We start from the raw sequence: 144,179 nt of genomic DNA, 5'->3' as shown, positions 1-144,179 counted from the left end.
TAGAGAGCACAGAGCTATTAATGTATAACTCCATTGTAAAGACACATCATACATGCTTTATGCTGCTTATCTTGGGGGGGTGGGGACAAGTGACTTTTTTTTTGCTGACTTTTCTTGTTAGATATTGGAGCTGGAAGTAAACATAATGCCCCATCTACAACTACATCACTCTCCTCTGATGCCTTTTAGAGAACATGCATTCAGCTTAATTTGTGTTCTGGGATCAGTGGCGGCTCCTGAAAAAATTCTCAGGGGGGGCAATTTTTCTGATGATTTAGGTGACCTACACACATTTTAAAAAAGATATGTCCAGCAACAACATGAAGACAGGGGCAGCATATAAGTCAATGCCAGAAGCATTTATTGACTGATCTCAAAAGTGTTGGCTTACAAAAGCAAAATAAGTTATCACAGTAAAAATAATCAAGTGTGTTCTTTCACATTCCTCAACACTGCATAAACAATATGCATTTCCATAAACAAATGAAATATCAGCTGAAAATACAGCATCTTGGTATTTGTTCAGATTGCAGGATCAACAAGAGCTTTTACCACATTTTTTGCCTCATGGTTGAATTGGAAATATGTGCACCTGAGCATATTTCACAACAAGCAAGCAGGAGCTTTTGATAGAGGCTACTGAAAACATTGATGCAAGTTATTGTTAATAAGATTTTTTTATAGACTTCCATATTCTGCCCTCTTGTATAGATTTGTGAAAATGAACAGTGATAGACATTTTGCCTGAAAACAGAATTTGAAAATAATTTCTAGAAAAGGTAAACACAGCTATCTGTATGGCTTTGTAAAAATGAACAACCATATTCTGGCCAATTGTATAGATTTGTAAATATGAACAACCATATTCTGGCCAATTGTATAGATTTGTAAAAATGAACATGAACAGATTATTATTTATTTTTTACTTTTTTTTAAATGAAAAATAACTATTTTAAACAACATCAACTGTGAACTGATTTGTGTGTGTGTGTGTTAAAGAGACAGACAGGGAGGGACAAAGAGAGAGAGGCTACATTACTTGTACTGAAACTGTTCTCTTCTCTCTTTCGATGCAGCAAAGCGGTCAATGACTTTCTCATTGAAACCAGGCATGCTGAGGACTAGTTCACTCTCCATGGAAAGCATGGCCAGTGCATTCAGACGTTCCTGGCCCATTGAATTTCGCAGGAATGTCTTAACTCGTGTCAAAGTTGAGAAACATCTCTCAGCTTCAGCTGTTGTCATGGGAGTAGTTATGAGGATGTTCAACAGAGTCACAGTCTCAGAGAACGTCTCCTGGAGGTTGTAGCTCATGAGAACCTGGTACAGTGCCAGTGCACTACAGTTTGACTTTCACGTCATCTGCAAAAAGACAGTTCAGTCTCTCCAAAAGCACACTGGCGATTGAGACTGAGGTTGATTCCGAGATGGGAAGGAACTCAAAAAAGCGCTCCTGCACTTTGTGGTTGCTATCTATGTACCTCAGCACAAGCACCAGCTGTGTCTGTGTAGAAACGTCCGTGGTCTCGTCAGCTTGGATAGCTACGAAGTTCGCCGACTTCACCTCCTCCACAATATGTTCCCTCATGACCGCTAGCATACACTCCAGTAGCTCGTTTTGAATGGTCTTTGATGTGAACTTCTTTCAAAGAGACAATCGAGTTGCACTGAACGCTAGCCATGTTGATAGTAGTACGTGAATTGATTGACGCTGCTACCCGCTCTTTTCTTAGTTACGTTCATGGTTATGTTACGTATGACGAAAGCGCGTAAGTGCAAGCCCTCAGAAACCCATAGAGATTGTATTGAAAGCTCTGATATTTGAAAAAAATAGATTTTACATGATAGTCTATGAGAGACCCCTGGGCGATTTTCAACCTGACTGAAATCGCCCCAAAAGGGGCGGGGCCATTTGAAGCACGACTTTAGCCTGATTGGACATTTAGTGGCAGATCAGACGTCTAGATTAGAACACTGATAACTACTGTTGCCGTGATATAATTGATTAGGAAAAAAATCCCTTCCTTTTCCCGTTTGGCAGTGCGTCGCCCATATCGCCCTAATGAACACACCGCCCCTTTCTGGGATACTAGGCCTGCAATATTGTTTTATTTGGCCATCTATCATGGACTGGTGCTTTTTCAGTTGATGTGTATTGCTGCTCTTTTCCTCTGCTCAGTGAGATGTGCAGTGTGGCCTAATCACAGATCAGAGTATTAATTTCTAGGCACACAGAAAAGGGCTGTTGCTTGCCATGCAATACAAAGGTACCGAGTAGGCCTAATCAACACCTATTGATTATTTTATGTTGACCTCTTCCTTCTGGTGTGCAGTTTTCTGTTCAGCATACCTGGTATGAAATGTTTGTGTTTCCTTCTGTTGTTCTGTCACTGTGGAGACACACACATACACAGTTTATGAGAGTTTATGGGCTGCCTCATTCTAGTTCTGCCTGGTAAAAAATAGTATAAAGGTTTTGAAATGTGTGTTACTTGTGCTTATTTTTTTATTATTATTATTTTATTTGATAAGTACTTGAATTTACCGGAATTATTTTAATTTAAGCTATTTTGTAATTCATTTTAATTTATTTTATTGTTGGATGAACTATAATTTGCCTAAAGATGATTATTTTGTATTTTTGTCTGTCTGATTGTTGCCTTGTGTTAAAAAATAAACTCAAGTAACTCAACAGTTACTCAGTACTTGAGTAGTTTTTTCACCAAGTACTTTTTTACTCTTACTCAAGTAATTATTTGGATGACTACTTTTTACTTTTACTTGAGTCATATTTGTTATATCTAGCCTAGCTGTAGAAGAACGGACATCTGCACAATTTCACATTGTACATCACTCTGTCGTTTAATGACATGTGCCACACATTCTGACAACCCATTCATCCGTAAAGCAGCACACTGTCGTAAACCATAACAACGTACAGTATGACGTACAGTACGTCGTACCATACATAACATTTCCCCCCTTTTCCAAAACCAGGGACTGGTACCATATATAAAATGTCCATAGGGCAAGAACCTAGAGTGATACCTGTAAGAAATAAACATTAACCTTAAACGGATGGACTCTCCAAACTAGCCAGTTCAGTCCATTAACCTGGAGGTTGACTAAGACACCTAACGGAGCCTAAGAATGAAAAGAGGTTAAGTAGTCCCCCAGATAAGCAGGGCGAGTTCGTGCCCGCATAGGTCTTTCTTCATCCGCCACCGCTTGTGGATCTGGCCCTTGGGGAGCCCACAGAGGCTGGGGCTCGGGTGGTAGTGGTGGAGGAGGTCCATCCGGTGGCGTCTCTGGCCTGCATGTCTGTTTTGTGTGCCTTTGTGTTCCTCGAGGGGCAGGGACTTTTCTGAGGCGGCTGGCGTGCCAGCGTGATCCATTGCTCATCATGAAATATGGCGGGCCCCAGTTGTCGACTGACCTGCAAGGGGTCCGACCTGAATGAGGGCATTTTGTTGCACTGCTGAGGCCGTCGGGCTCGGACCCAGTTTGACACTTGGATGATCGACAACTTCGAGCTAGTAGCAGGGGCCGAACGACACACTCACTTTCGCAAAGTGATTGTATTTTGAACAGTTCTTGCATATTTTCCCACGGGCTGGGCAGTTTGAAGCCCTTGAATTGTGAGAGCTAGCCCCACAGTTGCCACAGCTACTTCTGTTGGTTTGTCTGTGTGCCTGCTGCACGGGCATGCCGGTGTCTGTGTCCATGCAGCTATCGACGTGGGAGGGCGTGCGCAGCGCGTGATCGTTGTAGTGCGCCTGCTCGGGCTGAAGCTGCTGTGTGAGAATAGCTGGGGGCCGAGTGTATGCTGCAGAGCTGTCTGTTAGCATTGAAGAGCATTCCAACGCCGCTTCAACCTGGAGTGCTATTTTAATAGCTCCATCTAGTTGTAAATTATCCGATTCCAAAAGCAGTTTCTCCCATGTCTTTTCACATAACGTCCCCTCTATCAACTGATCCCTGATGATCTCGTCCTGAAGTGTCCCGTAGTTACAAGAGCTAGCCAAATCCCTCAGATTATCCACGTAGCTTTGAATGGACTCACCCGGCCGTTGGTGTCTCTTCCGTAGCCGGTAGCGTCGCTCTTTCCCGGCGAAGTGGTTGGAAATGTAGACGTGCGCGTATATAATAATAATATGCCATTTATCAGACGCTTTTATCCAAAGCGATTTACAGTCATGTGCGCATACATGTTTACGTATGGGTGGTCCCAGGGATGGAACACACTACCCTGGCGTTACAAGCGCCATGCTCTACCAATTGAGCTACAGATGACCACGTATAAATAGATCAATTATGCCTTTTTGATGGAAATATTGAGGTGGGATTTTGGAGATCAGTTCATAATTTACGCGCGCTCTCTGCAAATAAGGCGGGCCAGCTCGATGTCCTAGGGCACGATATGCACCCTCTTTGCGTGGATGGCACACAGTTTGATGTCCTCAAACAGACCGACCAGGTAAGCCTCGCTGGCCTCCTGCAGGGCCATCACGGCGGAGCTCTGGAAGCGCAGGTCGGTCTTGAAGAATAGGGCGATGTTTCTCCCCAGGCGCTGGAAGGGCACATTGCGGATGAGCAGCTCAGTGGAGCTTTGGTAACGACGGATCTCTCTGAGACACGGTGCCGGGCCTGTAACGGGGAGGCTCTCCTGCGCGCAGCCATGGCGGCGAGCTGCATCCTGTAGGCTTTGCCACGGGTGGATTTGCGAGCGGTTTGCTTGGTTCTGGCCATGGCGCTAGCTTCCTTCTTAGACAGTCGGAGTTTAGCCTCGAAATGCCCATGTGAAATGTATAAAGCCGGCAGTGGCATCTGCTGATTGGACACCATCTCCCCACCACCCCGATTGGCCCGTTACGGAGGCCTCCTCTGTCGGCTATCGGAAGGGATGCTTTGCTTCTCTTTTTTTTTGACCGCGCACCCAAAACAGTACACTGCGCACCCAAAACAATACACTGCGCGCCCATAAAACACACTGTACGCCAAAAAACAATACACTTTGCGTGCGCCCGCAATAATACACTGCGCGCCCAAAACAATAGATCACTGCTGGCCTTTACAGGCAATAATAGTCGCCATAGTCAAGAGTGAAATCTTGTGTTATAATTTAATGCTAGCCTGCTATGGCAAACGAGGCCAATAGTACACTGCGCGGATGCAACTGCACAATGCGCGCAGGCAAAAGCACAATGTGCGCGCAAAAGTACACTGCCGGCCCTTTATGCGCAATAATAGTCGCTGAAGTCAAGAGTGAAATCTTGTGTTATAATTTAATGCTAGCCTGCTATGGCAAACGAGGCCAATAGTACACTGCGCGGATGCAACTGCACACTGCGCGCAGGCAAAAGCACAATGTGCGCGCAAAAGTGCGCGCGCAGTAATAGTCGCTGAAGTCAAGAGTGAAATCTTATGTTCTAATCTAATGTCAGCCTGCTATGGCGAACGATGCCAATAGTCCACTGCGCGCAGGCATTAGGACACTGCCGCGCGATAATATTCATCAAAGTCAAGAGTAAAATCTTTTGTTCTAATCACCACATGTTCAGTAATGGCATTTCCCCCCTTTATTCAAATTACAACCTCTCACTTTCAGTTATTTGAAATGAAATAATCTCTCAAATATCACTATATCTAAAACAAGCCATAGAAAGTTGGTTGCAATTTCAATTAAATCATCCAGAAACGACAGAACAAACTCAAATACACTAATAGGAGAAAATATATATTTATTGATATTGTATGTTGTATATTCTTACTTGTTGGTATCTCAGACGATCAGAACCTTAATAATAATCACCATACTTACTTCACATAGCACGGACATATAGTAGACTACTGACACTCACTCTTATGGAATGGGTATGGGGACTGGACACGCCGGGACCCAGACCCTACTGTTGTCGATCACACATATTAATGTCGTGTTCAGGGTGCTATCAGAGTTATCGGAAATACCTAGTTCCGACTGGGAAGTTTCACTTGAATGACCCTCCAAGTAGGAATTACAAGTGAGAAATAGTGAAAATGTTGTTGCCAATCTTATTGGTTTAAGAATTGTTCCGACTTCAAAACCACTTGAACACAATCATGTGGGAGTTACAACTTCCCATTTTCCACGAGAATGTGAAGTTGGCATAATACAGCATTCAAGTGCTAGTCGGTATATAATATGATTGACATAACCACAATAGAAAGGCCTTGGAAGTGCCATAAGTGAAAGCCGACATATTTCATTATTTTTACATTAACCTCTTTAACATGTATTAAATGAATAATGAAGAAAATTGTGTAATTTAGACTCTACGAAATATGAAATGCATTATGAAGAAAATCGTGTACTGTTGCCTACACGGAAAAGGGGCCTTTCTGACCAAAAGTGCACCAGTATCCCAAAGTATTAATCGAAATCAAGCATAGAAAACAGAGTTAGCATTAATAAAACAATTTTTCCCACGAATTAAGTTGCACGTAAATGTGTGTATTTTCTCACAAATGATGTTCAGAAAATCTCAAACAGTACATAGGCATACAACTACAATGTTTGAAACATTATTAAATAAAGACAACATTTCTGTATATTCATAACGTTTAATTAGCCATAATAAAGAAAATAAAGAAAAATAGGCTATCCGTTTATGGTTGTTGTGTGTAAAATTGCTGTCTTTTCGCACGAATTAAGTAGCACATAAATTCGTGTCTTTTCACACAGAAACGCATGAAATCTGCTGAAATACATTATGCTACCTGTGGTTTTCTCGAGCACGGTTATATGTCAGACATTTAAACGGCGACGGATAGGGGAAAACAAACCCTGTATTGAGTCAATACTGTCATCGATTGGTAAACATAATCCTTAACGTAAATATCCCAGGTTAGTACACAACGATTTTCCTTACATGTTGTGCTAGGTCCTGCAGGACATCACCCCCTTCATCTTGCTGGGGAAAAAAATAACACACAAACACAGAAATTTTTCAATGTTGGGAACAAATTTTACATGAACATTTAAATCAAGATGGATTAAGAGATGCCCAGGCTGATGCGCAAAGGCAACTACGCCGAGCGTGTGGGTGCTGTCGCACCAGTCTACCTGGCTGCCGTGCTCGAGTGCCTGACTGCTGAGATCCTGGAGTTTGCCGGAGACATTGCCCGTGCAAACAAGAAGCCCTCATTACCTTCTCCCCAAGAAGACCGTCAAAGCCAAGTAAATTCGCTACTGCGGCTTCAACTTGACAACTCAACCTCCAAAGGCTATTTTAAGAGCCAACCAATTGAGTGGGTGTATACACAATTATGTCGACTATTTCTTACATTACATGGCACTATATCATGTTCCCACATGAGGCCATGAATGAACAATAACACCTACTAGGCCTCGTTTGCCATAGCAGGCAAGCATTAGATTAGAACACAAGATTTCACTCTGGACTTTGGAGACTAATATTCCGCATAAAGGGCCGTCAGTGTGCTGTTGCGCGCGCACAGTGTGCTTTTGCCGGTGCGCAGTGTGTAGTTGTGTGCAGGCAGTGTACCATTGGCCTCGTTTGCCATAACAGGCTAGCATTAAAATATAACACAAGATTTCACTCTTGACTTTGACGACTATTATTGCGCGCAAAGGGCCAGCAGTGTGCTATTGTACGCACGCGCTTAGTGGACTATTGTTTTGGGCGCCCAGTGTATTGTGTTGGGCGCGCGGTCCTAAAAAAAAGAAGCAAAGCATCCCTTCCAGTAACCGACAGAGGACTCCTCCGCAATGGGCCAATCGGGGTGGTGGGGAGATGGTGTCCAATCAGCAGATGCCACTGCCGTCTTTATACATTTCACATGGGCATTTCGAGGCTATACTCCGACTGCAAATCCACCCTTGACAAAGCCTACAGGAAGCAGCTCAACGCCAAGTCTGCGCGCAGGAGCGCCTCCCAGTTATAGGCCCGGCACCGTGTCTCAGAGAGATCCGTCAGCCACTGAGCTGCTCATCCGCATTGTGCCCTTCCAGCGCCTGTGGAGAAAAATCGCCGACCTGCGCTTCCAGAGCTCCGCCGTGATGGCCCTGCAGGAAGCTAGCGCGACTTACCTGGTCGGTCTGTTCGAGGACCCCAAACTGTGTGCCATCCACGCAAAGAGGGTGACCATCGTGTCCTAGGACATCCAGCTGGCTCGCCTTATTGGCAGAGAGCGCGCGTAAATTAAAATGGCCTTAAAATCATTAGGAGCTATAAGGAATAAGTCAACTCATCATTCAAGTAATATAGGGAGGGATCTTAGCACCACCTGCTGGATCAGAAGTACTCTTCACCGTAGGCTTAGAGAGCCATCATCTCTCAACCGGTGCAATTTTCATAAGTATGTGGTAAAAAAAAAAATACAACAGCTCATCATATAGGCAGTGGTTTCAAAACTCTAAGCACATGTTCAAGTAGAGCACACCAAATCATACAGGTACTTGTTCACCACACTGAATCAGTGTTTAATCTAGAAATACATGCTTCGCATTGCAATACATGTTCTTGTAAAGTCATTGCTTTCCACAATGCAATGCTCACATCACTTTCCGTGTGATATTGTTGTTCATTTGTTCAAATGTATTTGACTATGACCTAATCCGACTGCTCTGAATTCATAATCACTTCACGGTTTGGTGTTAACCTACCGATTTTCAACTGCTTTGCCTACTGCAGATTAGGAACACTGTCATGAAAATGTATGGTTGGGAAGTCTAAAATGAGGGTAACTCCCCTTAAGGTAAATGTCTGTGTTCTGAGTGGCAAAAAAACAACAATGTTTTATAACATTTAGATATGTGCATACTGGCTTTCCTTAGGCAAACGCATTTAGAAGGGAAAGAAGTGGAACCAATTAATACTTTTCTTGCTCTTCAATCAAAACAAAACCTTCACAAAATGGTGCGTTTTGCCCCAAAATGACCCCTGAGGATTAGTGTGTTCTCATTTGTCAGTAATTGACCCTGACATACTCCCTTTAAATTGTACTATTTTACTCAAATATATACTGTAATGTACTACTATTATGATGATGACTATTATTATTTTACTTCACGGTAAGTAGAGCAAAATGCTGATAATGACAAGATCAGAGACTCGTTCGTTCCTTTTTCAAACTCCCCGACGGTAGATGGCGCTGATGAGCGCCACTGAACCATATGCGCTGCACCCCGAAGTTAGTGACAGAAGAAGAGATACTATTGCTGCGAAATACAAAAACGGTCACTACCTCAAGTCTGATAATAAATTGAGCTGAGACGAGACTAGGTATGTAACAATGAAATGTCGTCCAATTGAGTACTCACTCTCTTAAACTTTAAATCTTGAAGTAAATTATTTGTTTGTGCGTGCGTGTGAACATGATTTAGTGTGGTGAATGTATTCCAAATAATTTAACATAAATACAGGAAATGATGCGCAAAAATCAGCCGCTTTTGCAAGTCAAATCTATGCTGGACAAATGCACATTATTTTAATGACAGTTTTTTGATTACATGTTTTGTCTGCGCATTTGTTGGGTCGTATGTGACCGATGGTTAGCGAGCTCTCGTTTGGCCATGTGTTACTAGCTAACGTAGCCTAGACTAGCTAGCTAGCTAGACATTTGCACGCCAAAAGACAGGAAGTGATCAACCAGTGTCCCAGTGTTGAAGACATGAAAGACAGATAGCCTGCTCTGTTTAGAAGCCTCTCAGGTGAGTCGGCAGGCAAAAAAAGGAAATGCCAAATGATGTCTTCACTATGACAAACCTCTTTGTTATGAGCCTTGCTTGATGATATTTCAGTATTTGTCTTTCAGATCAATGAACAATTCCACAGGCTCACCGCAAAGCATCTTGAGGCAAGGTTTATGCAGGACACCCCTAAGCTGCTGTCCTTATTCCATTCCAAGGGAGGAGTACTTTCAGACAGATTGCGGGTCATGCTGGATGGTAAAGTATCCTCAGGAAAAATGCACTGTTTTGTATTTAGCTGGCTGATGTTCGGTGCTGCAATTTAAGCCACGGGCCCCACTGTGCTATTGTACACCTTTTGCTAAAATAGGATACTTGGGTCGGTGATTTCATATATTTCACATGCACAGATTGAATCCAATGAGATCAGTGATTTTATTCTATATCAGGGTCATGATGTGAGTTCAGTGAGGAATTATTTTTCAGCTTTACTGGAGGTGGCCTCATTAAAGACTACCGTGTGGGGGCAATAAAGCATTTTCATCCATGAATATTCGATCACGTGTGTGTGTGTGTGTGTGTGTGTGTGTGTGTGTGTGTGAGAGAGAGGGAGAGAATGTTCACTGCAATCTGATAACAAATAAGGGCATGTCGTAATCCAGGTGGAATAAAATGTGTTCCCCACATTGACAGAATGTCTGTATTTGTGTGTTATTTATTTTACAGGAAGCTGAGGGGGGTCATTTCCTGCAAGACCTTGCGAAACATGTAAAGCAAATCTATGCGATCAACAAGGAGGGTGCCGTGGCGAGTGATGGTCCAGAGGAGGTAGGCGTCATCCTTAAGTGATCACCGGTCTGAGTTTTGCAAAGGCTTCTGCCATTCTTCTTGGCATGACATACAGTGAGGGTAAAACAGTATTTGATCCCCTGCTGATTCTGTACGTTTGCCCACTGACAAAGAAATGATCAGTCTATAATTTGAATGGTAGGTTTATTTGAACAGTGAAAGACAGAATAACAGCAAAAACTTCCAGAAAAAAACGCATGTCCAAAATGTTATTTTACATTTACATTTTAGTCATTTAGCAGACGCTCTTATCCAGAGCGACTTACAGGAGCAATTAGGGTTAAGTGCCTTGCTCAAGGGCACATTAACGTCATTTAGCAGACGCTCTTAGCCAGAGCGACTCACAAATTGGTGCGTTCACCCTATAGCCAGTGGGATAACCACTTTACAATTTGGGGGGGGGGGGGGGGGGGGGGGGGGGGTTAGAAGGAACACTTTATCCTATCCCAGGTATTCCTTAAAGAGGTGGGGTTTCAAATGTCTCCGGAAGGTGGTGAGTGACTCCGCTGTCCTGGCGTCGTGAGGGAGCTTGTTCCACCATTGGGGTGCCAGAGCAGCGAACAGTTTTGACTGGGCTGAGCGGGAGCTATGCTTCCGCAGAGGAAGGGGAGCCAGCAGGCCAGAGGTGGATGAACGCAATGCCCTTGTTTGGGTGTAGGGACTGATCAGAGCCTGAAGGTACAGAGGTGCCGTTCCCCTCACTGCTCCATAGGCAAGCACCATGGTCTTGTAGCGGATGCGAGCTTCAACTGGAAGCCAGTGGAGTGTGCGGAGGAGGGGGGTGACGTGAGAGAACTTGGGAAGGTTGAACACCAGACGGGCTGCGGCATTCTGGATGAGTTGTAGGGGTTTAATGGCACAGGCAGGGAGGCCAGCCAACAGCGAGTTGCAGTAGTCCAGACGGGAGATGACAAGTGCCTGGATTAGGACCTGTGCCGCTTCCTGTGTAAGGCAGGGTCGTACTCTCCGAATGTTGTAGAGCATGAACCTGCAGGAGCGGGTCACCGCCTTGATGTTGGCGGAGAACGACAGGGTGTTGTCCAGGGTCACGCCTAGGCTCTTCGCACTCTGGGAGGAGGACACAGCGGAGTTGTCAACCGTGATGGCGAGATCATGGAACGGGCAGTCCTTCCCCGGGAGGAAGAGCAGCTCCGTCTTGCCAGGGTTCAGCTTGAGGTGGTGATCCGTCATCCATACTGATATGTCTGCCAGACATGCAGAGATGCGATTCGCCACCTGGTTATCAGAAGGGGGAAAGGAGAAGATTAGTTGTGTATCGTCAGCGTAGCAATGATAGGAAAGGCCATGTGAGGATATGACAGAGCCAAGTGACTTGGTGTATAGGGAGAAAAGGAGAGGGCCTAGAACTGAGCCCTGGGGGACACCAGTGGTGAGAGCACGTGGTGCGGAGACAGCTTCTCGCCACGCCACTTGGTAGGAGCGACCGGTCAGGTAGGACGCAATCCAGGAGTGAGCCGCGCCGGAGATGCCCAGCTCGGAGAGGGTGGAGAGGAGGATCTGATGGTTCACAGTATCAAAGGCAGCAGACAGGTCTAGAAGGACAAGAGCAGAGGAGAGAGAGTTAGCTTTAGCAGTGCGGAGAGTCTCCGTGACACAGAGAAGAGCAGTCTCAGTTGAATGACCAGTCCTGAAACCTGATTGGTTTGGATCAAGAAGGTCATTCTGAGAGAGATAGCAAGAGAGTTGGCTAAAGACGGCACGCTCAATAGTTTTGGAAAGAAAAGAAAGAAGGGATACTGGTCTGTAGTTGTTGACATCAGTGGGGTCGAGTGTTGGTTTTTTGAGAAGGGGAGCAACTCTCGCTCTCTTGAAGACGGAAGGGACATGGCCAGCGGTCAAGGATGAGTTGATCAGCGAGGTGAGGTAGGGGAGAAGGTCACCGGAGATGGTCTGGAGAAGGGAGGAGGGGATGGGGTCAAGCGGGCAGGTTGTTGGGCGGCCTGCAGTCACAAGTCGCAGGATTTTATCTGGAGAGAGAGGGGAGAAAGAAGTCAAAGCATAGGGTAGGGCAGTGTGAGCAGGACCAGCAGTGTCATTAGACTTAACAAACGAGGATCGGATGTCGTCAACCTTCTTTTCAAAGTGGTTGACGAAGTCATCCACAGAGAGAGAGGAGGGGGGGGGGGGGAGGATTCAGGAGGGAGGAAAATGTGGCAAAGAGCTTCCTAGGGTTAGAGGCAGATGCTTGGAATTTAGAGTGGTAGAAGGTGGCCTTAGCAGCAGAAACAGATGAAGAAAATGTAGAGAGGAGGGAGTGAAAAGATGCCAGGTCGGCAGGGAGTTTAGTTTTCTTCCATTTCCGCTCCGCTGCCCGGAGCTCTGTTCTGTGAGCTCGCAATGAGTCATCAAGCCACGGAGCTGGAGGGGAGGACCGAGCCGGCCGGGAGGATAGGGGACACAGAGAGTCAAAGGATGCAGAAAGGGAGGAGAGGAGGGTTGAGGAGGCAGAATCAGGAGATTGGAGGGAGAAGGATTGAGCAGAGGGAAGAGATGATAGGATGGAAGAGGAGAGAGTAGTGGGAGAGAGAGAGCGAAGGTGTGGCGGCGCATTACCATCTGTGTAGGGGCAGAGTGAGTAGTGTGGGAGGAGAGCGAGAGAGAAAAGGAAACAAAGTAGTGGTCGGAGACATGGAGGGGAGTTGCAGTGAGATTAGTAGAGGAGCAGCATCTAGTGAAGATGAGGTCAAGCGTATTGCCTGCCTTGTGAGTAGGGGGGGACGGTGAGAGGGTGAGGTCAAAAGAGGAGAGGAGTGGAAAGAAGGAGGCAGAGAGAAATGAGTCAAATGTGGACATAGGGAGGTTGAAATCCCCCAAAACTGTGAGGGGTGAGCCATCCTCAGGGAAGGAACTTATCAAGGCGTCAAGCTCATTGATGAACTCTCCAAGGGAACCTGGAGGGCGATAGATGACAAGGATATTAAGCTTAAATGGGCTAGTGACTGTGACAGCATGGAATTCAAATGAGGAGATAGACAGATGGGTTAGGGCAAAAATTGAGAATGTCCACTTGGGAGAGATGAGGATTCCTGTACCACCACCCCTCTGACCAGATGCTCTCGGGGTATGCGAGAACACATGGTCAGACGAGGAGAGAGCAGTAGGAGTAGCAGTGTTTTCAGTGGTGATCCATGTTTCCGTCAGCGCCAGGAAGTCGAGGGACTGGAGGTTGGCATAGGCTGGGATGAAGTCAGCTTTGTTGGCAGCAGAACGGCAGTTCCAGAGGCTGCCTGCGACCTGGAACTCCACGTGGGTGGTGCGTGCAGGGACCACCAGGTTAGAGAGGCAGCAGCCACGCGGTGTGGTGCGTTTGTGTAGCCTGTGCAGAGAGGAGAGAACAGGGATAGGCAGAGGCATAGTTGACAGGCTGTAGCAAATGGCTACAAAAATGCAGAGGAGATCGGAATGAAATGAGCTAAGCATCTGGGAGCGGAGAGAGCAGGGCCTCCCTCACCAAAAACGTCTACCTCAGAAACTAAAATTGTTTCACTGAACCACCCGAACAAAAACTCTCCCAACTTCCGCCTTTAGAAATCAGAATTGTTGTGAACCACAGCGGTTCAATGTTTAAAGGAATAGACTCAACCCACTTTATTCAGCTAGCCAACTATGACACCATAGCTAACTAGCAAGCTAGCATCCAATAACAATAACACACCGTTTAGCACCAACACTTGGTCACAACAAACCACCAATAGTGTGATAACACACTAAACAGATCATTCGTGTCTGTGTCAAGTTCCTTTCATGACGCAGTTATGAATTGATTAGCATTTTAATGAGGGAAATAAGTATTTGACCCCCTCTCAATCAGAAAGATGTCTGGCTCCCAGGTGTCTTTTATACAGGTAACGAGCTGAGATTAGGAGCACACTCATAAAGGGAATTCTCCTAATCTCAGCGTGTTACCTGTGTAAAAAAAATAATGAATAAAAGACACCGGTCCACAGAAGCAATCAATCAATCAGATTCCATACTCTCCACCGTGGCCAAGACCAAAGACCTCTCAAGGATGTCAGGGACAAGATACTTATTTCCCTCATTAAAATGCAAATGAATTTATAACATTTTTGACATGCGTTTTTCTGGATTGTTTTGTTGTTATTCTGTCTCTCACTGTTCAAATAAACCTACAATTATAGACTGATCATGTCTTTGTCAGTGGGCAAACGTACAAAATCAGCAGGGGATCAAATACTTTTTCCCCTCACTGTATGCTCTGAATCTCAGCCACCCCTAAAAGCCGGAGTACACGTTCAAGGCATTCCAGAAAGTGTTTGTGGAGCTGGACTGCTCAAAGCTCACAGTCAAGATGACAGGCCTCAAGAACAAATGACTGTCTTAAGCAGAATGCCAGGCCAGAGGACAATTGTCATAGACTGAATGTCAGGGTTACTTTGTAACACCTTCGTAGTTAAACGCTGAGGTGCCTTTTGGAACTCTTCTCTCCCTTCATTTTTTCTGGTAGCAGGTCAGGAACGGTGTCCTCTACCACAGGCCCGCTTGTTGTTGGTGAAGCCGCCTGGGGCACAGAATCTGTGCTGGGACCAACCTCTGCCTACCGGGGGATGGTCACCGAGAGGCGGGGCTTGAGCACATTGCAGTCTGGGACCCCGTCCCCGATGGGCCCGTGGCGGTCATCTAGGCTAAAGAGGTTAGAGGGTAAGGAAGACACGTTTATTCTGCAAGGTGTGTTTTAAAGGGTCACTGCCACAGTATTTTCCATTGTGTTTTTGTATACAAGAGATACCAAATACAGTGGGGGAAAAAAGTATTTAGTCAGTCACCAATTGTGCAAGTTCTCCCACTTAAAAAGATGAGAGAGGCCTGTAATTTTCACCATAGGCACACGTGAACTATGACAGACAAATTGAGGAAAAAAAATCCAGAAAATCACATTGTAGGATTTTTTATGAATTTATTTGCAAATTATGGTGGAAAATAAGTATTTGGTCAATAACAAAAATTTCTCAATACTTTGTTATATACCCTTTGTTGGCAATGACACAGCTCAAACGTTTTCTGTAAGTCTTCACTAGGTTTTCACACACTGTTGCTGGTATTTTGGCCCATTCCTCCATGCAGATCTCCTCTAGAGCTGTGATGTTTTGGGGCTGTCGCTGGGCAACACGGACTTTCAACTCCCTCCAAAGATTTTCTATGGGGTTGAGATCTGGAGACTGGCTAGGCCACTCCAGGACCTTGAAATGCTTCTTACGAAGCCACTCCTTCGTTTCCCGGGCGGTGTGTTTGGGATCATTGTCATGCTGAAAGACCCAGCCACGTTTCATCTTCAATGCCCTTGCTGATGTTAGGAGGTTTTCACTCAAAATCTCACGATACATGGCCCCATTCATTCTTTCCTTTACACGGATCAGTCGTCTTGGTCCCTTTGCGGAAAAACAGCCCCAAAGCATAATGTTTCCACCCCCATGCTTCACAGTAGGTATGGTGTTCTTTGGATGCAACTCAGCATTCTTTGTCCTCCAAACACGTTGAGTTTTTACCAAAAAGTTATATTTTGGTTTCATCTGACCATATGACATTCTCCCAATCCTCTTCTGGATCATCCAAATGCACTCTAGCAAACTTCAGATGGGCCTGGACATGTACTGGCTTAAGCAGGGGGACACGTCTTGCACTGCAGGATTTGAGTCCCTGGCGGCGTAGTGTGTTACTGATGGTAGGCTTTGTTACTTTGGTCCCAGCTCTCTGCAGGTCATTCACTAGGTCCCCCCGTGTGGTTCTGGGATTTTTGCTCACCGTTCTTGTGATCATTTTGACCCCATGGGTTGAGATCACAAGATCGAGGGAGATTATCAGTGGTCTTGTATGTCTTCCATTTCCTAATAATTGCTCCCACAGTTGATTTCTTCAAACCAAGCTGCTTACCTATTGCAGATTCAGTATTCCCAGCCTGGTGCAGGTCTACAATTTTGTTTCTGGTGTCCTTTGACAGCTCTTTGGTCTTGGCCATAGTGGAGTTTGGTGTGTGACTGTTTGAGGTTGTGGACAGGTGTCTTTTATACTGATAACAAGTTCAAACAGGTGCCATTAATACAGGTAACAAGTGGAGGACAGAGGAGCCTCTTAAAGAAGAAGTTACAGGTCTGTGAGAGCCAGAAACCTTGCTTGTTTGTAGGTGACCAAATACTTATTTTCCACCATAATTTGCAAATAAATTCATAAAAAATCCTACCATGTGATTTTCTGGATTTTTTTTCCTCAATTTGTCTGTCATAGGTGACGTGTACCTATGATGAAAATTACAGGCCTCTTTCATCTTTTTAAGTGGGAGAACTTGCACAATTGGTGGCTGACTAAATACTTTTTTTCCCCACTGTAGGTGTTTTTAATGAAGGATGTCATTGTAAAATGTAATGTCCATTTTGTTCCCATACAGTTGCGGTTTGAAATGTCCATTTTTGAATCCGTTGTACGTACCATTTTGAGGTTTCATCAAGGTACACACCTTTTACCACTGGTATTTTGACAATTCTACCATCAATCAATCAATCAATGAAGTGGATCTATAAAGCCCTTTTTACATCAACAGATGTCACAAAGTGCTATGCAGAAACCCAGCCTAAAACCCCAAACGGCAAGCGATGCAGATGTAGAAACGCGGTGGCTAGGAAAAACTCCCTAGAAAGGCACAAACCTAGAGAACAACCAGGCTCTGAGGGGTGCCCAGTGCCCTTCTGCCTGTGCCGGGTGGAGATTACAACAGTACGTGGCCATTAAGGGCACATTTCTCTCCAAGATGTTCCAACGTTCATAGAAGACCAGCAGGGTCAAATAATAAGCACAGTGGTTGTAGAGGTTGCAACAGGTCAGTCAGTACAGTCGGTACATCAGGAGTAAATGTCACTTGGCTTTTCATAGGCGGCCATTTAGAGGTTGAAATAGCAGCAGGTGCGGTACAGATTTCTATTGGGAACTGTTGAAAAAAGGCGCACCTACAACATTAATGGGTTAAAGGAAAAATGACCAAAGTAATATACAGTGGGGAAAAAAAGTATTTAGTCAGCCACCAATTGTGCAAGTTCTCCCACTTAAAAAGATGAGAGAGGCCTGTAATTTTCATCATAGGTACACGTCAACTATGACAGACAAAATGAGATTTTTTTCTCCAGAAAATCACATTGTAGGATTTTTAATACATTTATTTGCAAATTATGGTGGAAAATAAGTATTTGGTCAATAACAAAAGTTTCTCAATACTTTGTTATATACCCTTTGTTGGCAATGACACAGGTCAAACATTTTCTGTAAGTCTTCACAAGGTTTTCACACACTGTTGCTGGTATTTTGGCCCATTCCTCCATGCAGATCTCCTCCAGAGCAGTGATGTTTTGGGGCTGTCGCTGGGCAACACGGACTTTCAACTCCCTCCAAAGATTTTCTATGGGGTTGAGATCTGGAGACTGGCTAGGCCACTCCAGGACCTTGAAATGCTTCTTACGAAGCCACTCCTTTGTTGCCCGGGCGGTGTGTTTGGGATCATTGTCATTGTCAAGACCCAGCCATGTTTCATCTTCAATGCCCTTGCTGATGGAAGGAGGTTTTCACTCAAAGTCTCACGATACATGGCCCCATTCATTCTTTCCTTTACACGGATCAGTCGTCCTGGTCCCTTTGCAGAAAAACAGCCCCAAAGCATGATGTTTCCACCCCCATGCTTCACAGTAGGTATGGTGTTCTTTGGATGCAACTCAGCATTCTTTGTCCTACAAACACGACGAGTTGAGTTTTTACCAAAAACTTCTATATTGGTTTCATCTGACAATATGACATTCTCCCAATCCTCTTCTGGATCATCCAAATGCACTCTAGCAAACTTCAGACGGGTCTGGACATGTACTGGCTTAAGCAGGGGGACACGTCTGGCACTGCAGGATTTGAGTCCCTGGCGGCGTAGTGTGTTACTGATGGTAGGCTTTGTTACTTTGGTCCCAGCTCTCTGCAGGTCATTCACTAAGTCCCCCGTGTGGTTCTGGGATTTTTGCTCACCGTTCTTGTGATCATTTTGACCCCACGGGGTGAGATCTTGCGTGGAGCCCCAGATCGAGGGAGATTATCAGTGGTCTTGTATGTCTTCCATTTCCTAATAATTTCTCCCACCGTTGATTTCTTCAAACCAAGCTGCTTACCTATTGCAGATTCAGTCTTCCCAGCCTGGTGCAGGTCTACAATTTTGTTTCTGGTGTCCTTTGACAGCTCTTTGGTCTTGGCCATAGTGGAGTTTGGAGTGTGACTGTTTGAGGTTGTGGACAGGTGTCTTTTATACTGATAACAAGTTCAAACAGGTGCCATTAATACAGGTAACGAGTGGAGGACAGAGGAGCCTCTTAAAGAAGAAGTTACAGGTCTGTGAGAGCCAGAAATCTTGCTTGTTCGTAGGTGACCAAATACTTATTTTCCACCATAATTTGCAAATAAATTCATTAAAAATCCTACAATGTGATTGTCTGGATATTTTTTTCTCAATTTGTCTGTCATAGTTGACATGTACCTATAATGAAAATTACAGGCCTCTCTCATCTTTTTAAGTGGGAGAACTTGCACAATTGGTGGCTGACTAAATACTTTTTTTCCCCACTGTAGGTGGCATCCATCAGCAGTGCTCGTGAACAGAGAAATGTTATAGGAACAAACGAGTAAAAGTGTTTAGATTATTGGGGTTGTTCAATGTTTTGGCATTGTAGTTTGAAAAATATCCCACAGTGCAAACACAAGCTATTTGAGCCTCCATTTCCGTAGGTATCCATGGTTACTATGAGAATATTTTGTTCCCCGTGACGTCTATGGGGTTGAAGCTCCATTGTATCTCTCGTAAGTAGTGGTTCTGCCCACAGAGATCCTATACTAGTTAGTGTTGTAGTTCCTATTTCTACGGTTTTGCCTACCTGCAGCAATCAGGATTTACCTGCAGTGTTGATTGCAAATCCGTAATTTCTCATCTCATAATAACAGATGTTTTGCAAACCGTTGATGTTTAAATAAATGGATTCCCGGTGTCCGGATACCTTTTCTCTTAAGGGATCTGATTGAGTGAATCCAAAGTAAAAATGTGAAAATTTTTCTGACTTGGTCTAAATACATAATAGGATGAATCATTCAGGTAAAATAACACAATGTCTATTTGAGTTGAATCAACGTAATATAATCATTTTTTACCTCTCATCTTTACTCTATGTATTGGACCACATCTAAACAACTTACTCAAGCTTATCTACTCATAAAAACAAGCAAAAAGATCTACTCAATAATACGACGTGTGCTTTTGTTGACTGTAATATCTTGAGTACATTCCACAAAGTCATTTTTTACAGTATATCTAAAGACACGTTTGTTGTGGTGATGCACTCTTTCTTTGACGTTGAACTTGCATTGAACAGACAAATCCATTTCGTTACAACCCTTTTGTAGTATGACTTAGGAATATTTGTTGATGATCCTAATGTCTATGCTTGAATAGTGATTGGTTGTTGGTGAAATATTGCTGAGAACCCATCGTTTCCTGGCCTTTTTTCACTATTGAGCAATTTTGAAACATTTGTTTTGCTATTGGATTCATAATGGTGACCTGGGACACGTAATTAGTGAAAACCAGAGTTCTGCAGTTGCCATTAAAGCGATCGAACCAAGTCATCCTAATAGGCTAGTATTAGCCTAAAGCAGGGTTTCCCAAACTCGGGGCACGTTTTGGGAATTTTTGCCCTAGCACTACACAGCTGCTTCAAATAATAAACTCATCATCATCAAGCTGGAGTATTAGAATCAGCTGTGGAGTGCTAGGGCAAAACGCAAAACGCGCACCCCTTGGGGACCCCAGGACCGCGTTTGGGAAACGCTGGCCTAAAGAGAAAATACTGAAAGGGAATCACCATGATGTGCAGTACCCACATTTAACCACAAGATGGCCTCCGTGCTCCACTGTAAAGTGTTGGCCTCTGCATGAGTCTCTCAGCAGCACTGCAACATGGGACTTTCAAAGTAAGTTGGCATGCAATGTTTTTTCTGGACTGCATGCAAGGCTATTATTACACACAACTAATAGTGTCAATTATTCATCTGAACACAAATGTTGTTACTATTCGGCCTATATTATCACTCGTTTCTTTTCCCCCTCCTTTGTAAAGCATTTTACTGTGCTACTATAGTTCAAAGGAAGTGGATGATAACAGATGGTTGTGTATATACACACACACACACACACACACACACAAACATTGAAGCTAGACTTCAGGCAACTAAAAGGTGCAATACGTAGCTTTTAGACGTGTTAGTGAACAACATACATGGTGGCTAATGTAGAGGTGCGTGTATACATGGAACAATTGTGCCTTTTTGATGGAAATATGGAGGGGGCTCTTAAAAGAGCCTTTGGGGGATTTTCGAGTTAAGGTCATCCTCATTTATGCGCGCTCTCCGCGAATACGGCGGGCCAGCTGAATGTCCTTGGGCATGATGGTCACCCGCTTGGCGTGGATGGCGCACAGGTTGGTGTCCTCGAACAGGCCGACCAGGTAAGCCTCGCTAGCCTCCTGCAGGGCCATCACGGCGGAGCTCTGGAAGCGCAGGTCGGTCTTGAAATCCTGGGCGATTTCTCTAACCAGGTGCTGGAAGGGCAGCTTGCGGATGAGTAGCTCAGTGGACTTCTGGTAACGACGGATCTCTCTCAGAGCCACGGTGCCGGGCCTGTAACGGGGAGGCTCTCCTGCGCGCAGCCTTGGCGGCGAGCTGCATCATGTATGCTTTGCCACGGGTGGATTTGCGAGCGGTTTGCTTGGTTCTGGCCATGGCGCTAGCTTCCTTCTTAGACAGTCGGAGTATAGCCTCGAAATGCCCATGTGAAATGTATAAAGCCGGCAGTGGCATCTGCTGATTGGACACCATCTCCCCACCACCCCGATTGGCCCGTTACGGAGGCCTCCTCTGTCGGCTATCGGAAGGGATGCTTTGCTTCTCTTTTTTTTTTGACCGTGCACCCAAAACAGTACACTGCGCGCCCAAAACAATACACTGCGCGCCCATAAAACACACTGTACGCCAAAAAACAATACACTTTGCGTGCGCCCGCAATAATACACTGCGCGCCCAAAACAATAGATCACTGCCGGCCTTTACACGCAATAATAGTCGCCAAAGTCAAGAGTGAAATCTTGTGTTATAATTTAATGCTAGCCTGCTATGGCAAACGAGGCCAATAGTAAACTGCGCGGATGCAACTGCACACTGCGCGCAGGCAAAAGCACAATGTGCGCGCAAAAGTACACTGCCGGCCCTTTATGCGCAATAATAGTCGCTGAAGTCAAGAGTGAAATCTTGTGTTATAATTTAATGCTAGCCTGCTATGGCAAACGAGGCCAATAGTACACTGCGCGGATGCAACTGCACACTGCGCGAAGGCAAAAGCACATTGTGCGCGCAAAAGTACACTGCCGGCCCTTTATGCGCAATAATAGTCGCTGAAGTCAAGAGTGAAATCTTATGTTCTAATCTAATGCCAGCCTGCTATGGCAAACGATGCCAATAGTCCACTGCGCGCAGGCATTAGGACACTGCCGCGCGATAATATTCGCCAAAGTCAAGAGTAAAATATTTTGTTCTAATCACCACATGTTCAGTAATGGCATTTCCCCCCTTTATTCAAATTACAACCTCTCACTTTCAGTTATTTGAAATGAAATAATCTCTCAAATATCACTATATCTAAAACAAGCCATAGAAAGTTGGTTGCAATTTCAATTAAATCATCCAGAAACGACAGAACAAACTCAAATACACTAATAGGAGAAAATATATATTTATTGATATTGTATGTTGTATAGCCTTACTTGTTGGTATCTCAGACGATCAGAACCTTAATAATAATCACCATACTTACTTCACATAGCACGGACATATAGTAGACTACTGACACTCACTCCTATGGAATGGGTATGGGGACTGGACACGCCGGGACCCAGACCCTACTGTTGTCGATCGCACATATTAATGTCGTGTTCAGGGTGCTATCAGAGTTATCGGAAATACCTAGTTCCGACTGGGAAGTTTCACTTGAATGACCCTCCAAGTAGGAATTACAAGTGAGAAATAGTGAAAATGTTGTTGCCAATCTTATTGGTTTAAGAATTGTTCCGACTTCAAAACCACTTGAACACAATCATGTGGGAGTTACAACTTCCCATTTTCCACGAGAATGTGAAGTTGGCATAATACAGCATTCAAGTGCTAGTCGGTACTAGGAAACGGACATTTCTGACTTGCTAACTGGTTGAACGCGTTACAATAGCCTAAGTATATAATATGATTGACATAACCACAATAGAAAGGCCTTGGAAGTGCCATAAGTGAAAGCCGACATATTTCATTATTTTTACATTAACCTCTTTAACATGTATTAAATGAATAATGAAGAAAATTGTGTAATTTAGACTCTACGAAATATGAAATGCATTATGAAGAAAATCGTGTACTGTTGCCTACACGGAAAAGGGGCCTTTCTGACCAAAAGTGCACCAGTATCCCAAAGTATTAATCGAAATCAAGCATAGAAAACAGCGTTAGCATTAATAAAACAATATTTCCCACAAATTAAGTTGCACGTAAATGTGTGTATTTTCTCACAAATGATGTTCAGAAAATCTCAAACAGTACATAGGCATACAACTACAATGTTTGAAACATTATTAAATAAAGACAACATTTCTGTATATTCATAACGTTTAATTAGCCATAATAAAGAAAATAAAGAAAAATAGGCTATCCGTTTATGGTTGTTGTGTGTTAAATTGCTGTCTTTTCGCACGAATTAAGTAGCACATAAATTTGTGTCTTTTCACACAGAAACGCACGAAATCTGCTGAAATACATTATGCTACCTGTGGTTTTCTCGAGCACGGTTATATGTCAGACATTTAAACGGCGACGGATAGGGGAAAGCAAACCCCGTATTGAGTCAATACTGTCATCGATTGGTAAACATAATCCTTAACGTAAATATCCCAGGTTAGTACACAACGATTTTCCTTACAGTTAGTGAATAGATATATATATATATATATTTTTTATACTGGCCCCCCGTGGGAATCAAACCCACAACCCTGGCATTGCAAACGCCATGCTCTATCAACTGAGCTACATCCCTGCCGGCCATTCCCTTCCCTACCCTGGACGACGCTGGGCCAATTGTGCGCCGCTCATGAGTCTCCAGGTCGCGGCTGGCTGCAACAGAGCCTGGATTCAAACCAGGATCTCTAGTGGCACAGTTAGCACTGCAAAGCAGTGCCTTAGACCACTGCGCCACTCAGGAGCTACAGCGGTAGGGGAGGGAATGGCCGGCAGGGAGGTAGCTCAGTTGGTAGAGAATGGCGTTTGCAACGCCAGGGTTGTGGGTTCGATTCCCACGGGGGTCAGTATGAAAAAAAAAAGAATAATGTATGCACTAACTGTAAGTCGCTCTGGATAAGAGCGTCTGCTAAATAATGTAAAATGTAAATGTTGTTCTGTCACCGTGGAGTTACACACATACACAGTTTATCGGCTGCCTCATTCTAGTTCTGCCTGGTAAAAAAAAGTATAAACGTTTGGAAATGTGTGTTACTTGTGCTTAGTTATTTATTATTATTATTTTATTTGATAAGTACTTGAATTTACCTGAATTATTTTAATTTCAGCTATTTTGTAATTCATTTTCATTTATTTTTATTAAAATGGATGAACTATAATTTGCCTAAAGATGATTATTTTGTATTTTTGTCTGTCTGATTGTTGTCTTGTGTTAAAAAATAAACTCAAGTATCTCAACAGTTACTCAGTACTTGAGTAGTTTTTTCACCAAGTACTTTTTTACTCTTACTCAAGTAATTATTTGGATGACTACTTTTTACTTTTACTTGAGTCATATTATTCTGAAGTAACAGTATTTTTACTTGAGTACAATTTTTGGCTACTCTACCCACATAAGCCAAGCTTACCTCCCGCCAGAGAGACACATCCTCAACCTCTGACTCTGAATGAATTCAACCGTGCTGAATACAGCAACGCATGCGCGGAGCCTTCCTGATTTGGCCATGCGACTTTGACTATTGTAGATAATCCATTTGGATTGATGCCTTTTATTTCAACGCCTCAGGCAAGTAAAACGTGCAATACGTAGCTTTTAGACAGGTTAGTTAACAACATACATGGTGAGAAATGTAGACGTGCGCGTATATAATAATAATATGCCATTTAGCAGACGCTTTTATCCAAAGCGATTTACAGTCATGTGCGCATACATGTTTACGTATGGGTGGTCCCAGGGATGGAACCCACTACCCTGGCGTTACAAGCGCCATGCTCTACCAATTGAGCTACAGAGGACCACGTATAAATAGATCAATTATGCCTTTTTGATGGAAATATTGAGGTGGGATTTTGGAGATCAGTTCATATTTTACGCGCGCTCTCTGCAAATAAGGCGGGCCAGCTCGATGTCCTAGGGCACGATATGCACCCTCTTTGCGTGGATGGCACACAGTTTGGTGTCCTCAAACAGACCGACCAGGTAAGCCTCGCTGGCCTCCTGCAGGGCCATCCTGGCGGAGCTCTGGAAGCGCAGGTCGGTCTTGAAGAACAGGGCGATTTTTCTCCCCAGGTGCTGGAAGGGCACATTGCGGATGAGCAGCTCAGTGGAGCTTTGGTAATGACGGATCTCTCTGAGACACGGTGCCGGGCCTGTAACGGGGAGGCTCTCCTGCGCGCAGCCTTGGCGGCGAGCTGCATCCTGTAGGCTTTGCCACGGGTGGATTTGCGAGCGGTTTGCTTGGTTCTGGCCATGGCGCTAGCTTCCTTCTTAGACAGTCGGAGTATAGCCTCGAAATGCCCATGTGAAATGTATAAAGCCGGCAGTGGCATCTGCTGATTGGACACCATCTCCCCACCACCCCGATTGGCCCGTTACGGAGGCCGCCTCTGTCGGCTATCAAAAGGGATGCTTTGCTTCTCTTTTTTTTTGACCGCGCACCCAAAACAGTACACTGCGCGCCCAAAACAATACACTGCGCGCCCATAAAACACACTGTACGGCAAAAAACAATACACTTTGCGTGCGCCCGCAATAATACAATTCGCGCCCAAAACAATAGTTCACTGCCGGCCTTTACACGCAATAATAGTCGCCAAAGTCAAGAGTGAAATCTTGTGTTATAATTTAATGCTAGCCTGCTATGGCAAACGAGGCCAATAGTACACTGCGCTGATGCAACTGCACACTGCGCGCAGGCAAAAGCACAATGTGCGCGCAAAAGTACACTGCCGGCCCTTTATGCGCAATAATAGTCGCTGAAGTCAAGAGTGAAATCTTGTGTTATAATTTAATGCTAGCCTGCTATGGCAAACGAGGCCAATAGTACACTGCGCGGATGCAACTGCACACTGCGCGCAGGCAAAAGCACATTGTGCGCGCAAAAGTACACTGCCGGCCCTTTATGCGCAATAATAGTCGCTGAAGTCAAGAGTGAAATCTTATGTTCTAATCTAATGCCAGCCTGCTATGGCAAACGATGCCAATAGTCCACTGCGCGCAGGCATTAGGACACTGCCGCAGGATAATATTCGCCAAAGTCAAGAGTAAAATATTTTGTTCTAATCACCACATGTTCAGTAATGGCATTTCCCCCCTTTATTCAAATTACAACCTCTCACTTTCAGTTATTCGAAATGAAATAATCTCTCAAATATCACTATATCTAAAACAAGCCATAGAAAGTTGGTTGCAATTTCAATTAAATCATCCAGAAACGACAGAACAAACTCAAATACACTAATAGGAGAAAATATATATTTATTGATATTGTATGTTGTATAGCCTTACTTGTTGGTATCTCAGACGATCAGAACCTTAATAATAATCACCATACTTACTTCACATAGCACGGACATATAGTAGACTACTGACACTCACTCCTATGGAATGGGTATGGGGACTGGACACGCCGGGACCCAGACCCTACTGTTGTCGATCACACATATTAATGTCGTGTTCAGGGTGCTATCAGAGTTATCGGAAATACCTAGTTCCGACTGGGAAGTTTCACTTGAATGACCCTCCAAGTAGGAATTACAAGTGAGAAATAGTGAAAATGTTGTTGCCAATCTTATTGGTTTAAGAATTGTTCCGACTTCAAAACCACTTGAACACAATCATGTGGGAGTTACAACTTCCCATTTTCCACGAGAATGTGAAGTTGGCATAATACAGCATTCAAGTGCTAGTCGGTACTAGGAAACGGACATTTCTGACTTGCTAACTGGTTGAACGCGTTACAATAGCCTAAGTATATAATATGATTGACATAACCACAATAGAAAGGCCTTGGAAGTGCCATAAGTGAAAGCCGACACATTTCATTATTTTTACATTAACCTCTTTAACATGTATTAAATGAATAATGAAGAAAATTGTGTAATTTAGACTCTACGAAATATGAAATGCATTATGAAGAAAATCGTGTACTGTTGTCTACACGGAAAAGGGGCCTTTCTGACCAAAAGTGCACCAGTATCCCAAAGTATTAATCGAAATCAAGCATAGAAAACAGCTTTAGCATTAATAAAACAATTTTTCCCACGAATTAAGTTGCACGTAAATGTGTGTATTTTCTCACAAATGATGTTCAGAAAATCTCAAACAGTACATAGGCATACAACTACAATGTTTGAAACATTATTAAATAAAGACAACATTTCTGTAAATTCATAACGTTTAATTAGCCATAATAAAGAAAATAAAGAAAAATAGGCTATCCGTTTATGGTTGTTGTGTGTTAAATTGCTGTCTTTTCGCACGAATTAAGTAGCACATAAATTAGTGTCTTTTCACACAGAAACGCACGAAATCTGCTGAAATACATTATGCTACCTGTGGTTTTCTCGAGCATGGTTATATGTCAGACATTTAAACGGCGACGGATAGGGGAAACTAAACCCCGTATTGAGTCAATACTGTCATCGATTGGTAAACATAATCCTTAACGTAAATATCCCAGGTTAGTACACAACGATTTTCCTTACAGTTAGTGAATAGATATATATATATATATTTTTTTTTATACTGGTCCCCCGTGGGAATCAAACCCACAACCCTGGCATTGCAAACGCCATGCTCTATCAACTGAGCTACATCCCTGCCGGCCATTCCCTTCCCTACCCTGGACGACGCTGGGCCAATTATGCACCGCTCATGAGTCTTCAGGTCGCGGCTGGCTGCAACAGAGCCTGGATTCAAACCAGGATCTCTAGTGGCACAGTTAGCACTGCAAAGCAGTGCCTTAGACCACTGCGCCACTCAGGAGCTACAGCGGTAAGGGAGGGAATGGCCGGCAGGGAGGTAGCTCAGTTGGTAGAGCATGGCGTTTGCAACGCCAGGGTTGTGGGTTCGATTCCCACGGGGGGCCAGTATGAAAAAAAAAAAGAATAATGTATGCACTAACTGTAAGTCGCTCTGGATAAGAGCGTCTGCTAAATAATGTAAAATGTAAATGTTGTTCTGTCACCGTGGAGTTACACACATACACAGGTTATGGGCTGCCTCATTCTAGTTCTGCCTGGTAAAAAAAAGTATAAACGTTTGGAAATGTGTGTTGCTTAGTTATTTATTATTATTATTTTATTTGATAAGTACTTGAATTTACCTGAATTATTTTAATTTAAGCTATTTTGTAATTCATTTTCATTTATTTTTATTAAAATGGATGAACTATAATTTGCCTAAAGATGATTATTTTGTATTTTTGTCTGTCTGATTGTTGTCTTGTGTTAAAAAATAAACTCAAGTATCTCAACAGTTACTCAGTACTTGAGTACTTTTTTACTCTTACTCAAGTAATTATTTGGATGACTACTTTTTACTTTTACTTGAGTCATATTATTCTGAAGTAACAGTATTTTTACTTGAGTACAATTTTTGGCTACTCTACCCACATAAGCCAAGCTTACCTCGCGCCAGAGAGACACATCCTCAACCTCTGACTCTGAATGCATTCAACCGTGCTGAATACAGCAACGCATGCGCGGAGCCTTCCTGATTTGGCCATGCGACTTTGACTATTGTAGATAATCCATTTGGATTGATGCCTTTTATTTCAACGCCTCAGGCAAGTAAAACGTGCAATAGGTAGATTTTAGACAGGTTAGTTAACAACATACATGGTGAGAAATGTAGACGTGCGCGTATATAATAATAATATGCCATTTAGCAGACGCTTTTATCCAAAGCGATTTACAGTCATGTGCGCATACTTGTTTACGTATGGGTGGTCCCAGGGATGGAACCCACTACCCTGGCGTTACAAGCGCCATGCTCTACCAATTGAGCTACAGAGGACCACTTATAAATAGATCAATTATGCCTTTTTGATGGAAATATTGAGGTGGGATTTTGGAGATCAGTTCATATTTTACGCGCGCTCTCTGCAAATAAGGCGGGCCAGCTCGATGTCCTAGGGCACGATATGCACCCTCTTTGCGTGGATGGCACACAGTTTGGTGTCCTCAAACAGACCGACCAGGTAAGCCTCGCTGGCCTACTGCAGGGCCATCACGGCGGAGCTCTGGAAGCGCAGGTCGGTCTTGAAGAACAGGGCGATTTTTCTCCCCAGGCGCTGGAAGGGCACATTGCGGATGAGCAGCTCAGTTGAGCTTTGGTAACGACGGATCTCTCTGAGACACGGTGCCGGGCCTGTAACGGGGAGGCTCTCCTGCGCGCAGCCTTGGCGGCGAGCTGCATCCTGTAGGCTTTGCCACGGGTGGATTTGCGAGCGGTTTGCTCTGTTCTGGCCATGGCGCTAGCTTCCTTCTTAGACAGTCGGAGTATAGCCTCGAAATGCCCATGTGAAATGTATAAAGCCGGCATTGGCATCTGCTGATTGGACACCATCTCCCCACCACCCCGATTGGCCCGTTACGGAGGCCTCCTCTGTCCGCTATCGGAAGGGATGCTTTGCTTCTCTTTTTTTTTGACCGCGCACCCAAAACAGTACACTGCGCGCCCAAAACAATACACTGCGCTCCCATAAAACACACTGTACGCCAAAAAACAATACACTTTGCGTGCGCCCGCAATAATACACTGCGCGCCCAAAACAATAGATCACTGCCGGACTTTACACGCAATAATAGTCGCCAAAGTCAAGAGTGAAATCTTGTGTTATAATTTAATGCTAGCCTGCTATGGCAAACGAGGCCAATAGTACACTGCGCGGATGCAACTGCACACTGCGCGCAGGCAAAAGCACAATGTGCGCGCAAAAGTACACTGCCGGCCCTTTATGCGCAATAATAGTCGCTGAAGTCAAGAGTGAAATCTTGTGTTATAATTTAATGCTAGCCTGCTATGGCAAACGAGGCCAATAGTACACTGCGCGGATGCAACTGCACACTGCGCGCAGGCAAAAGCACAATGTGCGCGCAAAAGTACACTGCCGGCCCTTTATGCGCAATAATAGTCGCTGAAGTCAAGAGTGAAATCTTATGTTCTAATCTAATGCCAGCCTGCTATGGCAAACGATGCCAATAGTCCACTGCGCGCAGGCATTAGGACACTGCCGCGCGATAATATTCGCCAAGGTCAAGAGTGAAATCTTTTGTTCTAATCACCACATGTTCAGTAATGGCATTTCCCCCCTTTATTCAAATTACAACCTCTCACTTTCAGTTATTTGAAATGAAATAATCTCTCAAATATCACTATATCTAAAACAAGCCATAGAAAGTTGGTTGCAATTTCAATTAAATCATCCAGAAACGACAGAACAAACTCAAATACACTAATAGGAGAAAATATATATGTATTGATATTGTATGTTGTATAGCCTTACTTGTTGGTATCTCAGACGACCAGAACCTTAATAATAATCACCATACTTACTTCACATAGTACGGACATATAGTAGACTACTGACACTCACTCCTATGGAATGGGTATGGGGACTGGACACGCCGGGACCCAGACCCTACTGTTGTCGATCACACATATTAATGTCGTGTTCAGGGTGCTATCAGAGTTATCGGAAATACCTAGTTCCGACTGGGAAGTTTCACTTGAATGACCCTCCAAGTAGGAATTACAAGTGAGAAATAGTGAAAATGTTGTTGCCAATCTTATTGGTTTAAGAATTGTTCCGACTTCAAAACCAATTGAACACAATCATGTGGGAGTTACAACTTCCCATTTTCCACGAGAATGTGAAGTTGGCATAATACAGCATTCAAGTGCTAGTCGGTACCAAGAAACGGACATTTCTGACTTGCTAACTGGTTGAACGTGTTACAACAAGTGTATAATATGATTGACATAACCATAATAGAAAGGCCTTGGAAGTGCCATAAGTGAAAGCCGACATTTCATTATTTTTACATTAACCTCTTTAACATGTATTAAATGAATTATGAAGAAAATTGTGTAATTTAGACTCTACGAAATATGAAATGCATTATGAAGAAAATCGTGTACTGTTGCCTACACGGAAAAGGGGCCTTTCTGACCAAAAGTGCACCAGTATCCCAAAGTATTAAAGTATTAATCGAAATCAAGCATAGAAAACAGCGTTAACATTAATAAGGGTGGCAGGTAGCTTAGTGGGTAAGAGCGTTGTGCCAGTAACCGAAAGGTCGCTGGTTCTAGTCCCCGGGCCGACTAGGTGAAAAATCTGTCGATGTGCCCTTAAGCAACGCACTTAACCCTAAATGCTCCTGTAAGTCGCTCTGGATAAGAGCATCTGCTAAAATGTAAATGTAATTTTTTTTAAAATCCCACGTAAATGTGTGTATTTTCTCACAAATTATGTTCAGAAAATCTCAAACAGTACATAGGCATACAACTACAATGTTTGAAACATTATTAAATAAAGACAACATTTATGTATATTCACAACTATAATAAAGAAAAATAGGCTATCCGTTTATGCTTGTTGTGTGTAGCTTACTGGTTAAATTGGTGTCTTTTCGCACGAATTAAGTAGCACATAAATTCGTGTCTTTTCACACAGAAACGCACGAAATCTGCTGAAATACATTACGCTACCTGTGGCTTTCTCGAGCACGGTTATATGTCAGACATTTGAACGGCTACGGATAGCGGAAAGCAAACCCCGTATTGAGTCAATACTGTCATCTATTGGTAAACATAACCCTTAACGTAAATATCCCAGGTTAGTACACAACGATTTTCCTTGCATGTTTTGATAGGTCCTGCAGGACATCACCCCCTTCATCTTCCTGGAATAAAAAAATCACACACAAACACAGACATTCTTTCAATGTTGGGAACACATTTTACATAAACATTTAAATCAAGATGGATTACGAGATGCCCAGGCTGATGCGCAAAGGCAACTATGCCGAGCGTGTGGGTGCTGTCGCACCAGTCTACCTGGCTGCCGTGCTCGAGTGCCTGACTGCTGAGATCCTGGAGTTGGCCGGAGACATTGCCCGTGCAAACAAGAAGCCTCACATTACACTGATTAACTCTATAGTATTATCCCAGTTTACGGTCTTGCCTACACCTAGCGAACAGTTTTTTAATTGATATGAAAAATAAATATTCCATTTGATTTGGAACAGCAAGCCAGACAAAATTAAACGGGCCTATTTATAAAATGAATATCAATAGAGAGGACAGAATTGATTAAATATTTTAAGCTTGGACCTACCACTAAAAGCTTCAGTCATACAAAAGTTATACTTAAATCCGAACTGGTTCTCTAGAAATGTGTAAGACTGTCTCACCACGTTCAATAAATGGCATTTCCCCCCTTTATTCAGATTACAACCTCTCACTTTCAGTTATTTGAAATGAAATCAATTCTCAAATATCACTATATCTAAAACAAGCCATATAAAGTTGGATGCAATTTCAATTTAATCATCCAGAAACGACAGAACAAACTCAAATACACTAATAGAAAAATACATATGTCTTGATATTGGATAGCCTACTTGTTTGTATCTCAGACGACCAGAACCTTAATAATAATCACCATACTTACTTCACAAACAATAATTATACTAGCTGCCTGCACGTAGCACAGACATATCACTGTAAACCCGAATAAGTAAGCAGAACTTTAAGAAAGTGAGGCAATCCGTTGCCACAGTTCTTGAGTTCATAAACTCAAACATTTGAGTATATCATTGCTTATATATTTGGAGTTCATGATAAATGTAATTTTTAATTATAATTCAATTAAATTTACTGATTAAGCCAACTCAAACATTTTCAGTTTATGCTACTCAGAATATTTATTCATCTTTCTCATTGCAATATCTCAAGAGAACTTAATAATTTCAAGCATGAAAATGAAACATAAATATCCTGAGTTAACTTAACATTTATTCGTTTTTTCAATCAATCTTCTGATTACCCATAACTCAAAAACATAGACTTGTTACAACTCAAAATCATTTACCACCAAACTTAAAATATTTGTGGCAACTGATTGCCTTAAAAATAATAAGTACTCTTGACTTAAAGGTCAAACAAAAAAACATCATCTATTCAGATGTTTAGTATAAACTTTTCTTGCCCAGTCTTTTAGCAAAAAAATATGAAATAAAAAAACATAAATAAAAAATAACAATTAACAAGTCTACTTCTGGGCATTTTGTTTATACTTTAAGATGAACTATGTAATAGTAGAACATATTCAAACTCAGAAAAGCTAAAATTACATTAAGAAAATATCATCATATCACAAATAGCTTATAAACTGTTAATACAACATTACCAGGACGGCATCAGCAAGTCTTGGGTGGTGACCAAACATTTGTTTAGAAAGATTATTTGCCCACACCTGTGCCTTTTAGCACAAAATGAAACAATCTATTTAATAATAATAGTAATATAACAATAATAGTAATACAAATAATTAAGAATTAAAAATATAATTAAATAAACAATTACAAAGGCACACTTTTGGCCATCTGGTTGTAAACTTGCAGTGCAGCAATATATAAACAAATTGCTTGTAAATTCTTCACAACTAAAACGGCTAAAATTTCAAAACGGTACATTAACATGTACAAAGGCAGTGTTTAGCCTTCCTTTGGCTATCTGGTTCAAATCTAGCAACTTCAGGGTGCACTGTATAGTTTTAGAAAATTAATTCAAACTCGAAAAGCAAAATTAATAATATTAATAAGACAATAAAAATTATTTAACCATTTCCATAACTGAATAAACATCCCATCCTCAGAAGAAAATAAAGTCCCTATAACACTGTTTCCAACTAGAAAGGTAGCTACTTTACTAAAGTAAAGTAGCCTGAAACTTTGAGGACAGTTTATTTATTTATGAAAATGTATCAATGAAGAGCTTTCCTTTCTGATAAAAATGTACTTCCCAAAGCTATATAGTACACCTTTTAAAAACAAAATGCCATAGTGTATAAATATGGAGGATATATTTATTTATAATTAAAATTGAAAGTCCAAAGAGAAAAAGAAGCATGATCAAATTAATAGTATTATTTTACTACGCTACTAGGAAAAATCATGCCATAATAAAATGTATGATGTAAAAGCTTAAAATGGAAATACTTCAATTAAAATCTAAAATATAATTGTTTTATTTTAGCCTTTCCCCTTTATAATTTTCAATTTGACATTTTATCTTTTGAATTTTACGTTTTACATTTGACATTGACATTTTCAGATTCACCTTTTACATTTTGATTTAAGCTTTTCATTTAGAAGTGACAGGTGTCAATTTCAATGAGGAGGCATGGCCCAACGGCTGGTGGGAGGGTCTGAAACGACTTCCAGCTGACAGTTGAAGCTTTGCATTTTAAATTTGACTTTTTAAATTTAATTATGGCATGATTTTTCCTAGTAGTGTAGTAAAATAATAATATTTTTAATTTGATCTCGCTTCGTTTTCCCTTTGGCCTTTCAATTTGAATTATGAATAAAAATATCCTCCATATATAAACACTTAATTCAACCCTGAATTTCAGTTTAACAACAATTAAATGTACATTAAAACGTACAAAGACAGTGTGTACTTTGTGCCATTTGGCTGAAAACCCGTTGAGTAGAGCAGCAACTTTAACATAAACAGTTGAACAGTATTCAACATGGACCTGACATGACATATTCTCATTATGGACTATGCTCTAACAGAGTGAGCCATCAGAATCCAAACACTCCTTTTTGGATCTTCAGTTACACATACAACATCAGCTCATTTTTAAGATTCTGCAGCTTGGGTGACAGGTTAGAGTCATCAAGACCAAGTAAGATTTTCTGTGTGAACTCAAAAGTGTTTGTCAGTCCCTTGGGATGGCTGAGATGTAGTGCATAAATCAGGCCGAACATTACCAGGAAGGCATCAGCAAGACTGGGGAGATTGACAACCGCATCACCCTCTAGGACGACAGAGACTCTCACTGGGTGGTAGTGAACTGGGCTTGTGGCATCATCACTGACTGTTGTAAGGAGGACCACTGATGCATCCCACAGGTCTGGCTCATCCATATCATCCTTTAAAAAATGAAAGGGAGAACATATACTAATCACATTTACTGAAACTATGGCTGTGGCAATTTTGATTACAGTTGGATGTAGGGGTGGAACGGTACATGTATTTGTATTGAACCGAAATGGTACGGGCGTCTCGGTACGGTACATGAATTTACACGGAGAATACACAGTATAAAAATAAATAAAACTTGAGTGCAAATTAATTAATGTAATGCGGAACTACTGTTAGACAAGCGGTTCTTTAGGGACACCTAATCTGTAGCCCTGCCCTTAGCTCTGAAGCTCCCGAGCCCCGCCTACATGTCGAGTCAGTCAGTCCAGTCCAAATGAAGAGTCCACATGAAGCGAACTAGTCCCTTCCAAATACAACCAAACACGGACGTAGCTGTATCCCTTCTCGCCTCGACCACAAATGGCCTCCAGGCCCGTTTGATTCGCTGTTTGCTCCGGTATTAGCTGTTAGCTTCGCCGTTAGCGTGTGAAGCTAACACCAAAACTCACATCATCCCCTGTCACCTGCAGCTGGCCTTCTGTAACGACGAGGACCCAACATCCGGGCGGTGCTACTCCCCAAGAAGACCGAGAATGCCGTCAAAGCCAAGTAAATTCACTACTGCGGCTTCAACTTGACTACTCAACCCCCAAAGGCTATTTAAGTGCCAACCAATTGAATGGGTGTATACACAAAGAACCAGACACCTGGATAGTTCCCGTTGAGGTTCCCCCCGGAAGAGAAATTGTTTCTGACTGCAACAGTGAGCCCTACAACATCTTAATTATATCAACCCCCCCTCCACTAAGCACCCCAGTTATTTTAGGGACACATATCACTTCTTAGAAAATATCAAACACATAGCTGTTCCCTCCCAAACATATACACATATATACAGTATCTCACAAAAGTGAGTACACCCCTCACATTTTTGTAAATATTTGAGTATATCTTTTCATGTGACAACACTGAAGAAATGACACTTTGCTACATTGTAGAGTAGTGAATGTACAGCTTGAATAACAGTGTACATTTGCTGTCCCCTCAAAATAACTCAACACACAGCCATTAATGTCTAAACCGCTGGCAACAAAAGTGAGTACACCCCTAAGTGAAAATGTTCACTCGTTAGTGTTACAAGGTCTCAGGTGTGAATGGGGAGCAGGTGTGTTAAAATGTGGTGTCATCGCTCTCACACTCCCTCATACTGGTCACTGGAAGTTCAACATGGCACCTCATGGCAAAGAACTTTGAGGATCTGAAAAAAAGAATTGTTGCTCTACATAAAGATGGCCTGGGCTATAAGAAGATTGCCAAGACCCTGAAACTGAGCTGCAGCACGGTGGCCAAGACCATACAGCGGTTTAACAGGACAGGTTCCACTCAGAACAGGCCTCACCATGGTCGACCAAAGAAGTTGAGTGAACGTGCTCAGCGTCATATCCAGAGGTTGTCTTTGGGAAATAGACGTATGAGTGCTGCCAGCATTGCTGCAGCGGTTGAAGGGGTCGGGGGTCAGCCTGTCAGTGCTCAGACCATACACTGCACCAAATTGGTCTGCATGGCTGTCGTCCCAGAAGGAAGCCTCTTCTAAAGATGATGCACAAGAAAGACCGCAAACAGTTTGCTGAAGACAAGCAGACTAAGGACATGGATTACTGGAACCATGTCCTGTGGTCTGATGAGACCAAGATAAACTTATTTGGTTCAGATAGTGTCAAGCGTGTGTGGCGGCAACCAGGTGAGGAGTACAAAGACAAGTGTCTTGCCTACAGTCAAACATGGTGGTGGGAGTGTCATGGTCTGGGGCTGCATGAGTGCTGCCGGCACTGGGGAGCTACAGTTCATTGAGGGAACCATTACTGCCAACATGTACTGTGACATACTGAAGCAGAGCATGATCCCCTCCCTTCGGAGACTGAGCCGCAGGGCAGTATTCCAACATGATAACGACCCCAAACACACCTCAAAGACGACCACTGCCTTGCTAAAGAAGCTGAGGGTAAAGGTGATGGACTGGCCAAGCATGTCTCCAGACCTAAACCCTATTGAGTATCTGTGGGGCATCCTCAAACGGAAGGTGAAGGAGTGCAAGGTCTCTAACATCCACCAGCTCCGTGATGTCGTCATGGCGGAGTGGAAGAGGACTCCAGTGGCAACCTGTGAAGCTCTGGTGAACTCCATGCCCAAGAGGGTTAAGGCAGTGCTGGAAAATGATGGTGGCCACACAAAATATTGACACTTTGGGCCCAATTTGGACATTTTCACTTAGGGGTGTACTCACTTTTGTTGCCAGCGATTTAGACATTAATGGCTGTGTGTTGTGTTATTTTGAGGGGACAGCAAATTTACACTGTTATACAAGCTGTACACTCAATACTTTACATTGTAGCAAAGTGTAATTTCTTCAGTGATGTCGCATGAAAAGATATACTCAAATATTTACAAAAATGTGAGGGGTGTACTCACTTTTGTGAGATACTGTGTGTGTGTGTGTGTGTGTGTGTGTGTATATATATATATATATATATATATATATATATATATATATACACACACACACACAGTGGGGGAAAAAAAATATTTAGTCAGCCACCAACTGTGCAAGTTCTCCCACTTAAAAAGATGAGAGAGGCCTGTAATTTTCATCATAGGTCAACTATGACAGAGAAAATTAGAAGGAAAAAAAATCCAGAAAATCACATTGTAGGATTTTTAATGAATTTATTTGCAAATTATGGTGGAAAATAAGTATTTGGTCAATAACAAAAGTTACTCAATACTTTGTTATATACCCTTTGTTGGCAATGACACAGGTCAAACGTTTTCTGTAAGTCTTCACAAGGTTTTCACACACTGTTGCTGGTATTTTGGCCCATTCCTCCATGCAGATCTCCTGTAGAGCAGTGATGTTTTGGGGCTGTCGCTGGGCAACACGGACTTTCAACTCCCTCCAAAGATTTTCTATGGGGTTGAGATCTGGAGACTGGCTAGGCCACTCCAGGACCTTGAAATGCTTCTTACGAAGCCACTCCTTTGTTGCCCGGGCGGTGTGTTTGGGATCATTGTCATGCTGAAAGACCCAGCCACGTTTCATCTTCAATGCCCTTGCTGATGGAAGGAGGTTTTCACTCAAAATCTCATGATACATGGCCCCATTCATTCTTTCCTTTACACGGATCAGTCGTCCTGGTCCCTTTGCAGAAAAACAGCCCCAAAGCATGATGTTTCCACCCCCATGCTTCACAGTAGGTATGGTGTTCTTTGGATGCAACTCAGCATTCTTTGTCCTCCAAACACGACAAGTTGAGTTTTTACCAAAAAGTTATATTTTGGTTTCATCTGACCATATGACATTCTCCCAATCCTCTTCTGGATCATCCAAATGCACTCTAGCAAACTTCAGACGGGCCTGGACATGTACTGGCTTAAGCAGGGGGACACGTCTGGCACTGCAGGATTTGAGTCCCCGGCGGCGTAGTGTGTTACTGATGGTAGGCTTTGTTACTTTGGTCCCAGCTCTCTGCAGGTCATTCACTAGGTCCCCCCGTGTGGTTCTGGGATTTTTGCTCACCGTTCTTGTGATCAGTTTGACCCCACGGGGTGAGATCTTGCGTGGAGCCCCAGATCGAGGGAGATTATCAGTGGTCTTGTATGTCTTCCATTTCATAATAATTGCTCCCACAGTTGATTTCTTCAAACCAAGCTGCTTACCTATTGCAGATTCAGTCTTCCCAGCCTGGTGCAGGTCTACAATTTTGTTTCTGGTTCCTTTGACAGCTCTTTGGTCTTGGCCATAGTGGAGTTTGGAGTGTGACTGTTTTGAGGTTGTGGACAGGTGTCTTTTATACTGATAACAAGTTCAAACAGGTGCCATTAATACAGGTAACGAGTGGAGGACAGGGGAGCCTCTTAAAGAAGAAGTTACAGGTCTGTGAGAGCCAGAAATCTTGCTTGTTTGTAGGTGACCAAATACTTATTTTCCACCATAATTTGCAAATAAATTCATAAAAAATCCTACAATGTGATTTTCTGGAAACAAATTTCTCAATTTGTCTGTCATAGTTGACGTGTATGATGAAAATTACAGATTTTTTTTTATCCACAGAGGGTTCTCCCCAACAAACTGGCAAAGTACACAGACTTACTAGAGAACCACAGAAAGCGTAAGTCCTCCTCTTCCAGTGATACTCTTGTGAAAAATGCAAAAATCACAGCCTTCGCTGCCGCAGGACGGGTAACACAAGCAACGCTTGACAAGCTGGTGCTACATTTTGTATGTGAGGCCAACCAACCATTTTCTGTGGTTGAGACGCCATCCTTCAAGACTTTGATAGAAACCTTGCAACCTCAAACAGTAATGACAAGGAAAACGTTATGCACAAGAATACAAGAAGCTGCAAAACACAAGAAGAGCATAATCATCAAAAAGCTGAGTGCTGTGAACTATGTTGCTACCACAACAGACTGCTGGTCTGCCAGACAACGTAGCTACTTAGGTGTCACCTGTCACTGGATAGACAACACCTCACTGGAGAGGCACTCCGCTGCATTGGCTTGTAGACCTGTCAAAGGCTCGCACACGTTTGATGTCCGTGCTGCTGCATTAGAGGAAATACATTCTGAGTACCACATCAGGGAAAAAGTGACCATGGCGACAACAGACAGTGGCTCAAACTTCCTGAAGGCCTTTCGATTATATGGTGAGGAGAAAAAGGAGGAAGCCATCAATGTACAAGAGGAGAGTGACTCCACCCTTGATGATGCAACAGAAGATCAGAGTGAGTCAGAGGTGGAGTGTCAAGATGTGTCTGCTATTCTGGATGACAACACAGGCCTTGAGTACCAACTTCCAAGGCACCAAAAGTGTGCATGCCATCTCCTCAATCTTATATCCACAGTTGATGCCACTGCTGCAGGAGGAGCTGCAAACGAAACCTACAAGAGGCTGTCTCGGACTGCTTTTGCAAAGTGTCATGCTCTTTGGAATAAAACCAGCAGGTCAACCATGGCTCATGAAACAGTGGAACGTGAATGCAAGCTGCTGTTTCTCCGACCCAATCAGACACGCTGGAGCTCCCTGTTCCTCGCTGTAGAAATGATTGTGCGCATTCACCGAGAGCAAGGAGAACAAGCAATTCGCAATGTCTGCACAGCATTAAAGATAAAGATGTAAGTTGACAAAATGTATATTTTGTTTTAAAAGAATAATAAAAAATAAATAAGCCTTGCTGATTAATGGGTGATTCCACTTGTCTCAAGTAACTAAGTTTTCTTTGCATGGTGGTGTGACAATTGTGGATGACTTGAATGAAATCATTTAACTAATTTATTTTATTTTTATTTATTTGTGCATTTAACATGTACAATGCATAATAAACACATTGTACCAGAAATAGCTATAAGTAATTTTTTTATCGTTACATCTTTTATAGGTTCAATCCAGCTGAAATTGGGTTTTTGGTCGAGTATGCTGCTGTGATGAAGCCTGTTGCCATGGTCCTTAATATCCTCCAAGGGGAATCATCTGTGCATATGGGCCTCCTGCTGCCAACACCTTACCAGTTGCGGGACAAGCTGAAGAGGTTGGAGTCAACTTGCAAAATGTGTACACCTCTTGTTCACGCCCTGCAGCAAGGGATCCAGAAACGTTTTGGAGACGTCATGAAAGAGCCTGAGCTGATTGCAGCAGCAATACTCCTACCAAGATTCAGAACATCCTGGACCACAGAGGAGAACATCTTAAATGCTGGTAAATATAATTGTTTATCAATTCAAATGTGAACCAGTAGACATTGACCTATATAACTCTGTATAATATTACTGTAATTTAGGATTATAGTGTGTCAGTGACAAACCACAGGGTGGCAATATAGTTAGAAGCTCAGGTAGCTTTTAATGTCAAACATCAGCAGCTTGACAGCCTATACAGTAGAAGGGTAAGAATAATGTGCAGACTTAATTCGTTTGAAAAACGATTTATCTTGCCCTAAAACCCACAGGCCTTGACTACATCAGAAATCACCTCAACACCGACTTGGATGATGTCACCAGCGCAAACAGCGGCCTCTCTGATGAAGACGACTTCTTTGCATCCATGGAGTTGGGAAAATCACAAGTAGGAGAGCTGGAGAGGTACCTTTCATGTCTGTCCCCTGCAGGTATGGATCTACTCCACACCTTTCCTCGCATCAAGAAGCTGTCACTCAAAGTCAACACAGGTCTTCCTGCATCTGCAGCCTGTGAGAGACTTTTCAGTCATGCAGGACTCCTGTTCACTGCTAAACGATCACAGCTTCACAGCAAGAACCTTGAGAGCCAGCTACTGTTGAAGCTTAATAGTGACATCACTGAGCGATTCTTTGGTGAAATAGTTTGTTTCTGCATGTTTTGACACACACAAACTCCCAGTGGGGCCTTCAATATAAAAGGGTTTTCATGTTACTGTGCCAAAGAGTTCCTGGAGTGTTGACTGAAGTCAACCAGTCAAAGGGCCAGTGTCAGCCTAAAGGTTAGAATATTGCCAAATCTGTTGTCTGTCTGTGGGAGTCTAGATGGGGGAAGCTGCTCCTCTCTCAGCTGCTTTTGAGCAAAGCGTGTAATCCCCTTAACTGTGTAATGGTTGTGCTAGAGAGCACAGAGCTATTAATGTATAACTCCATTGTAAAGACACATCATACATGCTTTATGCTGCTTATCTTGGGGGGGTTACAAGCGCCGTAGCTCAGCTGGTAGAGCACGGCGCTTGTAACGCCAAGGTAGTGGGTTCGATCCCCGGGACCACCCATACACAAAAAAAAATGTATACACGCATGACTGTAAGTCGCTTTGGATAAAAGCGTCTGCTAAATGGCATATTATTATTATTATTATTATTATTATTAAGTGTGACTTTTTTTTTGCTGACTTTTCTTGTTAGATATTGGAGCTGGAAGTAAACATAATGCCCCATCTACAACTACATCACTCTCCTCTGATGCCTTTTAGAGAACATGCATTCAGCTTAATTTGTGTTCTGGGATACTAGGCCTGCAATATTGTTTTATTTGGCCATCTATCATGGACTGGTGCTTTTTCAGTTGATGTGTATTGCTGCTCTTTTCCTCTGCTCAGTGAGATGTGCAGTGTGGCCTAATCACAGATCAGAGTATTAATTTCTAGGCACACAGAAAAAGGGCTGTTGCTTGCCATGCAATACAAAGGTACTGAGTAGGCCTAATCAACACCTATTGATTATTTTATGTTGACCGCTTCCTTCTGGTGTGCAGTTTTCTGTTCAGCATACCTGGTATGAAATGTTTGTGTTTCCTTCTGTTGTTCTGTCACTGTGGAGACACACACATACACAGTTTATGAGAGTTTATGGGCTGCCTCATTCTAGTTCTGCCTGGTAAAAAATAGTATAAAGGTTTGGAAATGTGTGTTACTTGTGCTTATTTTTTTATTATTATTATTTTATTTGATAAGTACTTGAATTTACCGGAATTATTTTAATTTAAGCTATTTTGTAATTCATTTTAATTTATTTTATTGTTGGATGAACTATAATTTGCCTAAAGATGATTATTTTGTATTTTTGTCTGTCTGATTGTTGCCTTGTGTTAAAAAATAAACTCAAGTAACTCAACAGTTACTCAGTACTTGAGTAGTTTTTTCACCAAGTACTTTTTTACTCTTACTCAAGTAATTATTTGGATGACTACTTTTTACTTTTACTTGAGTCATATTTGTTATATCTAGCCTAGCTGTAGAAGAACGGACATCTGCACAGTTTCACATTGTACATCACTCTGTCGTTTAATGACATGTGCCACACATTCTGACAACCCATTCATCCGTAAAGCAGCACACTGTCGTAAACCATAACAACGTACAGTACGACGTACAGCACGTCGTACCATACATAACATTTCCCCCCCTTTCCAAAACCAGGGACTGGTACCATATATAAAATGTCCATAGGGCAAGAACCTAGAGTGATACCTGTAAGAAATAAACATTAACCCTTAAACGGATGGACTCTCCAAACTAGCCAGTTCAGTCCATTAACCTGGAGGTTGACTAAGACACCTAACGGAGCCTAAGAATGAAAAGAGGTTAGGTAGTCCCTCAGATAAGCAGGGCGAGTTCGTGCCCGCATAGGCCTTTCTTCATCCGCCACCGCTTGTGGATCTGGCCCTTGGGGAGCCCACAGAGGCTGGGGCTCGGGTGGTAGTGGTGGAGGAGGTCCATCCGGTGGCGTCTCTGGCCTGCATGTCTGTTTTGTGTGCCTTTGTGTTCCTCGAGGGGCAGGGACTTTTCTGAGGCGGCTGACGTGCCAGCGTGATCCATTGCTCATCATGAAATATGGCGGGCCCCAGTTGTCGACTGACCTGCAAGGGTTCCGACCTGAATGAGGGCATTTTGTTGCACTGCTGAGGCCGTCGGGCTCGGACCCAGTCTGACACTTGGATGATCGACAACTTCGAGCTAGTAGCAGGGGCCGAACGACACACTCACTTTCGCAAAGTGATTGTATTTTGAACAGTTCTTGCATATTTTCCCACGGGCTGGGCAGTTTGAAGCCCTTGAATTGTGAGAGCTAGCCCCACAGTTGCCACAGCTACTTCTGTTGGTTTGTCTGTGTGCCTGCTGCACGGGCATGCCGGTGTCTGTGTCCATGCAGCTATCGACGTGGGAGGGCGTGCGCAGCGCGTGATCGTTGTAGTGCGCCTGCTCGGGCTGAAGCTGCTGTGTGAGAATGGCTGGGGGCCGAGTGTATGCTGCAGAGCTGTCTGTTAGCATTGAAGAGCATTCCAACGCCGCTTCAACCTGGAGTGCTATTTTAATAGCTCCATCTAGTTGTAAATTATCCGATTCCAAAAGCAGTTTCTCCCATGTCTTTTCACATAACGTCCCCTCTATCAACTGATCCCTGATGATCTCGTCCTGAAGTGTCCCGTAGTTACAAGAGCTAGCCAAATCCCTCAGATTTTCCACGTAGCTTTGAATGGACTCACCCGGCCGTTGGTGTCTCTTCCGTAGCTGGTAGCGTCGCTCTTTCCCGGCGAAGTGGTTGGAAATGTAGACGTGCGCGTATATAATAATAATATGCCATTTAGCAGACGCTTTTATCCAAAGCGATTTACAGTCATGTGCGCATACATGTTTACGTATGGGTGGTCCCAGGGATGGAGCCCACTACCCTGGCGTTACAAGCGCCATGCTCTAGCAATTGAGCTACAGAGGACCACGTATAAATAGATCAATTGTGCCTTTTTGATGGAAATATTGAGGTGGGATTTTGGAGATCAGTTCATAATTTACGCGCGCTCTCTGCAAATAAGGCGGGCCAGCTCGATGTCCTAGGGCACGATATGCACCCTCTTTGCGTGGATGGCACACAGTTTGGTGTCCTCAAACAGACCGACCAGGTAAGCCTCGCTGGCCTCCTGCAGGGCCATCACGGCGGAGCTCTGGAAGCGCAGGTCGGTCTTGAAGAACAGGGCGATTTTTCTCCCCATGCGCTGGAAGGGCACATTGCGGATGAGCAGCTCAGTGGAGCTTTGGTAACGACGGATCTCTCTGAGACACGGTGCCGGGCCTGTAACGGGGAGGCTCTCCTGCGCGCAGCCATGGCGGCGAGCTGCATCCTGTAGGCTTTGCCACGGGTGGATTTGCGAGCGGTTTGCTTGGTTCTGGCCATGGCGCTAGCTTCCTTCTTAGACAGTCGGAGTATAGCCTCGAAATGCCCATGTGAAATGTATAAAGCCGGCAGTGGCATCTGCTGATTGGACACCATGTCCCCACCACCCCGATTGGCCCGTTACGGAGGCCTCCTCTGGCGGCTATCGCAAGGGATGCTTTGCTTCTCTTTTTTTTTGACCGCGCACCCAAAACAGTACACTGCGCGCCCAAAACAATACACTGCGCGCCCATAAAACACACTGTACGCCAAAAAACAATACACTTTGCGTGCGCCCGCAATAATACACTGCGCGCCCAAAACAATAGATCACTGCCGGCCTTTACACGCAATAATTGTCGCCAAAGTCAAGAGTGAAATATTGTGTTATAATTTAATGCTAGCCTGCTATGGCAAACGAGGCCAATAGTACAATGCGCGGATGCAACTGCACACTGCGCGCAGGCAAAAGCACAATGTGCGCGCAAAAGTACACTGCCGGCCCTTTATGCGCAATAATAGTCGCTGAAGTCAAGAGTGAAATCTTGTGTTATAATTTAATGCTAGCCTGCTATGGCAAACGAGGCCAATAGTACACTGCGCGGATGCAACTGCACACTGCGCGCAGGCAAAAGCACATTGTGCGCGCAAAAGTACACTGCCGGCCCTTTATGCGCAATAATAGTCGCTGAAGTCAAGAGTGAAATCTTATGTTCTAATCTAATGCCAGCCTGCTATGGCAAACGATGCCAATAGTCCACTGCGCGCAGGCATTAGGACACTGCCGGGCGATAATATTCGCCAAAGTCAAGAGTGAAATATTTTGTTCTAATCACCACATGTTCAGTAATGGCATTTCCCCCCTTTATTCAAATTCCAACCTCTCACTTTCAGTTATTTGAAATGAAATAATCTCTCAAATATCACTATATCTAAAACAAGCCATAGAAAGTTGGTTGCAATTTCAATTAAATCATCCAGAAACGACAGAACAAACTCAAATACACTAATAGGAGAAAATATATATTTATTGATATTGTATGTTGTATAGCCTTACTTGTTGGTATCTCAGACGACCAGAACCTTAATAATAATCACCATACTTACTTCACATAGCACGGACATATAGTAGACTACTGACACTCACTCCTATGGAATGGGTATGGGGACTGGACACGCCGGGACCCAGACCCTACTGTTGTCGATCACACATATTAATGTCGTGTTCAGGGTGCTATCAGAGTTATCGGAAATACCTAGTTCCTACTGGGAAGTTTCACTTGAATGACCCTCCAAGTAGGAATTACAAGTGAGAAATAGTGAAAATGTTGTTGCCAATCTTATTGGTTTAAGAATTGTTCCGACTTCAAAACCACTTGAACACAATCATGTGGGAGTTACAACTTCCCATTTTCCACGAGAATGTGAAGTTGGCATAATACAGCATTCAAGTGCTAGTCGGTACTAGGAAACGGACATTTCTGACTTGCTAACTGGTTTAACGCGTTACAATAGCCTAAGTATATAATATGATTGACATAACCACAATAGAAAGGCCTTGGAAGCCGACATGTTTCATTATTTTTACATTAACCTCTTTAACATGTATTAAATGAATAATGAAGAAATTTGTGTAATTTAGACTCTACGAAATATGAAATGCATTATGAAGAAAATCGTGTACTGTTGCCTACACGGAAAAGGGGCCTTTCTGACCAAAAGTGCACCAGTATCCCAAAGTATTAATCGAAATCAAGCATAGAAAACAGCGTTAGCATTAATAAAACAATTTTTCCCACGAAATAACTTGCACGTAAATGTGTGTATTTTCTCACAAATGATGTTCAGAAAATCTCAAACAGTACATAGGCATACAACTACAATGTTTGAAACATTATTAAATAAAGACAACATTTCTGTATATTCATAACGTTCAATTAGCCATAATAAAGAAAATAAAGAAAAATAGGCTATCCGTTTATGGTTGTTGTGTGTTGAATTGGTGTCTTTTCGCATGAATTTAGTAGCACATAAATTTGTGTATTTTCACACAGAAACGCACGAAATCTGCTGAAAAACATTATGCTACCTGTGGTTTTCTCGAGCACGGTTATATGTCAGACATTTAAAAGGCGACGGATAGGGGAAAGCAAACCCCGTATTGAGTCAATACTGTCATCCATTGGTAAACATAATCCTTAACGTAAATTTCCCAGGTTAGTACACAACGATTTTCCTTACAGTTAGTGAATACATATATATTTTTTATAATGGCCACCCGTGGGAATCAAACCCACAACCCTGGCGTTGCAAACGCCATGCTCTATCAACTGAGCTACATCCCTGCCGGCCATTCCCTTCCCTACCCTGTACGAATTGTGAACCGCTCATGAGTCTCCAGGTCGCGGCAGGCTGCAACAGAGCCTGGATTCGAACCAGGATCTCTAGTGGCACAGTTAGCACTGCAAAGCAGTGCCTTAGACCACTGCGCCACTCAGGAGCTACAGCGGTAGGGGAGGGAATGGCCGGCAGGGAGGTAGCTCAGTTGGTAGAGCATGGCGTTTGCAACGCCAGGGTTGTGGGTTCGATTCCCACGGGGGGCCAGTATGAAAAAAAAGAAGAATAATGTATACACTAACTGTAAGTCGCTCTGGATAAGAGTGTCTCCTAAATCATGTAAAATGTAAATGTTGTTCAATCACCGTGGAGTTACACACATACACAGTTTATGGGCTGCCTCATTCTAGTTCTGCCTAGTAAAAAAAAGTATAAACGTTTGGAAATGTGTGTTACTTGTGCTTAGTTATTTATTATTATTATTTTATTTGATAAGTACTTGAATTTACCTGAATTATTTTAATTTAAGCTATTTTGTAATTCATTTTCATTTATTTAATTAATTGGATGAACTATAATTTGCCTAAAGATGATTATTTTGTATTTTTGTCTGTCTGATTGTTGTCTTGTGTTAAAAAATAAACTCAAGTAACTCAACAGTTACTCAGTACTTGAGTAGTTTTTTCACCAAGTACTTTTTTTACTCTTACTCAAGTAATTATTTGGATGACTACATTTTACTTTTACTTGAGTCATATTATTCTGAAGTAAAAGTATTTTTACTTGAGTACAATTTTTGCCTACTCTACCCACCTCTGTATGTACAGTGGGGAGAACAAGTATTTGATATACTGCCGATTTTGCAGGTTTTCCTACTTACAGAGCATGTAGAGGTTAGTACACAACGATTTTCCTTACATGTTGTGCTAGGTCCTGCAGGACATCACCCCCTTCATCTTGCTGGAAAAAAAATAACACAAACACAGACATTCTTTCAATGTTGGGAACAAATTTTACATGAACATTTAAATCAAGATGGATTACGAGATGCCCAGCCTGATGCGCAAAGGCAACTATGCCGAGCGTGTGGGCGCTGTCGCACCAGTCTACCTGGCTGCCGTGCTCGAGTGCCTGACTGCTGAGATCCTGGAGTTGGTCGGAGACATTGCCCGTGCAAACAAGAAGCCTCACATCATTCCCCATTACCTACTCCCCAAGAAGACCGTCAAAGCCAAGTAAATTCGCTACTGCGGCTTCAACTTGACAACTCAACCTCCAAAGGCTATTTTAAGAGCCAACCAATTGAGTGGGTGTATACACAATTATGTCGACTATTTCTTACATACATGGCACTATATCATGTTCCCACATGAGGCCATGAATGAACAATAACACCTACTAGGCCTCGTTTGCCATAGCAGGCAAGCATTAGATTAGAACACAAGATTTCACTCTGGACTTTGGAGACTAATATTCCGCATAAAGGGCCGTCAGTGTGCTGTTGCGCGCGCACAGTGTGCTTTTGCCGGTGCGCAGTGTGTAGTTGTGTGCAGGCAGTGTACAATTGGCCTCGTTTGCCATAACAGGCTAGCATTAAAATACAACACAAGATTTCACTCTTGACTTTGACAACTATTATTGCGCGCAAAGGGCCAGCAGTGTGCTATTGTACGCACGCGCTTAGTGGACTATTGTTTTGGGCGCCCAGTGTATTGTGTTGGGCGCGCGGTCCTAAAAAAAAGAAGCAAAGCATCCCTTCCGATAGCCGACAGAGGAGGCCTCCGTAACGGGCCAATCGGGGTGGTGGGGAGATGGTGTCCAATCAGCAGATGCCACTGCCGGCTTTATACATTTCACATGGGCATTTCGAGGCTGTACTCCGACTGCAAATCCACCCTTGGCAAAGCCTACAGGAAGCAGCTCAACGCCAAGTCTGTGCGCAGGAGCGCCTCCCAGTTACAGGCCCGGCACCGTGTCTCAGAGAGATCCGTTGTTACCAAAGGGCCACTGAGCTGCTCATCCGCATTGTGCCCTTCCAGCGCCTGTGGAGAAAAATCGCCGACCTGCGCTTCCAGAGCTCCACTGTGATGGCCCTGCAGGAGGCTAGCGAGACTTACCTGGTCGGTCTGTTCGAGGACACCAAACTGTGTGCCATCCACGCAAAGAGGGTGACCATCGTGTCCTAGGACATCCAGCTGGCCCGCCTTATTTGCAGAGAACGCGCGTAAATTATGACTTGATCTCCAAAATCCCACCTCCATATTTCCATCAAAAAGGCACAATTGATATATTTATTCGTGGTCCTCTGTAGCTAAATTGGTAGAGCATGGCGCTTGTAACGCCAGGGTAGTGGGTTCGATCCCCGGGACGTAAAAATGTATGCGCACATGACTGTATGTCGCTTTGGATAAAAGCGTCTGTTAAATGGCTTATTATATACGCGCACCTCTACATTTCTCACCATGTATGTTGTTAACTAACCCGTCTAAAAGCTACGTATTGCACATTTTACTTGCCTGAGGCGTTGAAATAAAAGGCACCTGCTGGACCAGAAGTCATGTGGCCAACACTCTGCTTAAAATCATTAAGAGCTATAAGGAGTCCATCAACTAACTGGTCAGTCAAGTCATATAGGGAGGGATTTCATGGCCACCTGCTGGAGCAGAAGTAATGTTTGCCAACAATGGCCTTAAAATCATTAGGAGCTATAAGGAATAAGTCAACTCATCATTCAAGTAATATAGGGAGGGATCTTAGCACCACCTGCTGGATCAGAAGTACTCTTCACCGTAGGCTCAGAGAGCCATCATCTCTCACCCGGTGCAATTTTCATAAGTATGTGGTAAAAAAAAATACAACAACAGCTCATCATATAGGCAGTGGTTTCAAAACTCTAAGCACATGTTCAAGTAGAGCACACCAAATCATACAGGTACTTGTTCACCACACTGAATCAGTGTTTAATCTAGAAATACATGCTTCGCATTGCAATACATGTTCTTGTAAAGTCATTGCTTTCCACAATGCAATGCTCACATCACTTTCCGTGTGATATTGTTGTTCATTTGTTCAAATGTATTTGACTATGACCTAATCCGACTGCACTGAATTCATAATCACTTCACGGTTTGGTGTTAACCTACCGATTTTCAACTGCTTTGCCTACTGCAGATTAGGAACACTGTCATGAAAATGTATGGTTGGGAAGTCTAAAATGAGGGTAACTCCCCTTAAGGTAAATGTCTGTGTCTGAGTGGCAAAAAAACAACAATGTTTTATAACATATTAGATATGTGCATACTGGCTGTTCTTAGGCAAACGCATTTAGAAGGGAAAGAAGTGGAACCAATTAATACTTTTCTTGCTCTTCAATCAAAACAAAACCTTCACAAAGTGGTGCGTTTTGCCCCAAAATGACCCCTGAGCATTAGTGTGTTCTCATTTGTCAGTAATTGACCCTGACATACTCCCTTTAAATTGTAATATTTTACTCAAATATATCCTGTAATGTACTACTATTATGATGATGACTATTATGATTTTACTTCACGGTAAGTAGAGCAAAATGCTGATATTGACAAGATCAGAGACTCGTTCGTTCCTTTTTTCAAATTCCCCGACAGTAGATGGCGCTGATGAGCGCCACTGAACCATATGCGCTGCACCCCGTAGTTAGTGACAGAAGAAGAGATACTATTGCTGCGAAAGACAACAGGAGTTGAAACGGTCACTACCTCAAGAAGTCTGATAATAAGCTGAGCTGAGACTAGGTATGTAACAATGAAATGTCGTCCAATTGAGTACTCACTCTCTTAAACTTTAAATCTTGAAATACATTATTTGTTTGTGCGTGTGAACATGATTTAGTGTGGTGAATGTATTCCAAAGAATTTAACATAAATACAGGAAATGATGCGCAAAAATCAGCCGCTTTTGCAAGTCAAATCTATGCTGGACAAATGTGCATTATCGTAATGACAGTTTTTTGATTACATGTTTTGTCTGCGCATTTGTTGGGTCGTATGTGACGGATGGTTAGCGAGCGCTCGTTTGGCCATGTGTTACTAGCTAACGTAGCCTAGACTAGCTAGCTAGCTAACTTGTAGCTAATTTCCCCCTAACCTCTGACACTCTCTAGCGGTTGGAGGACTAAATCACCTCGAGCTCAACATTTTAAAATGGAACTGGAAAATAATGGTACGTTTTGCTGCTAACGACACCCTTCTAACTAGCTGACCACCGATTTTAAGTGCAATTTGTGTAAGTGAAGTTAGGTTTTGAGTGTTTTGAAAAAAGTGATATGTACACATTTTGTGGAACACGCTGCATATTGTAAAATTCGACTGCGCGACAGACCACACATCATTTAATATCCAACTTTTTACCTCTGAAATATAGCTAACGGATTTTCTAATGTTACTAGCTTAGTTGCTAAATGTTGATAGAACTGCTAAGACAGCAAAAAGGAAAGAAATTGTAAGCGTTAGATAATACATATCACGAAAACAGTAGAATGTTGTCAAGCTTTATCATATCAAAATTGGGAGTCCTCTGACGGAGGCCTTTTGCACAATCTGCAAAAATGTATTTGGAACTTTGAACCATTAACTTTTTGACACCTATCACTGTTGGTTATGTTTCATCTTACAACAGCTACATAGAGGTAGTATTTAGTCAAATTGTACAATGTATGCATCAATATTAAACTAATTGGGACACTAATTTTCATTACAGATAACATCAAACAAAAAACGTGGGTACACTTTCAGTTATTGTGAAAACTTTCATCACCTTTCAATGCCTTAGCTCTGAAATGTAAATGTTTATACATATTCAGATATCTTTCTAAAATGTGTATAGTATGCCAAGTTATTTATCTACATGTATTAACACCACAGCACGGAGAAAGTCAAGAGGAAGCAGTGGAGTGAGGTGGACATGTTCCATGCCATGGAGGACTGCGGGGCAGGGATGGCTATTCGCCAGGCTGCCAAGGTTAGGCATCTTTTGTTTTTAGGAGATTACCAGGTGACTCGTGGTTGTTGCAGTGGACCACCCACATTGCTTGCACCAGAGGATGAAAATTATCTGGTGCAGTACTGTATCTACTGCGCCAGCCATGGGTTCCCCTTCACCAGACAGAGGCTGATGAAATACACCGACAAAATATGCAGGTATTTGGTGTTCTCTGTATTTATGTATGTAGACTGGTGGACTGACTGTTCTCAATGTGTGTGATGTAAATGTGGATGTGTATGATGATGCCAAAACAAACATTTTCATCCTGGATGGACAATTACAGTGGGGGAAAAAAGTATTTAGTCAGCCACCAATTGTGCAAGTTCTCCCACTTAAAAAGATGAGAGAGGCCTGTAATTTTCATCATAGGTACACGTCAACTATGACAGACAAATTGAGATTTTTTTTCTCCAGAAAATCACATTGTAGGATTTTTAATGAATTTATTTGCAAATTATGGTGGAAAATAAGTATTTGGTTCTTGTATTTCTGGTTCTCACAGACCTGTAACTTCTTCTTTAAGAGGCTCCTCTGTCCTCCACTCGTTACCTGTATTAATGGCACCTGTTTGAACTTGTTATCAGTATAAAAGACACCTGTCCACAACCTCAAACAGTCACACTCCAAACTCCACTATGGCCAAGACCAAAGAGCTGTCAAAGGACACCAGAAACAAAATTGTAGACCTGCACCAGGCTGGGAAGACTGAATCTGCAATAGGTAAGCAGCTTGTTTTGAAGAAATCAACTGTGGGAGCAATTATTAGGAAATGGAAGACATAGAAGACCACTGATAATCTCCCTCGATCTGGGGCTCCACGCAAGATCTCACCCCGTGGGGTCAAAATGATCACAAGAACGGTGAGCAAAAATCCCAGAACCACACGGGGGGACCTAGTGAATGACCTGCAGAGAGCTGGGACCAAAGTAACAAAGCCTACCATCAGTAACACACTACGCCGCCAGGGACTCAAATCCTGCAGTGCCAGATGTGTCCCCACCTTGTGAAGACTTACAGAAAACTTTTGACCTGTGTCATTGCCAACAAAGGGTATATAAAAGTATTGAGTAACTTTTGTAATTGACCAAATACTTTTTTTCCACCATAATTTGCAAATAAATTCATTAAAAATCCTACAATGTGATTTTCAGGATTTTTTTTCTCATTTTGTCTGTCATAGTTGACGTGTACCTATGATGAAAATTACAGGCCTCTCATCTTTTTAAGTGGGAGAACTTGCACAAATGGTGGCTGACTAAACACTTTTTCCCCCCACTGTATATATTCTATTCTATTGTAGGTTTCGGCACCCAGGGGAAACAATCCCGCCACTGGGGAAGCGGTGGTGGGAAATGTTCAGGAGGAGGCACATGATCCTGAGCATGAGGAGGCCGGACACCCAGGACAGGGTGAGTGCAGAGTGTGCCACACGTCCGACGATGGACACCTTCTTCGCTTCTTATGAGAAGCACTTGGAGGAGAGTGGGTTGAAGGAGAAACCCAGACAAATCTATAACTGCGATGAGTCTGGGTTTCGTAGCGACCAGAGCAGGCACAAAGTGCTGGCTCCCCGGGGCGCAAAACACGTGTACCAGCAGGCTCCTGGGACCAAGGAGCACATCACAGTGCTGGCCTGCTTCAACGCAGCTGGGGAGGACGTTTCCCCGGTGGCCACTACACACTGGTAGCCCCCCCCCCAAGCCTTGGCTAGCAGTGGCTACATTGACAGGGACCTGTTCAGGAAGTGGTTTCTGCACTTCTTTAAGCATGCAGTGAAGGAGCGCCCTCTCCTTCTCCTCTTCAATGGGCACAAGAGCCACATGGACCCGGAGGTGCTCGCGGTGGCACTAAGGGAAGGGGTTATACTTCTTTGTCTTCCACCACACTGCACCCATGTCCTGCAGCCGCTGGACGTGGCACACTTTGGTCCTTTAAAGGCTGAGTTCTCCAAGGTAGCTGGAGACCTTAGCCATTTTGACCACTCCTACATGGTAAACAAATCAGAATTTGCCAGAGTATTCCGCTACCCGTACCAGCGATGCAAGGACATGCGCTATGTGGTGGAAGGGTTTAAGAAGTGTGGCCTCTTCCCTTTTTGACCCTTCAGCCATTGAAGGGTCCCGTTTAATGTTGTCTCGGTCCCTACTGAGTCCCACCACCGCCTCTCCTGGATCCAGCAGCACTGTGCCATCCATCAGCGCCTCCTCCCCAGCGACCACAGGAGGACCCTCAGCCCCATCTCCAGTCCCAGTCCCTGCTCCAGTCCCAGGCCTAGCTCTAGAAGAGCACCCCCTAATAGAGGGTGGGCTGATAGCGAAGGACCTGGGGCACATCCTTACTGTCCTGAAGTATCGGCTGGACCGATACAGAAGAGTCCCTGTGGTCGCCACGTGCCTCACCGGGGAGGAATACACGCGCCAGTGGCAGGAGAGGGGTGAGAAGGAGAGGGCAGAGGAGAAAGAGCGTCGGGCAGCCCTCAGAACACAGAGGGCACAGGAGAGGGCTGCCTGGATGAGACCATTGGCGCCATCGCCTCTGCAGGACCCCCTGCTGGAACCACTCCTGACAGCTGTATCACCACTGCCAGTGCCTCCCAGTGTGCAACACCTGTAGGAGCCGCCGCAGTCCCCAGCTGCAGAAGGCCACGTGCCTACTCTCCCGGCCACACCGTCGTCGGCCCCTCAACCCCACCATTACAAACACCAGCTCCTCCAAGCCATCGTCGGCGGTTTTGTCCATCACCACCACGATGCACACCACCCACCCTGTCTGTCACCGCCAACACGGCCTCCTCTGGACCAACTGCCTCCTCAGTCTCCGCTGGTCACACCACCATAGCAGCCTCGTCTGGTGTCCCTGGCCCCCTGCAATTTGAATACTGCCACCTCCACAGGTAAACACGTTAAATTACGAACAAATGACTGTTTGTTATCTGTTTTATAAAAGAGCAATGTAAACAAAAAAATCTATCTTTACATATCTACAGTACATAGCACCAGCCCTCAAGTCATCTCCACCTCCTCCAAAACCTCTGCAGCTTCCTATCGATGTAAAAAAGTTGAAAAGGTTTTCATGAAACATGCTCTGTCTAACAGTACTTTTTCACAAACTGCAGCACAGAAAAGGAAGAGAAAAGCTCCACCGGTCACGCCACCCATGGCACCACTCTCAGGTACTTCATCTGTTTTTCTCTCTCTCTTTTATAAAAGAAGACCACCTGCTGTTCTCGCTGTGGGGAGCATGATCCGCCTGCAAGCTCCTCTCAGGAGTGTAGATCCGAGGTACCATGGTTGTGCTGTGACTTCTGTCTGCACTGGTTCCACTGCAGGTGTGTGCAGTGGGATCAAGAGGTAGCGGTGGAGCTGGATTATTTTTGTGATTTTTGTGACAATATAAGGATGGAGGTCGAGATTTAATTGTTTGTTTTGTTTGTGGTCATATGAAATTATTTATTCGTACAAATAAATAAATGTCTAAAATATATATATATATATATATATACTGCTCAAAATAATAAAGGGAACACTTAAACAACACAATGTAACTCCAAGTCAATCACACTTCTGTGAAATCAAACTTTCCTTGTAGGAAGCAACACTGATTGACAATAAATGTCACATGCTGTTGTGCAAATGGAATAGACAACAGGTGGAAATGATAGGCAATTAGCAAGACACCCCCAATAAAGCACTGGTTCTGCAGGTGGTGACCACAGACCACTTCTCAGTTCCTATGCTTCCTGGCTGATGTTTTGGTCACTTTTGAATGCTGGCAGTGCTTTCACTCTAGTGGTAGCATGAAACGGAGTCTACAACCCACACAATTGGCTCAGGTAGTGCAGCTCATCCAGGATGGCACATCAATGCGAGCTGTGGCAAGAAGGTTTGCTGTGTCTGTCAACGTAGTGTCCAGAGCATTGAGGCGCTACCAGGAGACAGGCCAGTACATCAGGAGACGTGGAGGAGGCCGTAGGAGGGCAACAACCCAGCAGCAGGACCGCTACCTCCGCCTTTGTGCAAGGAGGAGCAGGAGGAGCACTGCCAGAGCCCTGCAAAATGACCTCCAGCAGGCCACAAATGTGCATGTGTCTGCTCAAACGGTCAGAAACAGACTCCATGAGGGTGGTATGAGGGCCTGACGTCCACAGGTGGGTGTTGTGCTTACAGCCCAACACCGTGCAGGACGTTTGGCATTCGCCAGAGAACACCAAGATTAGCAAATTCGCCACTGGCGCCCTGTGCTCTTCACAGATGAAAGCAGGTTCACACTGAGCACATGTGACAGACGTGACAGAGTCTGGAGATGCCGTGGAGAACGTTCTGCTGCCTGCAACATCCTCCAGCATGACCGGTTTGGCGGTGGGTCAGTCATGGTGTGGGGTGGCATTTCTTTGTGGGGCCGCACAGCCCTCCATGTGCTCGCCAGAGGTAGCCTGAATGCCATTAGGTACCGAGATGAGATCCTCAGACTCCTTGTGAGACCATATGCTGGTGCGGTTGGCCCTGGATTCCTCCTAATGCAAGACAATGCTAGACCTCATGTGGCTGGAGTGTGTCAGCAGTTCCTGCAAGAGGAAGGCATTGATGCTATGGACTGGCCCGCCCGTTCCCCAGACCTGAATCCAATTGAGCACATCTGGGACATCATGTCTCGCTCCTTCCACCAACGCCACATTGCACCACAGACTGTCCAGGAGTTGGCGGATGCTTTAGTCCAGGTCTGGGAGGAGATCCCTCAGGAGACCATCCGCCACCTCATCAGGAGCATGCCCAGGCGTTGTAGGGAGGTCATACAGGCACGTGGAGGCCACACACACTACTGAGCCTCATTTTGACTTGTTTTAAGGACATTACATCAAAGTTGGATCAGCCTGTAGTGTGGTTTTCCACTTTAATTTTGAGGGTGACTCCACATCCAGACCTCCATGGGTTGATACATTTGATTTCCATTGATAATTTTTGTGTGATTTTGTTGTCAGCACATTCAACTATGTAAAGAAAAAAGTATTTAATAAGATTATTTCATTCATTCAGATCTAGGATGTGTTATTTTAGTGTTCCCTTTATTTTTTTGAGCAGTGTATTGTGAAATTGTTAGATATTACTACACCCGCAATAACATCTGCTGAACACGTGTATGTGACCAATAACATTTTATTTGATTTGATTTAGACAGCTGTCAGTACAGAAGATTGCATCAGGCGCTACACAGGAAGTCGTTGGGTTGGCAGAGCTTAAAAGCGGAAGTGGACGTGCATAAACGGAACTAGGGTATAATCAGAAAACAATGTCTCTGGATTGTCCCTCAGCAGCTTTTGTTTGTGATGCTGTATAGAATGTTCAAAGTTATTTTCTGCTGGGAGATCAAATGGAATGGGCCAAGCTCCTGACATTGTTATTTTTTAGAATTTGAGCATTGATGGATGCAACTTTTTAAATAATGCACTTTTATAATGAAAATAAAGCTTTTAAAATGTGTAATTTAGTGAAATGAACACCACACATCAATTACAATGTCCAGAAAATCCTACCTCGCCTTTATGTGCTTTTTTGTTTGTTAGTTTGTTTGTTTCCTTTTCAATGACTTGTACTTTCTTTCCTTTAGAAATCCTCCAGAAATCCCCCATATTAATTCATTTTTCTGTTGGTTTTATCCTCTCTTTTTCCTCCTTCTCGTTGTCCTTATGTCCTAGTTTCTCAATCCTGCCCTTGTTGCTTCTTGCCAGATGATCAAGATGACTTAGTAGACTAGCTAGCTTTCAGAGCCAGGTTGATAAATCTCTCAAAATCTCTCAAAGAAAAAACATCTACTGATATCTCCAGATGTGGAGAACACAGCAATGCACATTTAGGTTCTTCCTCTTCTATGACATCATGGCGGTCCGCAAACCAACGTTTACAATGCATGCCTCCACCTACTGTGCTGGAATGTACGATCAATCATGATCTGCCCAATTCTGTACTACCATGAAAATAAAATTCTAAACCAAATAAATCCCTAACTTCTACCACAGCCTATCCCCCCCAAGAAACCCTCCCCAACCCCATTAAACTTTATTTATATCATGCTGAAACACTCCACCCTTAGGATTGTTCAGCATGTCAACAACAGTTACCCCAAATATTTATTTCGCCATCTCCACAATAACCTTCAACCTGGCTTTTCTCTAACATTGAAACTAAGAAACTTCAGCATCACTGATAAGCTTTCTCTTCTTTGACCCTCTTTCCTACTGATAAACCTTTTGGCCTCAATCACTCTGCCTCCCTTCACATTTTCTTTAATATCATCTGTGTACATAGATATTGGGACCCCAGTGATGACTCCTCTCAATCTAGCATAAGCACCAGGGACATGGCTTTTAATCTTCTTCTTATTAAGCTTTTCCATTTTCAGAATCTTCTCTTGCTGAGCCTGGCTACCACACAATATTAACAATCTACAATTTCCAATAAACCAAGCTAATTTAATTTCATCAAGCTCTTTCTCTACGGCATTAGTTAGTCGGATAGGGTGTAAGTGAGGCCCTGTGGTCTCATCAAACACTATCACCACTGTTGCTTCACCAACTTGTTCTCCATTTCCTCCATACTACTCACCACCATTTCCAACCTTTTGGTTTTCCCCTAGCATTACACAGCTGATTCAAATGATACAACTCATCATCAAGCTTTGATTATTTTAATCAGCTGTGTAGTGCGAGGGCAAAAACCAAAACGTGCCCCAGGACCGAGTTTGGGACACCCTGTTCTAGGGGGGGTCATTCCTAGTTTGCCGTGCCTTTTGGACCTCATAACGTTTGGGGAAAAAATTATATACATTTTTAAAATTATTTTAGTATTCTATCAGAAAAAGGACATGTTTGACTTTCAGAAAAATATATTGGTCAAGCTCAGGCACTTACTGTTTTTTTAGGTGCATTTTTCAACCTGTTAGGTGCATAATCCTAACAGTGTGGCAATTTTGAGACCAAATTAGCCATAGCTGTGAGTGAGCAAGATTTAGCTAGCATAATAATGAACACTTGAACAGGATTTTAACTTCTCTATCAAACATATTTTAACATTTGGATTATTTTTTTTAAAATCTCTAATTTAGCCTAACATGGTGGAAATGTATGAGTGGGACATACAGATTAACAACATGAAACATGGAAAAATAGATAAAACTGAGTGTTTATATGTATGTACCTTTGCACCATTGTTTTCCCACTAAAGATATTATGACACTTCCTGGATGTGGTGTCATTTTAGAAAGGGGTTATTTTCTAAAACAGAGAATTACAACAAACTAACAGTGTGGGAAGTGATATTGATAAGAGATAATTTAACTAGGACTATAAAATAATGAAGAAATTTATATTTTAAGGCTTATATATTTCTCTTGGAATTTGATGAATAACACCTGGGGACATGGCAAAAACGCCTACATCCACACACAAAAAAAGTGTTCAAAATGCATACAATTCCCTTTCATTATCCATATTTTTTTGTTTTTAAGGTAAAGGACACTGGATCTTCTATTTAAAGCCTTTTGGAATCCACATTTTACACCAATAGCACTTGCTTGTCCTTAAGGGTGTGTTCCTATATTCACTCTGGTGTGCCAGAGTGCGCTCTGGGCGTTCATAAATTGAGAGGGTTTTCAGATTGTTCGTTTGTAAATTCAGAGCGGTTCACTTTTGGAGTGTTCAGAGCCACACTGGACGCTCTGGCCAAGGAGTCGGTTTGATCCGTGCGTTCTGACCTCATAATGGCTGTCAAGCACCCAAGCTAACTGGCTAACTTGCTAGTTACTTCCAGACACAAATGAGAGAACAGCTCACTCTGATCATTTTACTCGCCCTAGCAGAGCTGGATAAGCTGTTTGCATGTTATTTAGAGCGTTGGTGACTATAACTGTGCTGCTGGCAACGATGTAATTGTTTTTTTTGCCGACGTTACTGACATCAGTTATTCTGCGCTCTGGCTAATTTACGAACGCATCCTAATTTATCATGAAAATTATTGTATTTTTTAGATTACTTTGGTTTATTTACGCAATATATTATTCATCAATCATCATTCAATGTCCTGCACACACAGATAATTCATGAACATGCTATTCGACTTTAGGTTCAACACTAGTGTATTTTGTCCTTACTAGGGAACCGTAGGCATTTGTCTTCACTCTCCACTACGATCTGCGGTTTGTGCTATCTGAGGTGAGATAAGCACCGGTGGGCAGCTTAGCAGTGTGAACTATGGAGCAGATAAATGATATCCAGGTCATTCCGTGCACCAGCTCCAAATATCTGAAACCATTCAGGGTGCACTATAGCCAGGTGAGTCCAACTAGCGTTATATCATCCAGTCTGAATTCCGGACACATTCATTTCTATTGCTAGTATCCCAACCCCCATTCATTTAGCCATTGCTTTATTGTGCAGCATCAACGGCGTAACCTTCATAAAAAAACGGTGCACCATATTTCAGTGATAATTATCGACTTTTCTATCTTTATTAAATGTGCATCGCCACTGCCACCGAAAATGTACTCTTAGCATAAAATGTAGATATTGTCTCAAGAGCACATGCTTTACATTAACGTTAGCTAGCTAGCAACCTAGCTAAGTAGCTGGCTAGCTTGCTGGAAATGTAGAATCAATCAATCAATCAATTTTATTTTATATAGCCCTTCTTACATCAGCTAATATCTCGAAGTGCTGTACAGAAACCCAGCCTAAAACCCCAAACAGCTAGTAATGCAGGTGTAGAAGCACGGTGGCTAGGAAAAACTCCCTAGAAAGGCAAAACCTAGGAAGAAACCTAGAGAGGAACCAGGCTATGAGGGGTGGCCAGTCCTCTTCTGGCTGTGCCGGGTGGAGATTATAACAGAACCATGCCAAGATGTTCAAAAATGTTCATAAGTGACAAGCATGGTCAAATAATAATCAGGAATAAATCTCAGTTGGCTTTTCATAGCCGATCATTAGAGTTTAAAACAGCAGGTCTGGGACAGGTAGGGGTTCCATAACCGCAGGCAGAACAGTTTAAACTGGAATAGCAGCAAGGCCAGGCGGACTGGGGATAGCAAGGAGTCACCACGGCCGGTAGTCCCGACGTATGGTCCTAGGGCTCAGGTCTCTCAGTTGGCTTTTCATAGCCGATCATTTAGAGTTGAAAACAGCAGGTCTGGGACAGGTAGGGGTTTCGTAGCCGCAGGCAGAACAGTTGAAACTGGAATAGCAGCAAGGCCAGGCGGACTGGGGGCAGCAGGGTGTCATCATGCCCGGTAGTCCTGACGTATGGTCCTAGGGCTCAGGTTCTCAGAGAGAAAGAGAGAACGAGAGAATTAGAGAGAGCATACTTAAATTCACACAGGACACTGGATAAGACAGGAGAAGTACTCCAGGTATAACCAACTAACCCCAGCCCCCCGACACATAAACTACTGCAGCATAAATACTGGAGGCTGAGACAGGAGCGGTCCGGAGACACTGTGGCCCCATCCGAAGAAACCCCCGGACAGGGCCAAACAGGAAGGATATAACCCCACCCACTCCGCCAAAGCACAGCCCCCGCACCACTAGAGGGATATCCCCAACCACCAACTTACAATCCTGAGACAAGGCCGAGTATAGCCCACAGAGGTCTCCACCACAGCACAAACCAAGGGGGGGGGGGGGCGCCAACCCAGACAGGAAGATCACGTCAGTAACTCAACCCACTCAAGTGACGCACCCCTCCCAGGGACGGCATGAAAGAGCACCAGCAGGCCAGTGACTCAGCCCCTGCAACAGGGTTAGAGGCAGAGAACCCCAGTGGAGAGGGGAACCGGCCTGGCAGAGACAGCAAGGGCTGTTCGTTGCTCCAGCCTTTCCGTTCACCTTCACACTCCTGGGCCAGACTACACTCAATCATATGACCTACTGAAGAGATAAGTCTTCAGTAAAGACTTAAAGGTTGAGACCGAGTCTGCGTCTCTCACATGGGTAGGCAGACTGTTCCATAAAAATGGAGATCTATAGGAGAAAGCCCTGCCTCCCGCTGTTTGCTTAGAAATTCTAGGGACAATTAGGAGGCCTGCGTCTTGTGACCGTAGCGTACGTATTGGTATGTACGGCAGGACCAACTCGGAAAGATAGGTAGGAGCAAGCCCATGTAACGCTTTATAGGTTAACAGTAAAACCTTGAAATCAGCCCTTGCCTTAACAGGAAGCCAGTGTAGGGAAGCTAGCACTGGAGTAATATGATCAAATTTCTTGGTTCTAGTCAGGATTCTAGCAGCCGTATTTAGCACTAACTGAAGTTTATTTAGTGCTTTATCCGGGTAGCCGGAAAATAGAGCATTGCAGTAGTCTAATCTAGAAGTAACAAATGCATGGATTAATTTTTCTGCATCATTTTTGGACAGAAAATTTCTGATTTTTGCAATGTTACGTAGATGGAAAAAAGCTGTCCTTGAAACAGTCTTGATATGTTCGTCAAAAGAGAGATCAGGGTCAAGAGTAACGCCTAGGTCCTTCACAGTTTTATTTGAGACGACTTTACAACCATCAAGATGAATTGTCAGATTTAACAGAAGATCTCTTTGTTTCTTGGGACCTAGAACAAGCATCTCTGTTTTGTCCGAGTTTAAAAGTAAAAAGTTTTCAGCCATCCACTTCCTTAAGAACCTGATGCCTAGCTACAATATCTACATTTCTGTGGTTGTTGCAAGTTGAGTGCTAGCTTGCCAAGGCATGTGATGTCATACCTTGTTGAGATGTGTCAAAGGAGAGATGGCATTGCTAGTTTGATAGTGACTTTATGAGGTCAGATGTTGAGTTTCAGTATGAAAATGTATGCACTCACTAACTGTAAGTCGCTCTGGATAAGAGCGTCTGCTAAATGACTAAAATGTAAAAATGTTGAGCATTTGGGTGCTGTGCTGAATTTGCAAACCTATTTTACTTTCAGTGATATATTTGGATATAACCAGGGAACTCACACAAGTCCACTTATGAATGGAAACCACCAGTATTTTATGGTCTACAAATCATCTTATTGAATATTTAATCTAAAGGGCAGCTAACAATGTAACGTTAGCTAGCTAAATTCCCTCGGGGGATAAAATGCATGTTAGGATAGCTTTCTAGGTAGCTATATTAATTCCACTAGTAACTGTACTCTTAGGGTACAGTAGCTATTTGTTTGGAAGATGGATACACTTGAACTAATTACCAATAGCAATGTGATGTTCAAGATGACCGTATTTTTGTGGTTGATTGTATGTTCGTTGATTAGGCAATAGTTCTGTTCACATGCAAATAGGCGATGCATATTTGACTACTTATAATAACACAATTGGAACCAGGTGAAAAATAATAATAATTGGAACCAGATTTTGCAGTCGTTGCCATTCTTGAATTAGGCTGTTACCACTTTCTGGATCGAAAGTTATGCTCAGGTCAATCAATGACATGTAGGCTTCTAGAGTCTGGCCTATTGCCTCTCTCCTTTGACACTTTCCTTCTAGAAATGCGGAATTGTTCTGCTGTGATTTCTTTGGCAGTGAGACCCTTTGTGGCGGGCAACGTTTTATCACATTCAGTCAACCTTTCCTGAGATAATGACATTTCTCCTTCTGTGGATTTTATAAAGGGCATTACACGCTGTTTTGGCAGGAGGGCACCTGTAGATGTTTCAGTCCCAATAGTTCTCCCCCGTCTGGGCTTGTGGTCCTGGCATTTCTCAATATGCTGTAACGCTTCCTGTCATTGTGTAGAAGTGTTCTGCTTCTCAGACCCATTGTTGCTCTTTAGGTGTTTGAGTCATAGGCTTAATGACCACTGTTGAGCCCTATTGGTATGGCATTCCTGGTTTTCTTCCCTTTGCTTATAACAGTCATCCTTTGTGTTATAGCAGAGACTTGATACTTGAAGTAGGGTGTTAGGGGACAAAATGAAACTTTGGTTCTGGTGTTATACTTTGTATTGTTATATAGAAACTTCTCATGAACACAAACAACTTTTTATTTCACGAGGATAGGACTTACCATTGCTGAGATCTTATTTTCAAGTTATCGGAAAATATCAAAAGGTCGCGGACAGGTCAATGTTAATCCTAGTCAATCATTTCACCAAATCACCTGTCTGGATTCTTAAATTCAACACGTTTTGTCCAAATATCTCAAGATAGGGTGGTCATATTGTTATTAAATTCATTCAAATTAAAGTACAATTTAAATAAAAATGCTATATTATGCAAATTAGGCAGTCCTCTGTAGCTCAGCTGGTAGAGCACGGCGTTTGTAACGCCAAGGTAGTGGGTTCGATCCCCGGGACCACCCATACACAAAAATGTATGCACGCATGACTGTAAGTCGCTTTGGATAAAAGCGTCTGCTAAATGGCATATTATTATATTATTATATTATTATTATAATTACAAAAATGTAAGTGCAATAATTTGAGGTATTCATGCTTTATGCAAAACGGAGTTTGTAACAATTTATTAAATTAGAGATAAAAAAAAGTATGCAAATGATATACTTAATATGCTAATTAGTCTGTACGGAATAAAAATAAAAAAAACATTAATTTAAAGTAAGGTGGTCTTATTATTAACACATTGATGAGTAAGGTGCCGCCCGTGTGTTCATGCGCGCACACACACACCAGGGGTAGTATCAGTGTACATATAATTGGCAGGGCTCTAGAAGCACCTTTTTTACAAGGAGCCCGTGGGTTTCCGTTAGCCGGTCATAACCGTCTTTTGGTCGTAAAAAGAAATAATAGAAAAGCAGATAAATAAAATTGGCACAAGCCAAGTGTCCGGTAGGAGGAGAAAAATCCCATTGTGAAATAATGCTTTTTAGCCTATTAAATGATGGAAATACCAGTTGATGTAAATACAATTGACCGGTTATGCTTATCGGTCTATGGGTTCATTTGCATAATTTAGTGGAATGAAATTGGCGTGTGTGTATATTCGTTATGTGTCTTATTTATCAGACGCGCACAGCATACAGATACAGAGCCTTTGAGCAGAAAATCATTGCTCAACAATTCTAAATGCAATAGTGTGTTAAAATAGTTTTTTGTCCATGATTAAAAATAGCTGAGAACGAGAGACTGAAAAACAGCTTCTATCGCAAGGCCATCAGACTGTTAAATAGCCATCAATTGCCGGCTACCACCCGGTTACTCAACCCTGCACCTTAAAGGCTGCGCTATTTACATATACATGGAATCACTGGCCACTTTAATAATGGAACTCTAGTCACTTTAATCATGTTTACATACTGCTTTACTCATCTCATATGTACAGTTGAAGTCGGAAGTTTACATACACTAAGGTTGGAGTCATTAAAACTCGTTTTACAACCACTCCACAATTTTTTTTTTAACAAACTACAGTTTTGGCAAGTCGGTTAGGACATCTACTTTGTGCATGACACAAGTAATTTTTCCAACAATTGTTTACAGACAGATTATTTCACTTATAATTCACTGTATCACAATTCCAGTGGGTCAGAAGTTTACATACACTAAGTTGACTGTGCCTTTAAACAGCTTGGGAAATTCCAGAAAATTATGTCATGGCTTTAGAAGCTTCTGATAGGCTAATTGACATCATTTGAGTCAATTGGAGGTGTACCTGTGGATGTATTTCAAGGCCTACCTTCAATCTCAGTGCCTCTTTGCTTGACATCATGGGAAAATCAAAAGAAATCAGCCAAGACCTCAGGTAAATAACTGTAGGCCTCCACAAGTCTGGTTCCTCATTGGGAGCAACTTCCAAACGTCTGAACAACTTCCAAACATGTTCATCTGTACAAACAATAGTACGCAAGTATAAACACCATGGGACCAAGCAGCCGTCATACCGCTCAGGAAGGAGACACGTTCTGTCTCCTAGAGATGAACTTACTTTGGTGCGAAAAGTGTGAAGATGCTGGAGGAAACAGGTACAAAATTATCTATATCCACAGTAAAACGAGTCCTATATCGACATAACCTGAAAGGCCGCTCAGCAAGGAAGAAGCCACTGCTCCAAAACCGCCATAAAAAAGCCAGACTACGGTTTGCTACTGCACATGGGGACGAAGATCGTACTTTTTGGAGAAATGTCTTCTGGTCTGATGAAACAAAAATAGAACTGTTTGCCCATAATGACCATCGATATGTATGGAGGAAAAAGGGTGTGGCTTGCAAGCCGAAGAACACCATCCCAACCGTGAAGCACGGGGGTGGCAGCATCATGCTGTGGGGGTGCTTTGCTGCAGGAGGGACTGGTGCACTTCACAAAATAGATGGCATCACGAGGAAGGAAAATGATGTGGATATATTGAAGCAACATCTCAAGACATCAGTCAGGAAGTTAAAGCTTGGTCGCAAATGGGTCTTCCAAATGGACAATGGACCCCAAGCATACTTCCAAAGTTGTGGCAAAATGGTTTAAGGACAACAAAGTCAAGGTATTGGAGTGGCCATCACAAAGCCCTGACCTCAATCCAATAGAACATTTGTGGGTAGAACTGAAAAGGCGTGTGCGAGCAAGGAGGCCTACAAACCTGACTCAGTTACACCAGCTCTGTCAGGAGGAATGGGCCAAAATTCACCCAACTTATTATGGGAAGCTTGTGGAAGGCTACCTGAAACATTTGACCCAAGTTAAACAGTTTTAAAGGCAATGCTACCAACTACTAATTGAGTGTATGTAAACTTCTGACTTTACTAGGATTAAAATGTCAGGAATTGTGAAAAACTGAGTTTAAATGTATTTGGCTAAGGTGTATGTAAACTTCCGACTTCAACTGTATTTTTAGTTCTCAACAGGTAATTGAAACGCTCTTCCCATTTGCCATTCAAATGCATAGGTAACGAAAGGCAGGTTTCAGCGCATCACACACCACTTTGCAATGAGCTGGATGTTGTATGCATTTTGAAAACCATAGCAACTTAATTGTTTGAAACCTGAACGTTTTTAATACATATTATGAGGCATGTTTTACCTTGCTTCAAAGTAGTCTAGGCAAAATCCGACCATATCCGTGGAGGCAATTGTTTTATAAAAACGTCCATATGCCATTGAAACCAGTAGCCTATTTCTCTCATGTTCTATTGGTTTTTCAACTTTCTTTCATTATCCGGTAGTCAAATGCACATTCGCACGTAGCCTACTGCCTTGTGTGCATTGCTGCGCTAATATCAACCCTGGAGGACAAGAACACCAGCCTAAACGACACTGTTGAAAAAATTAAGTCTGATCGAAAAACTCGAACAACTTAAATACCAGGAAAATTACAGTGGGAGAAATATACTTTGGATCAGAGGGGTTCCCGAAATCCACATAAATACGGGAGATTGTGTGAAATACATTTTACGCAACCTATTTGATAACACACCGGAGGATGTTAACAACATGACCATCGAGAGAACACATCGGACACTGACGATACTGCGCCCAGGACCAGCCCCACACAAGCCCCGGCCTATCCTGGTGAAATTCTTACGATACACTGACAGGGAGAAGGTCCGGCTGAGCCAAAGAGCTTAGGACCTTTCACTGGAAAGGGACCAAGATGGAGTTTTTCCCTGACTTTTCCAAGGAGGTTCTGGACAAGAGATGCGGTCACGGAGGTGAGGCATATGTGCATGAAACGGGGACTGAAATACTCATTGCAATATCCCGCCGTGTTCTGGGTTACCGTGAGAGGATCACTACGTCGTTTCACAGACCCAAAGGAGGCAAAGAAGTGTGTCATGGACGTCAATGAGGCTGAACAAATTGAGTAGTGTGGTAGGCTATGGAAGATCCGCATGGTGGCAGTGGTTCATCACGGATGGACAACCATTTTTCTCTAAGGTGATCGAACCTCCCATGTTGTGAGTAACAGTCTCATTGAGTGTTTATGCTACGAATGCTGCCTATAATTTATCTTCCTGGTTTACAGTTGACATCATTATAGTACTAGATTAAACAGGAATATAGTCCAAGCATATAATTCTGTATTATGGTTATAGTGGGGATAAACATATATTATTTTAAGTTTTCACCCTAATAACAGCAATAGTGGGTCAATATAGGCCATAACAGGCGTGTTTGTGCCATACGTGATGGGCACCACCCAAAGTGTTAGTCAGCTTATTTTATTTTATCATTATTATGACCTATACCGTTCTCCCGTTTGTGTTTGACCTCAGTTTACATCCTTGTCTTTTGGAATTAGACCGTTCATGTATCAGTCTACATGAGAAAGGTAATCTCTTCTCTTTGCGGGAATAATGATCAGCCAAACAAAAACACTCAGACGTGATTAGGCTCCAAGAGACCCACCTGCTGGAAAAGGATGCTCCTAGGGTGGGAGACAGATGGTTGGGCAGTGCTTACCATAATACATTCAACCAAAAAAAAAGAGGTGTCCCTATTTTATTTTCCAAAAGTATACAAGTGGAAAAAGAGTTTAAGGACAAAGCGGGACGAATCTGGATTTTACTTGTAAAGATTTCAGGACAAAACATAATATTGGGAAATATTTATGCTCCAAATGAGGAGGACCCAGACTTCTTCCTCAACTTAACAAAATAATACTGGATTTCGGTGATTTTCGTCTGGTACTAGGGGGGGATTATAATCAGGTCCCTGATGCTTTTTTAGGTAAATCCAAAACGGGTCTAACCAGGACCTCAAAAACTCAAGAAGCAATTAAAACACTGTGTAAAGATGCTGGTCTTTATGATATATAGAGATTGATCAACCCAACCGCTCGTGATTACGCATTATTTTCAAATAGGCACACTGTTTATTCACGCATCGACTACTTTCTGATCTCACACTCTCATAGATAAAGTGGGTGCTTGCATTGTGGGCACGTTAGCTATGACAGATCATGCTTCCATTGATCTGACTGTTGGAATTGGAGCAGAAAGAGAATTTTTTTTTTAAAAAAGACAGTGCGAAACAGGTACATGTCTGGGAAGCTTTTAAAGCTTACATACGCGGAGTAATGATACAACAATCAGCTACTCTTAAGAAACTAGATAAATTGATAAACTTGAAACAGAGCTCAAAACGCTGGAGAGGGAATATTGGTCCAATCCTAACACGAGCTGAATACTTTATTCAGTAAAAAAGCTGAATATTCACTGTACAGACTGAAGCAGAGATGGTACAAATCAGGTGAAAAGGCAGGAAAACTGTTGGCCAGTCAATTGAAATCTAAACAGATCTGCAAGTAGGTGGAATCTGAAATAAGACAGGCAAGCTTATTACCAATCATAAAGAAATTAACAATATATTTCGAGACTATCAGTAGCTTTATACTTCAGACGGTCCTTTAGATATGCAGAAAGCAGAGGCATTCTTTCAGAATTTTAACCTTCCTAAACTAACAGAGGAAGACAGGAATTGACCGAAACTGTAAGACAAGCACCAAGTGGTAAAACTGCAGGGTTGGATGGGATACCCAGTGATTTCTATAAAAGGTTTGCAGAGCAGCTTAGCCTAGAAATATTGAAAACATTTAACACATCGATTGACACAGGTGAGCGCCCACCTTCTATGAGTGATGCAGTAATCACCCTAATCCTCAAAAAGGGAAAGGATCCCCATGAGTGTGGGAGCTACTGTCCAATTTCTTTGATAAATTGTGATGGAAAATTCTTTACAAAACTTCTGGCTATGAGGGTAAATCATATCATTAAGAAAATCATAAATCCAGACCAGGTGTGATTTGTAAAAGGCAGAACTTCATCTGATAATCTTAGACGCCTATTGCATGTCATCTGGAAGGCAAAATATTTGGATACTTCAGTGGCAGCCTTATCCCTAGATGCAGATAAAGCCTTTGATATGGTGGGCTGGGACTACCTGCATTATACTATAAATACATTTGGATTTGGACAGGGCTTTCAGAATATTATTAAATTTATGTACAACGACCCCAAACCCATAGTAGTCACTAACGGACTACGATAATCTTAATTTTCTGTAGGACGAGGCACGAGACAAGGTGACTGTCTCTCGCCCCTCCTATTTCTTATAGCATTCGAATCATTAGCCGAAGCCATTAGGCTGCATCAGTCAATCAAATGGGTTAATATGGGAGGTAAGGAGAATAAACGACTGCTTTATGCAGACGACATATTACTATTCATGTCAGATCCCCAACTATCCATACCGCCTTTACCGGACCTAGTAAATGCATTCTCAGAGATATCGGGCTATAAAGTAAACTGGACCAAATCTGAAGTAATGCCCCTGTCAAAACATTGTCTGAGAAATGACCTCCTCAGCTGGAGGTTTCAATGGGTCCCTAAAAACTTGAGGTACCTGGGGATCGCTTTAAATCCTGGTCTAGAGAACATGATTTCTGAAAACCTTGACCCACTACTGAACAAAATTCAACTCCAGTTTAAGAGCTTGGATAAGCTACAAATCTCATTATGGGGTATGATACAGGTTATAAAGATGGTCATAGCATCTAAACTGAATTACGTTATCAGCATGTTACCACTATCCATACCTGTCTATACTTTTAAATCCATGGACAAAATTATTACTGTGTTTGTTTGGGCTGGTAAAAGGGCCAGGATGAAACTAGCGTGATTACAGGCAAAGACTGAGAAGGGAGGAATAAAGCTCCTTAACATGCAATTATATCAAGAAGCCTTTGTAGCTGCCCAAATAGGCTCTCTCTTTGTTGAGAACTCGACTAGGCCAATTTGGGTGGACATAGAAGAGGAATTTAATGCCCCATTCGGAGCATCATGGGCGGCAGGTAGCTTAGTGGTTAAGAGCGTTGTACCAGTAACTGAAAGGTCGCTGGTTCTAATCCCCAAGCCGACTAGGTGAAAAATCTGTCGATGTGCCCTTGAGCAAGGCACTTAACCCTAATTGCTCCTGTAAGTCGCTCTGGATAAGAGCGTCTGCTAAATGACCAATTTATAATTTATTTTTATTATCAGATTATTTGAGTCAACAAAAGGTGGGACTGCAGAATCCAATAATGTCCCATACTAAAATGATATGGAGCCAGATTCATAAGAGAGAGAGATCTTCACCTTTCTTGACAAGGTCTGCTTCGTTATGGAACAACCCTAAATTGAAAATAGGGGGACACATGGTTTTCTGGAAAGATTGGTATAAAAGGGGGATGAAGAACATTGGTTGTCTGTATCAAGAAAACACTTTTACCTCTTTTGAAGAACTAAGGTCCAAGTGTAATTGACTGAAACAATACTTTTGGAGGCATCTCCAGCTTAGAGATTGTATTTTTAAGGTAGGACAAAACAACAACAAATTCCCAGTACATTCCGATATAAGTGTTAAGATAGAAATCCTATGCAAATTATCACATACCGCAGGGCTTTTATATAGCCACCTTTTATAGGTGCATTTAATGGAACTTGTAAGGGCCTCAAGGCCTATATGGGAAAAAGACTTGGAGGTAACATTTGGAGAGGAGGAATGGAATATAATAGTACAACAGATGCTCCTCCCTATGAGAGATGCCCTGCCCAAGCTGATTCAATTTAAAGTGTTCAATAGGATTTATTGGACTCCCCTGAGGTTGAGATAGAATCCAACCTATGCTGGCGATGTCAGTCAAATACAGGTGACATGATCCATATGTTCTGTAACTGTCCAAGCTTGCATACCTTTTGGCAGAAGGTAATGGAAAATATTGGGGATATTCTGGGTACCACTAAACTAGCAAATCTTACTGAATATCACTTAGGATATTGATAGACTGAGAAGCTCATGTTTAAACTGGCTAAAAGTTGCTCTAACCACAGCCAAAAATAGTAATATTGAGACACTGGAGGGAGAAGGACCCTCCCTCATATAAGGAATGGTATGTAGCCTTGGCAGAAACCGCTTCATATTAAATATTGATTTATAAAATGAATGGTAAACTCGATACCTTTTCTGACATCTGGGGACATTTTCTCTCAGAGATAGAAAGTGAAAACAACATGTAATGGTCTGATAGACTACAGACATACATAGACGACTGGTAGGGGTAGTTTTTGTTTGTTTAGTTTTTAGTTGTGGGTGAAAATGAAACGTTTGTTTCCTTTTCCATCTTTATTGTGTGTGCGGTGCACTCGGGGGGTGTTCATGCCCCTTGACTATTTCTGCATTTTGTTGCATTGCAGCCTTGTTCTAGAATGGAGTAGGTTGTTTTATATTTGGACCGTTATGGAGTGGGGCTGTGGCGTGAGGGTCTCTGTGCTTTCCGGGTGCACTGTATATTCGTCTCAAGTTATTGTTTAATGCCAAATGTAATTCAATTGCATTGTTGTTATATCGTGAAAGGAAACTATAATTACAAAAAAAATAAGAAATAGTTTATCAACATTTTAAGCTAATTGTTCTGGTCTTTTGCATCAGATTAATTGCTTTAAAAAAAATATGTAGCCTATGCCTACTGGTTGTATGAATTTGGGATCTATCGTCTCACAACTGTCCCAGAGTCTGTTTGGGCTATTTCTTTCTCGACAAGCTGACCAATAGAATAGTTAAACTTTTCTACTATGGGGGATAGTAGATTGACATACAGTGGGGAGAACAAGTATTTGATACACTGCCGATTTTGCAGGTTTTCCTACTTACAAAGCATGTAGAGGTCTGTAATTTTTATCATAGATACACTTCAACTGTGAGAGACGGAATCTAAAACAAAAATCCAGAAAATCACATTGTATGATTTTTAAGTAATTAATTTGCATTTTATTGCATGACATACAGTGGGTGAGAAAAGTATTTAGTCAGCCACCAATTGTGCAAGGTCTCCCACTTAAAAAGGTGAGAGAGGCCTGTAATTTTCATCATAGGTACACGTCAACTATGACAGACAAATTGAGAATTTTTTTTTCAGAAAATCACATTGTAGGATCTTTAATGAATTTATTTGCAAATTATGGTGGAAAATAAGTATTTGGTCACCTACAAACAAGCAAGATTTCTGGCTCTCACAGACCTGTAACTTCTTCTTTGAGGCTCCTCTGTCCTCCACTCGTTACCTGTATTAATGGCACCTGTTTGAACTTGTTATCAGTATAAAAGACACCTGTCCACAACCTCAAACAGTCACACTCCAAACTCCACTATGGCCAAGACCAAAGAGCTGTCAAAGGACACCAGAAACAAAATTGTAGACCTGCACCAGGCTGGGAAGACTGAATCTGCAATAGGTAAGCAGCTTGGTTTGAAGAAATCAACTGTGGGAGCAATTATTAGGAAATGGAAGACATACAAGACCACTGATAACCCTCGATCTGGGGCTCCACGCAAGATCTCACCCCGTGGGGTCAAAATGATCACAAGAACGGTGAGCAAAAATCCCAGAACCACACGGGGGGACCTAGTGAATGACCTGCAGAGAACTGGGACCAAAGTAACAAAGCCTACCATCAGTAACACACTACGCCGCCAGGGACTCAAATCCTGCAGTGCCAGACGTGTACCCCTGCTTAAGCCAGTACATGTCCAGGCCCGTCTGAAGTTTGCTAGAGTGCATTTGGATGATCCAGAAGAGGATTGGGAGAATGTCATATGGTCAGATGAAACCAAAATATAACTTTTTGGTAAAAACTCAACTCGTCGTGTTTGGAGGACAAAGAATGCTGAGTTGCATCCAAAGAACACCATACCTACTGTGAAGCATGGGGGTGGAAACATAATTCTTTGGAGCTCTTTTTCTGTAAAGGGACCAGGACGACTGATCCGTGTAAAGGAAAGAATGAATGGGGCCATGTATCGTGAGATTTTGAGTGAAAACCTCCTTCCATCAGCAAGGGCATTGAAGATGAAATGTGGCTGGGTCTTTCAGCATGACAATGATCCCAAACACACCGCCCGGCAACGAAGGAGTGGCTTCGTAAGAAGCATTTCAAGGTCCTGGAGTGGCCTAGCCAGTCTCCAGATCTCAACCCCATAGAAAATCTTTGGAGGGAGTTGAAAGTCCGTGTTGCCCAGCGACAGCCCCAAAACATCACTGCTCTAGAGGAGATCTGCATGGAGGAATGGGCCAAAATACCTGCAACAGTGTGTGAAAACCTTGTGAAGACATACAGAAAACGTTTGACCTGTGTCATTGCCAAAAAAGGGTATATAACAAAGTATTGAGAAATTTTTGTTATTGACCAAATACTTATTTTCCACCATAATTTGCAAATAAATTCATAAAAAATCCTAGAATGTGATTTTCTGGATTTCTCTTTCTCATTTTGTCTGTCATAGTTGACGTGTACCTATGATGAAATGTACAGGCCTCTCATCTTTTTAAGTGGGAGAACTTGCACAATTGGTGGCTGACTAAATACTTTTTTCCCCCCACTGTAAGTATTGCAGATTCTGTCTTCCCAGCCTGGTGCAGGTCTACAATTTTGTTTCTGGTGTCCTTTGACAGCTCTTTGGTCTTGGCCATAGTGGAGTTTGGAGTGTGACTGTTTGAGGTTGTGGACAGGTGTCTTTTATACTGATAACAAGTTCAAACAGGTGCCATTAATACAGGTAACGAGTGGAGGACAGAGGAGCCTCTTAAAGAAGAAGTTACAGGTCTTTGAGAGCCAGAAATCTTGCTTGTTTGTAGGTGACCAAATACTTATTCTCCACCATAATTTGCAAATAAATTCATAAAAAATCCTACAATGTGAATTTCTGGATTTTATTTCTTCTCAATTTGTCTGTCACAGTTGACGTGTACCTATGATGAAAATTACAGGCCTCTCATCTTTTTAAGTGGGAGAACTTGCACAATTGGTGGCTGACTAAATACTTTTTTCCCCACTGTATATACACACACAGTGGGGAGAACAAGTATTTGATACACTGCCGATTTTGCAGGTTTTCCTACTTACAAAGCATCTAGAGGTCTGTAATTGTTATCATAGGTACACTTCAACTGTGAGAGACGGAATCTAAAATCCAGAAAATCACATTGTATGATTTTTAAGTAATTCATTTGCATTTTATTGCATGACATAAGTATTTGATACATTAGAAAAGCAGAACTTAATATTTGGTACAGAAACCTTTGTTTGCAATTACAGAGATCATATGTTTCCTGTAGGGCTTGACCAGGTTTGCACACACTGCAGCAGGGATTTTGGCCCACTCCTCCATACAGACCTTCTCCAGATCCTTCAGGTTTCGGGGCTGTTGCTGGGCAATATGGACTTTCAGCTCCCTCCAAAGATGTTCTATTGGGTTCAGGTCTGGAGACTGGCTAGGCCACTCCAGGACCTTGAGATGCCACTCCTTCGTTGCCCTGGCTGTGTGTTTCGGGTCGTTGTCATGCTGGAAGACCCAGCCATGACCCATCTTCAATGCTCTTACTGAGGGAAGGAGGTTGTTGGCCAAGATCTCGCGATAGATGGCCCCATCCATCCTCCCCTCAATACGGTGCAGTCGTCCTGTCCCCTTTGCAGAAAAGCATCCCCAAAGAATGATGTTTCCACCTCCATGCTTCACGGTTGGGATGGTGTTCTTGGGGTTGTACTCATCCTTCTTCTTCCTCCAAACACGGCGAGTGGAGTTTAGACCAAAAAGCTCTATTTTTGTCTCATCAGACCACATGACCTTCTCCCATTCCTCCTCTGGATCATCCAGATGGTCATTGGCAAACTTCAGACGGGCCTGGACATGCGCTGGCTTGAGCAGGGGGACCTTGCGTGCGCTGCAGGATTTTAATCCATGACGGCGTAGTGTGTTACTAATGGTTTTCTTTGAGACTGTGGTCCCAGCTCTCTTCAGGTCATTGACCAGGTCCTGCCGTGTAGTTCTGGGCTGATCCCTCACCTTCCTCATGATCATTGATGCCCCACGAGGTGAGATCTTGCATGGAGCCCCAGACCGAGGGTGATTGACCGTCATCTTGAACTTCTTCCATTTTCTAATAATTGCGCCAACAGTTGTTGCCTTCTCACCAAGCTGCTTGCCTATTGTCCTGTAGCCCATCCCATCCTCGTGGAGGTCTACAATTGTATCCCTGATGTCCTTACACAGCTCTCTGGTCTTGGCCATTGTGGAGAGGTTGGAGTCTGTTTGATTGAGTATGTGGACAGGTGTCTTTTATACAGGTAACGAGTTCAAACAGGTGCAGTTAATAAAGGTAATGTGTGGAGAACAGGAGGGCTTCTTAAATAAAAACTAACAGGTTTGTGAGAGCCGGAATTCTTACTGGTTGGTAAGTGATCAAATACTTATGTCATGCAATAAAATGCAAATTAATTACTTAAAAATCATACAATGTGATTTTCTGGATTTTTGTTTTAGATTCCGTCTCTCACAGTTGAAGTGTACCTATGATAAAAATTACAGACCTCTACATGCTTTGTAAGTAGGAAAACCTGCAAAATCTGCAGTGTATCAAATACTTTTTCTCCCCACTGTAGGTGGCGTGTCCATAAGGTTGGGGAAGCGTTCCCTAAGTAAATTGAATTAAATTGCCCAAATTATATAGCCTACTGCTGTCTATACATAAATAAATAATCATTTAAAATAGACTACTGAAGCATGATTTAGACACAGAGGATCATTAGCTTCCCCTAGCCTTAAAAAAAAAGGAAGGAAAGGCAGCACGCACGAAAATACCAAATAGATGATTGTTGAGTTGTGACTTTCAGTGAAAAGTAGAGGCCCAGCCAGGCATATTGCAATATTTCAAAATTAAATCACGGGAAAGCAAATGGCTGTTGCTGTAAAGAGAAGACAATGAAAAGACCCATCTGTCTTTCAGTTACCAAAATTCTTAACGTAATTGAGCGAACAACAGTAGGCCTATAGCTTATCTTATTGGCACCAGTGGAGAGCATCGACCATATCCCCGGTGAATGCGCACTGCACATATTCAGTCTTTATCATTGTTGGGTCAGTACCACTTACCACCTCCTCCAGTTTAGATGGATGTCATATTCTATATGTGTCTTCCCTTCTCATAGGCCTATTATATGGACAACGTTGTTTTTATTGATCTGTTTGTCATTGTCAGCAGAGTAGGCTACCTTGTAATTTGTCGTAGTAAAAAATACTTGTCTGATCTAGCCTATAGCCCGGGCCTCTACGATATAAGCACTCAGCCATGCATTGAACGGTCTTTGCACTGAACAAGTAAAATGGTCGCACTGTAGAACCTTGATTGGGATTACATAATAATGAACAAAAAGCAGGGTTACTATTTACCAATTTGTAACTGTTAGGCTGTGTATATATAACAAATATGTTGTATTCAGTAGCCAACTGATTAGGCCACAAGTTTAGCTTCGTTTTTTTTTTTTACCCCTTTCTCTCGCCAATTTCGTGTTATCCAATTCTCCCATTGCTGTAATTGCCGCCAAACCCTCCCCTAACCTGGACGACGCTGGGCCAATTGTGCGCCGCCCAATGGGTCTCCCGGTCGCGGCCGGCTGCGAAAGAGCCTGGACTCGAACCAGGATCTCTAGTGGCACAGCTAGCACTGTGATGCAGTGCCTTAGACCACTGCGCCACTCGGGAGGCCCACAGTGTAGCCTAGGTTGCGCACTCTGCAAACAACGTGTCCACTCCTACAATGACAACGGTAAGACTGTAATAATAATAATAATAATATATTGAAGAAGGGGAAACATCCATCAGGCCCGAGCGGCGTCCAGCCACAGGAGTTGAGAACGAGAAAGTTCAAATGTGCGTTTTCTCCATAAATTTGTGCAGAATTTAGATTTGCTTGCTAAGCATAGCCACCTTAATCCCGTAATCCTCCGCTAGCAAACAATTGCCGCATTGGAACTCCAGATTGTCAATATTGTCCCGGACAAGAGCATAATAAACACAGCTTCTACAGCGCTGGAAATATTTGTTAGTTATTCTATTTCTTTGATGCATTAACGTTACACCACACACACGATCTCTAGCCAGCTGACAGCATCCGTACTGAATTGTCAAAAGCCACACACCCTCTTTTTCCAGTTGAGCGCACACACAGCGTTGCCACCTCGTTAATAAATAAGTACCTTCAGAATGTATTCATACCCCTTGACTTATTCCACATTTTTTCTTGTTACAGCCTGATTAAATAATGTAGATTTTTTTTTCTCACACATCTACACGCAATACCCAATAATGACAAAGTGAAAACATGTTTTTAGACATTTCATACTACAGTGCCTTGCATAAGTATTCACCCCCCTTTTCCACATTTTGTTGTGTTTTTAGTGCTCCCTTGTGTACTAAGACGGTAATACCGTAAATCCCGGGATGAGAGAAGGCCGGTATGACTATGAAAATCTGGATACCGCCCAATCCTAGTTAATGGATGATTTGATATCCATCCGAGCCCACCGACGTGTAGTCAACTAACTAAATCCTAACACAATTCTTTCAGAATGTTTCAGAATGTGAATGTCATTCATGTTTTGTGTTTTTGTGTCGTTCACAGAATGGGACAAAGAAATCGTGGGACTTCATGCGAACTCATGACAGGTGAGCTTCTATCTGCCATTGACCCGTTTCATTGTTGGTAAGAGAAACTCAGTGCCAGAGGTTGGGTTTACTCACATGCACACACAAACGCACACTCTTCACTTGTTCCACCACCTCATCGCCCTCGCTGTCAGCTGAGAGGAGTCCCTAAAGTTGAAGACTTTCAAAACCCCACATGGCTCCCCACTGTCACTCACCATACCCTTCACTTTGACATGCTACCTAGTAAACTAACAAAATACAATATTGATGGCATTTCCATGAACTTGGTAAAGTCCAGACCATTTCTCCCTTCAGTCAGTGTAAGCTCTAGGCATTTCTTGTGGAAATTTAAAATCTGAGGTATGAGTTGACACTATTGTAACCACTTTATTTGGGTTGGTCTAGAATGACACATTGTCCCATCGTCCTGTCCAAACATTATTGATATACGATATTATTCACCATTTTTTTAATTGGTAGGGCTATGTTTCTCTTGTCCATAAAATACTCGGATATCAGTTATATTAGGCTACCTTTTAAAAATGTATATTATAGCCGTGTAAAGTGTAAGCCAGTGGTCACCAACCTTTTCTGAGTCAAGATCACTTTCGCAGTCAAAAAGCAAGCCGAGATCTACCGCTCACAATGGTTTGTGCAGTAGGCCTAATACATTATCACAGCATATTTGCTATATGCCTGGCCTGCCAATATTGTTCTTCTCAGAGCATATTATATTTCAAAACCCGAGCTTTGATTAAAAAATAGATCAGTTGATGTAGCAGTTGTGAGGCACAACTGAGCATACATTTTATTTTACTGGACTGATGGTACCTGCATCTGATGGTCATAGTGCTTTCAAGACAACTGGGATCTGGGACAAAACAAGGTCAAATCATGACGTGAGTGATCTTCTGGTCATTTGGATGACCGTTCAAAACTGTTTTTCCCCAGTCGGATCTCAGTTGTTTTGAACACGCCATTAGTCTCAGCGGAGGGAGGGAGAGAGCAGCAGAGGGTCCACCTCTCACGGTCCCTGCTTTCTCCTTCCTTTCCTCCGGGGAGACTGACCAGAGAGAGGGGACACTGTCTTCCACCTGATTGGGAAACTCAGGTCGCACCACATCTGCCTCATGAACAAATTCATGTTTTTCCTATGACCAGAGAAAGTGAAATATTCCTCGATATTAAAATAGACACGACGAGCTGCTAATAATAATAAAAACGCAGGACTATCGATAGACTTGGCTACTCATTCATTGCAGCGCCAGTGGAAGTAGGGAAAAATGTGTTTTAGTTTTGTAATAGTGTTGAATAAAAACGGTGTTGACAGTGCTGAATAAAAACAGCAGCTCTTTGCTGTATTCTTTGACAGTCTCTCTGGTCAAGGTTTTAAAAGTTAGGAATCTCACGTAGGCTAGTATAACATTTTGCCGTGGCAGGGATTGTGGAAACTGTAGACACGGTGATTTGAGCTATCCGATTGGCCAGCGCAGTAGGCACACTCGATTTAGCCACAGATCTCCTGGTCCGCTGGGTAGGCGGAGTTAGCCTTTTCAGACAAATGAAATTGTAAAAAATTGTAAAACTTTGTCTTCCCGGTACGCAGGGCTTCTGAATCAAGTGCACCAACCACCAACAGCGCAATGTGAAGAAGAAAAAAAAAAAGGACCACAAGTCTTTATCGTTGGCTTTTCTACAGAAATGTTTGGTGATCGACTAGGATTGCCTTGAAGATAGCGATCGACCGGTTGGTGACCACTGGTGTAGGCTATTGTTATTTCATCTTGATCATCTGGGTAAGCGCATTTGCAACATTCTTTCTTCCATTAGGCTACTTTCCGACCGTGTCATACTAAAAAAAATAACAAGTGACGGGATTTCACTATAGTATAGTCTGCCTTGCGCTAAATCTGGAAAATATACGATGGCTGACTTGGTGGGAAAGAGAACGATGGCTGACTTGGTGGGAAGGAAAACGATGACTGACTTGGTGCCAGAAACTTTGAGCTGGACCTAATGGTTCCTAATTGCACTTTTTTGATTTGATTTTAATGTAGCCTATATTCAAATCCAGGTGCATCTTATTTGAAAGACATAGCCTGTCAAACCTTGAAATACTTATTTGCAATTGTTTTATTTTAGTTTTGCACTAATTTTGGTAATTTTGTACTTATTCTGTTTAGGCTAGTCAGTATCTGGTCAGTATCTGGTGTCACCACCATTTGCCTCATGCAGCGTGACACATCCTTCCAAAGATAATTTATCTTCATTCAACACAGACTGGTCACACGCTGCTCGTTCACGCTGCTCGTTCTGTGGGTAAGAGAATGCTTCTACCACGGTCTCTCCCAAGCGTCTTCGACCGGTGTTTTGACTTACTGGCCCGCATACTGCTTGTATCCACAGCACTAACTTGCGAGTTGGTAATCTCCCGCTCGTTTAGTAAAGTGCAGCCAGGATCCATACAGTGAGAAAGATCTCCGCCTTCTCTCTGTTTATCGTACTGGTGCATGTGTGATCAAGTTTGTGTTACTTGTGTGTGTTTTCTATTTCACTGGCGGAGCTTGTTTTCGTGAGGTGGTGTGGGTTGTGTTCACTCATTTTCGCTCACAACAAGCTTGCAGCAGGGCTAATACTAGACAGAAAAACGCTGCAGAGCTCAATGTGGAAGTGGAATATATATCAAGCACTATACTCCATGAACTACTTGATCAACAAAAATAGTTCAATCAAGATCTAATAGATCTGCAGGAAAATAACTTAGTCCTTCCTGCAACTCTTTATGGATTCTACCAACAAAAGGGTTGATGATCTGTTTAAGGATGTAATGGAATTTAAAAACAGTTTGGCGTTTACGCAGTCAGAGGTGGAGGAGGTAAAGGGCACGAATACCACCAGCATTCAAAACCATGTCTGAGGATTTTGCAATTTTCCAAACAAGCACTCTTCCAAAGGAGACTGAAACTTGGCATGACACAGAAGTCAAGGCCAAGAAACTCCTGGCAGATCAACTCAAACTGAACCCTAAACTCATGGAGATGGAGAGGCCGCATAGGAATGGCCCTTTCTTCCCTGATGGACGGCCCAGATCTATAGTGGTGTAACTGCTCAAGTTCAAAGACAGGGATGAGATTCTCAGAAGAGCCAACGAAGACTTCTCAGAAAAGGTACGCCTCAAAAGAAAGGAACTGCTGCCACGATTAATTGAAGAACAAAAAAAGGCAACATCGCATGCCTGAAGTATAATCATCTGGTCGTTCCCCTCCCCCTCAGGTAGGCCTATGGCAAGTGACTCCACTATTGTCCACGCACATTTACTCTACTTTGTTCATGTTTCAGCTAACCTCATGACCAAAAACACACATTGCTCTAAATGTCATAACCCTCTGAAGTCGTCAGTAGTGTTATGTGGACTGTGTCAATGTGCGTTTCATAGGAAGTGCACCCCTATTGATATGGTTGTATTGGACATGAGGCATGCAGTTTTATGTTTTTGTTCCACTCTGGATGATTCCGACTATGTATCTCTCTTAGTTGGGCAGGATAAACCCAGATAACATGGTATTTAACCCATTTAGTTATTAATGAAGCGAATGATAAATATAATCATTGTGTTGATCCAGATTCAAATTTCCAGAAATGTAACAGAAGTATCACTTGTGATTACTATAATGTTAAGCAATTTAACAACCTGTATAGCAGTTTATCTAATTCCAAGACGAGCTTATTTTCCACCTTTCAGTTGAACGTTCGCAGTCTTCCTAAAAATCATGACCACCTTGTTCATTATCTGTCTTCTCTCAGTCATGAATTTTCCATTGTTGCCCTTTCAGAAACACGGTTGACTGAAGAGACAACCATGCTTTATGACACGTCTTCTTATAATGCTGTTCACCACTGTAGAATGTCAAGAGTGGGAGGAGGAGTGTCCATTTTTGTTCATAAATGTTTTCAATTATTTGTTAGAGAGGACCTCACACTTACATCTGATAACATTGATGTTGAATCTCTTTTCATATAAATTCCATTGATATCCTTGCATCATTGGATTTGATTAATAATGAAGATACCATTTGTTTTCTATTGGGTGATTACAACATAAATGTATTTAAAAGTGAGAACCACTCACTGACATCATATTTTTTGAATACTTTAAACTAAAGCTATCTGTATCCCCTCATCTACAGTGGGGAAAAAAAGTATTTAGTCAGCCACCAATTGTGCAAGTTCTCCCACTTAAAAAGATGAGAGGCCTGTAATTTTCATCATAGGTACACGTCAACTATGACAGACAAATTGAGGAAAGAAAATCCAGAAAATCACATTGTAGGATTTTTTATGAATTTATTTGCAAATTATGATGGAAAATAAGTATTTGGTCACCTACAAACAAGCAAGATTTCTGGCTCTCACAGACCTGTAACTTCTTCTTTAAGAGGCTCCTCTGTCCTCCACTCGTTACCTGTATTAATGGCACCTGTTTGAACTTGTTATCAGTATAAAAGACACCTGTCCACAACCTCAAACAGTCACACTCCAAACTCCACTATGGCCAAGACCAAAGAGCTGTCAAAGGACACCAGAAACAAAATTGTAGACCTGCACCAGGCTGGGAAGACTGAATATGCAATAGGTAAGCAGCTTGGTTTGAAGAAATCAACTGTGGGAGCAATTATTAGGAAATGGAAGACATACAAGACCACTGATAATCTCCCTCGATCTGTGGCTTCACGCAAGATCTCACCCCGTGGGGTCAAAATGATCACAAGAACGGTGAGCAAAAATCCCAGAACCACACAGGGGGACCTAGTGAATGACCTGCAGAGAGCTGGGACCAAAGTAACAAAGCCTACCATCAGTAACACACTACGCCGCTAGGGACTCAAATCCTGCAGTGCAAGACGTGTCCCCCTGCTTAAGACAGTAATGCTAGAGTGCATTTGGATGATCCAGAAGAGGATTGGGAGAATGTCATATGGTCAGATGAAACCAAAATAGAACTTTTTGGTAAAAACTCAACTCGTTGTGTTTGGAGGACAAAGAATGCTGAGTTGCATCCAAAGAACACCATATCTACTGTGAAGCATGGGGGTGGAAACATCATGCTTTGGGGCTGTTTTTCTGCAAAGGGACCAGGACGACTGATCTGTGTAAAGGAAAGAATGAATGGGGCCATGTATCGTTAGATTTTGAGTGAAAACCTCCTTCCATCAGCAAGGGCATTGAAGATGAAACGTGGCTGGGTCTTTCAGCATGACAATGATCCCAAACACACCGCCCGGGCAACGAAGGAGTGGCTTCGTAAGAAGCATTTCAAGGTCCTGGAGTGGCCTAGCCAGTCTCCAGATCTCAACCCCATAGAAAATCTTTGGAGGGAGTTGAAAGTCCGTGTTGCCCAGCGACAGCCCCAAAACATCACTGCTCTAGAGGAGATCTGCATGGAGGAATGGGCCAAAATACCAGCAACAGTATGTGAAAACCTTGTGAAGACTTACAGAAAACGTTTGACCTGTGTTATTGCCAACAAAGGGTATATAACAAAGTATTGAGAAACTTTTGTTATTGACCAAATACTTATTTTCCACCATAATTTGCAAATAAATTCATTAAAAATCCTACAATGTGATTTTCTGGATTTTCTTTTCTCATTTTGTCTGTCATAGTTGACATGTACCTTTGATGACAATTACAGGCCTCTCTCATCTTTTTAAGTGGGAGAACTTGCACAATTGGTGGCTGACTAAATACTTGTTTCCCCCACTGTATAAGCCCACGAGTGACCAGTTCATCTGCCACCCTTATTGATAATAATTGTACAAATTATTTGAATAATGTGGCTAATACATGTATACTTCATACTGACATTTCTGTCCACTTTCCAATTTTCCACTTATTTTTGGCAGCTGGAAATGAATAGATGGGAATGATTAATAGCATTAAATGTAGAATATTTTACAAAAGTAATTGTGAGCTGTGGTAAATGGTGGGGTGTTGGGTTTGAGCGCACAGAGATGGACACAGAGACAGGGAGATTCTGGTCAGAAAACACACCTTTACTGGGCAACATAAAATAAACATAACAAAATAACTTGGGGTTGACTCGGTCCTTCTTCTGGGCCGCCTCCTCATATTCGGTTCCATGTCCCGGGTGCTTCATTCCCGTCTGTAGGCTCACTCCCTGCCTTTCTTTTTCTCCCCCGTGGTGTGCCACGGTACTCCATTTATGTGGCCTGCATGGCTGGTTGGCACTCTCCCCTAATTGGTGCCATCAACGTCGGGGTGCCCAGCCCGGGTACTCCCTGCAGAGGTAGCCAATGTCGCGGAACATACCTCCCCTCTATCACCCTCGGGGTAGACCTCCCGGGATATCACAGAGCACTTTAAGATGTTGATTGATGATATTTCATGGGGAAATGTTTATAATCAGGCCGATTTGGAGTCTGCTTTTTCACGTATTTCACCACTGCTTTCCCTTAGTTAAACCACGTAAGAGAGCAGCAGAAGGGTTCTGTAAACCTTGTTTTACAAGCAGTCAAAAAAATCCTCAGTTTAAAAAAAACAAGTTGTTTAAAAAGTTTATCACATCTCTCACCCCTGAATTCTGCAAATTACAAAAAGTTTGAGAACAAATTTACTCACCTACTTCGGATATCCCCCAAAATAAATGTTACTAACAAATTCCAAGAATCCTTAAATAATATAAAGTCAACTTGGAAAATCATCAATCAACTGTTCCATCTCAATTTATTTTTGGAAATGTTCCTGATATTATTTCATCAACTTTTTTGTGAATGTGGGTTCCTCTCTGTCAAAGAAAATTGATAATACTGATGGAAATCCCTTCAGTTTGATCCTCCTGATGTAATTGAGGTGATGGAGGTAATTGGTAACTTAAAGATATCAGCAGCAGGTCATGATGAGATTGCATCTTTGGTGAAATCAGTGTCTTGCTCGATTACTGAGCCTCTAACGTACAGTAGATCTTCACCAAATCTATGCAAACTGTTATTGTTCCTAAAGATTAGAAATTGCCAAAGTTATCCCCCTCTATAAATCTGGGGATCCAATATATTTAACAAATTATCGCCCAATATCTCTACAACCATGTTTTTCTGAAATTCTAGAAAAATTGGTGTATAAGAGAATGTTTAAACATTTACATCAACACTGTATTCTATTTGTGCACCAATATGGTTTTCGTAAAAACTACTCCACAGATATGGCTCTTTTGCAACTTGTGGATAAAATCTTTACAGCCCTTAACATCAATGAATACGCACCTGGCATCTTTTTAGATTTATCCAAAGCATTTGACACGGTTGATCATGAAATATTACTTTCTAAATTGCATTATTACAGTTTTCATGATTATACGTATAATTGGTTGTATAGTTATGTTTATGATAGAGAGCAATTTGTTTATGCAAATGACGGAGCATCTACCAGGGCCAAGATATCCTGTGGTGTGCCAAAGGGTTCGATAATTGGACCTTTGTTATTCCTATTCTATGGTATATCAATGACCTTGCTTCTGTGTCTTCTACTGTATTTCCCATTCTCTTTGCTCATGATACCAATTTGATTTTATCAAAGAATTTAGATTCACTAATTAATGAAGTCAATTCAGGTATGGCCAAATTTTCTGAATGGTTCTAGATAAACAAATTATCTTTAAATGTAAAAGAAAAATCAAACTTTATTGTATTCAACAATAAGAAATATTGTAAAAAAAAAAAAAAAGGTGGGAATGAAATGGAACAAGTCACATCCACTAGATTCCTCTGAGTTCTAATTGATGAAAAGTTATCCTGGAAAGATCATATTCAGTTTGTCTATAGCAAAGTGATGAAATCTGTTGGTATCATCAGAAAGATTAGTGGTTTGGTTCATCAGGCTTGCTTCCTAACTCTATACTATAGTTTAATTTACCCATATCTCATTTAATGTAATATTGTCTGGGCCAGTACATATGCCTCCTACCTACACAAATTACTCATCATACAAAATAAATTTGCAAGGCTAGCCACTTCCTCTAATTACCTGGCTCCATCTGCACCTTTTGTTTAAGAAACTATCTTGTCTATTTACGACAATGTAGGCCAGTTATGCACTTTCATCTACAAATACTCATACCTCCCAGACAGTTTACCTAAACCCTTCAATGGATTCTTCCAGGTTAATTCTGAAATCCATCTATATAACACAAGACACTGCGATAACCTTCACCCTCCCCACTGCCGCACCTCACGTAGTCAATTCTCTATCAGATACAGAGGTACCATACTCTGGAATTCTTATCTTCACATTGCCAAAACCTCATCATTTGTTTAGGCTATTCGCAAACAACTTTCTGAGATGGAAATCCGTTAGGCCTATAGATTTTTTTGATGGTTGATCATGAAAGAGTAGGCTATGCCTAGGCCAACAAGTCACATTCAAATCGAATGGGGATTAGGGGAAATTTTTAGATTTTAAAACAATAAATCAGACAACGGAGTGTCCACTGCAAAAGGCCCATGATCATCCGACATTGGAGAGGAAAAAAAACACATTCGGCTCTATCTGACATTTTGTGCTGCTTTGGTGCTGCCCACTCTTTCTACAATCTACATTGTTCCCTTGCCTTATGTTAATAGTCTAACAAATACATGTGTATTTAAAGTTTTGGCTATGGCAAATAAGGATTAGGCCATTTGGCATGTCGCCCTGCTGTGTGCTCACTGCACTGTGCTGTTGTGCGCTGCCAGACTCCAGAGGTGCAGTGAAATTCAAATATGCTAAACCATCGTTTGTGACAACACGATGCTGTCACCTTCGATGATGGCTGCCAAACATCGTCGATAAATGATGCAATCGTAAAATTGCCCAACCCTACATATATATATATTATATAGCAGAGTAAAGTCACTTCAGTCCATTGACCACAGATTTGATAATGTGCTGTCAGTTACTTATGCATGTCTTTGCTTAATTTAACAGTCTGAATAAATGGATGGACAGCACATGGTAAAACTGCCTACTGTGGGTAAACAAGTCTGTGTGATCCACATTACCAGCTCGCAGTACTGAGGAAGCTAGAAGCTAGACTCCCACCAAAAAAGCTTTAATTCACCAAATAAGAATCACCTTTGTGGGCCCCGATATAGGACAAATCACGACTTCCTTCTTGTCTGTCGTTGACCCTTCAAGGAAGCAATCACCTCTCATAGAATGACCACTCTATGAGTTGCCAAAATACATTGACATTCCAGTTGAAACAAAGTGGTCGTAATTGTGGACCTATTACACTGTTTTACAATGACTATAAAATATTGAGGAACGACGAGGCCAGTGGAAGAAAAATATTGCAACGTGCTGTCAACCCCCATCGCAATGTGCCCTTGGTAGGTGTGGAGCTAGGGTCTCAGCACAAAGGGGTGGTAACGAGGGGCCCTTCTGTACAAATCATTTAAAAAAATATATTTTTTTAATTTAAATTATTATACAAAATTCTTGCAACCAATAGAATGTTATTTATATGGGGGATACAATCTTCCCAGCTCTGCAGATTTTGCTGCGAAGAGACAGAATCATTAGATCATTTGTTTTGGAACTGTCCATTTGTAGCTTGTTTTTGGTCACAGGTCCAGGAATGGCTGAAGGATTGCAATATTTACCTGGAGCTAACCCTGCAGATAGCACTACTGGGTGATCTGAAAAGTCATAGTCAATCGATCAATAATATAATAATACTTTTAGCAAAAAAAATAAATTTCAATTTACAATCTGTAGAAACAAGGGTTCAGAACTTTTGTGAAACATCACAGTACAGTTGAGAAATATGGCAAGTAGAAATCCAATATGGATGGTGTTTAGAGATAGATGGGAGGGGTTGAATGGAGCTGAAGGTTGGGACTAATAACAACAAAATAACTCTTGTAAAACATACTGTGTCCATAATAAGTATATAGGTTGAGAACTTTTGTGAAAAAGAGCACAGTTTGGGGGATATGGCAGTTAGAGGCAAACCGGATGGACATCATGAAAATGATCAGAGAAGTTGAGGGTTTCTCGCTCCTTGCGTTTTAGCACACCTGATTTGTACTTTCTATCAGTTTTTTGCCAGAACATAACTTAGCTAGCTAGCTAGACATGACCTGACCTGACAATGTTGAGCTTGTGCAACAGACAGGGTAGGCTACACGTTAATCATATATAATAATAATATGCCACTTAGCAGACGCTTTTATCCAAATCGACTTAGTCATTCGCGCATACATTTTTGTGTATGGGTGGTCCCGGGGATCGAACCCACTACCCTGGCGTTACAAGCGCCGTGCTCTACCAGCTGAGCTACAGAGAACCACTGACAGGCCGGGTAATTTCTTATATTGAAAAACATTGAAAAGGCTTGGCTTAATTTCCGAATAATTTCATGTTTTATTGGTACTGTATGAAGTAGGGTATAAGTAATACTTTTGAAGAACCTGGTCCCACCCCCACCAGTAGCGCAGCCACAAGTCCCAGGTCAAGGGGCCCCTCAAAGGGCTATAGTGACAGACAGCTAGCTGTACATATGCTTTATAAAATAAGGGCAAATTAAGGGAAAAACCAGCTCAGACCAATTCCAGGATTTCATAAAAATCATGTAATATATTATACATCAATTTCAGCATGATTTATAGTGTTAAATAATGTTTTTCCTTAGTTTATTCAGGTATATCATCGTTTACAAATGTTTTTCTTAAATACATCTCCAGGAGGGGGGCCCTGCGTGGGACCAGGCACATGACAGCCTGCTTGGAGTTTGCCAAAAGGCACCTAAAGGATTTTCTGGGCTGATGAAACCAAGATTGAACTCTTTGGCCTGAATGCCAAGATACACATCTGGACGAAACCTGGCACCATCATGCTGTGGGGATGTTTTTCAGCGGCAGGCACTGGGAGACTAGTCAGGATCGAGGAAAAGATGAACGGAGCAAAGTACAGAGAGGTCCTTGATGAAAACCTGCTCCAGAGCGCTCAGGACCTCAGACTGGGACGAAGGTTCACCTTCCAACAGGACAACGACCCTAAGCACACAGCCAAGACAACGCAGGAGTGGCTTCGGGACAAGTCTCTGAATATCCTTGAGTGGCCCAGCAAGAGCCCAGACAAACATCTCTGGAGAGACCTGAAAATAGCTGTGCAGCGCTTGAGAGGATATGCAGAGAAGAATGGGAGAAACTCCCCAAATACAGGTGTGCCAAGCTTGTAGCGTCATACCCAAGAAGATTCAAGGCTGTAATCGCTGCCAAAGGTGCTTCAACAAAGTACTGAGTAAAGGGTCTGAATACTTATGTAAAAAGGTATTTGTTTTTTAATTTTTAATACATTTGCAAAAAAATATAAACTTGTTTTTCCTTTGTCGTTATGGGGTATTGTGTGTAGATTGATGAGGGGGAAAAAACTATTTCATCCATTTTGGAATAAGGCTGTAATGTAACAATGTGGAAAAAGTAAAGGGTTCTGAATACTTTCCGAATACACTGTGTGTGTACAGTGGGGAAAACAAGTATTTAGTTAGCCACCAATTGTGCAAGTTCTCCCACTTTAAAAGATGAGAGAGGCCTGTAATTTTCATCATAGGTACACGTCAATTATGACAGACAAAATGAGAAAAAATAATCCAGAAAATCACATTGTAGGATTTTTAATGAATTTATTTGCAAGTTATGGTGGAAAATAAGTATTTGGTCAATAACAAAAGTTTCTCAATACTTTGTTATATACCTTTGCTGGCAATGACACAGGTCAAAAGTTTTCTGTAAGTCTTCACAAGGTTTTCACACACTGTTGCTGGTATTTTGGCCCATTCCTCCATGCAGATCTCCTCTAGAGCAGTGATGTTTTGGGGCTGTCGCTGGGCAACACGGACTTTCAACTCCCTCCAAAGATTTTCTATGGGGTTGAGATCTGGAGACTGGCTAGGCCACTCCAGGACCTTGAAATGCTTCTTACGAAGCCACTCCTTCGTTGCCTGGGCGGTGTGTTTGGGATCATTGTCATGCTGAAAGAACCAGCCATGTTTCATCTTCAATGCCCTTGCTGATGGAAGGAGGTTTTCACTCAAAATCTCACAATACATGGCCTCATTCATTCTTTCCTTTACACGGATCAGTCGTCCTGGTCCCTTTGCAGAAAAACAGCCCCAAAGCATGATGTTTCCACCCCCATGCTTCACAGTAGATATGGTGTTCTTTGGATGCAACTCAGCATTCTTTGTCCTCCAAACACGACGAGTTGAGTTTTTACCAAAAAGTTATATTTTGGTTTCATCTGACCATATAAAATTCTCCCAATCCTCTTCTGGATCATCCAAATGCACTCTAGCAAACTTCAGACGGGCCTGGACATGTACTGGCTTAAGCAGGGGGACACGTCTGGCACTGCAGGATTTGAGTCCCTGGCGGCGTAGTGTGTTACTGATGGTAGGCTTTGTTACTTTGGTCCCAGCTCTCTGCAGGTCATTCACTAGGTCCCCCCGTGTGGTTCTGGGATTTTTGCTCACCGTTCTTGTGATCATTTTGACCCCACGGGGTGAGATCTTGCATGGAGCCCCAGATCGAGGGTTATCAGTGGTCTTGTATGTCTTCCATTTCCTAATAATTGCTCCCACAGTTGAATTCTTCAAACCAAGCTGCTTACCTATTGCAGATTCAGTCTTCCCAGCCTGGTGCAGGTCTACAATTTTGTTTCTGGTGTCCTTTGACAGCTCTTTGGTCTTGGCCATAGTGGAGTTTGGAGTGTGACTGTTTGAGGTAGTGGACAGGTGTCTTTTATACTGATAACAAGTTCAAACAGGTGCCATTAATACAGGTAACGAGTGGAGGACAGAGGAGCCTCTTAAAGAATAAGTTACAGGTCTGTGAGAGCCAGAAATCTTGCTTGTTTGTAGGTGACCAGATACTTATTTTCCACCATAATTGGCAAATAAATTCATTAAAAATCCTACAATGTAATTTTCTGGATTTTTTTTCTTCTAAATTTTTCTGTCATAGTTGACGTGTACCTATGATGAAAATTACAGGCCTCTCATCTTTTTAAGTGGGAGAACATGCACAATTGGTGGCTGACTAAATACTTTTTTCCCCCACTGTATATACACACACACAGTGGGGAGAACAAGTATTTGATACAGTGACGATTTTGCAGGTTTTCCTACTTACAAAGCATGTAGAGGTCTGTAATTTTTATCATAGGTACACTTCAACTGTGAGAGACGGAATCTAAAACAAAAATCCAGAAAATAACATTGTGTGATTTTTAAGTAATTCATTTGCATTTTGTTTGATACATCAGTAAAGCAGAACTTAATATTTGGTACAGAAACCTTTGTTTGCAATTACAGAGATCATACGTTTCCTGTAGGTCTTGACCAGGTTTGCACACACTGCAGCAGGGATTTTTGCCCACTCCTCCACCTTCTCCAGATCCTTCAGGTTTCGGGGCTGTCGCTGGGCAATACGGACTTTCAGCTCCCTCCAAAGATTTTCTGTTTGGTTTCAGGTCTGGAGACTGGCTAGGCCGCTCCAGGACCTTGAGATGCTTCTTAGGGAGCCACTCCTTAGTTGACTGGCTGTGTGTTTCTGGTCGTTGTCATGCTGGAAGACCCAGCCATGACCCATCTTCAATGCTCTTACTGAGGGAAGGAGGTTGTTGGCCAAGATCTCGCGATAGATGGGCCCCATCTATCCTCCCCTCAATACGGTGCAGTCGTCCTGTCCCCTTTGCAGAAAAGTATCCCCAAATAATGATGTTTCCACCTCCATGCTTCACAGTTGGGATGGTGTTCTTGGGGTTGTACTCATCCTTCTTCTTCCTCCAAACACGGCGAGTGGAGTTTAGACGATAAAGCTCTATTTTTGTCTCATCAGACCACATGACCTTCTCCCATTTCTCCTCTGGATCATCCAGATGGTCATTGGCAAACTTCAGACGGGCCTGTACATGCGCTGGCTTGAGCAGGGGGACCTTGCGTGCGCTGCAGGATTTTTATCCATGACGGCGTAGTGTGTTACTAATGGTTTTCTTTGAGACTGTGGTCCCAGCTCTCTTCAGGTCATTGACCAGGTTCTGCCGTTTAGTTCTGTGCTGATCCCTCACGTTCCTCATGATCATTGATGCCCCACGAGGTGAGATCTTGCATGGAGCCCCAGACCGAGGATGATTGACTGTCATCTTGAACTTCTTCCATTTTCTAATAATTGTGCCAACAGTTGTTGCCTTCTCACCAAGCTGCTTGCCTATTGTCCTGTAGCTCATCCCAGCCTTGTGCAGGTCTACAATTGTATCCCTGATGTCCTTACACAGCTCTCTGGTCTTGGCCATTGTGGAGAGGTTGGAGTCTGTTTGATTGAGTGTGTGGACAGGTGTCTTTTATACAGGTAACGAGTTCAAACAGGTGCAGTTAATACAGGTAATGAGTGGAGAACAGGAGGGCTTCTTAAAGAAAAACTAACAGGTCTATGAGAGCCGGAATTCTTACTGGTTGGTAGGTGATCAAATACGTATGTCATGCAATAAAATGCAAATTAATTACTTAAAAATCATACAATGGGATTTTCTGGATTTTTGTTTTAGATTCCGTCTCTCACAGTTGAAGTGTACCTATGATAAAAAATTACAGACCTTTAAATGCTTTGTAAGTAGGAAAACCTGCAAAATCGGCAGTGTATCAAATACTTGTTCTCCCCACTGTGTATATATAGGGAAAGGGGGATACCTAGTCAGTTGTACAACTGAATACATTCTACTGAAATGTGTCTTCCACATTTAACCCAACCACTCTGAATCAGAGAGGTGCGAGGGGCTGCCTTAATCGACATCCACGTCATCGGCGCCCAGGGAATAGTGGGTTAGCTGCCTTGCGCAGTGCCTTAGACCACTCCTGAGTGGCGTAGTGGTCTAAGGCACTGCACCGCAGTGCTAACTGTGCCACTAGAGATCCTGGTTCGAATCCAGGCTCTGTCTCAGCCGGCCGCGACCGGGAGACTTGGGCGGCGCACAATTGGCCCAGCGTCGTCCAGGGTAGGGGAGGGAATGGCCGGCAGGGATGTAGCTCAGTTGATAGAGCATGGCGTTTGCAACGCCAGGGTTGTGGGTTCGATTCCCACGGGGGACCAGTATAAAAAAATATGTATTCACTTAACTGTAAGTCGCTCTGGATAAGAGTGTCTGCTAAATGACTAAAATTTAAAAATGTAATTAACAACACCTGCTCTTTCCATGACAGACTGACCAGGTTAATCTGAAGCTATGATTCCTTACGGATGTCACTTGTTAAATCCACTTCAATCAGTGTAGATGGAGGATTTTAAGCCTTGAGACAATTGCCATTCAGAGGGTGAATGGGCAAGACAAAATATGTAAATGCCTTTGAACGGGGTATGGTAGTAGGTGCCAGGTGCACTGGTTTGTGTCATCAACTGCAAAGCTGCTGGATTTTTCACGCTCAACAGTTTCCTGTGTGTATCAAGAATGGTCCACCACCCAAAGGACATCCAGCCAACTTGACACAACTGTGGGAAGCATTGGAGTCAACATGGGCTAGCAACCCTGTGGAACGCTTTTCGAGTTCATGCCCCGACGAATTGAAGCCGTTCTGAGGGCAAAAGGGTGGGGGTGCAACTCAATATTAGGAAGGTGTTCCTGATGTTTGGTATACTCAGTATATGTGTATACTCAGTGTAGAAAAAAGTTTAGAATTTAGGCTGTATTTTTTACTACACTAACATATGGAATTGTTTTTAAATGGTTGTAACATGGATTAGTTAGCTCTTTGATTTTGAATTTTAGGAGCCTTTTAGGTATTAAAATAAATAAATAAATAATAATTTGATAAAATATTGAATTTAGCCTTTACTACTATTGCCCATAGAAACGCATTGAATAACACATTCATAAGTGGCAAATAAGACAGTCAAAAAATAAATGATAAGGAATAAGGTTTTGAAGTGTCTCTCCTATATCTAGGAGATATAAGAAAGCTCAGGAAATATACACTGCTCAAAAAAATAAAGGGAACACTAAAATAACACATCCTAGATCTGAATGAATGAAATAATCTTATTAAATACTTTTTTCTTTACATAGTTGAATGTGCTGACAACAAAATCACACAACAATTATCAATGGAAATCAAATGTATCAACCCATGAAGGTCTGGATTTGGAATCACCCTCAAAATTAAAGTGGAAAACCACACTACAGGCTGATCCAACTTTGATGTAATGTCCTTAAAACAAGTCAAAATGAGGCTCAGTAGTGTGTGTGGCCTCCACGTGCCTGTATGACCTCCCTACAATGCCTGGGCATGCTCCTGATGAGGTGGCGGATGGTCTCCTGAAGGATCTCCTCCCAGACCTGGACTAAAGCATCCGCCAACTCCTGGACAGTCTGTGGTGCAACGTGGCGTTGGTGGATGGAGCGAGACATGATGTCCCAGATGTGCTCAATTGGATTCAGGTCTGGGGAACGGGCAGGCCAGTCCATAGCATCAATGCCTTCCTCTTGCAGGAACTGCTGACACACACCAGCCACATGAGGTCTAGCATTGTCTTACATTAGGAGGAACCCAGGGCCAACCGCACCAGCATATGGTCTCACAAGGGGTCTGAGGATCTCATCTCGGTACCTAATGGCAGTCAGGCTACCTCTGGCGAGCACATGGAGGGCTGTGCGGCCCCCCAAAGAAATGCCACCCCACACCATGACTGACCCACCGCCAATCCGGTCATGCTGGAGGATGTTGCAGGCAGCAGAACGTTCTCCACGGCGTCTCCAGACTCTGTCACGTCTGTCACGTGCTCAGTGTGAACCTGCTTTCATCTGTGAAGAGCACAGGGCGCCAGTGGCGAATTTGCTAATCTTGGTGTTCTCTGGCAAATGCCAAACGTCCTGCACGGTGTTGGGCTGTAAGCACAACCCCCACCTGTGGACGTTGGGCTCTCATACCACCCTCATGGAGTCTGTTTCTGACCGTTTGAGCAGACACATGCACATTTGTGGCCTTCTGGAGGTCATTTTGCAGGGCTCTGGCAGTGCTCCTCCTGCTCCTCCTTGCACAAAGGCGGAGGTAGCAGTCCTGCTGCTGGGTTGTTACCCTCCTACGGCCTCCTCCACGTCTCCTGATGTACAGGCCTGTCTCCTGGTAGAGCATCCATGCTCTGGACACTACGCTGACAGACACAGCAAACCTTCTTGCCACAGCTCGCATTGATGTGCCATCCTGGATGAGCTGCACTACCTGAGCCACTTGTGTGGGTTGTAGACTCCGTCTCATGCTACCACTAGAGTGAAAGCACCGCCAGCATTCAAAAGTGACCAAAACATCAGCCAGGAAGCATAGGAACTGAGAAGTGGTCTGTGGTCACCAACTGCAAAACCAGTCTTTTATTGGGGGTGTCTTGCTAATTGCCTATAATTTCCACCTGTTGTCTATTCCATTTGCACAACAGCATGTGAAATGTATTGTCAATCAGTGTTGCTTCCTAAGTGGACAGTTTGATTTCACAGAAGTGTGATTGACTTGGAGTTACATTGTGTTGTTTAAGTGTTCCCTTTATTAAGAAGCTGCAGATCGGGTGTGTGGTGGAGGACGACAAGGTGGGAACAGACCAGCTGGAAGAACAGATCACAGCCTTCGAGGACTATGTACAGTCTATGGATGTGGCTGCGTTCAACAAGATCTAAAACTCAAACACTTACCAACAAAGACACTGAGCACCTTGGAGCCGCAATAAAAAGCACTTCAGATGGAAAATGTTTGTCGCTAGTTGCATTCTGACAAAAGTTGTTCTGTCAGTGTCTTGTTTATGTAGCTTTTGAGGGAAGACTTGGGTGTTGGGGACAACTCGGATGGTGACTTGCATTCTCCATTGAGGGTACTGAAATTGCTCTGCCATTTCCTGGTTGCTAAAACAAGCTGTGTAGATAGTCATTGTACCACCTAAACCGCTGTGAAATACATACTCGATAACATAAAAATATTGTATTTTCAGCTGTTTAATGGTAATGTACTAAACGGGAACCATAGAAATGGCGCCATTGGTTCGTTGGGCAAATTCTATTTAGAAAATGATTGGCTGTTTTGGGAGAAATGCCAAATGTAGTAGGTGGTAAACACCTGCTTAGATCTTATGTTCTGAGGCATCAGTTAACATAAATTATACAATGTAATAAGCACAAAGGCTTCATTCATAAAGGTCATGGTAACTGACTGCCATCTCATCAAAAGTATAAGATCTGAGACTTACCTCAGACATCATTTTCAGCGTTTTTCCAAAACACTTATTTCGCCGTGGGGATGGCTGAACGAACCCCAGTTAACTCGTTTTTGGAGCACAAGCTGGCGTGCTCTGAGTGACACATAACAATTATATGTGAATTTGGTCCGGTCGCCCAAAAAGTGACATTGCAGCAACTATTTATTCTGAAATGTTTGACCATAGAGATGAAGGGCATAGCTCAGATTCATTACAATTTGTAAGTCGCTCTGGATAAGAGCGTCTGCTAAATGATGTAAATTTCAATTTCATTATTTGGAGCTGTGTATATATATATATATGTCACGAGAATTTATATCTCTAATTAATCAAACTTAATGCTCTAAATAATTCCCAGAGGGTGTAAATTCTCTGGTTTAATCATGAATTAATCAAAGGTCCGCAACCAGCAAGAATGATCCGTATTTTTAATCATGGAGAGCTCTGACGCCAAAAAACACACATACAGCTATTATACCCCTTGAAACACAAAGGCCCTTTGCTCCGCCCACCTTTAAACCGTTTCTTAGTCCCCTTCACCCTGGAATGCTTTCTCAACAGTTTCTAACTCCTCCCCCTCCGTTAGTGGGTTGACACTACATTATAACTCTAACACCGTTCACACATTTATACTGTATTTGGGGTGAAATCCTTTAGTCATTATTCTTAAAATACAAATGAATCTATCAATCCACCCCTTTGACTAAATGTTTTCACATTCAGGATAAATGTATTTACAAGCATGATTAATCTCAGAGATTACGTCAGAACTAATAAACATTTCATCCAATGGCGGTCTTTCAGGGTCAAAATCCTCGTCATCCACCAAGCCTGGAGGATCGTTTTTCACATTCCCCTGGTTAGAGTCCGGAGTCGGTCCATCTCTCATCATTGTTGAGATACTGCATTTCACCAACGCCTTACTCACCAATCCTCGGACACAAGGAACAAGACAACAACCACATAATACAAGAATACCCATACAAACACTGACCGCCCCTAAGATGGTGGCTGCTATGGTTTTCCGTTTACCAAACATTTCATCAAACCACCCTATCCACGATGTACTAACTTCTGAGTTCTCAGTTCATTCTTCACTTAGTGCAGTTCATTCTGTAAGAGCTTTTTTTTTAAAGTATTTTGTCCTCTCCTTCGTATATTATTTAATCCTACCACTAGCCTCTTCCCCCCTCTTGACACATGGTTCTGCTCATGTGTCAATATTACCACCTACCTAAACAATAACTTAGGTAATATTGGTAATTTATCATCCAATTGCCATCCCTTATTTATTTTTGAGACTGTCCCTTGCTTCTTTATTGCTCCTCCCACTTCCTTTGTCTTTTATGGCGGCTAAATTCGACTTTCATTCAGTTCAGAATCAATAGTAATCCAATCAATCAATCTCTTATCTTGTAAAAACACTCATGTTTAGTTCAAACTCTGTTCTACCCCGGCTCTCCCGGGCTTGACCTGAAGACTGATGGTTGGACATGACAGGTCCATACTTAAATCTTTCAAACCTAACACAAACCCCCCTTCATGCTGTAATCAATCAAGAAGATAGCAAAGGAGAGACAGGTTTTAGCCTGAACTCTGCTCAACCCTTCACAATGTTTGAAGAGAGACAAAAGACAGCCATGGATTGAAGTAAGAGGAAGCACTTCGACCCTAGGTCACCTAAGTCTTCTGCCTAGCAACAAATAATTTAAAAAACTCTATGTTCGTGATTAACCCAGTTATATCTAACTAAAGAAACTCCCTCATCACCATCTTTAAATCACGACCAATGTCATATATCCCTCTTTACTCTCTACCATTTGGGTAAAATCACTGTTATATGTAGGAAAAGCTAAGACTGTTTGGGAAGTGAGCAACTTTTTTCTATTCATAAATTGTTCTTCCTCAGAGTTCTGCCATTGCCTTCCCATAGATAAGATGACTTAATTTACCAGTATGCAGTACATAATGGAGTACCCAAGCTTTACAGCAGTCTATCATTCCCAAAAAGCTCATCATTCTTCATCTATTTCTGGACAGCTAGTCCCTATCTTAAATGATCCTATCCAGCTTCCTATTATTACTATCTTCCTGATCTTATTACTAAATCAGTGATCTAGGCAATAGCTGTTTCACATTAGATTGTGCCTTCCTCTGATTACTGCAGCTCATTGCATTAATTTAGTTTCAAATACCAACTTGTTGTTTATTAAAGCATAATAAAAATGAAATGTAAATGACAACATTTGATAATATCTCAACTTACTTCTATCCCGTAAAAGTAATCCAAGATTAGTACAATTGACTAGCAACAGGTATTTTTCATTCAGGGAAAGCTCTCCCTCTTCTGTTATTTTAATGTTTCAAATCCTATTATTACCAAATTATAATCTTCTTCACACTTTTCACAGCACTATAAATTACCCTCAATTTGATCAAATAAACCATCCCAAAGTCCTCTTCTCATGCCCCCAGAACCACCAGTGTGGATGACCAATCAACACCAGAAAGTCAAAACAGAGCCCAGAGGCCATTGAAATCACCCAACAAACCGTTCTATCCCACAGCATAGTAAACACCACCTATGAACTGTTGAAAATCCCCTAAATTCAACATAACAACCCTTTATAAACATCATACTAGGTGTGTTGTTTTTTATTTGAAAAACCCAATTGAAAAACAACAATCAAAGATAGCCAGGCCCCACTTAATTTGGTAGCTCCCTTTTACGACCTAAATACTGCCTAACTTCACTACTGCTCCCCCTAGCCCTTGGCAACATTCCAATGAGATAAGCTAATCTTTTTCTCCTGGATATACATTTTGTCAACCTTCAATTACCATCAGTATTCTAAAGATGGTAAGTACACACAAAACATGATACAGATATCCCCAGTCCTAACTCATCAATAATCGTTTGTATCAATCTAATTCCTCATAACTAATCTCACAATGATTATTGAACCCCTAAATCTGCTCCATGTGATCTCATCTCAAATGATCCATTATCAATTATTTTACCAACACCATAGGAAAATCTGTCTCCCCTTCTATTGTTCCTTTCGCCCCTGTTAATGTCATATTTCATTCATTAGCCAATACAATCACATACTCTGTGTAAGTAAGACATTATATTTGATCCCAGGCATTCCCTTAACATAATGCTATAGGAGACTTCCAGCAATCCTGGAAGACACTATATAATACCATCTTTCATTAAGTTCACTACACCTTCTAATATAACCCTATAACCCATTTCTATTAATTTAATCATTGCAACCTGTTGCATTGATGTTTTTAAAATATAAACCTATTGTTTAATAACTTATAACCAATGTTTATTCAATCCATCATCCTAATAGTAAAAACGATATCCCATTGTTCACGTAACGAAACCAAATTATCGTTTTAGAATTCACCACTTATTTTCATACACCACTGGTGTTACCCAACCTATACAATAAAGTAATAACCATTTGAATTTATCAAAGCACTTCCTTCCAGTCAAGTATTTAGACCTCTACTTGAAATCTTACAGCTCAATCTAACTTGCTGGACTGTCTCTATTTTTTCCCGCTAACCAGAGCCATAAATTATTCTCCTTTGTCCTCAACTCAATTTTCACAGCTCTATCGCCATTTCAGTTCGCTATTCAATTTCTTTAACTGTTCTCTCTGATTCGGCCCTAGTTAATAAAACAAATACTTGATATCGTTGATAAGCATACATTTAATGATATTCCTATCATCTGAACTATGTACTGTCTCTCACCCCTCCCCCCTGCTCCTTCCTACACAACAGGGGAGGCGCAGGGACCTGCCCTAATCATCTTCCTTCTTAGGAAATAATGTCATTCGTACCTGTAACATATTTTCATAGACCTATCTAGAATACCTCTAAAGCTATCTAATTCAACTTTTAATACACATAAAAACTCTCTCTCCCTTCACCCATTCCCTATTGAATAAGTGAGTCTTTCTATTTAACCCCAACCACGCTACAAATCTTCCATTCAACATCAACAAACCAAATACTCAGTAGTATCCGGTTACCATTCATACCAGCCGTTGAATTCACTCATACACACAGATTTCACCTTATGCCATTGAAATTCCCAACAAAACATAATAGTTCAATGGAACCCTCTATTGGCTCTCTACTATTTATACATTACTTCTATAACCACATTAGTTATGGTCCGATTACCCATTAAACCTTATCACATAATCAAACAACGGCACAACCTTAAACCCATATGGGGCGGCAGGTAGCCCAGTAACCAAGAGCACCGTGTCAGCAACCAAGAGGTCGCCGGTTCCAATCCCTGAGCCGACCAGGCGAAAAAATCTGCCGATGTGCCCCAGAGCAAGGCACCCAACCCCAATTGCTCCTGCAAGTCGCTCTGGACAAGAGCGTCTGCTAAATGACCAAAAATGCAAATGTTAATATTCTCTACTTTCTCACCCATGACGTACGTCTACGTTTGGGTGAGAAAGTTGATACGTATATATCGTTAGAAATGTATAGGTACCTCTCAAATAATCGCTTTGTGGTGTTTTTAGCCAATTCTTAATCGACACAAATCACTTCTTCAAACATTTTACCCGTGGAACCAAAAAATAGACTGTCATTTCCCGGACATTGCCCTTTCCCTTAGCTCTGCAGGCGCGATGGTTATGACCTGTTTTGTTACAGTATTTACACGGGGCCTTACACTCTCTAGCAAAATTCTCTAGTCTTTCCTGACTCTCCAAAAGCCATACTCTCGCTGTGTCTAGCCCCTCCCCTCGCTGTTTCTTCAAATCGGTTCCACAGTTTAGCCTCTAATTTCTCCACATCGAGATGCCCAATAAATCCATACCTCTTCTCCCAAATGGATCCATAAAACATATTTCTTCGATCCCCTTAATATAATGCTATATCTTTCATCCCCCGTTAATTCTCGGACCTCTTTAGAATATTTATTTCCCATGGTGGAAAAATAAGAAATCCCCCCGTTTAGTAATAATTCAATCCAGAATTATTTTCCTGGGACTTGTTATTTGGTGCGACTCTTGAGCCGATGTTTATGATCTGCTTTTGTAATTAACCATTTAAATTATCCAACCCATAACCCAGAGTTTTTTTAAAAACACCAGTTTCATGAAACGCAACCTTTTTTTTCTCACGCGACCTATTTTAGTCCCTTCCTTGAAACAATTATCACGTATTTCGATGGATCATTAGGTCTCACACGTCTTGACTTGTTTAATGTATCTATCTCACACAATGATAATTATCTCCCTTCCTGTTTAAATTGTAAACACTGTACCCCGTACAATCTCAATATTAACTAGTTTATTTTGGTGATGGCCATTCACCTTGAGTCATTTCAGACCCCCTTCCTCCCTTTTAATTATCTTATGAGATTTTGGTAACTATTCTCTGCCCTCCACAATAATTACTATTCTCATACAAGTTCAAATAATTACACCAAAATCCATGAATAAAAATTACTGACCTTCTCCTTGTAGTTCGGATTTAAATGCTTTTTAAATCTCGTTAACGTCTTTATCGTTCATAAGATTCATCACCGGCCTGTTTATAACCTTAACGTCGAAGGCCAGGTCTATTCTATACGGATGCTGTCATCCGCCCGTGCACGGTTTTCGGTGTCCTCAGAACGATAAAGACGCAATTTGAGATCCTGCTCGAAGGACCATTTGTCACGAGAATTTATATCTCTAATTAATCAAACTTAATGCTCTGAATAATTCCCAGAGGGTGTAAATTCTCTGGTTTAATCATGAATTAAACAAAGGTCCGCAACCAGCAAGAATGATCTGTATTTTTAATCATGGAGAGCTCTGGCGCCAAAAAACATACAAACAGCTATTATACCCCTTGACACACAAAGGCACTTTGCTACACCCACCTTTAAACCGTTTCTTAGTCCCCTTCACCCTGGAATGCTTTCTCAACAGTTTCTAACTCCTCCCCCTCTGTTAGTGGGTTGACACTACATTATAACTCTAACACCGTTCACACATTTATACTGTAAATGGGGTGAAATCCTTTAGTCATTATTCGTAAAATACAAATTAATCTGTCAATATATATATATATATATATATATATATATATATATATACAGTGAGGGAAAAAAGTATTTGAGCCCCTGCTGATTTTGGGGTCAAATACTTATTTCCCTCATTAAAATTCAAATCAATTCATAACATTTTTGACATGCGTTTTTCTGGATTTTGTTGTTGTTATTCTGTCTCTCACTGTTCAAATAAACCTACCATTAAAATTATAGACTGATCATGTCTTTGTCAGTGGGCAAACATACAAAATCAGCAGGGGATCAAATACTTTTTTCCCTCACTGTATATATATATATATTTTACACATACTTAACCCCTTGTTTTTGTTGGCACAAAACTACCTCCGTACTTCCATTCATTTGTATGGGTTGCCTTCAGACGAGTTCCGTGACACTTGTGGTAGTCCTAGAGCTAAAGCGTTTGGACTCTACAGACGTTTTCGGGAGAATACCGATTTTTGCGATGTCTCATGGTCTGACAAACACCATTGTAGCTCGGCCACCTTCCACCGCAGATGCGGTGGATTGAGACGCAGCCCATGCTATCTTAAACTGATGGATTTTTATGGGGATTTTTTTATTATGTTACTTAGATTGACACACGGTGCATCAATAGACTCTTAAGGATTAAACACTATTATTGTAACCTGGAGACCCTCCACTCAGCATAGTGACCTACAAATACATTTGTTACAAAAACAGCCCAGCGTCAATAAGATAAACGCAAATCAGAAGCCATACCTCAATGACATTATATACCATACTGTTATCAAAGCAGCTCATTCTCAGTGGGTATTTGAATAGGTCGGGGATCAATCAAAGTTAGCTTTTATGCTAACTCTGACCTAACTGCTTAGCTAAGTTAACGGATTAGCATGCTATCTCCTTTGTTTGCCTTGCCGGCGATAGCCTAGCTACCGGTATATGCTACAGTATGTGGCTTGCGGTCCTGTCATATCCCTCTGTTACAATCCCATTTTTCAGAGAGGCCCTTAAAGCACATGTGTCAAACTCATGGCCCGCGGGCTGGATCCGGCCTATAAATCCGGCCCGTGGGTGGTTTGAGTTGGAGGTCTTCACAGATCCACCTGTACTCGATTAACCGAGACCCAATCCAGGACCCAGAATTCTAAATAATGTCACGGGTCTGGGTCGGATCTGAAATCATTGTCTGGGGTATGTGTCATTTTAACTGACTTGTCCGGAAGGACCCGTATAGATCCGAATGTGACTGCTGCAGTAGAACGAGAGAGAAATCGTATAATTTTCACGATAGTGGCGCGTGTAGCTTGTTATTGGCCAATCCTAAATCATCAAAGTGGTAAGACACTACGGTCATAGAGCCTCCGTTTGTGGCGAAAGTTAGGAGATATCTAATCAATGGAAGATGGCATTAAAACGACAGAATTCAAAGTTCAAGGAGAAGGATAGGCTACAACGACCAAGAGACAACAGGTAGGCTGCTTCTTAATATTCTGAATGGAGTTGTTGTTATTTGTAACTGTAGGAAGAGAGAGCGCATGCAGCCTCAATTAGCTTAGCTAGCTAGCTGTCTTAACTAGCTTCTCAAGGTTTGATGCAGTCAAGACAGGTACTACGTAATCACAGATGATAAATAACCTAGCTATGGCAGCTATTAGTCTACTACAGCGCGAGTCAGCTTGGTTGATTGCAGTCTCTCCCGCAGTCCTCCCAGTGTCACTCGCTCACAGTAGCACGGCCCGTCCCCCGCCTGCTAGATCGGCACCTCTCTCTCTCTCTCTTCCTCGCGCTTTATCAGCTCCGGTTAATAAAGTAGCTTAGAAATTTACTTTTCTGCTGCTTCCCTCACTTGGATCGGACCGGGTCTGGATCCAAACAGGTCTATACGGAATGGGTCTAGTTGTCCATTCGGAATGGGTCTCTATATTTAAAAAGTAATTCATGCATATCGGGGGTGGGAAAGCCCCAGGTCCATTTCGTAACGGGTCCAACTTTTTGTACCCGTGAAAATGCATGTCATACAGTGCCTTCAAAAGGTATTCACACCTTGTTACAGCCTGAATTTAAAATGGAATAAATTGATTTTTTTTCACTGGCCTAAACACAATACCCTATAATGTCAAAGTGGAATTATGTTTTTCTAATTTTTTACTAATTAATCAAAAATGAGAAGCGGAAATGTCTTGAGTCAATAAGTTTTCAACCCCTTTGTTATGGCAAGCCTAAATAAGTTCAGGAGTAAAAATGTGCTCAACAAGTCACATAATACTGTAAGTTGCATGGACTCACTCGGTGTGCAATAATAGTATTTTACATGATTTTTGAATGACTACCTCATCTCTGTACCCCACATATACAATTATATGTAAGGTCCCTCAGTCGAGCAGTGAATTTCAAACACAGATTCAACCACAAAGACCAGGGAGGTTTTCCAATACCTCGCAAAGAAGGGGCACTTATTAAGCAGACATTGAATATCCCTTTGAGCATGGTGAAGTTATTAATTACACTTTGGATGGTGTATCAATACACCCAGTCACTACAAAGATACAGGCGTCATTCCTAACTCAGTTGCCGGAGAGGAAGGAAACCGCTCAGGGATTTCAACATGAGGCCAATGGTGACTTTAAAACAGATTAATGGCTGTGATGGGAGAAAATTGAGGATCGATCAACAACATTGTAGTTACTCAAAACCTATTTGACTGTGAAAAGAAAGAAGTCTGTAAAAAAATATTCCAAGACATGCATCCTGTTTTTGCCATAAGGCATAAGGTAAAACTGCAAAAATTAAACTATGTCCTGAATACAAAGCCTTATGGCAAATCCAACACAACACATCACTGAGTACCATACTTCATATTTTCAAGCATGGTGGTGGCTGCATAATGCTATGGGTATGCTTGTCATTGGCAAGGACTAGGGAGTTTTTTGGGGGATAAAAATAAATGGAATAGAGCTAAGCACAGGCAAAATCTTAGAGAAAAACCTGCTTCAGTCTGCTTTCCAACAGACACCGGCAGACAATAACCTAAAATATAAGGCCAAATATACACTGGAGTTGCTTACCAAGATGACATGGAGTGGCCTATTTACAGTTTTGACTTAAATCGGCTTGAAAGATCTATAGCAAGACTTAAAAATGATTGTCTAGCAATGATCATCAACCAACTTGACAGAGCTTGAAGATTTTTTAAAAAGAATAATGTGCAAATATTGTACAATCCAGTTGTGCAATGCTCTTAGAGACTTACCCAGAAAGACTCACAGCTGTAATTGCTGCCAAAGGTGATTCTAACATGTATTGATTAAAGGGTGTGAATAGTTATGTAAATGACATTTCTGTATTTCATTGTCAATACATTTGCAAAAATGTATAAAAATGTATAAAAACATGTATTAACTTTGTCATTATGGGGTGTTGTGTGTAGATGGTTGAAAAAAAAAAAGGATTTTAATCCATTTTTTATTCAGGCTGTAACGCAACAAAATGTGGAATAAGTCAAGGGGTATGAATACTTTCTGAAGGCACTGTAAATGCTATCGGAAAAATAATCATTTGGTTGTGTATATAAAGGTCTTGGGTAACAGAATGCGTGATTATTTTTTTCTCCAAAGATCACAATAGCATTTTCATTAGTTTGTTACTTTAGGTTATCTGCTGCCATGTGCTTACGTGTGGAGCGCATGGAACAGCAGTTATTCTGGGAGAAAGTGGTATTTTGAAATAGAGCTAATCTATAACAAATGTTGAGTTTATTTGGCAAAGGTAAGTGTTTTGGAAACCTCGGAATCTGCTCTTTCCCCCGTGGGAAACGAACCCACAACCCTGGCGTTGCAAACGCCATGCTCTACCAACTGAGCTACATCCCTGCCGGCCATTCCCTCCCCTACCCAAGACGACGCTGGGCCAATTGTGCGCCGCCCCATGGGTCTCCCGGTCGCGGCCGGCCACGACAGAGCCTGGATTCGAACCAGGATCTCTAGTGGCACAGCAGTGCCTTAGACCACTGCACCACTCATCCCAGAAACCCTGGACCCACTCCAATTCACATACCGCTCCAACAGATCCACAGATGACACTATCTTTATTACAGTCCACACTACCCTTTCCCACTTGGACAAAAGGAACACTTAAGTGAGAATGCTGTTGACTCATTGACTACATCTCAGCGTTCAACACCATAGTGCCCTCCAAGCTCATCACTAAGCTAAGGACCCTGGGACTGAACACCTCAATCTGCAACTGGATCCTGGACTTCCTGACGGGACGCTCCCAGGTGGTGAGGGTAGGCAACAACACATCCACCACGCTGACCACCAACACGGGGGCCCTCAGGAGTGCGTGCTTAGTCCCCTCCTGTACTCCGTGGCCGTGCATGACTCCAACACCATCATTAAGTTTGCAGACAACACTACAGTGGTAGGCCTGATCACCGACAAAGATGAGACAGCCTATAGGGTTGAGGTCAGAGACCTGGCAGTGTGGTGCCAGGACAACCTCTCTCTCAAAGTCGGCAAGACGAGCTGATTGTGGACTACAGGAAACGGAGGGCCGAGCACGCCCCCATTCACATTGACAGGGCTGTAGTGAAGCGGGTTGAGAGCTTCAAGTTCCTCGGTGTCCACATCACTAAGGATCTATGATGGTCCAAACACACCAACATAGTCGTGAAGAGGACACGACAATGCCTCTTCCCCCTCAGGAGCCTGAAAATATTTGGTATGGGCCCTCAGATCCTTAAAAATGATATCGCTGCACCATTGAGGGCATCTTGACTGGCTGCATCACCGCTTGTTATGGCAACTGCTTGGCATCCGACCGCAAGGCGCTACAGAGGGTAGTGCTGACGGCCCACTACATCACTGGAGCCGAGCTCCCTGGCATCGATGACCTCTATGCCATGCGGTGTCAGAGGAAGGCCTTAAGAATTGTCAGACTCCAGCCACCCAAGTCAGACTGTTCTGTCTGCTACCGCACGGAAAACAGTACCAATGCACCAAGTCTGGAACCAACAGGATCCTGAACAGCTTCTACCCCGAAGCCATAATACTGCTAAATAGTTAGTCCGGGTAGCTATTTGGTTAACTATTTAACTCTCTGCATTGACCCTTTTTGCACTAACCCTTTTGACTCATCACATACGCTGCTGCTACTGTTTACTTACCATCGGTCACTTTATTCGTAGTTATACAGTACCAGTCAAAAGTTTGGACACACCTACTCATTCCAGTTTTTTTTTTTTTTTTTTGTACTATTTTCTACATTGTAGAATAATAATGAAGACATCAAAACTATGAAATAACACATATATAATAATGTGGTAACCAAAAGAGTGTTAAACAAATTCTTCAAAGTAGCCACCCTTGATGACAGCTTTGCACACTCTTGGTATTCTCTCAACCAGCTTCATGAGGTAGTCACCTGGAATGCATTTCAATTAATAGGTGTGCCTTCTTAAAAGTTAATTTGTGGAATTTCTTTCCTTCTTAATGCGTTTGATCCAATCAGTTGTGTTGTGACAAGGTAGGGGTGGTATACATGGACATGGTAAAAGACCAACTCCATATTATGGCAAGAACAGCTCAAATAAACAAAGGGAAACGACAGTCTATCATTACTTTAAGACATGAAGGTCAGTCAATCCGGAAAATTTCAAGAACTTTGAATGGTTCTTTAAGTGCAGTCGCAAAAACCATCAAGCGCTATGATGAAACTGGCTCTTATGAGGACCGCCACGGGAAAGGAAGACCCAGAGTTACCTCTGCTGCAAAGGATAAGTTCATTAGAGTTACCAGCCTTAGAAATTGCAGCCCAAATAAATGCTTCACAGAGTTCAAGTAACAGACATAGCTCAACATCAACTGCTCAGAGGAGACTGTGTGAATCAGGCCATTATGGTCAAATTGCTGCAAAGAAACCACTACTAAAGGACACCAATAATAAGAAGAGACTTGCTTGGGCCAAGAAACACCAGCAATAGACATTAGACTGGTGGACATCTGTCCTTTGGTCTGATAAGTCCAAATTTGAGATTTTTGTTTCCAACTGCCGTGTCTTTGTGAGGTGAACGGATGGTCTCTGCATCTGTGGTTCCCACCGTGAAGCATGGAGGAGGAGCTGTGATGGTGTGGGGGTGCTTTGCTGTTGACACTGTCAGTGATTTATTTAGAATTCAAGGCACACTTAACCAGCATGGCTACCACAGAATTCTGCAGCGATATGCCACCCCATCTGGTTTGGGCTTAGTGGGACTATCATTTGTTTTTCAACAGGACAATGACCCAAGCTGAGTAAGGGGTGTTTGACCAAGAAATAGAGTGATGGAGTGCTGCATCAGATGACCTGGCCTCCACAATCACCTGACCTCAACCAAATTGAGATGGTTTGGGATGAGTTGGACCGCAGAGTGAAGGAAAAGCAGCCAACAAGTGCTCAGCATATGTGGGAACTCCTTCAAAACTGTTGGAAAAGCATTCCAGGTTAAGCTGGTTGAGAGAATGCCAAGAGTGTGCAAAGCTGTCATCAAGGCAAAGGGTGGCTACTTTGAAGAATCTAAAATATAACATTTTATTTTAATCTGTTTAACACTTTTTTGGTTACTACATAATTCCATAAGTGTTATTTCATAGTTTTGATGTCTTCAATATTATTCTACAATGTAGAAAATTGTTAAAAAAAGAAAAACCCTTGAATGAGTAGGTGTGTCCAAACTTTTGACTGGTACTGTATGTACATATCTACCTCAATTACCTCGTACCCCTGAACATCGACTCGGTACTGGTACCCCTTGTATATAGCAAAGTTATCGTTTTGTATCTATATTGAACAAAAATATAAATGCAAAATGCAACAATTTTTCTGAGTTGCAGTTCATATAAGAACATCTGTCAATTTAAATAAATAAATTAGGCCCTAATCTATGGATTTCACATGACTGGCAGAAGGGCATAGTCATGGGTGGGCCTGGGAGGTCATAGGCACACCCACTGGGGAGCCAGGTCCATCCAATCAGAATGAGTTGTCCCCCACAAATTATTACAGACATAAATACTCTTCCGTTTCATCAGCTGTCCGGGTGGTTGGTCTTAGACGATCCCGCAGGTGGAGATGCCAGATGTGGTGGTCCTGGGCTGGCGTGATTACATGTCGTCTGCAGTTGTGAGGCCGGTTGGACATACTGCCAAATTCTCTAAAACGACGTTGGAGGCTTATGGTAGAGAAATGAACATTCAATCATCTGGCAACAGTTCTGGTGGACATTCCTGCAGTCCGCATGCCAATTGCACGCTCCCTCAAAACTTGAGACATCTGTGTCATTGCACATTTTAGTGGCCTTTTATTGTCCCCATCACAAAGTGCACGTGTGTAATGCTGTTTAATCAGCTTCTTGATATTTCACACCTGTCAGGTGGATGGATTATCTTGGCAAAGGAGAAATGCTCACTAACAGGGATGTAAACAAATTTGTGCACAAAATATGAGAAATAAGGTTTTTGTGCATATGGAACATTTCTGGGGTCTTTTATTTCAAAAATGGGACCAACACTTTACATGATGCGTTTATATTTTTGTTCAGTATAGTTTAGAATTGAGGACTATCCATGGACCTATATTACACTGTCAAAATATATGGCTTGCGTTTATGTATCGCAGTTATGGTATGAAATGACTTTTCATTTTGTGGGGTTAACGCTCAACAATATCATCAACACAACAGGGCGACTTCCTGCTTACAGATGTATTTTGTTGTTGATTTCTGTAAAAGCAGGAAATTGTCGCACTGTGTATGATGATGTCATATTGCCAAGTCATGTAGTATAGTTAATTTTGTTTATTAACAATATTATTTTGAATCGATAAAGCTTCTCACTTTTGCTTGTCCCCCGAAAAATTATTAATGAAGCAAACTGAATGAACTCTTTTTCTCTACTCCCTCTTTTCTTTCCAGTGTTTCAGTGCTGATCTTCAACACAACCTCGCACTGCTTCATCTTGGTCAAGCAGTTCCGCCCAGGTAAAACCCCCTACTTCATTTCTCCTCGACCAATCAAATCATGTTTCCTCCATAAGAACAGCTAGGAGTTCACATTCCTTTTCATATTTTCATAATTATTAGACAATGAAGATGGACAGGAAAGTAAGGCGGAGAAAGTGTGTTAGAAGGGCGTGGGTCAGAACCCACCACAACCTTTCTTCATCCCTGTCGGGAAACGCTGCTGTTGCACCGCCCCGTCGAGGCTTTAAAAGCCATGTGTCATCCCGTGGCACACTGCCCCGTTCCATTCCAGCTGCTAGCACCTACCTCCAGCCACCTTTACCCCTGTGGTGTTCACCAGGGTTCAGGTCAATTTTGTATTTATTATGGATCCCCATTAGCTGCTGCCGTTGAGAAATTAAGCACTTTATATATCTAGTCCCCCCATTTTGAAGATGTCATAAGTATTTGGACAAATTCACTTAGTGTATTAAAGTAGTCAAAAGTTTAGTATTTGGTACCATTGTATTTATTAGTGATCCCCATTAGCAGCTACTCTTTCTGGGGTTAACACATTAAAGCACTTCCATTACATATACAGTGGTGTGAAAAAGTGTTTGCCCCCTTCCTGATTTCTTATTTATTTGCATGTTTGTCACACTTAAATGTTTCAGATCATCAAACAAATGTAAATATTAGTCAAAGATAACACAAGTAAACACAAAATGCAGTTTTGAAATGAAGGTTGTTATTATTAAGGGAAAAAGAAATCCAAACCCACATGGCCCTGTGTGAAAAAGTGATTGCCCCCTACAACCTAATAACTGGTTGGGCCACCCTTAGCAGCAACAACTGCAATCAAGCGTTTGCGATAACTTGCAATGAGTCTTTTACAGCGCTGTGGAGGAATTTCTGCCCACTCATCTTTGCAGAATTGTTGTAATTCAGTCACTTTGGAGGGTTTTCAAGCATGAACTGCCTTTTTAAGGTCATGCCACAGCATCTCAATAGGATTCAGGTCAGGACTTTGACTAGGCCACTCCAAAGTCTTCATTTTGTTTTTCTTCAGCCATTCAGAGGTGGACTTGCTGGTGTGTTTTGGATCATTGTCCTGCTGCAGAACCCAAGTTCGCTTCAGCTTGAGGTCACGAACAGATGGCCGGACATTCTCCTTCAGGATTTTTTGGTAGACAGCAGAATTCATGGTTCCATTTATCACAGCAAGTCTTTCAGGTCCTGGAGCAGCAAAACAGGCCCAGACCATCACACTACCACCACCATATTTTACTGTTGGTATGATGTTCTTTTTCTGAAATGCGGTGGTACTTTTATGGCAGATGTAATGGGACACACACACCTTCCGAAAAGTTCAACTTTTGTCTCGTCAGTCCACAGAGTATTTTCCCAAAGGTCTTGGGGATCATCAAGATGTTTTCTGGAAAAAATGAGACGAGCCTTAATGTTATTTTTGCTCAGCAGTGGTTTTTGTCTTGTAATTCTGCCATGCAGGCCATTTTTGCCTAGTCTCTTTCTTATGGTGGAGTGATGAACACTGACCTTAACTGAGGCAAGTGAGGCCTGCAGCTCTTTGGATGTTGTTGTGGGGTCTTTTGTGACCTCTTGGATGAGTCGTCACTGCGCTCTTGGGGTGATTTTGGTCGGCCGGCCACTCCTGGGAAGGTTCACCACTGTTCCATGTTTTCGCCATTTGTGGATAATGGCTCTCACTGTGGTTCGCTGGAGTCAAAGCTTTAGAAATGGCTTTATAACCTTTTCCAGACTGATGGATCTCAATTACTTTCTTTCTCATTTGTTCCTGAATTTCTTTGGATCTCGGCATGATGTCTAGCTTTTGAGGATCTTTTGGTCTACTTCACTTTGTCAGGCAGGTCCTATTTAATTGATTCCTTGATTGAGAACAGGTGTGGCAGTAATCAGGCCTGGGTGTGGCTAGAGGAATTGAACTCGGGTGTGATAAACCACAGTTGAGTTGTGTTATAACAGGGGGGGCAAACACTTTTTCACACAGGGCCATGTAGGTTTGGATTTTGTTTTCCCTTAATAATAACAACCTTCATTTCAAAACTGCATTTTGCGTTTACTTGTGTTATCTTTGACTAATATTTACATTTGTTTGATGATCTGAAACATTTAAGTGTGACAAACATGCAAACAAATAACAAATCAGGAAGGGGGTAAACACTTTTTCACACCACTGTAAAACAAAAGATAAGAGTACATTATATAACATTATTACACCACTACATATCTACAATACAAAATGTACAATACAAAATGTATAATACCACCATACAACAATATTACAATGTATGCGTATGCGTGTGTCTGTACCTTCTGTGTGTCTCTTCACAGTCCCTGCTGTGATTATAAAGGTTAATTTTTGCCTGTTTTTTTAAAATCTGATTCTACTGCTTGCATCAGTTACCTGTTGTGGAATAGTGTTCCATGTAGTCATGGCTCTATGTAGTACTGTGCACCTCCCATAGTCTGTTCTGGACTTCGGGATTGTGGGGTATGCATTGGTATCCGAACTGTGTGCTAGTAGTTTAAACAGACAGCTCGGTACATTCAGCTTGTCAATACTTCTTACAAAAACAAGTAGTGATGACGTCAATCTCTCTTCCACTTTGAGCCATGAGAGATTGACATGCATATCATTAATGTTAGCTCTCCGTGTACTTTTAAGGGTCAGCCGTGCTGCCCTGTTCTGAGCCAACTGCAATTTTCCTAAGTCCCTCTTTGTGGCACCTGACCACACTACTGAACAGTAGTCCAGGTGTGACAAAACTAGGGCCTGTATGACCTGCCTTGTTGATAGTGTTGTTAAGAAGGCAGAGCAGGGCTTTATTATGGACAGACATTCCATGGCTACATCAAGCTTGTGACTTTACAAAGTTGTTGGATGCATTTACAGCTTTTTTTGGTTGCGTTTTGGATTATGTTTTGCCTGATAGGAAGTGAACAATTTATTGTCATTTTGGAGTCACGTTTATTGTAAGTAAGAATAGAAGATGTTTCTGAACATGTCTACATTAATGTGGATGCAACAATGATTATGGATAATCATGAATGAATTGTGAATGATAAAAAGCTAGAGGGACAAAGATCATACCCCCCCCTAATCTCCCCTGTTATTGTTAATGGTGAGAGGTTAGCATATTTTGTTGTAGCCTCTTTTAACTTTCTCACTCATCATTATTCATTTTAAGAAATGTTCTATTTAGAAGTGTTCCGAAACATCTTATCTATTCACTTAGAAAGCAAGTTACTCCAGTCTTTATTCACCATTCAGTTACTATTGGGCAAAACATAATCCGTAACACAAGCAAAACAAGCTGCAAATACATCCAACGAGTGTGTAGAGTCACAAGCTTGATGTAATCATTGGATGCTAGGAATATGGGACCAAATACTAAACTTTGGACTACTTTAATATACTAAGTGATTTTTATAATAATAATAATAATAATATGCCATTTAGCATTTTTGTCCAAATAGTGAAGACATCTTCAAACGGGGGGACTAGATATATAAAGTGCTTTCATTTCTAAACGGTAAAACATATGTATGAAAATACCCTAAATTAAGGTGACATTCTGTACTGTCGCCTCAAATGAAACATTTGATCTCAAATCCCAAATGCTGAAGTATAGAGAATGTATTTATTTATTTCAGTGTCCCCCTATTTTTAGCGGTCTCTTATTACGGTGTTGACTTCCACCAACAGGTCACTATAGTGTAACACATGTTGCTATCTCGCTCTTCCCCACTCACTCTCACCGTCTCCCCGCTTCCTCTCACTCTCTCTTCCTCTCACTCTCTCTTCCTCTCACTCTCTCTCACTCTCTCTTCCTCTCACTCTCTCCCCCTCTCACTCTCTCCCCCTCTCACTCTCTCTTCCTCTCACTCTCTCCCCCTCTCACTCTCTCCCTCCCTCCACCCTCTCGCCTCCTGTAGCCGTGTACATGTGTGAGTGGGAGAGGACCAAGGCACCTGAGCCAGCCGAGCAGGCAGCGGCGGTGGAGGAGGAAGAGGGGACTGTGGCCGTAGCCACTGCTGCCTCAGAGACTCCCATCGGCGAGACTCCCCAGGAGGAGGCTGCTGCTACGGCTGGGGGCGTTGAGACCCCTCAGCCCCCGGGCTCGGCGGGTATGACCTACGAGCTGTGCGCAGGCCTGGTGGACAAGGCCGACCTGTCGCTGGAGGAGATTGCCAGGCAGGAGGTGCTGGAGGAGTGCGGCTACGATGTGCCAGTCTCGAAGCTGCGGAGGATCACCTCATACAGGTGTGTGTGTGTGTGTGTGTGTGTGTGTGTGCGCGCACGTATGGCTCCGGGCTGAAGTTTCCCCTAGGTACAAATCTAGGAGTAGCTTCCCCTCCCGCAATCCTAACCGTAACCATTAGCGGGGAAAATGCAAAACTGACCCAAGATCAGCGTCTAGCTCCACACACGCACCCATAGCTTCATACAGACACACATGCATACAAGCACACACACACAAACTGTCGGGAATAATTGATTTGCTCAAGGTGTGTAAAATGCTGAACCCAAAGATGAGGCAAACGACTTCTATATTTAAAGGTTTAATAGACAAACAATAGACGGACATATGCATATGGGGAGATTGCTACGAACATCTCAGAGGAATGTGTCTATCTGCCAACCTCCTCAAGGGCAGGCTTATCTGTTCGTTCTCCAAGTGTTCCGGGCCCCTGGTTAAAACATTAAATCAGAGTTGAGACCACTCAGGTCAAAGTAGGCTATACATTTGAACATCTCAATTGCTTGGGAGTAACTCTGTCTGGATTACTGTTAAGGGCCCGGATATCAAGTTAGTTCCTTCAGAAAGTATTCACACCCCTTGACTTTTTCCACATTTTGTTGTTAGACTACATTTTTAATGGATTACATTGAGATTTTTTGTCACTGGCTTACACACAATACACCATAATGTCAAAGTTGAATTATGTTTTAAAAAATTGATAAATTAATTAAGAATGAAAATCTGAAATGTCTTGTCAATAAGTATTCAACCCCTTTGTTATGGCAAGCCTAAATACGTTCAGGAGTAAAAATGTGCTTAACAAGTCATATAATAAGTTGCATGGACTCACCCTGTGTTGAACATATTTGTGAATGACTACCCCACACATACAATTACACTACATGACCAAAAGTATGTGGACACCTGCTCGTCGAACATCTCATTCCAAAATCATGGGCATTAATATGGAGTTGGTCCCCCCTTTGCTGCTATAACAGCCTCCACTCTTCTGGGAATGCTTTCCACTAGATGTTGGAACATTGCTGTAGGGACTTGCTTCCATTCAGCCACGAGCATTAGTGAGGTCGGGCACTGATGTTGGGCGATTAGGCCTGGCTCGCAGTCGGTGTTCCAATTAATTCCAAAGGTGTTAGATGGGGTTGAGGTCAGGGCTCTGTGCAGGCCAGTGAAGTTCTTCCACATCGATCTTGACAAACCATTTCTGTATGACCTTGCTTTGTGCACGGGGGTATTGTCATGCTGAAACAGAAAAGGGCCTTCCCCAAATTGTTGCCACAAAGTTTGAAGCACAGAATTGTCTAAAATGTCATTGTATTCAGTAGCGTTAAGATTTCCCTTCACTGGAACTAAGGGGCCTAGCCCGAACCATGAAAAACAGCCCCAGACCATTATTCCTCCTCCCCCAAACGTTACAGTTGGCACTATGCATTCGGGCAGGTAGCGTTCTCCTGGCATCCGCCAAACCCAGATTCACCAGATGGTGAAGCGTGATTCATCACTCCAGAGAACGTGTTTCCACTGCTCCAGAGTCCAATGGCAGCGAGCTTTGCACCACTCCAGCCGATGTTTGGCATTGCGCATTGTAATTTTAGGCTTGTGTGCGGCTGCTTGGCCATGGAAACCCATTTCCTGAAGCTCCCGACGAACAGTTCTTGTATTGACATTTCTTCCAGAGGCAGTTTGGAACTCGGTAGTGAGTGTTGCAACCAAGGACAGATGATTTTTATGCGCTACGCACTTCAGCACTCGCCGGTCCCGTTCTGTGCGCTTGTGCAGCCTACCACTTCGTGACTGAGCAGTTGTTGCTCCTAGATGTTTCCACTTCACAATAACAGCACTTACAGTTGACCCGGACAGCTCTAGCAGGGCAGAAATTTGACGAACTGACTTGTTGGAAAGGTGGCATCCTATGATGGTGCCACATTGAAATGCACTGAGCTGTTCAGTAAGGCCATTCTACTGCCAATGTTTGTCTATGGAGATTGCATGGCTGTGTGCTACATTTTATATACCTGTCAGCAACGGGTGCGGCTGGAATAGCTGAATCTACTAATTTGAAGAGGGGACCACATACGTTTGTATACAGTTGAAGTCGGAAGTTTACATACACTTAGGTTGGAGTCATTAAAACTAATTTTTCAACCACTCCACACATTTCTTGTTAAGAAACTATAGTTTTGGCAAGTCGGTTAGGACATCTACTTTGTGCATGACACAAGTAATTTTTCCAACAATTGTTTACGGACAGATTATTTCACTTATAATTCACTGTATCACAATTCCAGTGGGTCAGAAGTTTACATACACTAAGTTGACTGTGCCTTTTAAACAGCTTGGACAATTCCAGAAAATTATGTCATGGCTTTAGAAGCTTCTTATAGACTAATTGACATAACCTGTGGATTTATTTCAAGGCCTACTTTCAAACTCAGTGCCTCTTTGCTTGATATCATGGGGAAATCAAAAGAAATCAGCCAAGACCTCAGAAAAAAAATTGTAGACCTCCACAAGTCTGGTTCATCCTTGGGAGCAATTTCCAAACGCCTGAAGGTACCACGTTCATCTGTACAAATAATAGTATGCAAGTAGAAACACCATGGGACCACGCAGCCGTCATACCGCTCAGGAAGGAGACGCGTTCTGTCTCCAAGAGATGAACGTACCTTAGTGTGAAAAGTGCAAATCAATCCCAGAACAACAGCAAAGGACCTTGTGAAGATGCTGGAGGAAACAGGTACAAAAGTATCTGTATCCACAGTAAAATGAGTCCTATATCGACATTTACATTTTACATTTACATTTACGTCATTTAGCAGACGCTCTTATCCAGAGCGACATACAAATTGGTGCATTCACCTTATAGCCAGTGGGATAACCACTTTACAGTGTGTTTTTATTTTTGGGGGTGGAGTAAGGGGGGGGGGGGGGTAGAAGGATTACTTTATCCTATCCCAGGTATTCCTTAAAGAGGTGGGGTTTCAAGTGTCTCCGGAAGGTGGTGAGTGACTCCGCTGTCCTGGCGTCGTGAGGGAGCTTGTTCCACCATTGGGGTGCCAGAGCAGCGAACAGTTTTGACTTGGCTGAGCGGGAACTGTGCTTCCGCAGAGGTAGGGGGGCCAGCAGGCCAGAGGTGGATGAACGCAATGCCCTTGTTTGGGTGTAGGGACTGATCAGAGCCTGAAGGTACGGAGGTGCCGTTCCCCTCACAGCTCCGTAGGCAAGCACCATGGTCTTGTAGCAGATGCGAGCTTCAACTGGAAGCCAGTGGAGTGTGCGGAGGAGCGGGGTGATGTGAGAGAACTTGGGAAGGTTGAACACCAGACAGGCTGCAGCATTCTGGATGAGTTCTAGGGGTTTAATGGCACAGGCAGGGAGCCCAGCCAACAGCGAGTTGCAGTAATCCAGACGGGAGATGACAAGTGCCTGAATTAGGACCTGTGCCGCTTCCTGTGTAAGGCAGGGTCGTACTCTCCGAATGTTGTAGAGCATGAACCTACAGGATCGGGTCACCGCCTTGATGTTAGCGGAGAACAACAGGGAGTTGTCCAGGGTCACGCCAAGGCTCTTTGCACTCTGGGAGGAGGACACACGGAGTTGTCAACCGTGATGGCGAGATCATTGAACGGGCAGTCCTTCCCCGGGAGGAAGAGCAGCTCCGTCTTGCCGAGGTTCAGCTTGAGGTGGTGATCCGTCATCCACACTGATATGTCTGCCAGACATGCAGAGATGCGATTCGCCACCTGGTTATTAGAAGATTAGTTGTATGTTGTCTGCGTAGCAATGATAAGAGAGGCCATGTGAGGATATGACAGAGCCAAGTGACTTGGTGTATAGCGAGAATAGGAGATGGCCTAGAACTGAGCCCTGGGGGACACCAGTGGTGAGAGCACGTGGTGCGTAGACAGATTCTCACCATGCCACTTGGTAGGAGCGACCTGTCAGGTAGGACGCAATCCAAGAGTGAGCCGCGCCGGAGATGCCCAGCTCGGAGAGGGTGGAGAGGAGGATCTGATGGTTCACAGCATCAAAGGCAGCAGACAGGTCTAGAAGGACAAGAGCAGAGGAGAGAGAGTTAGCTTTAGCAGTGCGGAGAGCCTTCGTGACACAGAGAAGAGCAGTCTCAGTTGAATGACCAGTCTTGAAACCTGACTGGTTTGGATCAAGAAGGTAATTCTGAGAGAGATAGCAAGAGAGTTGGCTAAAGACGGCACGCTCAATAGTTTTGGAGAGAAAAGAAAGAAGGGATACTAGTCTGTAGTTGTTGACATCGGAGGGATCGAGTGTAGGTTTTTTGAGAAGGGGTGCAACTCTCGCTCTCTTGAAGACGGAAGGGACATAGCCAGCGGTCAAGGATGAGTTGATGAGCTAGGTGAGGTAAAGGAGAAGGTCTCCGGAAATGGTCTGGAGAAGAGAGGAGGGGATAGGGTCAAGTGGGCAGGTTGTTGGGCGGCCGGCCATCACAAGTCGCAAGATTTCATCTGGAGAGAGAGGGGAGAAAGAAGTCAAAGCATAGGGTAGGGCAGTGTGAGCAGGACCAGCAGTGTAATTTGACTTAACAAACGAGGATCGGATGTCGTCAACCTTCTTTTGAAAATGGTTGATGAAGTCATTCACAGAGAGGGAGGAGGGGGGGGGGGGGAGAAGGATTCAGCAGGGAGGAGAAGGTGGCAAAGAGCTTCCTAGGGTTAGAGGCAGATGCTTGGAATTTAGAGTGGTAGAAAGTGGCTTTAGCAGCAGAAACATAGGAAGAAAATGTAGAGAGGAGGGAGTAAAAAGATGCCAGGTCCGCAGGGAGTCTAGTTTTCCTCCATTTCCACTCGGCTGCCCGGAGCCCTGTTCTGTGAGCTCGCAATGAGTCGTCAAGCCACGGAGCAGGAGGGGAGGACTGAGCCGGCCGGGAGGATAGGGGACATAGAGAGTCAAATGATGCAGAAAGGGAGGAGAGGAGGGTTGAGGAGGCAGAATCAGGAGATTGGAGGGAGAAGGATTGAGCAGAGGGAAGGGATGATAGGATGGAAGAGGAGAGAGTAGTGGGAGAGAGAGAGCAAAGGTTGCGACGGCGCATTACCATCTGAGTAGGGGCAGAGTGAGTAGTGTTGGAGGAGAGCAAGAGAGAAAATGATACAAAGTAGTGGTCGGAGACACGGAGGGGAGTTGCAGTGAGATTAGTAGAAGAACAGCATCTAGTAAAGATGAGGTCAAGCGTATTGCCTGCCTTGTGAGTAGGGGGGGACGGTGAGAGGGTGAGGTCAAAAGAGGAGAGGAGTGGAAAGAAGGAGGCAGAGAGAAATGAGTCAAAGGTAGACGTAGGGAGGTTAAAGTCACCCAGAACTGTGAGGGGTGAGCCATCCTCAAGAAAGGAACTTATCAAGGCGTCAAGCTCATTGATGAACTCTCCAAGGGAACCTGGAGGGCGATAAATGATAAGGATGTTAAGCTTGAATGGGCTAGTAACTGTGACAGCATGGAATTCAAATGAGGAGATAGACAGATGGGTCAGGGGGAAAAGAGAGAATGTCCAGTTGGGAGAGATGAGGATTCCTGTGCCACCACCCCGCTAACCAGATGCTCTCGGGGTATGCGAGAACACATGGTCAGACATAACCTGAAAGGCCACTCAGCAAGGAAGAAGCCACTGCTCCTAAACCGCCATAAAAAAAGCCAGACTACGGTTTGCAACTGCACATGGGGACAAAGATCGTACTTTTTGGAGAAATGTCCTCTGGTCTGATGAAACAAAACTAGAACTGTTTGGCCATAATGACCATCGTTATGTTTGGAGGAAAAAGGGGGTCGCTTGCAAGCCGGAGAACACCATCCCAACCGTGAAACACGGGGGTGCCAGCATCATGTTGTGGGGGTGCTTTGCTGCAGGAGGGACTGGTGCACTTCACAAAATAGATGGCATCATGAGGAAGGAAAATGATGTGGATATATTGAAGCAACATCTCAAGACATCAGTCAGGAAGTTAAAGCTTGGTCGAAAATGGTCTTCCAAATGGACAATGACCCTAAGCATACTTCCAAAGTTGTGGCCATCACAAAGCCCTGACCTCAATCCTATAGAAAATGTGTGGGCAGAACTGAAAAAGCGTGTGCGAGCAAGGAGGCCTACAAACCTGACTCAGTTACACCAGCTCTGTCAGGAGGAATGGGCCAAAATTCACCCAACTTATTGTGGGAAGCTTGTGGAAGGCTACCCGAAATGTTTGACCCAAGTTAAACAATTTAAAGGCAATGCTACCAAATACTAATTGAGTGTATGTAACTTCTGACCCACTGGGAATGTGATGAAAGAAATAAAAGCTTAAATAAATCATTCTCTCTACTATTATTCTGACATTTCCTACTCATTGAAGTGTTTTTATTTTATTTTTAAAAATGTTCTACATTGTAGAATAATAGTGAAGACATCCAAACTATGAAATAATAACACATATGGAATCGGATAGTAACCAAAAAAGTGTTAAATAAATCGAAAAATATTTTTTATATTTGAGATTCTTCAAAGTAGCCACCCTTTGCCTTGATGACAGCTTTGCACACTATTGGCATTCTCTCAACCAGCTTCACCTGGAATGCTTTTCCAACCGTCTTGAAAGAGTTCCCTCATATGCTGAGCACTTGTTGGCTGCTTTTCCTTCGCTCTGCGGTCCGACTCATCCCAAACCATCTCAATTGAGTTGAGGTCGGGGGATTGTGGAGGCCAGGTCATCTGATGCAGCACTCCATCACTCTCCTTCTTGGTCAAATAGCTCTTACACAGCCTGGAGGTGTGTTGGGTCATTGTCCTGTTGAAAAACAAATGATAGTCCCACGAAGCCCAAACCAGATGGGATGGCATATCGCTGCAGAATGCTGTGGTAGCCATGCTGGTTATGTGTGCCTTGAATTCTAAATAAATCAGACAGTGTCACCAGCAAAGCACCCCCACACTATAACACCACCTCCTCCATGCTTTACGGTGGAAAATACACATGCAGAGATCATCCGTTCACCCACACCGCGTCTCACAAAGCCATGGCGGCTGGAACCAAAAATCTCCAATTTGGACTCCAGACCAAAGGACACATTTCCACCGGTCTAATGTCCAATTCTCGTGTTTCTTGGCCCAAGCAAGTCTCTTCTTCTTATTGGTTTCCTTTAGTAGTGGTTTCTTTGCAGCAATTTGACAATGAAAGCCTGATTCACACATTCTCCTCTGAACAGTTGATGTTGAGATGTGTCTGTTACTTGAACTCTGTGAAGCATGTGTCTGTTACTTGAACTCTGGGCTGCAATTTCTGAGACTGGTAACTCTAATGAACTTATGCTCTGCAGCAGAGGTAACTCTGGGTCTTCCATTCCTGTGGCAGTCCTCATGAGAGCCTGTTTCATTGTAGCGCTTGATGGTTTTTGCAACTGCATTTGAAGAAATGTTAAAAGTTCTTGAAATGTTCCGTGTTGACTGACCTTCATGTCTTAAAGTAATGATTGACAGTTGTTTCTCTTTGCTTATTTGAGATGTTCTTGCCATAATATGGACTTGGTCTTTTACCAAATAGGGCTATCTTCTGTACTGTGAGATCCCCTGCTTATTTTGTATGTTTGCCCACTGACAAAGACATGATCAGTCTATAATTTTAATGGTAGGTTTATTTGAACAGTGAGAGACAGAATAACAACAAAAAAATCCAGAAAAACAAATGTCGAAAATGTTATCAATTGATTTGCATTTTAATTAGGGGAATAATTATTTGACCCCTCTGCAAAACATTACTTAGTACTTTGTGGCAAAACCCTTTGAGAGTGTGCTCCTAATCTCAGCTCGTTACCTGTATAAAATACATCTGGGATCCAAAATCTTTCTGATTGAGAGGGGTTCAAATACTTATTTTCCTCATTAAAATGCAAATCAATTTATAACATTTTTGACATGCATTTTTCTGGATTTTGTTGTTGTTATTCTGTCTCTCACTGTTCAAATAAACCTACCATTGAAATTATAGACTGATCTTTTCTTTGTCAGTGGGCAAACGTACAAAATCAGCAGGGGATCCAATACTTTTTTTCCCCTCACTGTATAACTCTTCTCCCCCCCTTCCCCCCACAAATTAACTTTTAACAAGGCACACCTGTTAATTGAAATGCATTCCAGGTGACTATCTCATGAAGCTGGTTGAGAGAATGCCAAGAGTGTGCAAAGCTGTCATCAAGGCAAAGGGTGGCTAATTTGAAGAATCTCAAATATAAAATATATTTTTATTTTTTTAACACTTTTTTGGTTACTACATGATTCCATATGTATTATATCATAGTTTTGATGTCTTCACTATTATTCTACAATGTAGAAAATAGTAAAAATATAGAAAAACCCTTGAATGAGTAGGTGTGTCTAAACTTTTGACTGGCACTGTATGTGTATAGATAGATTGATTGATTGTTTCGGAAAGTGAGCCCTGACTTGAACCCGATCGAACATCTCTGGATAGACCTGAAAATAGCTGTGCAGCGACGCTCCCCATCCAACCTGTCTTTTCTACTTGCCTGAACTCAAGTTGGTCATGTGGTTAATACAGAAGGTATCCATGCAGATCCAGCCAAAGTTGTAGCAGGACAGGAGTTCCCAATTCCCACATCCATGAAGGCTGTTCAGCTCTTCCTGGGTATGGCTGGATGGTACCACAGATTTGTGCCTGACTTTCAAAGGTTGCCAAACTACTCAACCACCGTAAGAAGAAGCGGGTGAAGTTCCAATGGACTCCTGAATGCCAGAGCGCATTTGAAGCACTCAAAAACTGTCTCACCACTCCTCCAGTGCTTGGACATCCTAACCTGAATGCTCATTTTATACTGTACACAGATGCAAGTCAAACAGGACTCAGAGCAGTCTTGGCTCAACAAACAGGACCTGAACAGAAGAAGTTCTTGCCTATGCAAATCGAACCCTTAATTCTGCCGAGAGGAATTATTCAACGACTGAATGGGAGTGTCTCGCTGTGGTCTGGGCTCTGGAGAAATGGAGCTACTACTTCACTGTTGTCACAGACCACGCTGCTCTGCAGTGGGTTCTGCCATCAGGCAAGATCAACAGCCATGTCACTCGCTGGTCTATCAGACTCCAGAGGTTTGACTTCGTCATTGAGTATCGCAAACGAAAACTGAATGTTGTACCAGATGCCCCCTCTCGGATTACAGAGACCACCAAGGTCTGGCCTCCATTGTGTAGCACTTACACTACAGCTAACTGTCTGGATGATTGTTTCCATCTGGTTGATGAGTGTCTCGAGAGCACAGCAGAATGATGCCGCCATCATGGAGATCCACAAGAGTCTGTCTGAAGAAGACTCGAAGAGCCGCTTCAGTGAGAAGTTCAGCATAATTCAGGATAAAGTGTATAGAAAAACTCGGAGGAAATGAAACACTGCACCCATTACCGTGTCTACATGCCCTCTACATTGACTGACCAGATGATCCAAGTTTATCATGACAACCCCATGAGTGGCCATCTTGGAGTCTTCAAAACCTACTGAAGATTGCAGGAGTGGTGTACCTGCCAGGCATGTGGGTCGATACCAAAAAATGTTGTACAGCAGTGTGAAGTATGCCAGAAATACAAACCAGACATTGGCAGACCTGCCGGGAGAGATGTTTCCACTTCGCCAAGCCACTGTATCTGCCATTGCTCTAATCCTGCAAAGGGAGGTCTTTACCTGATTCGGGATTCCAGACCAAATTCTCTCTGACAGAGGTCCGCAGTTCAGCTCAGGAATCTATAAAGAGCTCTGTACCTACTGGGGGTAGTTGCCAAGCTGACCACGGCCGACCGTCCTCAGAACAACCTGACTGAGAGGATAAACCGCACCCTGAAGGGGATGATTGCTTCGTTCTTGGGGGATCAGCACAAAAGTTGGGATCAACATCTTCCTGAGTTTCACTTTGCACTGAACTCTGCGGTCAAGGTGACTTCGGGGGTCACTCCCGCCGAACTCCACCTGGGAAGGTCCGATGGACAGAGCATTTGATGCAGTCCACCACCACCATACCTTGCTAGCCAGATTGGAGGCCAGTAGAATCAAAGCCAAACAACGACCGCTCAGAAACTGACAAACAACATAGACGAGACGTGTGTTTTCCCACCCAAGTCTCGTGTCTGGGTCCGTTCTCATCTGTCAAAGGCGTCCGAAGAGTTTGTGTGGTGCAGCAGTTGGGGCCGGTGAACTACATGGTCTCTTTGGAGAACACTGGGGAAGATGTCAGGATGGTGCATGTTGTTGACCTAAAACCCTACTACCCTACGGCAGAAGAGCTGGATCGCAGGCAAAAGCAACACCTGCAGGAACTCTTCTTGGAGGACCCTGATGACGAGGACTTCCCTGGTTTTGTGTAGTATGAAAGCCCTGATATTAGGCTACCTTGCTCAGTGCACTACTGGTCATCAATGGATGATTGGATTCTTCCCTGATGGCAAAACAAGGGCCAGACAAACAAATGGTCTGTGTGTGTGGTTTAGGCTGTAAGCTGGGACAATTGAATCCTGAGTAGTGAAAATTAAAAATTAAAATACTTGTAACACTAACCAGGATTCCATCCAACCTTTTTATACGAGTAAAAGTACATGTCGGATAAAACATTTCACGACAGGCCTGATGGAAACAGCACATTTGTCTGTGAACTTTCCAAATGTCGACAAAACAAAATACGTTAGACAAGATGCGATCTTTTTCTCTGTAAAATTATTCAAGAAATGGCGGTGGAAACCCCTTTATGTGCAAATATTGATAATAACATATCAAAGTAAACTTGGAGTCACGCGATGATCTGTTGTGTGGTCCTCCCACTACAACTCGGGAAAGCATGCAGTTTATTAGGCTACAGATGAAATTATTTATGAACTTCAAAGGTTGGTGAAAGTACAAGGTGATGAGCTTGATGCTAATTTCCAATAAATATCGAGGGTCTTATTCTGGTGACATGATGATTGATGCTTGGCTGCCGTTTGACAAATAAAAGTAATCTCACTCTTATCCATAATAATCTCATCATGTAGGTAGCCTACCCTCAATGTATCTGCGAGCTGTTGACTAGAGTGCACGTACCAAGTGGGCACATTTGCTATACACTGAGTATACAAAACATTAAGAACACCTTCTCTTTCCATGACACAGACTGACCAGGTGAAAGATGTGATCCCTTATTGATGTCACTTATTAAATCCACTTCAATCCGTGTAGATCAAATAAAAATTTATTTGCCACATGCGCACATGCTTACTTACAAGCCCTTAACCAACAATGCAGTGTAAAAAAAAAAAAAAGCTAATAATTAAAGAGCAGCAGTAAAGTAAAATAACAGTAGGGAGGCTATATACAGGGGGGTACCGGTACAGAGTCAATGTGTGGGGGCACTGGTTAGTCGAGGTAGTTGAGGTAATATGTACATGTGGGTAGAGTTAACGTGACTATGCATAGATAATAAACAGAGTAGCAGTAGCGTAAAAGAGGGGGTGGGGGGGCAATGCAAATATTCCGGGTAGCCATGATTAGCTGTTCAGGAGTCTTATGGCTTGGGGGTAGAAGCTGCCTTTTGGACCTAGACTTTTGCGCTCCGGTACCGCTTGCCGTGCGGTAGCAGAGAGAACAGTCTATGACTAGGGTGGCTGGAGTTTTTGACAATTTTGAGGGCCTTCCTCTGACACCGCCTGGTATAGAGGTCCTGGATGGCAGGAAGCACACATAATAGTACAATTGGTTAGAGGGCTGTAAAACGTCAGCCATCTTCTCCGGCGCCATTATAAAACAAGATGAAGGGGAGGAGAAAGGTTAAAGAAGGATTTTTAAGCCTTGAGACATGGATTGTGTATGTGTGCCATTCAGAGGGTGAATTTGGGCAAGACAAAATATTTAAGTGCCTTTGAATGGGGTAAGGTAGTAGGTGCTAGGCTCACCGGTTTGTGTCAAGAACTGCAACGCTGTTGGGGTTTTTACGCTCAACCGTTTCCTGTGTGTATCAAGAATGGTCCACCACCCAAAGGACATTCAGCCAACTTGACACAACTGTGGGAAGCATTGGAGTCAACATGGGCCAGCATCCCTGTGGAACGCTTTCAACACCTTGTAGAGTCAATGCCCCAACGAATTGAGGCTGTAATGAGGGCAAAAGGGATATTAGTTTGCTATACTCGGTGTGTACCTCAACATTTGTTGTGACAAAACCATCAGTAGAGTTGAAAATGCGATGGACACCAATTTGATGGAAACAAATCTCTGGTGGGAAAATGCGCATATTGTTTTTATGCAGATTTTGGTATATTGGCATGAAAATCTGTCGCCTATTAGATGGAAACTTAGCTATTGATTTACCACGTTTTACACTTTTTATTGCGTTGCTGACACTTCTCTATCCACGCATTATGAAAGTTGACCTGCCCCTAATCCAATATACTACTGTTTTCTGTGCCGTCTCATTGGATAGGAAGGAGTGACAAACGGTTAAAATGTCAAAGAAAGTAGGGCTAATTCTTACAGTTGCGGTAAGAAGAAACATTTTGTTGGAGGGTTATTGTTGTCGGAAGGGCTTGTAACCTAGCTGTGCATGCTCCTCTGGGTTTCCAGTCAACTTGTCCGTCCCAATCAAATGTTCCAGAACCCATTGCTAATGCTGTTTCTGATCAAACTTCATTTTATTGTATCAATTCCACTGCTATTTGATTGGAAATGATATGGTTCTGGAGAATTCGTCCCAGACCCTGGTAAATGTAAACTGATGTGCTATCTTTGGTAGCAGCAGCAATGGCTGTTGGAACACTTGGATCCCAACCAGGGTCTGTAGTGAATTTTCCCCTAGGTGCAGATCTAGGATCAGTTTCCCTCCCCCAGATCAGCATCTAGGGGCAACTTCACCCTACACCTCCCACCCAACCTTTACAGGACGATTTTCTGGATTCTTCAATCATGATTTAAGGGACATTACTTGGCCCCTAGCTGTGGGCTCTTTTTAGCTGCCTGTGGATGGTGTTTTGATATGACTGTCATGTGGGGAGAATTTAGGAATCGAAGTGTAGAGGGGGAAGCATGTCATGGGGATCCTCTAGCCCCAGAGAGGATCATCATCTCCCTATAGACACACACTACACACACCACTCACCTCCGCCCCCTCTCCACCAGCTCCACGCTGGTGTTGTTTCACCTGGGATTGTCATGGCGATCTCTCAAAAGCTTTGGGAAAATGTAGCTGAATAACGTTGATGTGTGAAATACTAAACAGGCGATCATAGGCTAACATGCCCGTCACCTGACCTTTGACCTCGTGTGTGTCTGTCACCTCTCTCTCGGCAGGTCCGGCGTAGGCGTGACGGGAGCCAAGCAGACCATGTTCTACGCCGAGGTGTCGGACGAAAACCGCGTGGGCGAGGGCGGTGGCGCGCCTGAGGAGGGTGAGCTGATCGAAGTGGTCAAGGTGCCCCTCCACGAGGCCATGACCTTCGCCTACGACGAGAGCATCCCCAAGACCATGGGCGTCATCTTCAGCTTCATCTGGTTCCACAACAACATGTCGCCCAAGTACAAGATCTCCACCAACGTGTAACCCACCCAACCCTGTCCCTGCACACTTGAGCCTGAGGTAGAAGTTGCAGTTAACAACAGATCTGGGATCAGAAGAGCCTAACCCCAGGCCTAATCTTGACCAACAGGGATATGGAGAAAAATATCTGACCCTGTGTCAGTGGTTAGAGACAACTTCAATCTACTCCCAACACCTTTGCCTCTACCCATTTCCATATAAAATGGCCCCATGGCGACCATTTTTGTCTCGTTACTAACCGTGTTCTTTTTCGGGGGTTTGTCTAATTTTCCTTTCTTTTTACATGGTCTTAATTACTTTTCCTCTAAAACTTGCCATATGCACTTTTTGTTTGTATTACGTTTTCCTCACAGAGAGGCCACGAAGATGGCTACATCGCTCTTGTTCAGAGCTGCTCGCCTGCCGTTGAGTTGATCATGTTCCAGGAATGCAAAAATGTTGTTGCTTACTCAGTGCCAGGGCTTATCACATACGACGGTCGTTGCTGAGTCTGTTAAGTTACCACAGCTGGTCCAGGCACGCCTTGCTTACTTTCCCAGCCAAGCACTAACACACCTATTTCAACAAATTAATGACTTGATGATCAGGTGAGTAACTGCTGGGCTAGAAAAAAATGTTTTATCCCATTTTGGGTCCCCCAGGTCCAGGACTGGGAGACAATTCTCTAAGCAATACTTTGATCGTTTGATAGCTGGTTGTTTGATCGTGGGCTAGAAACAAATCAACATTTCATTTTGCATAGGCGATTAGATATGTTGTAAGCATTGCATTGAATCCAGGGATGTCACTACAGTAGTGTGTGCTCTGAGGTCACAAGAAATTGTATGTTCGATAGAGGCTTCTTTTAACTACCACAGGAATATCACCTACCTCTACACTGATGAGCTTTATTTCAGTTACTAATGTTGTCACAGTACCACAATACTCTGTATCGCAATACTCAGAGGTATAGCAATATTGTGATACTACAATACTCATCACAATACTACGATAATTCTGAGTATCGTGATACTGAGCATTGTTATAACACTAGTAACCACCATATGATTAATCGTGATATTGTGAGAACCCTCTGGTGGACAATTGCTCTCACACTTATACATGCGTGTTAGCGGGAAGGCTTCACCGATATTGGCTGAGAACAAGAGCGTTTTTATATACATCTCAGACAGTGGTGAGTTTTTTCCTAATGAAGGAAGGGGATGACGAGCCCCTATGGGCCTCCATAGAATGGAGCAGAGTCAAACTGAGTTTTGTTTTGGGAAATTGAAAAGCTAGCTTTTAACATGTCGGAGGAAGTTTAGCATGCGACTTAACCCAGATTCCTGGAATAGCACCCTGAGCCCTTAGTGCTGTGTTTTGTGATCCCTTTTTGTTTTTTTACCTGACGCGGGGGGAAAGGTGGAAAGAGTTTTGTTGATACCAGCACTGTCTGTGAGGCTCGAAGGAAAATGGTTGCTCTTTTTAACTTGTGAAGCTGAGAGACATGGCCCAACAGTTAGACAGACCCCCCTCTCCCCAATGACTGTTTTGGCCAGACCTTTTCAAAACACCCCCATTTCCACAGAACTTGACAACAGCAGCTATCCAAGACTATGGTGGTTTGAAACTAGGGTTGCAAAACGTTCCCAGGTTTTTCAGAATTCCCGGATGGAGGATTCTCAGCTGGAGGATTCCCTCCTCGACGATTCCCTCCAGTTTTACTATAAATCTTTCAAGCGGGATTTCTGAAAAACCTAGGAACTTTGGGAAAGCACTTGCTTAACATCTTAGGTCGAAACAGTTTTCCGCCCTTGAAGAGGTGACATTCAGGGATCACCATTCTGCACCATCTTAGCCATAGGCTTTTTAACCTTTGTGCTGATGACAAAGATGTAGAAACATTTATATACAGTTTGCCAATATCATGAACTGTCAAAGTCCTAAATGCTGAATTGACAAAACTTCTCAAGAAAAAACTTTATTTTGGTAACATATTAATGTGTGGATTCATGTCCCCTTCCAAATAAACTTGGTAAAGATCAGTGGTAATATACTGAACAAAAAATAAACGCAGCATGCAATATTTTCAAAGATTGTACTGAGTTACAGTTCATATAAGGAAATCAGTCACTTGTAATTAATTCATTAAGCCCTAATCTATGGGTTTCACATGACTGGGAATACAGATATGCATCTGTTGGTCATAGATACGTAAAAAAAAAAAAAAAGTAGGGGTGTGGATCAGAAAACCAGTCAGTATCTGGTGTGACCACCATTTGCCTCATGCAGCGCGACATCTCCTTAGCATAGAGTTGATCAGGCTGTTGATTGTGGCCTGTGGCATGTTGTCCCACTCTTCAATGGTTGTGCGAAGTTGGGGGATATTTTTCGGAAACTGGAACACGCTGTCGTGCACGTTGATCCAGAGCATCCCAAATATGCTCAATGGGTGACATGTCTGGTGAGTATGCGGGCCATGGACAAATTGGGACATTTTCAGCTTCCAGGAATTGTACAGTCGTGGTCAAAAGTTGAGAATGACACAAATACTAATTTTCACAAAGTCTGCTGCCTCAGTTTTGATGATGGCAATTTGCATATACTCCAGAATGTCATGAAGAGTGATCAGATGAATTAAAATTAATTGCAAAGTCCCTCTTTGCCATGAAAATGAACTTAATCCCAAAAAAACAGTTCCACTGCATTTCAGCCCTGCCACAAAAGGACCAGCTGCCATCATGTCAGTGATTCTCTCGTTAACATATTTGAGAGTGTTGATGAGGACAAGGCTGGAGATCACTCTGTCATGCTGATTGAGTTAGAATAACAGACTGGAAGCTTTAAAAGGAGGGTGGTGCTTGAAATCATTGTTCTTCCTCTGTTAACCATGGTTACCTGCAAGGAAACACGTGCCGTCATCATTGCTTTGCACAAAAAGGGCTTCACAGGCAAGGATATTGCTGCTAGTAAGATTGCACCTACAGTGAGGGAAAAAAGTATTTGATCCCCTGCTGATTTTGTACGTTTGCCCACTGACAAAGAAATGATCAGTCTATAATTTTTATGATAGGTTTATTTGAACAGTGAGAGACAGAATAACAACAACAAAATCCAGAAAAACGCATGTCAAAAATGTTATAAATTGATTTGCATTTTAATGAGGGAAATAAGTATTTGACCCCCTCTCAATCAGAAAAATGTCTGGCTCCCAGGTGTCTTTTATACAGGTAACGAGCTGAGATTAGGACCACACTCTTAAAGGGAGTGCTCCTAATCTCAGCTTGTTACCTGTATAAAAGACACCTGTCCACAGAAGCAATCAATCAATCAGATTCCAAACTCTCCACCATGGCCAAGACCAAAGAGCTCTCTAAGGATGTCAGGGACAAGATTATAGACCTACACAAGGCTGGAATGGGCTACAAGACCATCGCCAAGCAGCTTGGTGAGAAGGTGACAACAGTTGGTGCGATTGTTCGCAAATGGAAGAAACACAAAAGAACTGTCAATCTCCCTCGGCCTGGGGCTCCATGCAAGATCTCACCTCGTGGAGTTGCAATGATCATGAGAACGGTGAGGAAAGTCCAAAACTACACAGGAGGACCTTGTCAATGATCTCAAGGCAGCTGGGACCATAGTCACCAAGAAAACAATTGGTAACACACTTTGCCGTGAAGGACTGAAATCCTGCAGCGCCCGCAAGGTCCCCCTGCTCAAGAAAGCACATATACATGCCTGTCTGAAGTTTACCAATGAACATCTGAATGATTCAGAGGAGAACTGGGTGAAAGTGTTGTGGTCAGATGAGACAAAAATTGAGCTCTTTGGCATCAACTCAACTCGCCGTGTTTGGAGGAGGAGGAAGGCTGCCTATGACCCCAAGAACACCATCCCCACCGTCAAACATGGAGGTGGAAACATTATGCTTTGGGGGTGTTTTTCTGCTAAGGGGACAGGACAACTTCACCGCATCAAAGGGACGATGGACGGGGCCATGTACCGTCAAATGTTGGGTGAGAACCTCCTTCCCTCAACCAGGGCATTGAAAATTGGTCGTGGATGGGTATTCCAGCATGACAATGACCCAAAACACACGGCCAAGGCAACAAAGGAGTGGCTCAAGAAGTAGCACATTAAGGTCCTGGAGTGGCCTAGCCAGTCTCCAGACTTTAATCCCATAGAAAATCTGTGGAGGGAGCTGAAGGTTCAAGTTGCCGAACGTCAGCCTCGAAACCTTAATGACTTGGAGAAGATCTGCAAAGAGGAGTGGGACAAAATCCCTCCTGAGATTTGTGCAAACCTGGTGGCCAACTACAAGAAACGTCTGACCTCTGTGATTGCCAACAAGGGTTTTGCCACCAAGTACTAAGTCATGTTTTGCAGAGGCCCTCATTAAAATGCAAATCAATTTATAAAAATTTTTACATGCGTTTTTCAGGATTTTTTTTTTGTTATTCTGTCTCTCACTGTTCAAATAAACCTACCATTAATATTATAGACTGATAATTTCTTTGTCAGTGGGCAAACGTACAAAATCAGCAGGGGATCAAATACTTTTTTCCCTCACTGTAAATCACCCATTTATCGGATCATCAAGAACTTCAAGGAGAGAGATGCAATTGTTGTGAAGAAGGCGTCAGGGCGCCCAAGAAAGTCCAGCAAGCGCCAGGACCGTTTCCTAAAGTTGATTCAGCTGCGGGATCGGGGCATCACCAGTGCAGAGCTTTCTCAGGAATGGCAGCAGGCAGGTGTGAGTGCATCTGCACGCACAGTGAGGCGAAGACTTTTGGAGGATGTCCCGGTGTCAAGAAGGGCAGCAAAGAAGCCACTTCTCTACCAGAAAACATCAGGGACAGACTGATATTCTGCAAAAGGTACAGGGATTGGACTGCTGAGGACTGGGGTAGTCATTTTCTCTGATGAATCCCCTTTCCGATTGTTTGAGGCATCCGGAAAACACCTTGTCCGGAGAAGACAAGATGAGCGCTACCATCAGTCCTGTGTCATGCCAACAGTAAAGCATCCTGAGACATTACATCATTTACATTTTAGTCATTTAGCAGACGCTCTTATCCAGAGCGACTTACAGTTAGTGAATATTTATTTTTATTTTTATACTGGCCCCCCGTGGGAAACGAACCCACAACCCTGGCGTTGCAAACGCCATGCTCTATCAACTGAGCTACATCCCTGCCGGCCATTCCCTCCCCTACCCTGGACGACGCTGAGCCAATTGTGCGCCGCCCATGAGTCTCCCGGTCGCGGCCGGCTGCGACAGAGCCTGGATTCGAACCAGGATCTAGTGGCACAGTTAGCACTGCAATGCAGTGCCTTAGACCACTGCATAGACCACTGCCATTCATGTGTGGGGTTGCTTCTCAGCCAAGGGAGTGGGCTCACTCACAATTTTGCCTAAGAACACAGCCATGAATAAAGAATGGTACCAACACATCCTCCGAAAGCAACTTCTCCCAACCATCCAAGAACAGTTTGGTGACGACCAATGCCTTTTCCAGCATGATGGAGCACCTTGCCATAAGGCAAAAGTGATAACTAAGTGGCTCGGGGAACAAAACATCGACATTGTGGGTCCATTGCTAGGAAACTCCCCAGACCTTAATCCCATTGAGAACTTGTGGTCGATCCTCAAGAGGCGGGTGGACAAACAAAAACCCACAAATTCTGACAAACTCCAAGCATTGATTATGCAAGAATGGGCTGCCATCAGTCAGGATGTTGCCCATAAGTTAATTGACAGCATGCCAGGGCGGATTGCAGAGGTCTTGAAAAAGAAGGGTCAACACTGCAAATATTGACTCTTTGCATAAACTTAATGTAATTGTCAATAAAAGCCTTTGACACTTATGGAATGCTTGTAATTATACTTCAGTGTACCATAGTAACATCTGACAAAAATATATCATAACACTGAAGCAGCGAACTTTGTGAAGACCAATACTTGTCATTCTCAAAACGTTTGACCACGACTGTATACAGATCCTTGCAATATGAGGCCGATATGAGGGTGATGTCTGCGGATGAATGGTATGACAATGGGCCTCTAGGAGCTCGTCATGATATCTCTTATGCATTCGAATTGCCATCGATAAAATGCAATTGTGTTCGTTGTCCGTAGCTTATGCCTGCCCATACTATAACCCCACCGCCACCAAGGGGCACTCTGTTCACAACATTGACATCAGCAAACCGCTTGCCCACACGACGCCATACACGTGGTCTGCGGTTATGAGGCCGGTTGGACGTACTGCCAAATTCTCTAAAACGACGTTGGAGGCAGTTTATGGTAGAGAAATTAACTGTAAATTCTCTGGCAATGCCTCAGATGGACATTCCTGCAGTCAGCATGCCAATTGCATGCTCCCTCAAAACTGGAGACATCTGTGGCATTGTGTTGTGTGACAAAACTGCACATTTTAGTGGCCTTTTATTGTCCCCAGCACAAGGTGCACCTGTGTAATGATCATGCTGTTTAATCAGCTTCTTGATATGCCACACCTGTCAGATGGATGGATTATCTTGGCAAAGAAGAAATGCTCTCTAACAAGGATGTAAACAAATATTTGTGCTCAAAATGTGAGAGAAATACGTTTTTTGTGCGTATGGAACATTTCTGGGATCTTTTATTTCAGCTCATGGAACATGGGACCAGCACTTTACATGTTGCGTTCATGTTTTTGTTCTGTGTGTATATGTATATACAGTACCAGTCAAAAGTTTGGACACACCTACTCATTCAAGGGTTTTTCTTAATTTTTTACTATTTTCTACATTGTAGAATAATAGTGAAGACATCAAAACTATGAAATAACACATGGAATCATGTTGTCACCAAAAAGGTGTTAAACAAATCAAAATATTTGAGATTCTTCAAAGGAGCCACCCTTTGCATTGATGACCGCTTTGCACACACTTGGCATTCTCTCAACCAGCTTCATGAGGTAGTAACCAATTGAATGCATTTCAATGAACAGTTGTGCCTTGTTAAAAGTTAATTTCTGGAATTTCTTTCTTAGCTATAGATATACATTGCATTCGGAAAGTATTCAGACCCCTTTTACTTTTTCCACATTTTGTTACGTTACAGCCTTATTCTAAAATTTTTGTTGTTTTTTCTCATCAATCTATACACAATACTCCATAATAACAAAGCATAAATAGGTTTTTATAAATGTTTGCAAATGTATAAGAAATTAAAACTGAAATATTACATTTACATAAGTATTCAGACCCTTTACTCAGTACTTTGTTGAAGCACCTTTGGGAGAGATTACAGCATTGACTCTTCTTGGGTATGACGCTACAAGCTTGGCAGACCTGTATTTGGGGATTTTCTCCCATTCTTCTCTGCAGATCCTCTCAAGCTCTGTCAGGTTGGATGGGGAGCGTCGCTGCACAGCTACTTTCAGGTCTCTCCAGAGATGTTCGATCGGGTTCAAGTCTGGGCTCTGGCTGGGCCACTCAAGGACATTCAGAGACTTGTCCCGAAGCCACTCCTGCGTTGTGTTGGCTGCTTAGGGTCATTGTCCTGTTGGAAGGTGAACCTTCGCCCCAGTCTGAGGTCCTGAGCGTTCTGGAGCAGGTTTTCATCAAGGATCTCTCTGTACTTTGCTCCGTTCATCTTTGCCTCGATCCTGACTAGTCTCCCTGCCGCTGAAAAATATCCCCACACCATGATGCTGCCACCACCATGCTTCACCATAGGGATGGTGCCAGGTTTCCTCCAGATGGTCCCAGGTTTCCTGCTCTTGGCATTCAGGCCAATGAGTTCAATCTTGGTTTGATCAGACCAGAGAATCTTGTTTCTCATGGTCTGAGAGTCCTTTAGGTGCCTTTTTGGCAAACTCCAAGCGGGATGTCATGTGCTTTTTACTGAAGAGTGGCTTCCGTCTGGCCACTCTACCATAAAGGCCTAATTTGTGGAGTGCTGCAGAGATGGTTGTCCTTCTGGAAGGTTCTCCCATCTTCACAGAGGAACTTGGTCACCTCTCTGACCAAGGCCCTTCTCCCCCGATTGCTCAGTTTGGCCGGGCGGCCAGCTCTAGGAAGAGTCTTGGTGGTTCCAAACTTCTTCCATTTAAGAATGATGGAGGCCACTGTGTTCTTGGGTCCTTCAATGCTGCAGAAATGTTTTGGTACCCTTCCCCAGATATGTGCCTCGACACAATCCTGTTTCGGAGCTCTACGGACAATTCCTTCAACCTGATGGCTTAGTTTTTGCTCTGACATGCACTGTCAACTGTGGTTCCTTATATAGACAGGTGTGTGCCTTTCCAAATCATGTCCAATCAATTGAATTTACCACAGGTGGACTCCAATCAAGTTGTAGAAACATCTCAAGGATGATCAATGGAAACAGGATTCAGCTGAGCTGAATTTAGTCTCATAGCAAAGGGTCTGAATACTTATATAAATAAGATATATATATTTTTTATTTGTAGTACATTTGCAAAATTTGTCATTATGGGGTATTGTGTGCAGATTGATGAGGAAATGTTTTTATTGAATACATTTTAGAATAAGGCTGTAACGTAACAAAGTGGAAAAAGTGAAGGGGTCTGAATACTTTCTGAATGCACTGTATGTATAGATGATTTATAAAGCCAGGCACATTCAACAGGTAGGCAATTGATTATAGACCTAATTAAGTTGGAGTTTGCTCTCTCCTCACTTTTCTTAGACAAGGCAAGGGCTGTTTTCTTGTCTCCTAACTCCGCTGCTGCCTCCACCGCATTGTTCGCAACACCAATATGCTGGTTAACTTTGCTATTATGCACATAGCAACATGGTCTAGGAAAAGGTGCAATGATGCTTCAGAACCGCGGACAGCGACTGCTGTCCAAAGCGGGAGAAAGTGCATTTGTTATAAAATAATATAATTTTTATTGGTGTTGCACCATTGTTCTTACAAAATATAACAATATATTTATTTCAGTAGCACGTCTTAGAGTGATGGACTGTGCCATCCCCACAGCCTCCACAATGGAGTAGTCCACTTAGACAGGCGCAAAACAGACAGGTCTTTTGTACACCATAATTTTTTTTTTGCTACTGCTCGACTAAAGAAATCTCGGTCGACCAACAGCCTATCGAACAAATACTCGACCATTCGACTAAATGGGGTCAGCCCTAATCCGCATATAGATGAAATTAAACAATTTTAACATATTGACCAATAGCATTTATATAAATAGTGAAAAGAACAGTTCCTAGTATCGACCCCTGCGGAACACCTTTATGTGTTTCAAGAAATTCGGACTTAACCCCATCAATCACGATGACCTGAGTTCTGTCACTAAGAAAATATGAAACCATGAACAGGCATCAGAGCTCAAGCCTATTGAGGACAACTTATTCAATAACATAGCATGATCAACAGTATTAAATGCTTTTGACAGGTCCACAAACAAAGCAGCACATTTCATTTTAGTGTCTAAAGCATTGACAAGATCATTAACAGCTAAAGTGATTGCTGTAATAGTGCTATGACCAGGCCTAAACCCTGATTGGTTTACATTCACAATACGTTTCACAGATAAAAAATAGCAAAGTTGTACATTTACCAAGGACTCAAGAATCTTAGCTAGACAAGGAAGCCTTGAAATTGGGTGCTAATTATTAGGATCACTACTATCCCTGCCCTTAGGGAGTGGCAGCACAAGAGCTGATTTCCATACTACCATACAATATTTCCTGATAACAATGTTAAATAAAAAATGTGGGTTATTGAGCCAACAATGATGGGCGCTGCACACTTAAATGATTTGATATTGAGATAACGACGGCTACATTGGACCTTTAACTAGGGGTGTTTGCCTTACCATAACATTGTAGAGGCGGGTGACTTGGTCAAATTCCTCTCAACCTCAAAAGGACTGGACTGCTGTCTTCCAGCGCCAAGGCAGGCCCTTTTCCCCTGAGCATGGAGTTTTCCCAAACTTCCTCTCTATTTGGAATCTTAAGTATCAGGATTGCATGGTTTTTGCTGCAATGGCTTGAATTTTTTACCAAGAAAAAAGATGACCCTATACTCATGGTAGTTAGTTAGATAGTTTTACACTTTACACAAAGTAGCTGAGCAGACAAATTTTTCTCGCTCTTGGAGGTTTTAACGTGTGAATTTTGCTCTTCCTTTGCTCCGCTGATTGAATCATGCTAAGTATTTGTGAAGTGAAGTTGGGTTAGGCTTTGAAGGCTAAAAGAGAATTAGAATTATATAACGTTATTGTCCATTAAGTTTGCAAAAATGGAAAATGTGCTTTGGCGCTATTGGCATTGAAAGGATAAAAAAAATTAAAACATAGCTACTTTAAAAGGCTAAAAATGCAAATTACACACACTGAGCATTTCCATGTCAGTTCACCATAGACTTATTGAGGATTGTCACTGCAGAGGGATGAAGGATTCTTTTGGTAAAACACCTTTTTTTGGGCGAGTGGCACCTTTAATCGCTGACCGGGAGGCAGCATGTGGAAGGGTGTGTGCAGTGGGTGGGTGTTGTCGTTGTAGACCTGGAGTGCTTTCCTTTATAGTGTTCTGAGTGAAGAGATCTGGGATTTGTGGCTGTTCGCTGCCAAATATTTTACTGGCCTGATTTAACAACTTGAGCCAGTTTGCTCCTGTTCCTGACCGAGAGGAGATGTTGAAGGTGACAACACTCGATCAGGGATCTGTATACCATGTTCAGTGTGTCTGTGTGTGTGCTTGCATTAAAACCTCTTAGCTTCCTTAGTAGGAAGGGACGCTGCCTTGCCTTCTTGTAGATTAGGTCATTGTTTTCCTGAAAGCTAAGTTTGTCTAAAATTGTCCCCAGGCATTTAAAATGTGAGACTTGGTCCACTTCCTGTCCTTTCATGGTGACATGATGGAGATCTGCTATTCCCCAGCTTTCCTCCAAGGCATAGTTATTCAGTCTTGGTTACATTGAGGTCAAGGAAGTGATTGTCAAACCAAGCTACGAAGCAGTCAATTAATTGGGAGTAGCTTGAGCCGGACTTGCCCTCCAGGCAAGCAACCAGGGCCATGTCATCTGCATATTTGATGAGGGTGAGGTTGCTGTTGTTGCATGCCATTCCATTGGTGTATATTGAGGACAGGAGAGGTGACATGACACAACCTTGTGGGACCCCTGTATTCAGTACAAGGTGATCAGATAGGGTGTCTTTAACGCTGACCCTCTGAGGTCGCTCCCTCAGGAACTCTGATCCACAGCATCAGGCCCGAGTTTACAGTGCCTTCAGAAAGTATTCACACCCCTTGACGTTTTCCACATTTAGTTGTGTTACAGCCTGAATTTAAAATTGATTAAATTGAGTTTTTTTGTCACTGGTCTACACACAATACCACGTAATGTCAATTTTTAAATTAAAAATGGAAAGCTGGAATGTCTTGTCAATACAGTATTCAACCCCTTTGTTATGGCAAGCCTAGATAAGTTTAGGAGTAACACTTTGCTTAACAAGTTACATAATAAGTTGCATGGACTCACTCTGTGTTTAACATTAATTTTTTAATGACTACTTCATTTCTGTACCCCACACATACAATTATCTGTACATTCCCTCAGTCGAGCAGTGAATTTCAAACAGATTCATCCACAAAGACCAGGGAGGTTTTCCAATGCCTCGCGAAGAAGAGCACTAGTTGGTAGATGGGGGAAAAAATACATTGAATATCCCTTTGAGCATGGTGAAGTTATTAATTACACTTTGGATGTATCAATACACCCAGTCACTACAAAGATACAGGTGTCCTTGCTAACTCCGTTGCCGGAGAGGAAGGAAACCGCTCATGGATTTCACCATGCCAATGGTGACTTTAAAACAGTTACAGAATTGAATGGCTGTGATAGGTGAAAACTGATGATGGATCAACAACATTGTAGTTACTCCACAATACTAACCTTAATGACAGAGTGAAAAGAAGGATACTTGTACATAAAAGTAATACTGCAAAACATGTACAAAGCAATTAATATTTTTACCTGAATACGAAGTGTTACGTTTGGGGCAAATCCAATAGAACACATTACTGAGTACCTCTCTCCATATTTTCCAGCATAGTGGTGGCTGCATCATGTTATGGTATGCTTGTAATCGTTAAGGACTGGGGAGTTTTTCAGGATAAAAATGAAAAGGAATGGAGCTAATCACAGGCAAAATCCTAGAGGAAAACCTGATTACGTCTACTTTCCACCAGACACTAGGAAATGAATTCACATTTCAGCAGGACAATAACCTAAAACACAAGGCGAAATCTACACTTGAGTTGCTTACCAAGAAGACTGTGAATGTTCCTGAGTGGCCGAGTTATCGTTTTGATTTAAATCTACTTGAAAATGGTTGTCTAGCAATGATCAACGTGATCAACCAATTTGACAGAGCTTGAAGATTTTTTAAAAAGTATAATGGCCAATGTTGCACAATCCAGGTGTGGAAAGCTCTTAGAGACTTACCCAGAAAGCCTCACAGCTGTAATCGCTGCCAAAGGTGCTTCTACAAAGTATTGACTCAGGGGTGTGAATACTTATTTAAATTAGATATTTCTGTATTTCATTTTCAATAAATTTGCAAAAAATTCTAAAAACATGTTTTCACTTTGTCATTATGGGGTATTGTGTGTAGATGGGTGAGAAAAAAATTAATGTAATCCATTTTGAATTCAGGCTGTAACAACAACATTTGGAATTAGTCAAGGGGTATGAATACTTTCTGAATGCACTGTTGGTCACAAAGGCATTTCAGTAGCAGGTGAGGTTGCACTGTGTTAAAGGCTGAGGAGAACTTCATTAATAAGATCCTGACATATCATCGTCTCACCTTAGGTGGCGTCACTCCTACGTGATGCTCGTCCCTCAACCGATCAGTCTTGTAGAACATGGAACTCACCTAAAAGAAATGAGAACTAACGCTAGTTCCTAATTCTTAAAGTCACTCCACTCTCGGCTGTGATGGACTGGCTACTACGGCAAACCATGTTCGATCAGCTGAGCCAGAATCTCACCAAAATCTGTCCAAAATAAGCCAAATACGTTTCTATGGGCTTATTTTGGACCTAAGCTTGTCGCCTGCCTTCCCACCTTTGGGACAACGACTCCCATTGTTAGGCCGGAGACATGGGCATCTCGTCATTGCATCTCATAGTGCAAGCTTGTTTGAATGGCCATACAGCAGCTAGTTTGCCAGCTTGTTGATGAAGTTGTACACCAAAGTTATGGGACTGTTCTACGAAATCAGCATGTAGCTGGCACTGTGCCTCGCTACTTTGTAACATTTGGCCAAAGCGATAACGTCGCAGACAGCAGTCTGCTGTGCTGTAGAACTTGGCGCACTAATCACAGCAGAACAGATATCATGAAAACGAGTTTGTGCATTAGCTAGAACCTCACTACGCTAGCTAGCTAGAGTGAGTATTCAGCATTGTGTGTTAACTGCCGTTGTAAGCATCCCTGCCTTTCGTTTCATATGGATTGATTTGAGACTGGTTCAGCCAGCAAGCAGACACAATTTTTTTTGCACATTGAATTTCATGAATACTGATTCTACCACCACAAAGCACCTTAGCTAGATGTAGAATTGGGTGGTGAAGACTTGCTCATGAAAAAAAGTCTTAGCTACAGGTTTATAGATTTTGGTAAGATTAACTCTGACGCTTTTGAGGATGAAAGTGGACAATGTCACCTTGGTTACATTTTCTAATGTTAGGACATTAGGACAATATTGTAGCCGGATTTCTTCTTAGCTGTCCCATGAGTGTTTGCGAGTTGTCAGACAGATCAGTGCCGACGGCCGTCGCGCTATCTGACGTGAGACAATGCCTGACATGTTAACTTTGTCAAGATGGGAGTAGACTTTATCCAGGAGAGTCCGTGTGGCATCTTCTACACCCAGGTTTGCCTAATAAACAAACTGAAGAGGGTCTATGAGCTTGTCTGTTTGCACAGTTAGTTCTTTGACAACCAGTCTTTCCATGCACTTGCTGAGTAGTGCAGTCAGGGTAATAGGTCTACAATCATTGAGGGATTTGTGATGTGGTATCTTAGGCACAGGAATTATAGTAGACACCTTCCAGTAGGGAAAGCTTGTGTTTAGAAACCGCTGGAACAGTTGGGTGAAAACATATCCCAGTTGTGAAATTAAGCACATTCCTGCAGGACCTTCCCCTTTAGGCAGTCTGGTCCAGGAGCTTTGTGTGGGTTGACCCGTCAGAACGCGTAGGTGACATCCCTCTCCTCTACTGTCACTTTGCCTGGAACCATTCCTTCAGAGATAGTGTGGCTGTCAAATCTGGAGTAAAATATGTTCAGTTCATTTGCAAAATTTAGTGCTTGGTTTCTGTGGCTTGGCCCTCATCGAATCCAGTCCAAAGGCTATTCTCTTGATATTAAGACAGAGTTTTAGTTCTTTGTTAACCCATGTTTTGTTGTCTGGGAAAATTCTAACATTTCGTTTTGATGATAGAATCAACACAGGAGTTAACACAGCAGGTTATAGTGTCCCAATAGCAATTATTGGTTTAGGGAACAGACAGGGTCATTTAAGAAATACAACCCATTCAGTTGCTTCAAAGCAGCCTCTTAATTCCTTTACAGAGTAATTTGAGGGTTATCTGGGAACTATTGTAACGAAGTTGTCTTAATCATTACAGTTTCTCCCTTAAATCTATTACCCCAGACTTAAACACGCTGTCCCCTCTGCCTTTGTCCCTATGAGACAATATTTTATTTGATATCTGCCTACATTCAAATCCAGGTGAGTTATATTTTTGTAGATTAATTGACCGTGCATAGTCCCTGCTGAGACAAAATCTAAAGTGAGAATTCGACCGAAAGTAGTTGTGTTGGTGCTTACCTCTCCTACCCTTTGGATGGTCTGGATTTGTACAACTATAACTGGGATGTGTTTACGGACTGATAGTCTGTATACGTTTACATGGCAGTACATTGGTGCCTAATGTTGTCATAAGGTGTCAAACCCTTTCATCAATGTCCATGGAAGGAAGCCATGCCATGAATTAAAAGGCCCAATTTGTAATTTTAACAGCCTAGTCACTTTTTTTGGAAAGCGGAAAAGTAGTAATAATAATAATATGCCATTTAGCAGATGCTTTTATTCAAAGCGACTTAGTCATGCGTGCATACATTATTATTTTTTGTGTATGGGTGGTCCCGGGGATCAAACCCACTACCTTGGTGTTACAAGCACCGTGCTCTACCAGCTGAGCTACAGTGGACCACAAAAATAATCCCTCTCAAGTTCATAGACAGCTACAGATAGAAGGATTGACAGTCCGTTAGAACAACATGATCGTTCTAAAAAATATTTTAAAGCTATGCATTGTTTACAACAAAGATAAGTCATGGAGTAATACAACGGTAGATTTGGGGCAATGACAGAGGAAGACAGTTTTACCAAGGTGGGTACACATCATTAATCGAAGTGACCACTGAAAGACGGCATTTTACAGA

At 42.7% G+C, this 144,179-nt stretch overlaps 1 protein-coding gene across 1 annotated transcript; it reads left to right on the top strand.

Moving 5' to 3' along the window:
* Positions 1-60,343: 60,343 nt before the first annotated feature.
* On the top strand, positions 60,344-130,908 carry LOC311106732 (uridine diphosphate glucose pyrophosphatase NUDT14-like; the record flags this gene model as incomplete). The annotated part of the gene is made up of 5 exons (XM_084149132.1): positions 60,344-60,424; positions 78,490-78,533; positions 110,818-110,882; positions 114,822-115,149; positions 128,467-130,908. 5 exons carry the CDS (start codon positions 60,344-60,346, stop codon positions 128,714-128,716), a joined length of 768 nt encoding a protein of 255 aa, XP_084005258.1. The 3' UTR covers positions 128,717-130,908.
* Positions 130,909-144,179: the final 13,271 nt, after the last annotated feature.

This window comes from Coregonus lavaretus (genome assembly GCF_964263955.1).
Source record: "Coregonus lavaretus genome assembly, chromosome: 31".
NCBI classification, from domain to species: Eukaryota; Metazoa; Chordata; class Actinopteri; order Salmoniformes; family Salmonidae; genus Coregonus; species Coregonus lavaretus.
The sequence above is the reverse complement of the archived record's forward strand: the minus strand, read 5'-3'. Positions and strand labels throughout refer to the sequence as shown.